The sequence below is a fragment of the Rutilus rutilus genome (genome assembly GCF_951802725.1).
Source record: "Rutilus rutilus genome assembly, chromosome: 25".
NCBI lineage: Eukaryota > Metazoa > Chordata > Actinopteri > Cypriniformes > Leuciscidae > Rutilus > Rutilus rutilus.
In genome coordinates, this window is record NC_140229.1 from 19,846,651 (window position 1) to 19,968,546 (window position 121,896).

The following is a 121,896-nucleotide window of genomic DNA, read 5'->3' on the forward strand; positions in this document are numbered from 1 at the left end:
TACAATCTTATCTAATTATACTTATTCTAGTAATACTAATGCTATGAAATAAACAGTAATGTCCACATAATCATAAAATAACGGCGGCAGCTGTTGTAACCACAGATATTATGCACATATCTAACAGTCAGTTTCAGTGAGGTTACAGTGCCACCTTATGGACGCAAAGTGAACTTCATGAAAGAGCTTCCAATGTGTGTGACTATTCATCAGAACTTTGATGCCATATTTTAAGGACTTCTAAACCATAATAATGAGAACATTAGACAAGTAATTAGCTGAAAGACCATCCTGGACCAGGAACAAATATCAGCTGTCGCAGGTTGCATAAACTGATAAGACTAGTCTTAAAAGTTAATCATACAATGTTTTTTCAAAGATAAGCCCTAACTTTTTAAGGTCAGTTACAGAATCGGTCTAATTTAAATGTGAAAGGTTAGCCGGACTGCCCCATTGTTGCCTGTTAGTCAAACTAGTTCACAGTCTTAGTTGAACTAGGCTAACGACCAGATGGACCATAACAGAAACCATACCAGTTTTGCCATCAGGACTGCACTACAAACATTCAAATAGTAGCCTAAGGTTATTTATATACGGGAATACAATTTAAGAGAAAAAAAACAACAGCAAAAACGTCGTAATTAATTTCTTTGGAAAACGTCAATGGCGATGAATATAATTTTGTTTCTCTCCTACTGGGAATCAGGCTACTTAAAATGTGTGAATTATTATAGCGGGCAAAAACTCACGCACATTTTTAAATGAAGATTGAATTTGAATATATGCCTCATCTCAAACTATTCAATTTGTGATCATATTTCCCTCAACTTTCACCACAACGAAATCAGATATAGAGGGCGGGAAGCTCCATCACAAACTCAAAATGCACATGTTTTGCGTTGTTTATGGTTGCTCAAATCGATCAAACCGAGACATACAAGGTGTTAAAAATGCTAAAAATGATTTAAAAAAAAATTAATCGTTTTTAACTTAAAAAGTTGTCGCCTTTAATGGCGTTTTGCGTCGGCTGATACTGAAATTAAAACGGATAACTGTGCTTACCGTGGTTAAACATTCTGACTCTTCGTGGTATCGTTTGCAGGGAAGAGAAGCTGTTTCATTCTAGTGCATAATCATTTGATGTTTTCACTGAAGTTTGTAGAATTCCGTTCACAATGTTGATCTGATTACCGTGAAAATAGTCACACGCTGCTGCTTCAGCCATATGGCAGAAAAAAGTCCAAATAAAAATAAAAAAGTGTACAATTCAGAGGGTCACATTCTGACAGACACTGACACACTGTATTTTATTTTTTTTTCAACAAATGACAACCAAAATCAAATCCATAGAGATGTGACTGCGTGCAAGTCATGCTAATTCACAAGCTGATGAGTCATACTCCAAATGTAATGTTAATTAAATCAATCAAAGCTTTCAAAAACATTTAGCAATGTGATTATTTTATTGAGTTATAGGCAGTGGGTTTAATCATCTATTACTAGATTACTGCCAGTTTTGCTGAAAGTTACTTTCAAAAGTAATGCATTTGCCTACAATATTGCATTACTACCTAAAAGTACCTAATTGCGTTACTTAGTTACTTCTTATGGAAAGAAATGCGTTACTTCTGCATTACTTTTACTCACCTTGGCTGGGTTTACTTAGCCTATTTGTATTTTAATAACAACAAAAAAAGTAATATTTTCTCTTTCACACCAAAAGTGAAAATAATAAGTCTCAGGCTGAAATAAATGCTAATTCACGCCTGTACAGTACAGTAGTGTTTTACCTGTACAGTAAAAAAAAAGAAATTTCAGCATAACCATTCTGGATTGAAGAATAGTAAGCAGGAGAGGAAAGTTCAACACTTCAGCAATAAAAATTTTAAAAATAAACACAAATGTGATGTTTATCTTAAGTCATTTTTGTTTATTGTTATGGTTGAAGTGGGTCACTGAAGGTCAGCAGCAAAGGCATTGGTTAATAAAGTGAGGTTAAATACATAAAGTAGGCCTATATTTGTGTAATTTAATATATTTAATTATTGCAGGTTTGTGTAATATTCTGAGATTGGATTTCACAGTTTTTATTCATTTTGAGTAATAGTACTAAATGTTTTGTTTTTTTACGCAAATGAGATGAATAAATGGCTGCTTACATTTATTCTAAAACTACAATAACCATCATGTTTACACAGCGAACTCAATGCCTGTGAACTTACGATTTGTCTCAACATGGGGACAGAACTGCCAGTCAATAAATGGAATAAAGTAACTTGTGTTACTTAATTGAAAAAGTTACATATTTTGTTGTAAATTTAAAGGTATAGTGGAGGATTTTTCCGAATTTTAGAAAAGAACCGCCCTCTCCAGTTGCACATGCGCAACACTCTACCTGCTCCCGAGAGGGAACGCCTATTAAACGTGTGCGAGAGAGCATGCACGAGCCCAGTTCTCCTCGTGCATGCTCGGTTTACAATTTGCTGTCGGCATCGCTCATACATGCTTACTTGCAAGCATGTACAACGGCCTTACGTAAACATATCACCAGAATGATTGACAATTAGGAGGACCAATAGTCTTGATGATCCACCCGGAAAAAGAAAATCCTCCACTATACCTTTAAAAGTAATATGTTACTTGAAAAAAGTAATCTGATTACATATCTCATGTTACTGCATTACACCCCCAACACTGATTATTGCCCTAAACTCACTAGCAGAAAGGCAGAGCAAACCAGACCAGAACTCACCACAGCAGCTTCACATTCTCTATCTCTACTGCCTCGATGGCCGGCAAGTGTTTCAACTCAGTCCAAAAATCGCTCCTCTTCATAACGTAAGGGTCACGTCCAACATTTGTTGTGATTTTTCTGTTTATACCTTTCTGAACCAGCACAGCACAGACTTTCCTCCGTCTCGTCCATTCTGCTTTTCACTTCTTGGCCTCATCTGCCTTTCGTCCTCAGAATCACGTCTGCAAACACGCTATTGGTGATTATGTTGTGTAGTTATGGCTCACATGACGTCCCCTCTTTCAATGCACCTCTGTGCAATTTGGGCCATTTTATTGTTGGCCAGATAATTTAAGGAATCATTCTTTTTTGTAGAACAAACATTGCAAGATTAACATCATCAATACTTGGAAATTGTGCCAGGTTTGTTCAGATCCCTAACCCACAATAAAATGATGACACCATAACAACAAGTCACTAAATAATAAATTGCAATGTCTCGTTGCTGCACTTGGAAAGGAGACCACTTGAACATACAGTTAGAGTCATGTTTATTTACAGCAGAATCCTGACTGAGGAGAAGAAAGGTTATGAGAGCTGAAATGCTTTCGGTACAGCTCATTTGGATCCACATTTCACTACACCTTTTAATTTATTTATTCAAATTTTTATACAGAATCCTTTCGGCTGTTAATGTTGACAGCCAAACAGAGCTTAGTGCCCTCTACAGGCAGGGAGGACGATGGAGAAAAAAAAAAAAAAGAAAAAAAAAGGATCAAAGTACAAAATGAAAAACCACAGCATTAAATGGGAAAGTTGAGAAATACAAACAATGGGATCAAACAAAAAAACAAAAAAGCAATCGTCCATAAAAAAATTAACATTTGCATTTATTTTTTAAATGCAATCACCATGATCGTCATTTATATTGTTCTCTTTTTTTCTTGTAATGTCTATAAGGGTGGCAGAGGGACAGTGAGGAGGCTTGTGGGTAAAACAACGTCCGTGATGCTCAGGTTAACTGTGTCCCAATGCCAGGCAAATGTTCATATTGAATATTCAGGCAACACACTGCCAAAGTTTGCGCGAGGTCCACGCCGGCCGCGGGGGTCAGAGCGGTCCGGACTTGCTGCCCCTTCTCCGTTTTATGAATTATCTTGTGCGACTGTTTGTCCACGACCCCGTGTCTGCGTCTCAGTTTCAGAGTGCCGCACTAACGCGCTTGCCCTAAAAACGCAGCTTTGAAGAACGACACGCTGTACAACTGACATGCAAGGCCAGACGACTAACAGATTAAAAAACAGGTAACAACAGGTAAAAAAAAGAAAAGAAACAAAAAAGCAAACCTCAAGAGACTGAGCCAGCAAAATGCATTATTTTCTACAACATTACACACACACACACACACACACACACTCAATCCCACAGAACTCACTCCTCAATTCCAGTTTCAACATTACGGAGCCAATTGTGTTGAAGGAATGACTACAAACAAAACAAATTAATGCTTGAAATAATAGTGGAGAAAAAAAAAAAAAAAACTCGGCCTTAAATAACAGAGCTTAGTACAATCCTTAAAGATTCCCTCCAGGAGCGTGACAGAGTTCATCTTCAGTGGTCCATCCAGAGCCCATGGAGGTAATGGCATACATTCATACAGAAACACAAGCACTCCCTTCTCTCCGATGGCCGACTTGCACAAGCCGTCCATGTGCGATGTTTCGTGGAAGAGGATGTGTACATCACGCAAAAAAAGTGACCTAGGCTGAGCTCTTAGACTCATTTATAGGGGGAAAAGAAAGGAAACAAACATATTTGTTTCGTTTATGACTCCGTTAGGATCTAAAAGCCCTTGCCCTTGTTCGCACACGCACGCGATCTCACGCACACCTCGACATGATAACCCTTAATACATGTGTACACATATATACATAGAGCTGTACGCCCCCCCACAATTTATAATGTATCATTTCTGTATATGCCAAGAATAAAATCTTTCTAAATAAAATACATGTTTCTGCGAAGGAAGGGGTGGTTAGAGAGGGAGACGGGCGGGTGGATGCGGGTGGGGTATTATCAGAAAGGGACAGAGGAAGAGAGAATGAAGGAAGGAAGGAAGGAAGGGGGGAAAACAACGCTGTCCTCTAATGTGTGCTGGTCCCTTACAGGGTCATCGTCATCCCAAGCTGTGGCAGAATCTATGTTCCTCATCCACAGTTCGCTTAGAGCAGTAAATATTAAAGAAATGTCAGTCTGTAAATCCATAATGGTGCCAAACGGTACAAATGGAAACACACCCGGAGCTCAAAGGGGCTCCGGTCACGTCCAGACAAAGACTGATCCGGTAAAGTGTGGCTGAGTTCAGCAGAACAGGAAAGGGATGATGGGATAGAAAAAGAGAGAAAGAGAGAGAGAGAGAGAGAGATGGCGTGACGAACATGGAATGGAGCCGAGAAAGAAAAGAGTTAAAGAGGAAAAAAAAAAGAGACAGAAACTGTAGTAGGATAGAGACGTGTGGAGCGCATGAATCCATCTGGCAGTGAAGTCCGCGTACGTCTGTTCATCCGCTGGCTGGAGGATGACGACAGGAATGAGGGATGACGAGAAGACGAGTGCAGTTCCTCTCTTCCGACCTCTCTCTCCTTCTCTCTCTCTCTCTCTCCGGTTCCCTGTGCTGGTCAGGGCAGCATCATACCTCCAGGAAGCGTGTGCTGCTGGCCTTGGTGTGGAAGGGCTCGGACCACATGCGCCGCAGGTCCCCCTGTGGACGGCACACACAAACAATTAACACACTGAGCGTTAGGGCCAGTGCAACTCGAGCGCAGCGCTAGTGCTATTGTGAATTTACAAATTTAGTATACTGTATTTTTTTTCTTTTTTCTTTACATGTTACATTCCCAGTAAATGCTCCTCCACATGAACTGTTATTTACATGTGTGAAGTACGTCTCAAACTCCCTCTCTGCATATGCTGTGAGTTTGGGTTGCTTGTAACGCTCATCTGGGAACGCAATATGCGCCATTTCATCAGATTTGTAAGGAAAATCCTTTATAAACGTACGCCAACACAGGAGAATACATCAATATCTTTCTAAATACGCAAACTGTTCATCGCAATTTCAAAATAAATGTTTTGATGTATTGATGTCCACGTATTCTTGTTGAAGAAATGACAGTGGCCATAGGATGTGGCCAAATATGAAAGATTAAGTAAACATTTGAATGAAAGGATTTGATCTGCTGTGAAGTGTAACACCAGGCCGCTGGCGCCCTCTGCAGGCACTTGTTATAATACATAATGGACATAAGATGATTGTTTGTATTATGTATTTTATATGATGTATTTTTAAGTGTTGTTCTATAAAACTGATTACTGCTTTTTATACTTTATTTGAACCAAATATGATTAGTGACAGCCCTACTGAAAGTGATGTCATATGACAAAGATGTAACATTAATACAAGCTTCTCTCTCAATGGTCAATACGTTTTTTTATTTTTTTTATAAATAAAAATAACGGCAATAATGATAATAAACAGCAATAATTTTAAATTATTATTATTAATTAACTAACTTCTAGTTATTATAAATTATACATTTTAATTGCATTAGTCTATATCAAGTTAAAAATGTTCCACATTTGTCAACCTATTCAAAAAAATGAATAGATTCATATTTTGTTATTTTTGTAGATGTAATAATAATAATAATAATAGCCAATTAAATGATTTATTTTGTTGAATAGGTCAATAATTATTTTTTAATGCACAAAAAAGTAAATAAAACAGACTTACGCAATAAAATATGTATAAGAAATGATATTGTTCAAGTAAAAAGTTTTTTTTATCTTACTTGTAAATATATTGTATATAAGTAGCATTTAAAAATATAATTTCTCATCTGCTATATCTGGGCTGAAATGTTTAATTATGAATAAAGTACATTAAATAAATGGTCTATGTGAACGGACTCATGCATGTGATAAAAACATCCTTTCACAACAAAACAATGTCCCAGTGTCCTTCTTTTCTGCACATTCATTTGACCCATTATCCACCATTATCTGGTGCGCACACACACACACACACACCACCGCTCACAAACGTACTGCTACAGATTATTAAGTAAATGTCAGTGGGTGTGCAGCAGCATTACAGGAAGTTACAGATAATTGTGACATTTTGCACAGTACACTTAAATGTGTTAAATCCAGAGTTACAAGAGGCTTGTGCAATCAAAGTATTTATGCTCCCGTCAATGTTTTTCTTCAACAAATATGTAAATTAAAAACAGCACAAACCTGTGCAGATCAATTTACACACGTTGTTAACGCCCATTCACTTTCTTAAACACATTTTTTTTTTCCTTTGTCAACAAGCACACGCACGCTTACTTTGCCTCACCTTCTCTACTGTCTTTGCACAGCAATCAATATCGCTTTTAAGAGTCAGAAAGGTTTCAATAAAATGTTCAATTGCGCAGAAGCGCTGCCGAAAACAGCACAAACCTGTGTGGTGGTTCTTACATCAATGATTATGTGCCTTTTCAATCCATGAAGGTCATACACACTCCCCCACCCACCAACACCCCCACCAATCCAGACCCATCTACACACACACAGTCATATTAAAAACATCACTTATACCAATTAGAATACAGGCCAATACATTGTTTTACACACACACACACACACACACACACATTAGATAAGACACCAACATGGAAAAACACAGCTTCCTTTTTGAGAAGATGGGTTTCGAATCAAATTTGTTCTAATGCTAATTTGCTCTGCCTACTTCTGTTTTTTTTTAGCACACGCAACATGCTTTAAAAGATTTCAAAGCAAAAGATTTCATCTTCTTGATGGTTATCACACGTCCAACAAGTACTATGGCATACCTTGACACAAAAAAAGCAAAAGTATTTTAAGCACATGTACAATGGACTAAAATAATGTGCCGTGCATATGATTTAACATGAACGGTTTGGGTTTAGCATTTAATGAACGTTTGGACGACATCACGAACCAAGTCCAAGCTGGTCAAGCTCCATGTAGCTACTGTAACAGCATTTCAGCTACCGTGTGCAAAATCGTTCCCACAATTGTTTGTTCCCATGGAAAAGTGAGGCTGTTGCTATGGTGACGGCACTACACAGAACTGATCAGATTATGTTGCAACACATGCAGAACAAAACATCTGCCACAATGAAAACCGGCCTACAACTGATGCCTCAATAGAAGGAATGCGGAGTACCCGCACAGACGTACATGTGCTAGCGCATAAATAATGCAGCGCAGTGCTACGGATACGGCACACACCCTGCTCAAATAACCAGACAACGACACCATGTAGACTTCGGCATGGTTTCTGAGCAAGTGAGTAAATGGCGATTCCACGAAATTAAGTTGACACCGTTTGGACGTTATTAGAAATGAAGCCTCTCGCGTCCCTCTGGACTTCCAGGTGTCGGCGCATGCTGACGTACCTTCAGGTAGGCCATGGTGAGCAGAGGCAGCAGGGTGAAGGGCACCAGGTACAGGAGGGCAGGCTGGGCCGCGCGGTGAATACGAGAAGCCACCGTCGCCGTCAACAGACCTGAGAGTGGAAGAGAGAGAACCATCAAACATCCACAGGGACACAGTCAATACAATTACATGCAGCGCAACCAGTGTAGTCCGCTTGCAGAAAGAATAAGCTAGCTTTACAGTGAATCAGAAACTAACAGCGCAACCAGAGTAGTCCAACTGCTCCCAAACAAATGACTCATGAGTTAATCGGAATCATACAACACAAACAGCATAGGTTGACCCAACAAATGACTCGTCAAATGAGTCGTTCCGACTTATCAGCACACAGATAGATAGATAAACAGATGATAGACTGATAGATAATGGACAGACAGAATGACAGATAAACTGATAGTGCGCTAGCCTGGTCAGATTTCAAATCTATTGATAAATTATTCTGTTATTAAATCGCAATGCAAATCACAATCTTAATGGGAGGGTGTGTTTGGATGATAGCGTTGTGACACGCACCAACAAAGTAACCAATGAGGGTGCAGTGGAAGTAGGAGACCCGCTGCATGCGGCCGGACACGTTGGCAGTCCCGGGCACTTCTCCAGAGGCCTGCTTCTTATAGTTGTCGTATCGGAGCACGAAACACAGCAGCAGACCCGGCATGACGATATCACCGATGCCCAGCATGGAGAAGTGGCTCCCGGTGGAGCTCGGGAACACCAGCTTGCCGGGCAGGGAGAGGCGCGGGACGTCCCGCCCCATGCCAGGGCCCAGATGCAGTTTGCGCGAGAGCACGTCGAGGGGGTTGTCGGCAGGTTGCGTGGCCACCTTCACCATCACATTGCTGTTGAAGATGTAGGCGGAGAAAAAGACCTACAGGAGAGAGAGGGAGAGGAGTCAGCTCGCCCTGCTGTTTGAACACGCTGAGAGAGAGGGATGTCAGGCTTGTGTAAGCGTGTTTGGAGTGCTTTTCCACACTGACGAAAAGGTTTGACGGTCAGCACCGGGCTGGGATGGGGAACACGTGCTAAAGGGGGTGGTGTGATCTATTGGTTTCAGTTCTGGAATTTGGCAGCCAAAGGGTTTCAGCTTTGCACCCAATTGGCACTTAACCCCAGGTGCATTTGACTGAGTAATAAAACATATGTTAAACGGCAACTCGCAAGCAATAAGTAAACCATTACAGGACTCCTTGAATATTTTGTAACAATCTCGTGAGCTGTAATAAGGTTTATGACACCAGTAGGGTGGAGTGGTACAGAAGTTCATACCATGTCAGACATGTGCCAGTCTTAATGTCTTAAAAGGCTGTCTTAAATGTCTTTAGTCTTAAAAGGCTGGATGATTCAGTTGACAATAGTACTTTAAAGATTGAAGGTTTTGGAACACCTATTCGACTTGACAGAGACAAACATACAACAGGCAAAAGTCGAGGAGGAGGTGTGTGTGTGTTTATATTAAGGAAAGCTGGTGTAAAACAGCAATGGTGCGTTTTAAGATTTGTAATTCAGATATCGAACTCATTGCAATATCAGTACGTCCTTCTTATCTCCCTCGTGAGTTCCCTCAGCTGTTTTTTATTGTGGTATATACTCATCCATGCGCCAACTTTGATGTGGCTTTGGTGGTGTATATGCACATACTGTGACATTAAATGACTCATGGTACGATTTAAAGATTTAAATCCCTCAGAACCAGTATGACTTGCCGCATTAATTGCTTACCCAGAAGACATCATAGATGAGGAGGCCTGACAGCAGAAGGCATGACACCTTGAGACTAGGCAGCCGCACAAACGCGATCATGGCCACACAGAGACCCATGGCAAGCGCTGCAGGAAACAACAACACAATACTCAGAGCAAAATAACAGCACTCCATACAGAAAAGGTGGTAATCGGTAAACCAGAGGACACGTTTACATTATCTGCCTACACACACACACACACAAACACAAACACAGTGTAACAGCATGCTGACGCACCGTCCATGAGCAGCCAGTGGCCTGTCAGCACCCAGATGAGAACCAGCAAGACAGAGAGAGAAAAAGACAGCAGCTCCGCCAACGTGAATCGGCCACAGCAGCCGAACGAGATCCTGGAGACAAAAGAGACAAGCTGAATACACTACCAACCACACGTCGCCTGGCTGGGACATGAGGCTCTTTTTCACACCCCAGCATCTGATTTCCAACACCATTAACACACAAGAGGATTGTTCCACCCAGAGCAAAAAAAGAAAAGATTCTAGATTACATTGTGAGATTGAGTGAAGCCGCACGACGAATCCCTACGAACAAACACGAGCATTATCGGTTTCAAAAAGGTGATTTTAAAATCTATCAGGCAAAAAAAACAAAAACGATCAAGTGTTAATAAAGTGCATTGGACATTAAAGGGGTTCGCACACCAGATGAGAAGCGTTTTCTATGAGTGTATGCACAATTTCCCCCAAACTGTCATTAATGTACATACTGACTTCAACTTGTGCTGCAAGATTTGTTTAGTTTAACAGCTTGAATAAAGTCTAAAAACACAGGAAAATATTTATAAAAAGTGGTCCTTTCTAATCTTTGATTTTGCCCTGTTGTCTAATTATTCATCCACTAATCCAGTGGTTCTCAAAGTGTGGGGCGCGCCCCACTGGTGGGGAATAGAGACGTGACAGGTGAGGCGCACCAAACGGGAGGAAATTTTCCTTTTTATGCCTTTATATCTTTATCCAGACATCCCAACTGTCCCGGAAGTTCCAGGAGTCTCCCACATATTGATGGCGGCTCCTTGACGCCCGCAAATGAGATCCAATCTCCCGGAATCGTGCGCTACAGAGTGTGTGTGTGTGTTTGTGTGACTATAAAGGCATATTAATATTAGCGGAACAAACTTTCGCGCCCATAGATACAGTATATGTGTAGCTATATCTATGTTTCGCGCCGATGGGTAGTAGGCTAGTGTGGGCAATAAATAAATTGTGCAATGCAAAACAGGCTCATTGCAGCCACTAATGCAGGGATATATAGACCTGTCTTGCCAAATGGATTTATCTTTTTTTCATTTTTAACAGATTGCAAAGTGGCAATTTTATTGCTTTTCTATTTTTGAACTTGATAGAAATTTTGACACAGCTGCACTTTTATTTTCTCTATTTTTGAATTTCATGCAAATTATGACACAGCTGCACTGTGTATTTTTGAACTTGCTGTTATTTGATGTAGATAGTTAACGTTAGTTTGTATTTAGATATAACTTGTTACTATACTGATACTACTTGTTAATTCAATAAATTTGAACATTTTATTTCTTTAGCATGTTGAGGCAGGTGGGGCTTGGAAATTCCCCCGTGTCCAAAGTGGGGAATTACCGAAAAAGTTTGAGAACCACTGCACTAATCTAAAAAAAATGTATGACACTGACAGTGTTCGCTTCTGACAAACTTAAATTTTATATAAAGTGGTCAAATAAAATTGTATTTGTTCATACTCGTTTCATCCTTTTGACATTTGTTACTGGAATAGTATCACAAGATTGATATTATTCCGAGCATTATTTTAGCAAGAGATAGTAATGATGGTAACAGTGTTGATGCATAACCTTGGGACAAAATGAAGTCTTTTAAATGACACACTGTAGAAGTTGGGATGGGAATATGAAAAGGCATCCACATGTAGGGTTGAATTTTTAAAGGTGAAAACTTTCCTTGGGAATTAACAGGTCAGGAATATATGGGAATTAATGGGAATAAACTCGACATACATATGAAAAGACATATGCAGCTGTGCTGAAGCAGGTTGGAAATTAACTTTGCAGGACAGTGGTCCCCAGGAACAGGGTCGAAGACCTCTGATTTACATGATCTACATTTAAATGGTTAGTTCACCCTAAAATTAAAATTCTGTCATCATTTACTCATGTCATTCCAAACCTTTAAGACTTTTGTTAATCTTCGGAACACAAATAAAGACATTTTTGATGAAATATGAGAGCTTTCTATCCCTCCATTGACAGTCTACACAACTACCACCTTCAAGCCTCAGAAATGTAGTAAAGACATCATAAAGTTGAGGTTAAACCACTGGAATCACATGGATTACTTTAATGAAGCGATGCGGGTGCTTTGTTTGCGCAAAAAACATAACTTACCACTTTATTTACAAAATATTAATATTATTAAGAACGTCTGCTCTCGTGCCAACACGCATGCGTCCTGATGCTCTCGTAAACGTGTTGGAGAATAATATTTTGTACATAAAGTGTTAATTGTGTGATGGGGGTTCGCGTTGCTTCATAAAGGTTCATGAGGTTAAACCACTGGAGTAACATGGATTAGTTTATTGATGCCTTTGCTACCTTTCTGGGGCTTGAAAGTGGTAGATGCGATGCTGTCAATGGAGGGACAGAAAGCTCTCAGAATTCATCAAATAGATCATCTGTGTTCTGAAGATGAACGAAAGTCTTACGGGTTTAGAACGACATGAGGGTGAGTAACTGATGACAATTTTAATTGTTGGGTGAACTATCCCTTTATTTTAAACAACATAAAAATAAACGTAGAAATAAATGATATCTACATCTTTACTATTATTAATAAAAAGTTGTCATCAGCCATTCATCATTAGACATTATAAAGACATGCTAATGAGGAACAATTAACTCAATGGCTTTCCTGAGTGAATGTCACAATCGAGTTTTATCTGAATAATCTGAATAACCAATAAGACATGGTTTGTTGACGTGAACGGAGGTAACGGCATTTAAAAGGCAAACAACTCTGATGAGCGAGTAAACATTTCTTACTTGTTCTGTGGGGAGCAAGGTCTGGTCAGATACTGGCACATCGGCAGCAGGAGGAATGCAAAAGCGATGGTGGCTAGAACTGTTCAGGAAAAACAAACAGAAACAATTACGTAAATATTACTCAAGCATGCTACAGCGCAGCGTATAAACTAGGTCAGTGTGTTAGAAAGGAGCGGTGGAAGGTCACTGGTGTGTCTGCATGTGGCACGTACCTGCAGTGCATATGGTGAACACCACCTGAACAGAGTCGAAGAAGAAAAACATGACGAGCAGAGACACTGAGGCTCCGATGGGCAGGAACAGTGCCTGTGTGGAGTCTATGGTCTGAATACCTGTGCAAACACACATTCATATGAGAGGATTCAGGTTGTGTTCAGAAGAGCATACTAACATAATACTGCAACTACATGCTATACTGTATCCCACAATGCACTCCACCTTCCACTTCTAGTGTGATTAGTTTTTAATCCATTTTGTGATATAAATGTTTTATGCAATGGCCTTAGAATTGGTCAAAAGTGTATTTTAACCCCTTAACGCCTGAATTTATAAAGCTGTATATAAAAAAAAAAATTCTGTGTGTTTTTGACTTTAGGTAGATGGTAAATAATGTTGAGATTATCAATTTCACTTTTGCACAACAAATAAATAGAAATTTTGGTATGTTGCAAATTTGCGACAACAGGCATTTAGGGTAATTTTGGTATGTTGCAAATTTGCGACAGTTGGCATTTAGGGTATTTTTTTACAAAATGGAAAAATTAATAAAACACATTTTCCCATCTCAGGAATGTAGATTTTATTCATGGCACAAAGTTGTTAGAACTTATAAACTTTATACTTATAAACTTTGACAAATTAATGAATCTTGACAACAGCAAGAAACAAAACACTCTCCTACTCCCTAACATTGACAGTAGTTTTTATACATTCCATGTTACACTCTGTTTAACTCTTTCCTTGTTTCTCCAGTGCATACATTATATATTCTTATAGTGTTATATCCTAACATGCTATTTTTTGTGAAAAAAAAAAATAAAAATTTTTTTTGGCTGAAACCATCTAAATACAGCATTATTATAATATGTAGCCATTAGCCCAATCCAGCCGTTATGGCCCAATGTCGCAAATTTGCTACAAACAGAAATCTACAAAGTATGTAAAAAATATTCGTCACATGAAGTCTATATGAATAACATAGCTATAGAAGCAATCAATAAGCTGGTACATATTTTTATCTTAGCACAACTTAACTCATTTTGGGAAATTTCTCCACATTTGCGCACTTGATATGCGGATTTTGCAAAACAAAATATTAGCTTCGGTGAACCGGATGTAGTTCCCACTCCGACCGCTCCTACGATAAACCAGTGCGTGCAAAATGTTCCTAGGTATGTATCGAATGTGCACAAACAGGCATTGGGGGAAAACACACGCTATCTCGCCTGCAGTCTGAATGGAAGGGGTTTGTTGCAAATTCGCGACAGTAGGCGTTAAGGAACATGGAACGTGCAGAAAAGTGCAGACTAAGGATGCTCCGGTCAAAGACCATGTATACATCACAAAGAATTAAACGTACACAAAAAGTGCTTAACACAGTACAACTAACAGTAGTAGTAGTAGTAGTAGTAGTAGTTTATTTCTTCGGTCATTATGAACATTTAAATCTTAAGTCACATGTTATTCAAAAATCCTGTACATAATACAAATAATAAAAAAAAAACAAAGAAAGAATTTTTTTTTTAAATAAATGTGTACATTAGAAAGACAAATACAAAATATGTACATTAAGGATTTAAATGCTAAATAATACCTGACCGAAGGGGTTTAGGCTGAAGTCAAGACTTATTTTGCCTAACCCCTTTTACAACTGAAACACTATATCCAAAGATGGCACAATTATACAGTTTCTCTTATACCAACGATGGTAACATGTAAGCACAGAACTTAAACTTCAACAATTAAAATGATATTATACATACACATTCTTTTCTAATGTTCTTCATTCAAGTGTTCTATACTTTTCCATAATATTTAACTTATACATTTTTTTAAATGCATTAATAGTTTTAGAGCCCTTAAGTTGAATAAGACCGTTCCATAGATCAACTCCTTTAACTGATAAACACCTCTCCTCTTAGTATTACTCTTCGCCATAGGTTTTTGTAATAGATCAGTTCCTCTGAGGCTATATCTAGATTCTCTAGTTTGAAACATCTCTTGTAAACAGTGAGGAAGCATGTTTTAAGCAGTCATTAGTTAGACTAAGTCGACTAATCGCGAGTTTACATTAATAAGCCATCAATCATCAATCATTTTATATATATATAAAATACATAGCCTGATCAGCACTCAAACACATGCATAAAGCTTGCCACGGCGCACCAGCAAAAGTAATGATTATTAGTGTGTCATGAAAAAACTATTTATTGATAATGTTTTCTGTGTTTTCGGCTGCAGAGATTAAGTCGACGATGCTGACCCGTCATCTCCGCAGTAGTGGACGCGCCTATTAAGTTTCATACGGATTACATAATCTGAGAATGTTTGTTTTCCACTTGAATTGGTTAATTTTAGTGCTGTAGCGGTGCGTCGACGTCAAAATTACGTCTACGTCATATTTTTTGCGTCGACGCTTCTTTATTTTTTTTTTTATTATTTTTTTGCACCATTCCCGGAGGTACAGCTCGCCACACACACACCGCCCGCCGTGTTATTGTGCCATGTTTTCTCCCTTTCTTTCCAAACCGCGACAAACGCCAGTCTTCTTTCTCTGCAGAATGCCATAAATCCGCTCAACCAATCACAGCGCACCATTCCACGCATTGTAAACAGTAACGGTGGCGCTCTGACACCCGGCATCCTAGTTTTCCTTATCTACTTTGCACTTTTTGATCAACAAACAAACAAAAAAATTAATACATTTGACGGCATTGATGAACCTGTGGTGGATTCTGCCGTAGGGAAGAAACGTAACGACGACTGTTGCTTGTTCTCACATGACAGCGTCAAACTTCTGTCGAATGCTGACACGTTAACCCCAGGGGATCTTTTAAAAAACTTTCAATTCTTGTACTCAAAGTCAACGAAAACCGAGCAGAACCTAAGCCATTTTACAGCTGATCGCCGTCAAAAAAAGAAGGTTGCCGTCGTTCAGAAGGTATTTCTTAGCGATGGCTGATTGAATGTAGCCTATGTTTAGTCCAGATTAGTATTGACCGAGTTCAGAGGCTGTCATATGTGGATCAACTTACTTTGTTGTGTATTTTCAACAGTTTCAATGTGAAAAATAACTTTTATATTGATTCAATGGATTAATTGCATAAAAAAAAAAGGATTTATCACATTTATACTATATTATTCAGAAGTAAACAGTGTAGCTGGCAGTGTGTTTATGTCAGAATGTTTATTTTTAAACCACAACCTTCTAAGTGCTTCTTTTACCGATATATTTAACATATCTTTTGCATTTCTCATCCAAACAACGTCAAACTTGGCACTTACTCGTGCCCAGACAGCTGTCGAGTTTGAAATCCATCGGAGTAACGGTTCGACAGAGATATGCGAATAACAGACAGGATAAATAATTCCAATTAGTCGTTAGATTAGTCGACTAATCGATAAAATAATCACCCGACTAATCGTTTAATTAATAATCGTTTACCCCAGCCCTAGTTAATTTATAAGTAGACATTTCAAGCTTTCTATGGATATGTCTGTGAGGCAAGTATACACTGAGTTTCGGTTCATTTCTGTGACAAGCTCAAGTTCACCAAGACCCAGACGGCAGAAGCGCATCCTGATAACCCTGGTTTTCATTATTTTACAAAAGCACAACATTTTGCTGTTATTGTGTTTATAGAAATAAAAGTAGACCCTTTACATTACTCTTCCCTGTATGACCAAAAATGGAGTATTTTAAGTTAAATGCAAGTGATCGCGCCTGTACGTCATGCAGTAAGCGCTCTCCACACAAACATTTATACTCCAAATAATAGCGCACATTTCTCTAGGTTAACATCAGTGCTAGTGGACTTGTAAAGATGCTACTACTAACATGTTTTAAGTGATAAGCCATATTTAAGGTTGATGAATGATAGGGGAATGTTTGGATTTCCTGTTGTTAACGATCTGTCCGTCACACAGGTTTTTTTTACTTATTGTGACTAACCGACTGATAAAATTGTGGTCGAAACAAGCCTCTTCTAGCCAACTAACTGTTATTCAACTAATAGGGGGCAGCCCGATTACAAACCAGTCACCTGAACAGTATATCCAATTAGAGTGAAGACGACTTGAGATTTTTAAATCAACTGTAAGATATAAAAGTACATCATAAATTTATTCATGAATGTATCTTTCTGTCCAGAGAGACCAATCTCGAGGGAATTACCTCGAGATACTGTAGTACAGGGGTTTTCAACGTGTGGGGCACGCCTGCCCAGGGGGGCGTCAGAGCATGCCAGAAATTATAGCCTAATAATCAATAATTGTAATTATTGTAATGTATTGTATTGTAATGTATTATTGTAATTAATGTAATTTTTTAGTATTTAAATGTTTTTATTTAAAATATACTAAAAATAATAAGACAAACATTTTTCACCCAGAATGCCGTAGCTGTGAATTCGCTGCTGTTTGGCAAGCCCGCCAATACAGGTATGCCTATAAGTACAATGGAGCGATTCCCCCGATTCAAAGCTTTCAAATTCAGGGCTTAAACCCGAAAGACAATGATATGATGATCAGTATTTGAGTTTAGGATTTACGTGGACACGACCAGTTGAAACACCTTTATGTGTGGTTTGTCAGGAGATTTTGGCTAATGACAGCATGAAACCCGCAAAACTTTGACGACACCTTGAAAGACGTGTGTTCTCTGATGGTAGAAGAGGCTGCGGCTTCTAAGATCGATTCTGTTCCACTATCTGACGACACAATAAGTTGGCGCATCTCAGACATGGCACAGAATGTGAAGGAGCAAGTGTTAGACAGCGTCAGACAATTGGCCAATTTTTTACGAATCCACCGATGTGGCCAGCTGCGCTCAGCTGTTAACATGTGCAGTACGTGAAAAACATGGACATTCAAGAAGAGTTTCTATTAAAGGTGAACTAAGTAACTTTTTTACCTTAACTGAACAGCTTCGGAGTCATTGGAATGGTTATATTACTTATTTCGGGTTGAATGGTGGTCGTTTCGCACCCCACCTGGTGCCCGTGAGCGGAAAATTCGCACTTGCAACTTTGAGACGGCGGGCCGCCGGCCGCCGCGGCAGGAAGTATCGCGTGATATCAGGTCTCGCGATGTAAACAATTGCTTTACGGCCAAAAGAAATCTGCTCAAATACTGTCATTATTGCGCTCCCTCACGCTGTCCGAACCCGAATGAATAAGACGTTTTAAAGAATGCCCCATTTGCTTTGATGTCGTTGATCTACTAGCCTCTGGTGTCTGAGAATCACCAAAGAGTTTTTACAACAGTGTTGTCAAATATCCGAAGCTGTGGGGGGAGCTCTAGAGAGAAACCTGCGAGCAAAAAGCGAGAATACAGCGAAGAAATCCCGAAACTACTGAGTGCTGCTTTAAGTAGTCCTTTGCCTTTTCAGGTGAACAGATTTTCAACAAATTGAACGAATTTGTGAGAAAGTACGATATAGACTGGGAACGCTGCTGTGGCATATGCAGTGATGGGGCAAAATCAATGACGGGCCGCCACAGTGGTCTCATATCGAGGGTTAAAGAGGAAGCCCCGAGAGCCGAGATCCATAGACAAGCCTTTGCTGCCAAGAAGATGCCAAATGATCTTCGGAGTGTCCTCGACGAAGCTGTGAAAATTGTCAACCTGATTAAAGCACGACCTCTAAATACTCGTCTTTTCCACATTTTATGCGCCGCACTACAAACAGCTGCTTCTGCACACCGACGTCCGCTGGCTGTCACGGGGCAGAGCTCTATCACGACTTTTTGATTTGCGTGAGGAAGTACTACTTTTTGTGTCAAATGTTCAATGCCCACCGGCGCAGCACATGAGCAATTTGAAATGGATTGCAAGGTCGGCTTATTTGTCGGACATATTCGTGCGCCTCAACGCGCTTAATACATCATTGCAGGGCAGAGACGGCAATGTGTTTTTGGCATATGAGCAAGTGTCCTCGTTCAGGAGAAAGCTGGATCTATGGGCCACTCGTGTGGAGAAAGGATGCTTGGACATGTTTCCCACGCGGGCTGATTTCATGAAAGAGACAGAGCTGTCAGTGGTTACTATTCAGCCTCTGGTCACTGAACACTTGAGGGGTCTGTGTCAGCAATTCACACTATTTTTCTGACGAGACAATCCAGGATGAGTGGATTCGCAATCCATTCAAGTTCAAGGCAGCAGAAAGTGACGCATTGTCTATACAAAACGAAGAGGCTTTGATAGATCTGACTAGTAATCATGAACTGGAGCAAATGACGACACACTCTTCCATTGGCCATTTCTGGCTCTGTTCAAAATTCATTTCCTGAACTCACACAAGAGCACTAAGGAAACTTTTACCATTCGTTTCAACTTATCTGTGCGAATCAGGATTTTCTGCTATGACTTTCATCAAGAACAAATATCGTTCACGTCTTCAAGTGGAGGATGACCTTCGTCTATTTCTGACGTCACTACAACCGCGAATTAGTCTTCTCTGCGCAGCGAGGAAACAAATGCATACCGCTCACTAAGGTAGGGATATCATTATTTAAGCATAAAGTTCTTTCCCCAATCTCTGTTACAGATCATCTGACTGTTTTGATTGGGATGGACAGTTCTTACAGTTTTAAATTGCTATGAGCTGTGATCTGTTCTTTTCATGTGGAAGCATCACTGTTTTTGCTTCATTATTTTAACCTATGTTTTAAAAGCGTTTCATTATTCTAAGTTAAAAACGTTAAATTGTTATTCTGAAAATAACTGCACTTTTCATGTTCACACAAACAATGATAAAAGTGAGGAGTTAACAGCCATTGGGTAAGTTGTGTCAAAAGGGAGGCCCACTGTCTTAGACTTTGAAAACCCCTGCTGTAGTATATTATTTTATTATATTAACAACTGTAAGCTGCTTGAATTATCCGAGGTGAAGTCGTCAGATTAGTAGGTTGTATTCGTATTTCCACAACACTTTCTTGGCTCATGACAAGGAACTAGTTCAGGACTCACTGTTGTTAGTGTTGGCATTGTTGAAGGAGCCAGGGTTGGTGGGGTTTCCATCCTTGTCCTTCTCCTGGTTCTCACAGTCCATGTTTAATGACCTGCGTGGACAGACACAGTTTATCCACAAGTCACAATTTTTCAGGCCCCTAAGTGAACCAACAATGGACAAAACCCGGATGCCTGACCTTTATGCCCCACGACAGTGCTGAGGTTTTGACAAGAGCAGAAGTACACTCATTTTAATAGTAATGTAGCGATCATGATTTTTCATGGCCAATTATGATTGCTGACTTTTTACAAGCAAACGTAAAAGTTTCCAATACCGCTTTGTGTAATTATGCAAATTATCGCTCTCTTAGTAGGTGGCGCTTCCAATATTTCAATATTTCGAGCATGGCAAACAGCGAGCGAACAGTATTTCCTCTGCTGGCACGTCTGTGCCCTCCAGCATGACCCGTCTCTGGCCGGTGTTAAAGTCCTGTTTACAGACTTGAAAATGTAATTTGTGTGGATATAATACACTGCAGTTTGTGTGCAAGTCCTGAAACGAGATCGGCCAAAATAAAATCGACACTTCTGTACCTCACAGCTTAATTTTCTTTCACAACAAATTAAATTTGTCATATAGAAAAACAACTATGCCCACGGATTCATTCAATAGATATGTTTAAAGGTCCAGGTTACAAGTGTAGATTTTTTTTAGGGGGGGGGGGGTAAATAATTCCCTGTATAATAAATATGTGTGAACAGAGGTTCAAAATATTTCTTTCATATTTTAGAAAGAAGTCTCTTTTGCTCACCAAGGCTGCATTCATTTGATCAAAAATACAGTAAAAACAAAAATATTATTTAAATCTAAAAAAAACGTTTCTATTTTAATATATTTTCAAGTGTAATTTATTCTAGTGATCAAAGCTGAATTTCCAGCATCAGCACTCCAGTCTTCAGTGTCACATGATCCTTTATTCATGATTCTTTAAGGAACTGAAAGTTCAAAAGAACAGCATTTATTTTAAATAGAAATCTTTTGAATCATCATCATAAATGTGATCAAGTTCATGTTTCCTTGCTAAATAAAAGTAATACAATTTCTTTTAAACTCCACATCTTTGACCGAAAGTGTATATATTATATATTTCCCTACAGAGAAAGAAAAGAAAGTTACCATATAAATATATTTATTTTTCACTAAAACTTTTCATTTTCAGCAATGCATGGAAATTATACAGCTTATATCATCAATAACGGCTATGAATTCATAAACTTGTTTTGAAAACATTACTGATCAGTTTAGAATTTAATTTCAAGTCATTTTCAACACAAATTAATGCGTCAGCCGGCTAAATAACTTGACATATTTGGTGACATGATGACGTTTTAAAATCAACAATGCTCAAAAAAATCATCAGAAGACCAAATGACTATGTTTGTACATACAAAACGTGCACATGATCAACAAATATCATATTTTGTCTCAACACAGCACTGGTTCAGCCCTAATAGCTGAGCCCTGAGCCCTGCAGCAGAAGAGATGAGAGCTCACCTGAAGCTGCCATACACGATGAGGAGGATGGAGATGAGGAAGGTTGACACCTGGCTGGAGTCCACGAGGGAGTACGCCCTGAGGAGAGGAGAAAGGAAGTTTTTTTTTTTCACAACAACAACAAAAGGATGGGTACCAGATATGTCATACATCAGACACAAAGACAGCCACCCTGTACGACCCTTCCTGGTTCAAACCCTGCACTTGAATGTGCTCACCATTCACACCATCAGCTATTGACCCAAGTGTGTGGGTGAAACGTGAATCAAAGCTCAGCCTGGTCGAGTTGTTACAGAGCTGTGCATGAGAAAGATCTCGTGTTACGGCATTCCCATCCTCCCAGAGCTCCGCCGAGCGTCTTGAGACCTGCGCTTGCCTTTTGTAAATAACAAGCTTTTAGAGAAAGAGGTCAGGCTGTACACTGTGTGCTTAGCAGACTCTTAAAATATGATTACAGCGAGCAAGAGACAAGTTTGTTTGCTGGATAAATAATGTGCGGCTGTGAACAAAAGCAGCAGACTTGATTGTGTGCGTTAACGTTGTATGTATGAATAAGGAAAACGAGAGTGAGAAAAAGTAGGACGAGACACTGACCTTATCCTCAAATGAAACGCTTTACTATGGACAATAAATGGTTTGAAGAAAAACACATTAGTAGTCACACACAGGCCTAACCTCGACTCTATACGTAATGATCCGGAAACACAGAATAGACGTACATCCAGACCGTAGAAAGGACAAAAAGCGAGGCGAAGAGGACGAGGGGTGTTTGAGGATGTGGGTGTGACGGGTTGACACTTAGCCTGGGTTCAAAGGAAGGCGTGAGGAATGTGTGCAGGCTCTGTGAGGGCCGTCTGGCCCCCAAAACCCTATAAAACAGCTCAACTGAGCTCTGACTGCCACAATGTTTCAGAATCACAAGTGGCCACTGGGAAAGAAAACAACATATGTAAGGCTTAAGTGTGTGTTATATAGCCATTTTCATTCAAACTGACTTTTATTATCGTCAATTACTGAGGTTAAATAGACTATTTACACAATTAGTGGTTTTAGCTAAGGCAAGCATGGACATGCACGGAGGAAAGGACCAGAACATTATACAGACTTGAATGTGGGCCCTTTTGATTTAGCCACCACCTACCAACCACCCAGAAACACCCTAGCAACTCTACATAGCACTACTCGCATTTTCTTATGCAACACTTTAATTGCATATTACTCCTGTGTGTGTGTGTGTGGTGATACTCTTGAGAAGAGATCTGGACAGACAAGCTAAACAAACAAGCTAAAGTCTATGGAAGTGTGTTGTTTAAACATGGTTTAAACAAAGTTTAAACATGAGTGCATATTCAATGTGAACATCATTTTGGTTATTTCTGTGTTTTCCTGTTGTAGGGCACAACAGGTATTTCTATTACCCGTGATTTTAAGATTCTTTGTATTGTGTTTTGTGCACATAATAGTAGGGGTGTAACGGTACACAGAAGTCACGGTTCGGTTCATACCTCGGCTCAGACATCACGGTTCGGTACAATGGAGGGAAAAGCAAAACAAAAATGTAGAAGGCAATTATTTTTTATTGTGCATGTCTCAGGCTGTCCCACCAAAGGAAAATAAATGTCTTAAGCCTTGTATTTTTTAAATAAATGTTATTATTAAAGTAAAGGCATAAAAACAGTTTATTTGTAGTGCTTTCACAATAGTTTTATATAATTAGTTTATTAATTAAATTAATAAAAAGACAAAAAGACCTTGAGATATGTTTGGTAATTGTACCTGAATGAATTTAAAATTAATTTGCTATATTTCAGATCAATATATTTGTTTTCCTTAAGATAAGGCGGAGCTACAGATTAGGTGTCCCTAAAGAACATTAGTTCCGCATTACATTAATTAATTTGCACGCAAGTTTTATTTATTTTTATACCGTGTATTCCAGCCCGATCTCATCCCAAGGCGTCATATACTGACGTTTTTGACATTTCGTCTACATCCAACGCATATGGCACCCTTTAGCGTCAATATGAGACGCAGATAGATATGGGCCAGAAGGCGCCTCCTAGCGGTCTAACCCTAACCCTACCTCAGACCTAAACCTACCCATAACCGAACAAAGCTCTGTGCGTGTCATATTGACGCTAAAGGGTGCCATGTGTGTTGGATGTAGACGAAATGTCAAAAGTGTCAGTATATGACGCCCTAGGATGAGAATGCGTTGTGTATTCTCCGTGTATATTCATGCACCGAACCGTGACGCCCGTACCGTTTCGGGTTCAAAACGAATACATGTAAAGTTCCACCCCTACATAATAGTAGGGGTGTTGAAATAATCGTTGCATCATAGCCTACTGACGTTTCTCTGGTGTCATTCGTCACACTCGTGCTAGCGCAAAATGGCAGAGGGAGGCGAAACACAAAAGAGTAATATTGAAAAGTGAGGATTAGGGTTGGGAACCAAGAATCGGTTCTTATCCAGAACCGTTGAAAAATACCGGAACCGTGCGAAATTCCTACGTTTCGGTTTCTGAAAATGGTTCTGGTGCGATGTGTGGGCGAAGTGCTGGAAGCTTATCCTGTAATAGAATATGAATATTCTCATGAATATTAAAATAGTAATGAATGCACTGAAAAGCCCTCGTGCTACTCGTATATGTTTTGCGTCAGATATCAACTCAGAGAGAGAGTATAAAGACAGTAGAGCTGCACGATTCATCTTTAAAAGAGCTCGATTCAAACACCCACGCGATCTTATTCCTAAATGACAAACACTTCACACCGGAACATTCAAATCTGTTTGCGCTGTCGCTGACCCAGAAAGAGCAGTTGTCAATATATATGAAACAGCTTTACTTTCAGTCCTTTCAACCACATGGTTTCGATATTTCGGTTACAAATATTCAAATGATCACAGAAGTACTAAGATAAGTTTATAGTTCGAGTATAAACACTGATGTCTACGGTAGAAACCAAAATAGAGTAAATCACCTTTTGAAAGTCACTTCAAATAACGAGTGTATCGATTACATCTGATGCTTCAAAACATTCATAAAGACGACTGTTAAAGCTGCAGTCCGTAACTTTTTTGTGTTCAGAATTTACATAATGAGCGAGTACATCACGAATGCCTTTTTTCAAACTGTGTTTTTGTCTTATCCTGAATCACTACTGTAAGTCTGTAATAAGCGTTTATACTCGGACATCATAGACATATACAGGGAGAAGTAGCTCCGACTACAGTGTTCTTCCGCAAGACGCGTGCAGCTCTGTTTCTTAACCGCTAGAGCACTGATTCATCCAGTAATGAAACAAGTGAAGTCTTTATGAAATCAATCATTCAAACAATATTCTGTTTCACCTGTCTAGGTCTTACATGTGTGTTCAAGCATATTCTGCCCTTTCTGAGAGGGTATTCTCCACTTTTGGAGATACAATAAGCTTGAAGAGGTCCCAAATTCTCCTAGAGAATGCAGAAATGTTCATTTTCCATCAGAAAAAATAATTATTTCGCATAAATTGCTAAATAATATGTTGAATTTGTTGACATTACCAGTCAAAACTCATTTGACAAGTATAAGAAATAAACAAAAGGATTGTGCATTTTCCCCTTGCTACTAGTTTTTATATGTAATTTTTATTGAATGGGAACCGGAACCGAAACCGGAACCGTTTGGCAGAACCGGAACATTTCTTACGATTCCCAACCCTAGTGAGGATGCAACACATTGTGATATCGAATAGAAGACATGATAATAGTAATAGAATTGAATCGTGAGACCAGTGAAGATCCACACCCCCTACATAATGGTGTGAACAGAAAAAAAAAATGGTACATCATGAATATTTGAACTGAACACACAGTTTTTACATGCGTTTATGTTATAATAGTAACGCCAAATGAAAAAAACGTGTTTTACATGCTGGCATAAATGCATTTACACAACAATTGCATAATGTTAGGAGATTAAAGTGCCCCTATAATGCTGTTTTAAAGGCTCCTAATTTTGTTTTGGAGGTCTCCTACAACAGGTTTACCTGTACAATCCTCAGCGATTGTACGCACTGTAAAGACAGCAACCATGGCGTCGATTTTACCATATTAATCCGAGCGCGAGTCCGATGATGAAACATTGGAAGATCTAGTTATTCAACCCGAACCTCCATCGCATGGATGACTTGAGCAGGACGTTTCTCCGTGATACGCTACTTAGATTGAGGTACATTATGAGAGTCCTCACCATCATTATTATTAACAAGTGTATGTCCAACAACAAACCGACGAGTATATTTCTAATCTATTGCGGTGCACATGTGGGAACTATCAATAACAACGCATACATTAGCCAAACACTAACGTGATTGACTGATTTAACAAAGTTTGTAAAAAATCTTGCTCAATCTTTATATTTACTCAAAGTAATAAGAATGACAGACAATCTGCATTAGTGGACACAGTTTCAGGTAATAGTGGGCCCACAGCTGATCGGTATTTCAGTAAGCCAGAACTTGCCGGAGACCTACACAATATAAAACACAAAACTACGTATTTTGAACACCCGGTAGTTATGAGTGGATCGCGATTAGCGTGTTAGGATGCTATAAGTGAGAAAAGTGAATATATGTGATAAATACGGCCATATTCTGTGAATTAAAGAGTAATAAATGTATATGTTAGAGATATGTTTTTCAACGGATAAACGATAAATTGAGCTCCCTCTTATATCCGTTAACTTGAGTTGATGTTTGTAACGGTTTATTTTCAAATCTTCAGCAATCACAGACAAGGAGTATTATTAATCTTAGTCAAAATGTTTAAAATTCTTTTCAAATGTCTATTTCATCACTTGTATTGTTATAAAATGAGTATTTGAGTATTGTAATGAGAAAGAGCATTTACATATCCATGTTTACATACTGCCTTTTATTGTAAGAGTGCAGATGAAGAGAAGTTGTAAAGGTGTAGGCCTACTTTCAGTTTTGTTATGTTTCTGTATTAAGTTGTTGTAAAAAAACACACTGATGGTGAACTACCGTTGAAGAAGCTTCTTTCATTATTTCTCTCCTTTTTCAGGAGTACTACACACAGCATTTTATAGCATTAGAGTTAAGAAATCATTATGTGATTACATGCAAGTCGGTAGATATGAAATCTGTAAGGTTTTGTTCAATACCAATTGGGTGTAGTGACAAGCCTAATTACTACTGGGTTATGTGCATCACTGCCACTGTTAAAATATACATATAAATGACAGGGTTTAAGATTTAGCTGTAAGGTTTTAGCCCAGCCCTAAGAATTTGACCTTAAAAAGTTCATTGAAAGTCATAATCCTTCTACAAAAGACATACTTTTAAGAAAGACTTTGTGAAAGACGGGTCCAGTAGCATGTCTCGTAGAAGTGCCTGAAAAACACTGGTTTATTTATTCTTATTTAGACGATCATTCATTTATTAATTTAAATGAATGAACATTTAAAGTGTGATCTCATAGGACAGAGAGTGATGAAAGGAGGTGTCTGCAGACGCATGTCCTGCTAGATTACACTTGCTATGATTTACATGATTGAATGGTCTGAATCCTCCCGGGCTTCATTCTTGCACTAGTGCCATACAAAGGCCTTTTGCACACACACACAAAAAAAGAGGTATGTGCAACTTCTCATGTCAGTGACACACTTTCAGTATTTGACTCCAGACAGACATTTCAATTGAGATTTCAGGACACTGTCGCTGCTGTTCTGTTCGCTTAATCTAACAGCTGATTGTTGCAACAGACAGTCCCTGTAAATATACATGGGGTGCTGGGAGGCAGAACACTGGTTTGCTGATTGCATTTTTGCAAAAGCTGACTTATATAGTCACTAGAGGCCAAAACTGCAGGAGCTATGGGTGTTAATTCAGTGAAATCACAAAATACTACGATTTTTTTGATTATTATTATTAATAAATATATTACACACACACACACACACAAGTAAAAATTCAGTTCTTGGTACCATAGCAAAACCATTTTATTTTAATAGTATTATTTATTTAACCATTTGAAAATAAAAATATTAAATAAATGAAATTAGTTCATTATTAATGCTGTTAATAATTATAAGTAAATAATACATTAAAACATTAGCACATAGTCTTCAAATATTGTTCAATTAAGTAAATATTGCATTAAAAGATTAAAGGAAAAGTAATTAAAAAAAATAAAATAATAAATTCTCAGGTCTATTACAGTTACACTGCAAACCTTAATGCTCAGATCTACTTTCTACAATAATCTAGTTAATCATTGTTTTTAATTGATAAAATTAATTGACTGTTCTCTACGATGGAGAACACTACTTAGGCCAAGGAAGAAAAAGAAACCAGTGTAAGTCAAAAATGATTACAAATACAAGCAGAAACAAAGGCATTTCCCACTACAATTTAAGTCCATTTCTTTGAAAAGCTATTTGCTGCATATTCAACATCAGGGTCCAATTCATTCTTCTCCGAGTCAGATTGCTCACTTAGCACATGTAGGTCTGAATGAACAGCCTATTGCCAGTAGATGGGCAGAAGTGGCACCATGCCACAGCTTTCAAGAGCAGGCATTTCCCTCTCTAGATATCACTACCTCATTTATCTTTCACAGTGACACATGGCCGCCGATTAAGATTTACACAAATTTGAATACCATGAACATCATGTATTAGTTGGGGACAAACAGCACTAAAGCCTAGCGCACGCTTCAAGACAACATTTCCCTAGAAGCACTTTTAGCTAATTCATGAAAATCGTGTCATTCGTGCTGACAAAACTGTCAGCAAAACGCCAGTAGGGCCAATAATCGAATTCGCCATTAAGGTGTGGTGGTAAAAACTGCTCTGGTTTACTACACAATATCCTGTACTTGGCACAGTATATAGGTTTCTGCATTGATTTTGCTTGCTCTTAAATGTGATTCAATGACATAGTACTTAGTATTTTCGATAGGAAAATGTCCTGGGCCCGATGTACTGCAATATGATCATTTATAACACGGCTGTTTGCTGTAATAAATAGGCTATATAAAACCTGACATCCCCGTGAACAATTCAGTAAAACACCAATATGCCATTATTAGAAATGGACAGCTCTGGATTAGTAAAAATGACAGGGCTTTTTCAGGGGGGATCGTTTTATCTAGAGGTATATCATAATTATCTTAAACTATTAACTGTATAATGCGTTGAAGTTCACGTTGGCACCTCATTCATTACGTCACTTTTCAGTGGCTTTTTGTGTCTGATTTACAGTAGAGTAACAGCATCTCCAGTCACCCTGGACTAATCCAGGGTTAAGTGCTTTGCTTGAGGCTTAAACCACTCAGCTGTCAGTCCACATCTTTCACAATTAGATTACCACTAGTTAGTCACATTATGACTTTTGTCACAATACCAAAATTCCAGTAGTCAGTACCGAATCCGATACCATTACAATTGTACAGTTCTCTGTACCAATTTCGGTACCACAGCAAAATCTGTCGGAACTATTTTTCTATTTTATTTAACTATTTGAAAAAATAAAAATAAATTTACATTCAGTTCAATGGCTTTATTATTTATGACGGTAATCATAAGTAAATAATACATATAAGCATTGAAGGCTACATGCTAAAAAAAATATAAATAAAAAATCGATTCTTAGATGCATGAATCGATGATTCTGAATCGATTCACAAATGTCAAATCGATTTTCAAAAAAAAAAAAAAAAAAAAAAAAAAAAAAATTATATATATATATAAAAAAATCTTTTTTTCTAATAACGTAAAATTGACGCGGAACTCTAAAGCGGACGTGCAGTGCGCGGACAGACTGTGGCGTGCACATAACAGAGACGCATGATGGCTGAGCGCCAAACTCGAACGGCGCCCTCTTCGTAAAAGCTAACGTATGGAAAATTGCCAATTTCATTGTGACCTATTTAGTATTTTTTGTATGAGAGCTGCTTTCTGTATCTATGGTTTAGTTTTCACATCAATATGCTGTAAACCGATCTGTTATACGTACGTTATGCTGCCCTCCACAGTCACAGTGTGTATCAGTGCAATGCCAGTCACAAAAAGTTATATTTTGACCGTGCTCTCCGCAGATGTTTTCACTTTTGATTGTGGTATACAGCAAACATTTCAAGTCATAACTCTTTATTATTTAGTTGTGTATAAGAGCGGCTTTGTATGTTACTAATTATTCAGAATATGCGCAAGTCCACAAGCATTATGTGTGTATGAGAGCTGCTGGCACATCATTCTATATTTTTGAACGAAAACTGTTTGTGATTTTACTACAGCAAAATGTTTTTTTGTCTGAGGGATTATATTGCTCAATGGAAATAACAAAAGGATGTTGGTCAATTATTAAATGCTAGAGATTCAGAATATGCTGAAGTTTGTAATCATTTACTACAAGCATGCTGCTAGTACAGGCACACATTTATTTTCTTTGCAATGTTGGGACATATGCTGGCAAATTACAGTGGACTTGCCAAATCACTTCCATTTGTTTTATTAATACAATCATTATAGGAAGTAAATTCTTCATGGGTCATCATAAATACTTTGCTTTAAAAGTACCAAGTAGTCACACACACACACACACACACACACACACACACACACACACACACACACACACACACACACAAAAGATGCATCGATAATCGTTACCCTCTGAATCATAATCGAATCGTGAGGTGCCTAGAGATTCCCAGCACTACTACATGCTGTTTAAACGCAAATATTGCTTATAAAAAAAATCAAGTGAAAAATAAGCAACCTTCTATGCACACGTTATTAGTAGTAGTACTATTTTTAATACATGGAGACCGTAGCTAAATCTACTGTACAGTAGCCTAATATAATTATTTCTGTCAATTTCTTGCAGTTAAACCGAACTTTTATTTTGACGGGATGCCGTGAAGACCTTTGAGTTTCTGTGTGTGTGTATGAGATGACGATAGTTTTTCTCAAATGAAACGGTAAAATGCTCATGAAGTGACTCTCAGAGCGGCTCTGGAGATGAATTTCATCATGTCATCTATCGTGAGGCAGCAGAGACTGAAACCAACGCGGGCGTCACTCGTGCTTCAGTGTGTGTGTGTGTGTGTGGTAAATGAAATAGTTTGGCATATAAACATTTGAAAAAAGTTTAACCATGTTTCTATCTGAACTTTCACATTATATTAAATATAAGGCTACTGTCTGGACACTAAATAGCTGAAAATGATCTTTATATTAAACACATTCTGTCTACCTTAGGCCAAAACAAATAGGCCTACATTCCAAGTGCTTCTTTTCCACTTGAAGTCAACATGCATTTACAAACTATTTTTTTATTTTATATGCATTTCAGCAAAAACAGTGTTTAAAAAATAAAAACTGCATGATTTTATCCATTAGGACTGAATTGAGAAAGGAGCCAGACCCTGAAAATATTAGCAATTTCAAATATTGCCAGCACAGACTTTTAAGAAGGCTTTCAGACCAGAACATGCAGACTAAAGGTCAAATTCACTATCAAAGCTTCTCAACATATCCCATTGGTAATGTTTCTTGATTTTTTTCAGATATTTCATTATTTGCTATTATTGCCACGAAAATGATTTTTGAATATTGGTTAAAAAAAAACACTGCCAATAAAAAAAGGAAATTAATACTTGTGTTCAATTTCAGCCAAAGTAGACAGATATGAATGACACTGTCCCGACCTGGGGGAAACTCAAGAGTTTCAATTTACGTTCAGTGTAAAGCCCGGGAAACACCAAGCCAACGTCAAAGAACTAGCCGCGATGAAATCTGACTGTGTTGTCACCAATAAGCTGCGCTTGAACACACCAAAAGGACTAAAGGTGACTGTCAACAAGCACTTGCGTTCTACACCTGCGTGTACGTAAATGTCTGTCTATATCAGCAGGTTTCAATAGTCTATGTTTGCCATTCAAAAAGGGAAACCGTAACTAGAAGCGCTTGCTTACCATTTTGAACATCAATCACGCTGATCACTATCTTCATTCCAGTCAGTGCATTCGAACGCTCAAGTAATTTGAACAGCCTTCGGTCTGTACCGTCTTGATTTCTTTGCTCGCTTTCATCACTTTTATTCTCGTGCACTGACCTGTCCACTAAGCTGAACAGCCAATCAGAGTTCTCAATATGCTGAATCGGCCCAAAAAAACCAGACGGCGTCCAACAAGAGCCAACGGTGCAAAACACACCGAAAAAACTAAGCCGGTCGACGCTCAAAACCGGACCGCCTTTGCCCGAAGGCCGCCCGCCGGCTTGTTGTGTCTGTTAATTCATTGACAGAAACATGGGATTGCTGAAAATGTATTCTGGCTTCTTCAAACTTTCAGAAAACTAAGGTTGACTTTAGTGGCCGAGTTTATTTAGCCTACCACAGAAAAGTCATTATTATAGCTGAATAGTTAGCTTGAATTCTGGAGAGGAGCATTTTGCTAATGTTTCATGTTAATTATATTGTTACTTAAGCTGTTCTTTAATATTTAATGCATGTTTAAATAAATCCATCATGAAAACATACCAACTGACAAGCTTCACCGTCTAGTTTTCCACTGCACGGCACAGCTCAGGTTCCAAGCAAGCGGAAACGATACTAAAATGTGACGTGTAAACACTGCAGATCACTGATTGGCCAGAGAGAATCGTCACTACCAGCGTCATTAGATTTGCGACACAAGACACCAAACCCGAACAAACAAACTTCGCCTTGCAGTGAAAAATATCAACATGCCGAGAATCAAGAACACCCTTCCATCGATATGCTCCATTGGTCCTGTGCGTTTGTTAGTGTCGCGTTTAAGATTATGTCACGGCAGTAGAGGCGGCGCAACTATAACGATCAGTCTATGATCACACCCACTTTGAAGCAGTAAAACTGCAATGGAAAAGCAAACCGAGCCATACAGGGCTCCTGCCAGTGCCACCAAAATTGTATATAGGTCACGCTGGCACAACCACGTTGCCCAGCATCAAATGTGAAACGAAATGTCAAATGACACTCCCTAATATCTATTTTTTCCACTCGTTTTGTTTTTGAATTAATATTAACATTATGACATATGAATGATAATTAAAGTTAATTTTATCTACACCTCAAATTAAGCTCACACAGTGCTACCAAATACTTTGCACTTTCTTGATGGCTCTGGTGCTGCTGCCCTTAAATGTTCGTCTGGAGCCCCTGTGAAGTTTAAATAAAACTGCACATTGTAATTCTGTACATTAAGTCTATTTATTACCAAGGCATTTGTCAGTAAAACAGTCAAAATGGGGGAAATGTGAATAACTGCGTTGCAGGTTGATTTAAGGTGTGCCCCCTAAAAATGCTCAGTTAGGGGCTACAGCTCTCCTAGTAAAAACAGTTGGAGCCCTGCATAACATGCAGTGGAAAAGTGCCATAAGGCAGGGATGACCAAACTCGGTCACTCAGTTTAGCTCCAACTTGCCTCAACTCATCTGACTGGAAGTTTCTAGAATGCCCAGTAAGAGCTTGATTAGCTGGTTCAGGTGTGTTTAACTGGGGTTGGAGCTGAACTCCGCAAGACAGTGGCCCTCCAGGAGCAGGATTGGACACCGCTGGTTTAAGGCATTACTTGCGAGAATGTAAAAAAAAAAAAAAAGCTGACATGTACAGTATATTTACAGAATTGATGTGTCAATATCCAGCCCCAACCATAAATACTTTTAAAAAGACCCATTTTAATCACATTATAAGCTAATGATAAAGGCATTACACGAAATGCTGGGGGCATGTCATTATGGCGTATACTTTAACGACAATTTCACTTAGTATAACAGCAGTGCTGTGGCGTGTACATGTACTCATCTGCCTGCCACTGTGGTAGGTGACCTATAAATAAGAAACCTGATGTGTAGAAACCAAAATGCATGCTTGAAGAGACATTTTATTATATCTTGAAGACAGATGACAAAAGTCATCAACTTGCACACCGAGAACACACGCATGTGAAGAGTTTACACACTTTTCTTCATGTCAGCCGTATTTCATGCATTTTGTTGGCAGCCTTAATATAGATTTATCAGCCACTGTGGCTGGTGGATAAAAAAAAAAATTTGTTTTCCCACACTGATTACGACACTGGTTAACATCTAGCGAGTTCTAAAAACTAAACAAAGACAAGAATAAAAACACTACCCTACTTATTCCACTTCTCAATCTATCGATTTATAACTGCATTGCAATTTCCTTCCAAATAAGCAAATCTTAAGACCTTGGATGTCTGTATATCAAACTAAGCAGACAAGTTGAAATGTCATTTAGAGGCAAAAACGGTCAACTATAGTTAATGGCCTACAGCCCTGGTGTCACAGTTTGTGTTGCTGGAGCATCAGTTATGAATGAATTAGACGTTTGAAGGCATTTGTTAAGCTACGGATTATAGACGTATACTAGGCAGATTGGTTAAGCAAAAAAAACAGGATTAAAAGAACTAACATATTTTAAAGATCAACCAAGTGCACTTCTACATGCTAAGCCAATGCATTTTGAATATTCATTTTTGAAGTATACCTATTTCATGAGAATGAAGACCATTAAAGACAAAAGATTTGCTTAGGTGCTTTTACTCTTTTAAATGGATTAGTGTAGTAGGGCCTACTTGCTCACATGCAAACTATTCGTCTAAAGCCCTATTCGGACGGGATTAACTTCGCAAGGGTAGATGGAGTAATGTAGTTTTACCACAGAAGTCTGTAATATTAATGGCCAATTCGCACAGGATAAAATATCTCAGTAAAACTTGCAGAAATGGGAGGGGGTCATTCGATTTACGCATGGCCGTCACTCTCTTGTCGTCATGTGCGTATCACGTTGCTTCTTGATATCATGTCCGCAAACACACATAACCTATAATTATATATATAAAACAGTTATGTCCGGTCGAACGTTGTATAAATTAACTTCAGATTGGATTGTGTTGGTAAAAGGCACTTATCTAATGCTAAAAGATGTTTCGTGCCTCTAACAAGTGCTTTCGATCTTCTTTCTGATCTGAACGGTGTGTGGAAAACACAGTTTTGCCACAGACTTGTCCCAGCGTCTAGAACGCAACTGACTGCTTTTTCAAGCGTCTCCATACTTACATAGGAAAACTACTTTTAAACAGGAAATTACGGAATATTTACAGCGGGATTAGTATTACCTGAGGTAATTTTTACTGACATTGTCCGTAATGATTACTGAGATGGCACATTCAGACGGGACTAAAATCACAGAGAAGCTCTGGTAATTATTCCTTTACCCCACCTGTCCATGTTAAACTAGTCCCGTCCTTAAGTCAGTGTGACAGATCACTGATAACGTCAAGTGTGCATTTACTTACACTACTTCATTAAAGAGCTGCCTGCTAAATAAACAATTATAGGCAAATCAAAGCGTTTTGCTGTCCGACAACTCCAACTGAACAATACCACGACTGTTCAGGCAAACAAAAGTCACTGAATGCCGCGCAGCCAAGGCATTAGAGATGCAGACGGTTATGAACACCTACACGCCAGTCAAACTTCCTGGAAAGACCTTTTCATCAGCCAGGCCTAGGATAACTATATGAGTGAAATTTATCTGACAAAAATAACAGAAATCATCTTCTATCAGTATAAGCTACTGATGTACAAACTTCACTATTTGTCTTATAAGTACAAATAAGGCAATGATAAACTTCTGAACACTATTTATGAACATGCCACATTTCATCTATCCACTTACAGCCATAAATCAAAATGAAAATATTGTATATAATGGGCATTTAATCTAATATACATTTACACACACATACATTATCTATCTATCTATCTATCTATCCACTTTTTATATGAACGATTTTATGTTCTAAATATTACACATATTATGCATATAACGGGTGCAAATGATGTGCATATTTTTGCAAAAGACTTTCAAAAATCTCAATATAGGCCCAAAACAAAACTTATCATATATGGCCCACCAAATTTGCACTCTATCTCCAGATATATCAATTCCTGTCCAGAAAGAGTCAAAGAATGAGGCACATGCTGTCATTCATATCAACTAAGAGAAGCTACGTCATGCGTGAGCTGAAGAGAGTCAAAATGAAGACAGCTGAGTTCACAATGAGTTGAATATCTTGTTTACACATCTCGGCCTTGTTTCAAAACCTAGTGTGCTGCCTACCCAGAGAGCATTTTAGGGCATCATATCCGCATCACATTTGGAACGTTTCACGTGCGTTTATGACGCCCGAACCGGTTGTCTATAAAGTCAGCTCACTAGATTTTTAAAACACAGCCTATTTCTTACATATACACAGCTCTCTTCCTTAAAGACAGGATTAGAGCAGCTAATGAGCTAAAGCACCGCAACCACGACCCAATCTACGATTACCGGCCACTGATTCAGACGAGAAACGATGAAATATTGACAAAATCAATGAAAATATATGGATTTAATAATGTTTCACGTTGAATTGGTCGTGTTAGCACGTTAGCGCACTGCATTTCCCTTTGTGCCTCTACTGAATCAACCGTGTTACAAATAAACACACATACACACGACGGAAAATACGTATTTTTAATAGCATAACGAGTGCAAATCATTTGTGAGATAAAATAAATGAAATGAATGCTGGTCTAACGGCGGTTGAGATTAAAACACCAATCCCGTATATAAGAGAGCTAATCGGGCTACATTAGACCCAAAATACGCCTCGAACCTTCACCGGAGCGTAGTGCAGCCGTGTTAACGGCAAAGACTGAGGCTAAATCACACCTTTCAGGCGCTGACAGTGGTTATATGTGTGGGTTAAAGCGGGTGAAATGTCGGTGTTTTGTGTCTGAATGGTTGCATTTGCTGGCACTCACCAGGAGTAGCTCTGCTCCGCCATGTCAGTCAGTCAGGCAGCGGCTGCGGACTGAGGTTCGGCTCAAAAGACGAGATTATCTCCTCCACACGCTCACGGTTTTCGCCTTCTTCACTGAGCCCCCTCCGATAACAACATGGCGATGTGTTTCCTTCGGCAGCTCGCAGCAGAAATGACAATGATTGTGGCTGTGCTGCTAGCCGAGGCTAAGAAACAAAAGCAGTCCAGAGAAAACCGAAACGTTTCGCTGACTTCAGTTGGCTGGCTGTCTGTCCTCACAACAGGCCCCGCTTTCAAAGGCCCTCAGATGAGCTGCAAACCCATCTTGGGTGTGCATGCAGAGAGAGAGAGTGGGAGAGCTGTGTGCTGGGTTTGCCCCGATAGCTGTAATGGAAGCGCACGGATAGCTTTGTTTTCTATGGCGAGCGCGCGACTGTCGCCCCTACCAGAGAAGTGCGCGTGCACGGCTTTGCCCACACAGATAAGACTCACTGAAGGGACAGGCTCTCCCACTAGGTGACATGCAGTATTGCAGTTTCTGCTTGACATGCTTCTCAAAATTGGCTTTGCTGAAATAATATAGTAGGCCTACATTTGAAACGGACAAGTATTAAACAGGCCACGGAGCTGCATATAATTAGCTGTCGGAGTCCATGATAAAAAAAAAAGACAGAGTGCAATCTCTTTATTTACTTTTCTGTGTAAATGTAGCCTATGCCAATTTCTCTATGTAAATAAAACCACTCTATATGTTTTTCTAGCGAAACCGGGGGCTAGTTGTCACAGATTTTTACTCCATTTATCATTTCTCAAGGTAAGTTTCTTTTTGAAAGTCAGTTTCTTGCCAACAACGCAAAAAATATACAGTGCACTGAGCACATGGTGTCACAATGGAACCTTTTTAACAGCATTTAAAGGCAAGGTAGACGATTTGTTCCAGAAACACTTTATGTTATGCTGGTTGAAAGTCTCTTCACACCATGATAGCAATCACTAAGTTAAGGAGTGTTATCGCACTCCATTTGAATAAGTGTGAACGCTGCCATCCGAACCCTGGTGCCACCAAACAGGCAGAGCGAGACCACTGAAAAGATGGGTCTCGGTCCACTTCCAAAATTGACTGGTGTGGTTCGAATTAAATATGGACGCAACACGGATTAAAGACGTGTAAAAGAAACAAAAACAGGACATGATGTCACAAGATGAGACCCTAAAAAGGACAGAATGCTCAAGCATACCTGTTTTTCCCCGCCATAGTAGCAATGTTGCCTATCACAGTTCGGTACAGGCATCAGAACCGCGTCTCCTCGCTGCAGATCGTTTGTGTGTGTGACAGAGGGATTCTTGCCGCTGTTTTGACTCCTTTACACATTTTATAAGCTCTTCACGAGTTCTCAGCTGGTCAAAATACCATCATATATAGGCTATGGACATACAACGAGCACATTTAGCCCAGAACACATCGTTTCGGATGTTCCGTCACGAAATATATTGGACTATCAAATGTTTGTCCAGTCATTGCATTCGATCTGCTATGCAGAGTTGTAGACAGACGTCAATCACTGAGCATCGCAACCGAAACAGCAGCCACCTTTTACTGTTTCTCCTGAACCACAACAACAAGCTTATGGCTCTGTTTACACCTTGTATTAAGATGCGTTTTGGTCAATCGGATCACAAATAGACAAGGGAGGGAGACACATTCCCGTTTACACCAGGTGTTTTAATCCATATAATTTGTTCTCTTTTAACCACTTCTGTCCTGATTTCTTTGAGGGGAGGCTATGGGCAGGTAAATGTATGTTTTTTTTTTTCAGATCTTTCGGTCTAATGGACAAAATAAGCTCGCGCAATTTACACATGAACGCGCCCGGAGACAACGGAAAAACATACTCTCCGTATGTTTTTCCGTTGTCTCCGGGCGCGTTCATGTGTAAATTGCGAGAGCTTATTTTCTGCTCTGATAGACGCAAGATCACGCTGAACGCTGCGAGTGCGTGTGAGAAATCAGGAATGGTGAGAGAACATTGTGCTTGGTACATTTTTTTGGCTTCAAACCAAACTTAGGTCTTTAGCTGATAAAGTTTAAATCCTGTCAGCTAGCGCGCTTCCCATAATGTTTACGCATTAAGTCAGTAGGCGTAGAGTAGGTGGTCTTTTGTGGCTGTTCGTACACATTCGACCACATGAGCATTTACACTACGAAAGCAATCCGGTCTAATGCATTTTGAACTACCTCTGGAAGTGGTCAAAAGTGGCGAGCTCAAAACGTTTTAGACACCGTTTACACCTGTATTTAGCCTCGTCCACTTGTGAATCGATCGACCAAAACGCATCTTAATACCATGTAAACTTAATAATATGTAAACGGGGCCTATGCTGCGTTCACGCCATAACTGTATTTTGGAAGATATGGAAACCTGTGACGTTATACTCGGAGCAGTTCGTGACTTGAATCAATGCGTTTTAGTGGCAACACTATCAACACCGAAATGAATCTGCAGCAGTCAGGTGGCACAGGTCAGCTCTCTTTAGGTTGTTTATGTTTATTATTATTGTAATGTTATGTGCTTTGAGACATGAGGTAGTTTAACGCCGTCTCTCATGATGCTTTTGTTTGCTCCCTGCTGTACACTAATGGTGGGTTGAACTTGAATTATTTTTTTCATTTTGACTAGGTAGCAACGAGTTGTCTCAGAGATTCATTCATTTTGTGTTGACTGCGTATGCTCAACATCCAATAGGTTATGTACAGGAAACAAAAATGATTAGTTCACTTCTCGAGTCTTCGGGTTCGGGCCCGATTCGTTCGTTCATCCCGTGACAGCCCCATAGAGGCTATGCTGTCTGTACCGGAAAGAGAAATAATTAGTTCACCTCCCGAGAGAACGAATGAAAGAACAAAAGAGCGAATGACTCAGGTTTGGAGGTGAGGTAAACTAACTGACTGCCTAGCCTGAAGACCCAGCTAAGCAATGAATGAATAATTTCTGTTTCTCATAATTTGGCCTTGCATTGCAGGGTTTTTTTTTAATTCGAAATGTAAGTAGATGTGTTGAAGAATTTGCCTATTAACATTTTAAATATATTCTGCTGAAATGAACGAAATGACTTGAAAAATGATTTGCTCATTTTAACGAACGTCAGTAAAATGATCCGTACGTCCTATCACCACTGTACATTTTCATGTGTTTTGGAGAAGGAGTGGCTTTGGAGAGTTATAATTATATTATATTAATATCAGGGCTTGACATTAAAGGTATAGTGGAGGATTTTCCAGAATTTTAGAAAAGAACCGCACTCTCCACTTTTTGAAAAAATGCACACGCGCAAAACTCTACCTGCTCCCGAGAGGGAACGCCTATTAAACGTGTGCACGAGAGAGCATGCACGAGCCTAGTTCTCCTCGTGCACGCTCTGTTTACAAGTTGCTGTCGGTGCGTGACTTGTGCCAGGGCTAGCATCGCTAATCATAGCTTACATTAACTTTTACTAGCAGTGATTTTAAATGGATTTCTCCAAACAGCATGCCAAACTTTACCTGTCGAGTAGAAACTTTGCGACTGAGGCATCAGTGGGAAGCCCAACCTGTGCTTTTAGCGCGTGAAATATTCTCCCAAAAACACTCTGGTCTTGTTTCTTTCTTCAGAGGCCTTTCTCTTCTTGTCATACAATTCGTAGACACTTTTTCTCTTGCGACCCTCAGACATTTTGAAAAAACCCGGTGAGAACGGCGAGCTTCAATGAATGGCTGAAACCGTAGCTCACCACACACATACACCTGAAAGTGCAAATGCGCAGAAAGTGAAAACTACCTAGGGACGAGCACGTACGACGGCCTTACGTAAACATATCACCAGAATGATTGACAACTAGGAGGACCAATAGTCTTGATGATCCACCCGGAAAAAGAAAATCCTCCACTATACCTTTAACTTTTTTGCTCACCAGACACTGTGGCTTGTGGTTTGCCAAAGTTACTAGCCACTCATCATTTTCACTGGCCACAATTTTAACATCGATATCATGGGGAAAACTTGCATATAAATATTTTAATATCATCTCATAAGTTGGCAGCAGGAATATTAGACTGCTGTCACTTTAAGAACGGACGCACAGATCCATTATACTGTTAACTTGCACATACGTGTTTACGTTCACTTAAAAGATAACTGAACGTACGTGAATACTCGCCAAGATGGACATTTTGTCATTATGTTGTGTGTATTTGACTGTTTAAGCACAATATATATGCAGTAAAAAAAACCTCAATTTAGTACCGAGAGGCGGCTTTATGTACCACACTTTGGGTGTGTGAGCACAAAATCTGCGGGGATGAGTAAAATTATGAACAATACACGCAATCCCACACCGAAATTCAGGCCCTGTAACACCAACAATATTCATCCAGAGCAAATGAAACGAGTGAGTGAGAGGAGGCGGGTTAACTCGCTGCTATCGTATATTCTGTGGAAAATGAGTCTTGGAAGCATTTCAGATATTTCAATATCGATATGCATCGAAAAATCTATATTTTTGATAACACTTCATTGCACATACTTTTTTTATTTCAGATGCCTTTTTAAAAGACTACAGTTGAAAAATGTATATATTATATATAAAATAAAATAAATTCATTGTTGAAATCCACCTGCATTTGGTGGGTTGGGTGTTAATGCCAAGCCCATGTATATATATATATGTATAAGGGGTATTCATATGCATATGTATGTGTAGTTTTCCAGAAATTCCTCAATTAAGGGGAGCATGCCCATTTGAAATAATTGTTTTTACATTTAGGCCTAATTTTTAATCAGTATTAGTATAGGAATATTAATACAGACGTACACTTGCTTACACATAGCCTATTATTGATTTTTTTAGTTTGTTACCTATTTATGTATTTGCATATAGGTAGACTACTATTAAATGTGATGTGATGTTATATATTTAATAGTAAATAGTAGGTTGTAAAATAAATTGCAAGCATCACATTCTTTATTCATCACACAAAAGGGGCCACATATTGCATTCAGGCATTTTTTTGTTTATGTTTTATAAGACATGCTTCAGCTGACACAGTGAACAGGACAGTGTTTTCCACTATATTGTTCAGTTTTGATCCAAATCATTTTCTTCTTTCAGTTGGTTTCTTATGTAGAGTCTCTATTTGAAAAATCTTTTTATTTTTCATTTTATTTATCCTTTATTTTTACCAGGAATAATCCCATTGAGATATAAATCTAGCAGGGAGTCCTGGCCAAAATTCATGCTCATGTATCAACACTTTTTTATACTAAACAGTCATTTTAGTTTTTTGATCACCATTGTAAAAATTATTATATATGGAACACAATTTAGTTATTTCATTTTAATAGTATTTTTTGGCAAGGGTCACGGGAAGTTTTCACCTTGAGTTTGGTTCTGGGTTTATTTGTATGGCAGAGGTTATACTACACAGATGGTGTTCCAATTACGGCTGACCTTTCCTGAAAATGTTTTGTGCAATGGGTACTTTATCAGTGACTCAATCGATAAGAGCATACAATGGCAATCTCCTGCTAATACCGAAGCCAAAACTACAGGAAAGGGCACACCATTGTTCTTTTGTCACAGTCCAGAAGCTCAAGAGTGTAAAAGAGCTCAACGGCAGGGTCTTTGTAAGGTATAGAGAGGAGTCAGATAAATCCCACCCCTGGGGGGGCTTCATCCTGGGATTACAAAAATCTGCAAGGAGCTGTTGTTCCCAGAGATTATTCCCAATCTGCCCTTGTAACCACAACAGCTGCTTATGAGAAGGAGCTGCCCAGTGTCAGCGGCACATTGATTTTTATTTATGGTATCATTTGTAGTGCTGCAGAGAGTATGACCCTATTATTTGCCCATTTAAAACTCACTGCTACAATTTTAAGGTTTGATAGGTGGTTGCCTGGGCTTTGCTATGGTTAAGTGTTTTTTAACCTATTGTTGTCCTGCTGCTAGGGTGTACTGGGTAGCTGTCATGGCGTTTATATGTGGTTGTTACGGTGTTCAACTGTTCTATCATCCAGTTAAAAATTGTAAATGCAGTCTTTTAGAAAAGTAACAGCACACCTTGTAAAGCTTCTTGCTTCAGACTTGTGTGTTTGGAAAGTCCTAGCATTTTTACAGCCCCCTGAATGCTTGACAGAGTGCATGCAACACATTATATTGTGTGATAGTTTAATAGTGTTTATTAAAACTGCTTAGGTTTTGACATCTTTTGAGACATTTATTGTGTATAAAAAACACGCCTACTTCCTCTGATGCCTAGTATCATGCATAACCACTAGATGGCATGCCAGTGAAAGAGATTGAGAAAATCAAGCATCAGTGACCAGTGAATTCAATGATCATCATTGTCCTAAATATATTTACACAACCTATCAAGTGCATCATATTAGTAATTTAATCAAAACGATTTTTTGTTGTTGTTGTTGATGGTTTTGATGTTTCTATTGTAACTAGAATAATGTCTTACTCAATGCAGATTTCTTAAAGGGGTATGCCATTTTTTTTGAGAGACAAAGATGTTAATTAATTGCGGTATTTCTGAAAAAAAAAGGCAATTGCAATTTAATAATATATATATATATATATATATATATATATATATAAAAAACTCTTGTTGCTGTGCTTGTTTGTAGGGCTTCACAATTTGACCCCAAAATTTGTGAATAATAATTTGTGAATAATAATAAATATTGTTATTAATATTAATACTAATATTATTATTACTAAATAAAAGAAGTATTAAACATGATAAGAAATATTACTATTGTTATATTTCACTGTAAAATAAAAAAATTGTATTTAAGAAAAATATAATAATACTAATTCCACTCATCATAATCATTTTATTTTACAGTACATCCTATTCATTTTCAAACAGTTAACATTGAGCTTTTGATTCGGCAGAAAACCGCAGAGAGCCCTTAAAGGGGCTATATGTAGTTTTCAGCGGCCTCTAGCGGTGATGTTTCAGATTGCAACCAATAAGTTTACAAACGAGTGCTTGTGCGCGTGCTCAAACTCATGAACGAGCACTCTGGGTACCGGCCAGACTGAGACGCAACACACCGGAGTTCAATAGGATGAAAGCCAACTCCAGGTCTGTTTTTGTTTACCCAAAACAAAGCGGAGGTTTCTCCATGATTCAAATGCCCTGCCAATGTTGATCCGTGTTTTCGTCCGAAGTTGATCCTATTCACGTCTGGCCTTACCAGCTTCAGTAGATACAACTTTTTTTTGTTTTTTATCAATATGTGGAGTTTGTGTTGGAGTCAGTGTTGTGCTGGGAGCAGGTCGTTTCTTAGTGTTATCAGACATGTCATAAGTTGCATATGTCATAAGTTGCAGTGTCGTCGCTGTTGAGTGCAAATTCAGTAGAGGAGGCAAGAGGCTCGGGAGCGCACATGCAGGTCACGTCACTGGATTTCGCGGTAAATCCGACCCGGCATCTTCACATAAAAATAAGAATACTTGCTTTCAGAGGTAATAGCAAAACCCGCAAAGTGGATCATTTTAATGTGAGATTACAACTCCTTCACACACAGGCAATAAAAAAAAGGATTAATTTTAGTAGAAAAACTACATATAGCACCTTTAAAGGGGTGGTTGATTATGATTTCACTTTTTTCATTTTAGTTAGTGTGTAATGTTGCTGTTTGAGCATAAACAACATCTGCAAAGTTACAACGCTCAAAGTTTAAAGCAAAGGGAGATATTTGCTTTTAAGGACTACAACAAACAACATTCCTCCAGGGTTAGTGATGTCAAAATTTGTGTAAAAATGATGTGTAAAATTTACATAAACCCCGCCCCCGGGAACGCAATTTATAGATTATCATGACAGAATATACTAATCAATGACTAGAAGATAACTACACATAAGATTTATGTATACATAAATTCATTAACTAACCATTCAGAAATGTCCTGTTGCTTCTACATGTTGTCACTTCTTCTTGAGTCTCTCCATCATTGAACCGGTTTGAACATAAAAGCCTAAAAGTTTTTGAAATTTTCAGTGCATGTGTGAGGTAAAAGGACTGTGTCACTGTGTCAGGAGAAGCAGCTCATTTGCATTTAAAGGGACAGACACAAAAACGGTGCGTTTTTGCTCACCCTCAAAAAGTGACAACTTTAACATGCTATATAAAAATATCTGTGGGGTATTTTGAACTAAAACTTCACATACACACTCTGGGGACATCAAATACTTATTTTACATCTTGTGAAAAGGGCATTATACCACCCCTTTAAAGTCTGTGTAAAAAAGGAAGTTGTGATAGTCTTTTTTTCTTATTGTGACGTACAGTGGGAAGAACAAGTATTTGAAACACTGCTGATTTTGCAGGTTTTCCCACTGACAAAGCATGTAGAGGTCTGTATTTTTTATCATAGATACACTTCAACTGTGAGAGACGGAATCTAAAAAAAAATCCAGAAAATCACTTTGTATGATTTTTAAGTAATTTATTTGCATTTTATTGCATGACATAAGTATTTGATACATCAGAAAAGCAGAACTTAATATTTGGTACAGAAACCTTTGTTTGAAATTACAGAGATCACATGTTTCCTGTAGTTCTTGACCAGGTTTGCACACACTGCAGCAGGGATTTTGGCCCACTCCTCCATACAGACCTTCTCCAGATCCTTCAGGTTTTGGGGCTGTCGCTGGGCAATACGGACTTTCAGCTCCCTCCAAAGATTTTCTATTGGGTTCAGGTCTGGAGACTGGCTAGGCCACTCCAGGACCTTGAGATGTTTCTTACAGAGCCACTCCTTAGTTGCCCTGGCTGTGTGTTTCGGGCCGTTGTCATGCTGGAAGACCCAGCCACGACCCATCTTCAATGCTCTAACTGAGGGAAGGAGGTTGTTGGCCAAGATCTCGCAATACATGGCCCCATCCATCCTCCCCTCAATACGGTGCAGTCGTCCTGTCCCCTTTGCATAAAGCATCCCCAAAGAATGATGTTTCCACCTCCATGCTTCACGGTTGGGATGGTGTTCTTGGGGTTGTACTCATCCTTCTTCTTCCTCCAAACACGGCGAGTGGAGTTTAGACCAAAAAGCTCTATTTTTGTCTCATCAGACCACATGACCATCTCCCATTCCTCCTCTGGATCATCCAGATGGTCATTGGCAAACTTCAGACGGGCCTGGACATGCGCTGGCTTGAGCAGGGGGACCTTGCGTGCGCTGCAGGATTTTAATCCATGACGGCGTAGTGTGTTACTGATGGTTTTCTTTGAGACTGTGGTCCCAGCTCTCTTCAGGTCATTGACCAGGTCCTGCCGTGTAGTTCTGGGCTGATCCCTCACCTTCCTCATGATCATTGATGCCCCACGAGGTGAGATCTTGCATGGTGCCCCAGACCGAGGGAGATTGACCGTCATCTTGAACTTCCATTTTCTAATAATTGCGCCAGCAGTTGTTGCCTTCTCACCAAGCTGCTTTCCTATTGTCCTGTAGCCCATCCCAGCCTTGTGCAGGTCTAAAATTTTATCCCTGATGTCCTTACACAGCTCTCTGGTCTTGGCCATTGTGGAGAGGTTGGAGTCTGTTTGATTGAGTGTGTGGACAGTTGTCTTTTATACAAGTAACGAGTTCAAACAGGTGCAGTTAATACAGGTAATAAGTGGAGAACAGGAGGGCTTCTTAAAGAAAAAATAACAGGTCTGCGAGAGCCGGAATTCTTACTGGTTGGTAGGTGATCAAATACTTGCTCAGTATTGTCATGCAATAAAATGCAAATTAATACATACAATGTGATTTTCTGGATTTTTGTTTTAGATTCCGTCTATCACAGTTGAAGTGTACCTATGATAAAAATGACAGACCTCTACATGCTTTGTAAGTAGGAAAACCTGCAAAATCGGCAGTGTATCAAATACTTGTTCTCCCCACTGTATATCCGAGTGAAACAGCTTCTGGAACAAGAAAAAATGTAAGACGGGATTTTATTTTGTCAATGGGGAATTGATTGAATGGTCGCATGGTTGTGGTTTGCTATTGGACGATCTCATGTGTGTGACAGGTTGCCCCGCCCTTGCGCCAGTAAACACATCATCAGAGAAGAGAAGAGATGAGCTGCAAGAGGGAGGTGAAGTCCTGAAGTTATATTGATTAAAGATTGCAAGGACACATGAATCTGCGCGGATAAATCATTTACAATAAATACTGCAATATTCCATAAAACTTTTGATTTCATAGCGACTTCTCTTTTGTTGACAACAAACAGTAATAAGTAAATAACAGTAAATAAGAACTTTACATTACAAATTTGACTTATGGAATATACAGAAAAATGTATCTGTTAATCTGGCATCGTAAGTTCTGACTTGATGAGGTCAATAGGTCTGTTTATCATCTGTCTTTAGTTGCACGAATTGATTGTTCACAATAATACGCATTTAGAAAATAGGTAAAGGGTGAATTTTCTTTTCATCCCAACTTTTATTTATTCATCTATTTTTATTCTGTTTTCTGTTTGTGGTGCAGCAATATAGACACAAATGTGTTGTATAGACAAAGTGAAAGTGAGTGCATGGTTAAGAATAAAGGAGAGTAATGTGTTAGCTGTGGCATGCTATCTAGGTCATAACCGGGGAGAGAGTGAACCTTTCCTTATCATGGCTTAAATAAGGGATTTCTTTTACAGCCCGCTGACAATGTGAAGACTAATGATCCTCATCTGAATCAACAGGCATCATTGGACATCCGTTCCCATTGACAGCAGTGCAGGCGTGCTAATCTGGTTTCAGCAATAAACGGAAAAAACAGAGGTGACGGTAACTTATCACTATTAGAGTCTGAAACTGCAGAAAGAGATGAAGGAGATAGAGGCTCCTCGAGGTGGTTGACTATCAGATGCTCTACTTCCTGTGAGCTGGGGTGCACCTATGCTCACGCACCATACTGATACAAAGCACCTGATTACAGATCGCATGCACCTGCAAAACCAAGTGAAATTAATTAAAAAAAAAGACCACATGCAAGAAAAACATTTCTCAAAAACCTTTTTTCTGCTAGAACACATGTGTGAAACTGAGGGCAAATGATTCATGCATAATATATATAAAGTAAATTCAGGTCAGTAAAGCTCAGGTCACTTAAACCTTACTGGACTGTTGACATAAAACAGATTCCTTTGACACACAACAAACCCAATACTATGCTTAACTCACAAGATAAGATGTCTGGGTTAGCTAAGATCTCTTCCCTTGAGTATAAAGTTTCTGTACATGTCTAATGGACACCCTGGTTACCCGTCAGGGTATGAGATGTCACTGTGTGGAAAGTCTGCATCCCCTGGGCCAGCAAAGCTCCTCAACAGCAGACACGCAGAGGGTTTGAGACCTGCAGCGCAAAACAAACGCCACACCTGCTGCTTCAGCACATACATATTAAAAGAATATTACTGGTTCAATACAAGATAAGCTCAATCAACAGATTTTAATGTAGATTTCTAATAAAAAAAATCTGACTTGTCCCTTTCATCTTAACCTTAAAGTCCCCCTGTGGTGAAAATCAAGCTTTTATTGTTGTTTATATGTCTATGCAGTGTTTTTAATATGCTTTAAGACAAACCATGTGCAAATTCATAAGTCATTGAACCAAAGACAGTCTCAGGGTACATTTACACGGCAACGATATGCTTAAAACGGAGAGGTTTTTCCCTTGAGGACACCATTGTCAAAACGATCCCCATTTACATGGATCCGTGAAAACGACTATAAAAGCTGTATTCTGCTACCAGGCCATTAGATGGCGATGAAACACTATAGACTGAACACGTAATACGCATGTGCATGACGTCATCGTCTTCAGAAATTCGCGTTTTCATTGTTTACACGCAGACCGTTTTCAAAAACGTGCACTTTGAAACCCGTTTCCAACATTTTGTGTTTTCAGGCACTCAAAACGCTGTTGTCGTGTAAACGAACGGCCAAAACGCATAAAAAGTTTTACGTTTTTAGTTGAAAACACTGGTGTTTCTGATGTCACAAACTACCTTGTAATCAATCACGTCACCGTATGATCGTCGACGAGTGGATCTCTGAGCTGCTGTGAGTGAGTGGAGGCGGCGCTAATTTGCATATTCAAATAACCGCGTATACTAAATGAAGCAACGTTGTAGAGTTACATTCAAGCTATTTTAAGGCATGAAGGAAAAAAATACTCAAATATGTATTTATTATTGATGTATTTAATGTATTTATTAAAATTATTGACTACAGGGGGAGTTTAATTTCTGCTCTTTCTATGTTGAGGCACTTACAATGCAAGTGAATGGGGCAAAATTTTTGGAGGATTTCAATCAGAAATGTGAAGATTATTTGTAATTTTATAAAAGCACTACATAATTTTTCTGTTGAAACGTTTTAATAACATTTTCATGGTGATAAAGTTGAAAATGTACACATAAAAGGTTGGTAAAAAAAAAAAAATTCACACTGAAATGAAATCATGCCGTTTACATTTTGTGCCCCTACTATTGAAGTACTGAGAATTGTAACATTTACCCTTCCTCTTGTAAACCATATTTTAGGAAAGAAAAGAAAATCAGCATACGAGTTCTGTCACTTGAGCTTATCTTGTTGAACTGGAATATTCCTTCGAAAATTAAATCAAATAAATTTATTGCAGATGCTCTTCACTAAACGTAGCATTTAGCGTGAGCTAGGGTGTTTCTGATTCTACTCCGCAATTCCCTATGATTTGAATCAGTGTTATTTTTTAATGGTTTTAGTTAGTTTTAGTTTGTTAACTATAATAACCCTGATGTGAATAATATATGTTAAGTATGCATTCGGCACTAGCAAGGGTCAGGATGCACTCGTCATGTGATTTTTCTTTTGGGATCTTTACATAGCAGTATCCCCTAAATGAGCCTGTTTAATAATGAAAAATCCAGTGGCAGGTTGTGATGCATCATTTAGGATGATGGTGTCTGGGCGTTGATGAACTGCTGTGCCTGGGCTCCAGGGTTCTGTGGAATCCGGGTGAGCTGACACCGAAGCCACCGTTGATATAAGAGCCTGATCAAAGCCGCCCTGTTTCGCCTGAGCGATTTTCACAGGATTACGGATTAGGGAGACAGGAAGCAGCGAGAGGCGTGGAGACAGGCAGAAAGAGAGAGGGGGAAGATGGAGAATGAGAGACAGACAAACAGAGACTGCTATAATTATGTGGAATCAAATGCTGAATGCAGAAATGCTTAGTACAATAGTTGTGAAATGTGTTAAAACCCAAAACCAAAATTATAAACGCATGGGATAGTGCAATGACAGTAAGCCATTGACCCCTTGAAAATATTGCTACACTAAGCATTTTGTCTCTGTTATAGATCATTAATACTAAATACAACATCTGTTTTTGCCAGAATAACACTTTCCACTTAACAAGGGGCTGAAAATCTTAAAACTACATATATATTTATATATATTTATGTCTCTGATTTATTGTGAGTTGCTCTAATATATATATATATATTAGAATATGAATATTCTGAGCCGGAAAAGGGTGGCTTGCCCGCTTCAGGCTGGTGGAGAGTTCCTGCCTCAAGGTGGAGGAGTGCAAGGATTTTGGGGTCTTGTTCACGAGTGAGGGAAGGATGGAATGGGAGATCGACAGACGGCGGATCGGTGCAGCTTCTGCAGTAATGCGGTCCATGTACTGTCCTGTCGTGGTGAAGAAGGAGCTGAGCTGCAAGGTGAAGCTCTCGATTTACCGGTCGATCTACGTTCCTACTCTCACCTACGGTCATCATGAGCTGTGGGTCATGACCGAAAGGACAAGATCTCGGATACAGGCGGCCGAAACGAGCTTTCTCCGCAGGGTGGCTGGGCGCTCCCTTAGAGATAGGGTGAGGAGCTCAGTCACTCAGGAGGAGCTCAGAGTAGAGCCTCTGCTCCTCCACATCGAGAGCTGGCCCTGAGGTGGCTCGGGCATCTGTTCCGGATGCCTCCTGGACGCCTTCCCGGGGAGGTGTTCCGGGCACGTCCCACTGGGAAGAGACCTCAAGGAAGACCTAGGACACACTGGAGGGATTATGTCTCCCGGCTCGGTATTCCCCCGGATAAGCTGGAGGAAGTGTCTAGGGAGAGAGAAGTCTGGGCGTCTCTGCTTAGATGCTGCCCCCGCGACCCGGCCCCAGATAAGCGGAAGAAAATGGATGGATGTATATATATATAATATATATACACTAAAAAGTGAACAGTTGGATCAACTTAAAAAAATTACTTCAGTTGGTAACACCTAAGGAAATTAAGTTTTCTCAACTTAAATTATCACATTTTATCGTGAAAAACGTGATAATTTAAGTTGAGAAAACTTAATTTCTTTAGGTGTTACCAATTGAAGTAATTTTTTTAAGTTGATCCAACTGTTCACTTTTTACAGTGTATATATATATATATATATTCAACTGAGGGTGAGTAAATTATAAAAAAATGTATGACAATAAAACAATGTTGGGTGAACTACTATACCTGGTATACTGGGTTTTTTATTAGTATGGAAAAATGAAAACAAAAAAATTATGAAATGATACTCTAAATAAGAAACCAAAATGAGTAAGTCATTGAGTCATTCATTCATTCATTCATTTGATTCGTTCAAATGATTGATTCAGTCAGGAATGAAGTAAAATGGCTCTCTTTATGAATGGGCCATTGAATCATTGGTTCACCCTATTGATTCGCTTAAAACGCGGATTCATTGAGAAACAAAACACTGCTGTGTGTCGCCCGAAGACGCACAAGAGTTCTGCTCTGGCTTTATAAGTAATATTTTCTTTGGCAAAAGCAGACAATATTGTGTCTCTAAAATATGTCACAATATTAACTTTTTTTTTTTACTGTTGTATAAAATCAGTAGGCTATTACATTTGCACTCGTGCTATTCGGGACAAAACAGGACTCATGTGATATTGCGCTCGTTACTCGTGTGATGTTGCTTAACTATATCATGAAATAAATATGAGACAAATACCTGATATCTTGAATTTTAGTGGCATATAACCGCATTCTATAGGCTCCATGCTAGGCTAATCTTACATTGATAATACTTTATAAAACATCTGTTTTCATAATATTTGTGCCACTAATGTCATATTTGTAGAATTTACCTTGACGATAATGTTTTGGAACTACAAAACAGATATTTCTCGACAATGTCGTTCTTTGCTTGGTTCGAACTGATAAGACAAAAGTCTGAGGTCAAGTCTTTCGTCTGTGACTGTGACATCTATTTCCCCCGAAACCCTTTCAGTGCACTGTCCTGCACACAGCACAACCACAGGTTCATTAGGGTTGTGCTTGTGCAGCTGTAATACACTGAAAGCTATTAAACATGGTGCAAGCAACTGAACACATGGGTCTTGAATAGCTCTAATTAAATAAAATGCTTAACCAATTGGAACTGAACCTTTAGTAATATCCGTGCAAAGACAGTTATTGTGAATTGCATCCCAGCGTGCATGAGCAGATTAGGCAAGCGGTTTCTTTTTAAATGTGATTGAAAAAAAAAAAAATATATATATATATATACACACATGAAAATGTGGCCCACATGAATTTTTATGCCTTGTGAGATCAGATGAAATGCTGTATTCAAGCAATAAGACACTTATGATGTAGGCTACATAAACTCATGTTACCTGCTCTCTCATGGAGATGCGAGGGCCAATCCGACACTGTTGTGTGACATGATGGTTTGCACAGCATTTTTCATATGCCAGACTTTTCCTTTTGCCTGCATGGACAGACTGCACACACATCACTCCTCCCACAGGAGAGCTGTTTATAGAAATGTAGCATCAATTCGCACCCAGAAGACAAGTATACATGCCCAGCAACATGTACTTGGCTTGTTACAAAACATCACAGCTCCTTATTCTTAAGGCCCTGATATACTCACAGCAAAGTCCTTTTCGTACTTCAAAAAGAAGTTTGAAATCATTTCGCAGTGATAAACTGTTAGCGAACATCCAGCAACATCCACATTTATATGTATACGTAAATATGTGCTGCACGGTTTCCTCTCAAATAACAAAATAAACACAACAAAAATGAGCGCGGTGAAAAAACAGCAGTTAAAAAGCATCATAGTGATGTAGATATGTTTGCACGAGCTCTGCTATTCTGTTTCTTTCAAGTCTCGTCATGGTTATTTATATGGCGCTTTATACAACAGATTGCTTTAAAGCAAGCAGCTCTATGGTATTAAACATGAAAAACAGTGTCAGTGTCTCTTTCAGTTAGAATTACAACTTCTGTTTCTCCTAAAAAGGACAACCGCTAAAAAAAGTACGTTCTATATAATGTGAATGTGTGTACAGGGCATGACAGTAACTTTTTTGCTCACTGGCCACAATTTTGACATTGATACCATGCGGAAAACTGGCCATATAGATATTTCTTAAAATGATCTCATAATTTAATATACCTGATAATAGGCTGCTGTCACTTTAAGTCCTGGCGCACTGATCTATTATACTGTTACACATGACAACTGTTTGCGTTCACTTAAAACATAACTGACTGTGTTTACGTGAATCCTCGTGAATAATTTGAAATGATCTTGTGTGTGTTGGACTGTTTATGCGCAATAAGCAGCGAAAAATAACTAAATTTAGTACTGATAGGCGGCTTTATGTACGCGCACTTTGGGTATGTGCACAAAATCTGTGGGAATGAGTAAAACCATGCACAATATGTGCCGAAATTCAAGCCCCGTAACACCAACAATATTCATCCTGAGCAAATGAAACGAGTGAGTGAGAGGAGGCGGGTTTGTGTGTTAACTCGCTGTCGGAGAGATGAGATTAAGAAAGCGCAGCTGGTATCGTGTATCGTGTAAGCCATATCACCCTGTAGCCCAAGACTGGTTGCCCACTGAAGCTAAGCAGGGCTGAGCCTGGTTGCTACTGGAAGAGGTGTTAGAGAGGCCAGCAGGGGGCGCTCACCCTGTGGTCTGTGTGGGTCCTAACACCCTGGTAAAAGTGATGGGGACACTATACTGTCAAAGAGCACCATCCTTCGGATGATACGTTAAACCGAGGTCCTGACTCTCTGTGGTCATTAAAAATCCCAGGATGTCCTTCGGAAAAAGGATAGTGGCCCCCTAATCATCCCAATATAAACTGATTGGCTTCATCTCTCTGTCTTATCTCCACCAATAAGCTGGTGTGTGGTGGGTGTTCTGGCGCAATATGGCTGCCGTCGCATCATCCAGGTGATGCTGCACATTGGTGGTGGTTGAGGAGATTCTCCCTTCCATAATGTGAAGTGCTTTGAGTACCTAGAAAAGCACTATATAAAATGTAACAAATTATTATTATCTGTTCTGCGGAAAATTAGTATTGGAAGCGTTTCAGATATTTTAATATCAATATATATAGAAAAATCCATGTTTTCTATTACTACATTGAACTTAGTTTATTTCAGATGCCTTTTTAAAACACTACAATTGAAAAGTGTATATATATATTATATATAAAATTCAACCCGCCAAAGTGTCTAGTAGGCGTGACTGCGTTACACACCACTGCTGAAATCCACCTGCATTTGGCGGGTGTTAATGTCAAGCCCTGTGTGTGTAGTATGAATTTAATCCAGACGTACTACAGTCGCCATGTTGTTATTATCATGTGACCTACTAGCATCACTTGCGTCGCTTCACTGCCATTCACAAATCCTCTCATGTGGCCTCATGGGATAGTAAGTAGGTCGGATGTAGTAGGTCATCTGATTACTTTTTGCCTATACTGTTTTATGAGTACTTTGAATTCGGACATACTTCTTATGTCACGTACTGTTTTTTGCCTACTATATAAGTATGCGATTTCGGATGCAGCTAAACATTTGGCCTGATTTAGTTTGAAATGATGCCACAACAGTTCGTTCTTCGATTTTGTTTGATGTATATATTTGATGTATATTACTTTACTACCACTAATGATTGCGGTTGAACAGTTGTAGTTTTAATCCCACACAAACCGATCATGGCTGTGATGTTCAGGTCCATGCAATGTAAACGTTTCACGCCGATCTCCGCCGATCTCCACCACCACCACTTTCTATTATATGTCCTGAGTGGTTAAGTAGCTGTTTTCTTTCAACACTGATGCCTTTGTTTGTTTACGTGATGCCTTTTGCACCCGATAGACTTTAATTCAGAATATCTACACTTTTAAGTTTCACACATGTCTTTCCAGTATGGTCAGTGTACAAATACAATAGCTTGCATTAGCATATTGCTTTTGCTAACAGTGTGGCTAACTGAGCAACAGCAATGAGCAAAAACACAAAACATTATTAAAATAGTACATTTATAATTAAATAAAACTATTTTTTGTTGATATTTAAAATTAACTACATTTTTAAATCAACATTTATGTCATGTCTATCTAATTTGGATGTGTGTTTTTTTCCCACTGAGCTTATTGTAATGCATTGTGTGTTTGCATTTTCCACAAAAAAATAAATGCAAGGCCTTACAGTTTAGGTATTAGGAGGAAGGATGGTATGGTCAATGATATTTAATGTACATATTTCATGTTTCCTTTAGTGTATTATTCTGAAGGGAAATCACGTTGCCTTTGCCTGGCGTTGGTCATGTTTGACAGCTGTATACAAGGGAAGCAACAGAGCAGCGTCACAATCTGATCAGATGTCAGAGTTTGTTCATTAATCATCCACTGATGCTCACACATGACCGAAGACAGTCACCTACAAAAGAGACTAACAAAAAGACCACCATGTAAGTAGAGAACCCATGAGAATAATTGCATTTGTTGTCATTTGTCAGATTGTATGATACACTGTTGTGCAAAATTTTTACCTTTTAGGGCTACAACAGCTTGTCACTGCATGGGTAGTACCCTTAAAGGGACAACTTTGTAACTTAGATTAGTAATATGTACCCTTAAATTACTTAATTAATTAAATGAATTCATTTTAGTGGTAAATGAGGTTCAAAGATACCATTTTGAGGGCTAAGATTCATCGCAAAGGCAATTATAAGTAATTATGTCACACTAAGCAATCAAAGACTACTGATTTTTTCTTACAGCAAGAGAAATCTTTAGACTACAGAAATTTCTTTCCCAAACTAAAATGTACTTTAGGTTGCACCTTTATGTTCGCTACACCTCTCTGAATGTGTAGTGCAACCAAACATGTGCATGTTAGTGTCCATGAGGTGTTGTTTGGGATGCAAGGCGCAAACGCACTGGATGTGGTCCTCAGCTGCCTGGGGTGAGGCAGAATCTTGTTGCTTCAACAGGGGGCGGGATGGGGAGCATGCTCCAATCACCCACGAGCCACTGCTGGATATTTTATTTGTCAGCACATCTATCCGTATAAGCAGGGGACCAATGGCTGCAGAGGAAGTGGTCATTCTGTCACAGAAACAGTTGGCACAGAAGCAACATATTACAGCATTATCCAACCCCCTCCTGGTCCCTTGCCGTCATCTCCTCTCTCCTCTTCAACTCCCTCCTTTGCCTCTATCTCTCGCTCTGTATCATTTTCCTACAAGCTCTTTCAGCCATCAATGAATCGCAACCAACCCTGCTGTGGACCAACTCTTGCAGCTAGCCGAGCAAACCAGCAGGGCTGCAGAACATCTGCCAGATCTCGCATGCACACAGAGAATTCATACCCGTCGTTCTTTGCGATACGGCTTGCATTTTCTCCTCCAGAAATCTCTCTGTACCCCGCTCTGCTTTCTCTTTCTCCTCAGGATTTAATCCTACTAGCTGTTTTCCCCTCTCTTCTCCTCTATCCCCACTGACTCCTCCCTCTTTGCTCTCATACTCCCTCACTCACGAACGAACACACTTGAACACAAGCACACATACATACGCACAGACACACACACCCTCCTCCCCCATCGCTGCAGTGTCTCTTAACTGCCTTGGAGCTAACAAGAGGGGAAATAGCACACCGACAATTATAAGAGGAGGAGAGAGCACGACACAACGAAAGAGCGACAGTGAATGAGTGCATGTGTGAGAGGAGATTCAGGCGGATCTGAGGATGTTGGTGATTCAGGACTAAGGGGACGGATCGCGCGCTCCCTCTGCCTCCCAAGCGAATGTTTGTCTGCAGTGTTGCTGGTGAATGGACGGCAAGCGGTGAAACGGTGAGGAAATATTTTCTTCCTTCCACACACCCTTATTCCTGTTGTTACACCAAGGCTAGCTTCCCTGGTAGTGTCCTTGGGTTTTGTTTTTGGCTTGGGAATGTGACCGTGTTTAGTAGCTCGGGCAGGAGAATGGTATTTTCCTCCATCTCTGTGAGGTGATGCTCAGGGATGATGCTAAAGCAGCCCCCATGAGTCCTGGATTGGCTCACGAGTGTATGTTTAAGGACTAAGCATCTTCAGTTTCTTGCCCACGTATTGTACCTAGTGATTCAGCTTGTGCAATGTTAATTGGTCACATATTATTGAATCTCAAATGGAGCAGTGCACTAGGTGTAGTGTGTTCATGCCACGCTCTGCTGGCTGGTGAATATGGAAGGAGCTGAATTAGGTGCACACCCTGTGTAAAGACAGGGCTGCTGTTTCTCCTGGCAGCGTAGCGAAAGCCCGTGTCAATATTCTCCTTTCGGCCATACCTCCTGCTGATCTTTGACTCCCACTGCCCCAACGTTAAACAACGACGCGTTTGCTCCCCATTGATCGCCGTTGATGTGTTTGCGTGTGCCAGAGGCGGGTTCGCGGTTCCCCCGTCGGCAGGCCCCCTTCCCTTCCCCAGTAAGTGTCATTTGAAGCATTTTTGCCCTGTCTAAAATTCCTGGGATTGTTATTAGGGCAGCGGAGGGCAGTGTAGCCTAGTGACAGGGTTGTGTGTGCATGTGTGTGAGGGAACCTGCACAGGGAGGGGTTAGGTGGCTGGGGTGGGGGTATAATGGTGGAGAGATAGTAGGGGCAGAGGGGCGGAGGATGATGCGGTACAAAAAAATGAAAGGAGAGAGAAAGATAAAATATATCCTAAGAGGGCTTTGCGAGAACCCGCCACAAGCAAGGGAACGGATGTACGGGGAGGCCCACGGACCCATTACAAATGAAGTCTCATTAAAGTCTCGATTGTTTCTCCTAAATAGCAATGAGATTAAAGGAAAAGCAAATTGCCTCTCTTGAGTAAAGAGAGTTTGCTTCTCTAGAGTAAAAGTAGAGAGTTTCTCAGCAGTGTCTCAGACTGTGCCTAGATGCCAAAGTCAGAAGTTTCGATATAAACGCAATAATTTCTCATCACATTCCTCTTATACCGAATAATTTGAGCTATGGTATCCACATCGATATCACTGCTCTTACAATTCTTACACTCTGTTAACATCTTTAAAATAGAAAGTTCCTAAAGGGTTTTTTCAAAGCGATACCATCATTTTTTTTTAATCAACAGTGCTTAAAATAATCTCTTTTTTTTTTGTATTAATAATCTAAAGAACCTTTTTCTACACTCTTTGTGCAATAGAAAGGTTCATGATACCACAGATGCCAATAAACAGTGCATTTTCGTTTCTCCGAATTTTAGGAGAAACATCTACATTAAATTAAATGTAGCTGAGAATTCCTGAGCTATAACAGAGCAACCGTTGAGCAGTATGATTTTCCTCTGGGGAGGTTTGGCAAGGCCAGCGAGCAGTTATGCTAGCTAAGTTCACTTCATTACAGCATAGTAGCACCGGTGTTGCTCAATAGAGTGCTAATACAGTAAAGATGCTGTGTTACTCATAAAGACAGGAAAACACAGACCATGCAAAGATGAGCAGATACTGCCAGCGCTCCCCCCCCCTCACCCCACACCCCACACACACACACACATACACAACCCACAAACTGACCAAACTGCAGGATGGTTGTGCAACATCAGCTAAGAACCAGTTAATATTTGTACATCCTGTGCTGTCGTCTGAAATGATGGCCGTTATGGGAGGCACACCCTCATTTTAATACTGCTCCTTATTTGCTTATAAGAATGCGAGGAAAGTCATGGGTTGTCAAAACACAGGCATCAATGTCAGTGATATTCAAACACTATAAACGTCAACAACAACATGATCACAATGAAAGCTCAGTCTCAAATGATGGTTAAAAATAAACTTCACTTGATTGCCAGGTAGCTCATTTAACTGTGAACCGAAATTATGCTGTAAACAAAACCATCTAAAGCACAGAACGACGGATTGTTATGCATTTGGGTCATGTTTTAAAAATACCTGAGCTAGCCGCTTTGATAGCAAAGCACGGCATGCACACGAATTTAATTGTAATTCATATTTTACAAAAGAAAGTCACATTTATTATTCAACATGCTTCTGTCACCGAAGTGTTCACTGGAGTGTTTCATTTGTGGCGTCACACTACATAAGTCTGATGGAGACTAAATAATTCTGCCCTTGTTATTGAGAGTATGCTTAAAAGACAAAAATGGGATGCATGAAAATAATCGGGAGAAAGAAATTCTAGTCTAGGTTCAACATTGATAGGAACATTCTTGAAAGGGAAATGCCAAAATATACACATGCTGCTTTCAGAGAGAATGCTTGAATGATCATAACCAGTTTTTGGCACCACGGTAGTGGTTTGGCAAAACACCTCGCTGGTGACCTTACATGCTCTGATAGCCAGCTGTTCATTAATGCTCAGGACAAATCACACATCTGCCATTGAGGATACAGTTTCTAACGGGTACTGCTTATTAAAACAGTAATTAGTTTTATTTATCCTTCCTGATGTGTTGTTTATGATTCCTGACTGTTTTGCAGTAAAATGTGTGACATTTTTAAAGGTTTGCGGATTAGTCAGATCATCAATAGTGCTTAAAGCGAATGGTGATTATTTAATAGCTCAAATGTGCAGCATGTTACAAGCATGCTAAATCTACACTCAGGAAGTCGGTCAGTCTTTCTGAATTTATCATCATCATGTCCTTAAAGATGATGTTAAAATAATGTCTTTTATCCCAGTTTAATGTGCATAGAATATGCAGAATAGGTTGACTTACCAGAAAATGGTAACACGTGGTACTTTCAACATTTCACTCTTTGGGCGTTTTGACATAGAAACAGTGGCTCAACCAATGGTGTCAGTTTGGGGCGGGGCTATCTGTTTGTCTAACCAATGGAAGCTGGACAGAGTGTTTGGAAAATGTTTTTTTTTTTTATAGCTACATCCCTACTATACAGTAGGCAAAAAATAGTATGTGACAAGAGTAGTATGTTTGAATTCACAGTACTCATAAAAGAGTATGCAAAAAGTCTCTGGATGACCTACTACTTCTGGAGAGATTCTGAAGTGTGCATGCAGTGGATTATTCAAAATAAGTACCTACTTAAGAGAGTATGCGATTTTGGAACTAATGGCATAGTTGGGCATAGGGCTTTTGTGCACACAAAAAAAAAAAAAAACAATTACATTAAACTTTACAGTCATAACTTACCCTCGTGTTGTTGAAAATATTATGAATATTTCTTTTTAAAAACAAAAGATGAAATTCTGAAGACCATGTTGCTGTTTTACATGTACTTACAATGAATGTTGACTGAATTATTCTGTTTTTATGAACTGGGCCAATTGATTCATAAAAAGATCTGACTCAGCAGAGTGATCCATTCGGACATCAGTACTACAAACCTGTAAAGACTTCAAATAACTTCAAATAATATAGTGCACTGCACAAATGCACTTTTGCATCCTTTTTGAGATTTTAGTCCCAATTCATTGTGATTTCAAGGAAATAATGTGACCAGTGCATTTGTTCAAATTTTTGTGTTCCATGGAATAAACTCATACGGGTTTGGAACAACATGAAGGTTCTGATTGATCATTCCAATCCCACATATGACAAATAATAAGCTCTCCTTTCAGCTGGAGTTTCTCTTTCAGAGATATCATATTAAAAAAAAGGCAGCGTTCATACAGTGCAAGACTTGTCTTCTGATATAGATTGGCTAGAATTGGAGTAGCTACTCGGTGAAGTGGACTGAAAGGGCTTTTCTCAGTGAGAGCATGGAAAATCCAACACTCTGACAAGTTTGGGATCAAGAGGTGACCAGGCCCTTGTTTTATAGAAACACATGTGAGAGAGGCCTTTTGTTGAATTGAAACCAACCAAGAGGTCTGCTTATAAGAAGAACTGTGGAATTCTATATGATGTAAGTCACATCCAAGTCTTAAGTTGGTTCTGTTAAGGTTTAAAGATTGTTAGAAGATTCAAAGTAAAGCCAGGAGCTTATGCTCATTCGGTCTGGAAGAAAAGTTGCCCGATTTGTTGCCATAAGTGGGACAGGCTTGACCTCATGTTACTGTGAACTAAACAAACAGGCCCTGCTTATGCCATCCCCATTTGAACAAGGATATATTCTTGGTGATCATACGCGATAAACATTGTACACTTGTATAGGCGTTCTGAGTGGTTCTTAGCATGTTGTTTCAGAGTAGATTTGCAGAGTGTTCTGGTTGGTTACTTAAGGTACTCAAGGTAACTGTATAAACTTGACATTTTAAATTATGCCACCCTCCCATTCATGTTAAGTTTGTATCCGTATTACCTTTACATGTTTGCTTATTGCACCTTTATGCGTGTTCATTTACAAAGCAAAGTGATTTGGCACAAAAGTACAGTTGTCATGACATCAGCAGGATGAAATGGATCCGACTGTTAATTCTGTAGTCAAGATCACATTTCTCCTGATGAGTCAACTCGGTATTGGCTTTTGTGTACAGTCGTTATCAGCAGTTTGTTCCACAGCGCAGTTTTGCATATCACAAAGAAAAGGTTTCATAACACTGTGTTAAAATGTGCAGAAGGAAGTAGTTTCGAGAACTGAAATGACATGGTCTATTTTGGCTTTTAGAAACAATGTTATTTTGGACTTTATTTGCAGTAGATAGAATATATTATGCTTTATCTTATAAGAATATTTACATGAACTTAAATACTTTCAAAGCATTTTTTAGTCTTAGTTAATTACATTTACTAATACATTATTAAAATCAAGAGTTGTTAATATATACCTGAGCTAAAATTATCTAACAGTGTATTGTATTTTTATTAATGTTAACAAAGATTAATAAATACTATACAAATGTATTGGTTTACTTTTTTGGGGGGAATTTCAAACAGTGTGTGAGAGCAGTGTGACATGCTTTCTTTATTTTTATTAAATAATTATTTTTTTATCTAATATATATGTTTCAAGACTAAGTTGTATGCTCTCATTAAGTGAGAAACTACATAGAATGTTTGTACTTTTATCAAAATGTATTTGTCACTATGTAATTAAAAATGATACATTTTAAACTTAATTAAACTAAAAACTATGTATTAGCAGGCTATTATTTTAGAGAAAAAAAAGGATTATGTAAATATTCATACTTTTTACAATATGAAACAGTATGTTTCCTGAACACTTCCACTTCTGCCACTGGTTGGACAAACAGATAGCCCCTCCCCCAAATGTCCTCCATTGGTTGAGCTGTTGCTACATTGGGCTGGTCGGAATAGAGAAACAGAGCCAGTTTTTACATTTTTCAGGTACATCAACCTACAAATGTCTTACTTATAGTCATCTCTACATATTAAACTGGAATAGGTGAAAGTATTTAAACATAGACTGAATTTACCTGAAAAATAGAAACTCATTTGCAAGTGTTACACGCATGATGTTTTGAAACTAAAGGTGTAAAGGTGAGCATGTTGGATGAGCCATTGGTCAAGCGTGGCTGTATGCGACGTCTGGCTCTATCACTCGGAAATGGCACTTGGCAGGAAGAGGAGGCACGTACTCTTATCTAGGTCAGCAGGTACGGGGAGAGGGACTCTGAGGTGTTTGCATCGTTTTTGTGTACACACGCCACCAAGGGAAGTGGTTTTAGAAGCTTTAACAATACCTGAATTAAACAATGGTTTAACAAAAAAATCACATAATAATGTAATGCATCATAATGACATGTTCGATTATAAAATCCAGCATATCAACTGGCTTATTCGCAATTTATTTAGATGAAGTTATACACGTGTGGTCATTTAATCACATTTTCCGCTTACGTGAACCGCATCCAACTTCAATGACATAAAGCAGATTTTAATGTATCAGTCAGAGTTTGATGAGCTGAGAGGTATTTTCATACAGATTATACAGTTAGGGATTATGCCATTTGTATGAATGGATTGAGAAACCCTGATCTAATTGCTAAGTATTGCCATCACACCTGATAGGAAAGCAATCACAAATCTCTAGAAAATATTGAATATTTTACTAAGTCTCCTGCTTCCTAATACCCCCCCCCATTCCCCCCCCATACCCCCCCCCCATCATTTCTTTTCAATTTTTCTGTAATGTTATATACACTGCAGGTGCCATCATATTCTTACTGTGTGTAAACAGTTTGCATCTTATTTGCATAAATTCCATTTTCCAATAAATTTCATTTATTCCTGCCTTATTTCTAAGCAAATTAAGGAGACTTAATGGATAATAGACTTAGCAGTTGATGCTTAAATGAATCATAACTCCATTAAGTCTCCCGGACTATGAAAGAGCACCTCTGAGCGATGCGATTTTCTTCTGGGACTGCTGCAAGAACTGTCCTACAGTATTTGTGTGTGTGTGACCGAGCATAGATGAGCTAAGAGGGTCATCTTTTCTGTTCTCATTATGCACAGAGCATCATTGTATTCTTCTGCGTGGCCGTAACAGCGGTCATATGACTGAGGGGTAGGTGGAGGGGTGCCACCACCCCATGAGCTCTCCTTCAGTCATATGACCGCTGTTATGACCATGCAAAAGCATACAAGGATGCTCCACAGGATGCATAGGGTTTGAGTAAGTCTAACCTTGCCAATGTTGTCAAATAAATAGGCTACCTGAACTATTAAAGCTAGATGATAGTCAAACTGCTGTGCTACAGTTATGTTTTGCACATAGGGGAATATTCCAAGTTCAATACAAGTTAAAGACCACATGAAACATGTGTAGTCTTATATTTCCTGTGTTGTATGTTCCTATTGAAACAGGAAGTTGTGGTGGGACATGTTAACAACTCGTCTCCCTAGGCTTTAGCAATGTCACAGTGGTAACATGACTTGCTGCTCGCTAGCCGGTTGCATGTGGTATCGGGGGAGGGACATTCACATTCTAGAGAGCATTTGATTAGATAAAAATCTGTGTAGTGCAAGAGGAGTCATCAATATTTTTCACTGGTTTCCGGAGTCAGCATGAATTAGAAATCCACCCTATTTTCTAAATGCATGTTAGATCTTATTGTGAACGATTCATCCATGCAAGTGTTTTGATTTTTCTTTTGTTTTGATGTAATTTTTAATCAATATGCCATAAATGGATCTTCTGGTGAACCCCCAGACTTCTCTTTGGTGACATATGCCGCCCTTTTCCATTCATTAAGTCCACTTTTACCCCGTCCCTTTCTTACAATCAACCGTAAGCTCGCATTCAGATCTGCCTCCATCCAATCAACAACCAGATAGAACCATCTGTTTTACTTACAGTAGATGTACATCATAATATAGAAGAAAAGATCATATCAGCCATTTACCACTGGTGGGCCAATTTTCATGGGTAAAATCATGCCATTTCGATAGGAATCCACATGATCTGGAATTTCACGTGTGGACGAAAGATTTCCCCACGCACATTTTTGCATCGAGTTGAATTAGGTCCCGTGAATTTTCTGCAGTGACCAACAGAAAGCCAGGATTCAGCCCTTTTTTTGAGACACAGCTTATGATTTATGGGGATTTAAAAAAGAGGTTTGGGTGGATTTTTACCATTATAGGGTGGTTGTGCACACACACTGTCGACACACATTTATGTCCAAACGCCATGTAAAAGTGAATTTTGCATTATAGATCCCCTTTAAAATAATGTATTGGCAAAGTGATTGTAATCATCATTATGCTATACCTTGTATCGATAGGGCAAGTGTTGCACGTTCCTTCAAAGTCAGGTACATTCTCGTCTGACAACCTTTCATAAGCATCATTCTGGACAGTTTTGTGCCGATACTCCCCCTCACGGTCTGTGTTTACAGTGAAATCACACCCCAGCTAAGTGCAGCAGCTAGGGCTAGCACAGAGATAAACCGACCCCTTCCTTCAGAAACCTGCTGTGCCTCAAAATGGCCCATATCTTATCAAAGCCTGAATTTGAACATTACACACAACCAAAGCAGTGCTCGAAGACAGATTAGCAACATGTCGCTCTTGAGCTTGGTCAGACCTCTTTTGTTTTCCTTTATTTGACAGCAGCTGAGGTTAAAAGGTTGTGGACAAACACAGACTGTTAGGCTCAGAACTTAAAGTCCAACCAGTAGTTGGTACACCATTTCTCCCTCTTCAGTCCGGCTTCCCCTATATAGACGGTTCCCATTAGCAGCTATGCAAAAACATTCACAGTACACAGACATGCATTGTCAGGGCAAGAAGCACATGTGACTGAAAACAACACTTTTAATAGGGGCCAGGCCATGCCCCTACCTCTCATGGGACCCTTTATGACAAAAACAGATCTGCTATACAGTCGCCCACCATCTACGCCGGCCCCAGCCAAATCAAAAGTCCTCTGTTTTGGGGCCGCTATTGACTGAAACACTGCCACTCATTGTTTCTCCTGATGTTTGCACTGTGGTACAACAAAGCTGTGTCCTTTGAGCAAGACATCTTGGGTCGGTTTTGGGCCATGAGTGTACAAAGCTTTGGACAAATGTGATTGTTTGAAGCTCATCATGTGACGCCCCCACACTCATTTCCAATGCATACGATCCCTTCATTCAGACGTGATGAAACGCATATGCCTGAAACACTCTGAACTTCATAAACATGGTAAATATGCTACTTTCCACAACGCTTCACTCCTTTTTGTATTTTCCGTAGAGCGCATAAAAACCTTTTTAAAGACCTTGGCCAGAGGCCAAAATTAACATTCACAGATTGCCAAATGCTTTTGGCAAATAAATAAAAGTTTCAAGTTAGCTGCATGGTAACTATCTAGCATATTGTGCTGCGAGTGCAACCCGATCTCATGAGAAAACAGAACTATTTTACAAGGTGGTGATTTCGTACAATGTGATTTGATTTTCAGAAGAAAAAAAAAACGTAAGCACGATGGTCCACCTCTAATCTTAACCCTCAGTTGGGCGTAAGCAGATCGCAAGAAAACGTACAACTGATACTGTAAGAATTCACGTGAATTAGCCACAGCATAAAATAGTTAGAAAGTGGCGAGTGACACAATGGACTGCATCGTTTGTCGCAAACATAAAAAATACATTAAAAAATGCATTATTCCATTGTCATAGGGACACAATTCATTATTTACACCCTACTGAGGGTTAGGTTTAGGGGTGGACCTTTATGCTTACTTAGATGATTTCTTTTTCAAAAATATTTACGTTTCCATACGAATCACACTGTATGAATTCATACGAAGTTGTCACCTCATAAAATAGTTACATTTTCTCATGAGATCTGGCTGCACTCACAGTATAACATTCCGGTTAGACACCACAGAGCTAACTTGCAAGTAACTTTTATTTGAGGCTGAAATGTTCTTGCTCCGTGGCCCCTGGACTTTCGAAAGTTGAGTAGCTTTGCTTATATATAGACATATAACTAATTGAGCTTTCAGTGAAGCTCAGTGGTTTATTGAGATACTGTGACTTCAGACGAAGATAAGAGGAAAAATTCTGACCTTGACTGATTTAGTAATTAGTCATAATGCAGAACGACTTCAACCTGATAACCCGACGCTGTGTCTCCTAATTCATTCTCATAAAGCTTTGTCTCACTTCTTCACTTCACACTCTGTCACAATCTTCACAACCTGTCATAATTAAAATCTTCTAAGCGCTATTACTTACAGTAAAGGGCCTCTATCTCTTTGATCCAGTACTTGGGCTGGACGTGACTCAGGTCTAAGCAATTGTTCCCTGGAAGGCCTAGTATCTTGTCATAGCAAAAAGAACGGAAATTAAACAGAATCTGTGATAGAAAGGGCATAAAGGAATGTAATAATAGGTTGTACTGGTAACCCACCAGCCATGGCCTTAAATAAATAGTTCACACACAAATCATAATTCTGTTATCATTTACTCACCCTCATGCCATTCCAAACCTGTACATTTTTGTCGTTGTTATTGTTGTTGTTGGTCTTCATGGAGCACAAAAGGAGAAATTTAGCAGAGTGTTCATGTTGCTCTTTTCCATACAATGATGTGAATGGGGACCAAAAAACATGATAAAAGTCATTATTCACTGATAATCTTGTCTGTTGCAGCTCTCAAATCTCATTAATGTTCACATATATTGTTGCATCAAGATGTATCATGCCGAGTTTGACATCAATAATGGGAAATTGCATTCAAAATGCACATTTGTTTTATGGAGTCCTGTACATGACATGCAGGTTAGGAATTTGTTCATCTGATTTATTAATTCAATTAAAATTAAAATAAAGTAATGAATTAGTACAAGATGACCATGATTTACCTTAAACGAGGGATCAGTTTGATAAGTCGTGGACATGATTTAAATATAACAAGGGAACAAATGAATAAAACGTGGCCACAAATTAATAAATCGTGGGATTGAAATCTTAATTTATGGGCCCAAATTATTTCATGACTAATTTTTTTTTATTTGAGACCTGTCTTTCCTCACACAAATCTATTGTATGGCTTCATAAGATTTTGAATAGAGTCATTTGGGCTGGACTCATGATTGTTTTTTTGGGTCTTTTTTTAACATTGACAGCCCCTGCCACCATTGACTGTTATTATATGGACAAGACATCCTGCCTAACATCTCCTTTTAGTGAACCATAACATTAGGGTGAGTATATGATTTTTGGATGAATATTACTCCAAAATATTATAATGATGCTTTTTGGGCCACATCAGATGTCTTGCATAATGCAAGGCTTTAAATGCAGCATGCTGGATTTCTCTTAGTCTGCGACCTACATCTAAATGGTTTCTGACGTAGGCAGGTTCCTGTACACCACCAATGAGTCAGAACTCCAAAAAGAGAACGCCGATTCCTGTCTGAGCTGGAACACTGTACGTTAGCCATCGTTTTTGCAATCTACGTCTCAAATCTCAGAAAACATTCTCAGAAAAAACCCAGTGACAGTTACATCTCACTTCCATCTGATGTTTCAGTTTTTGTCATTTCTGTTTTTCAAAATCCACCGTTTGGTTTGGGTTTATCCTTTTTCGTTCATTGATAGCTGTTTCAGAGGTATTCAAACCAGAAATTATTAGCATATGGGAAGCTGACGTCAAAGTCACCAGAAGAGCTACCTGACTCAACGAGACTGACACGATAACTTTCCAGGAAAATTGTGAGTATTTGAATCATTCGTAGATTAAGGATTCATATTTAGGAAATGAGCAGGCAGATTTCCCTTTCTGCACTTAGTTTTTATTTAGTCCAGTATAAATTCATGTTACATTAGTTTAGACAGTTTCTGGTTTAAAGGAACAGCATTTACTTCCAAGATTGTAATTTTGTTTTATACTATACATTTTTTTTTTTTTAAATCAAAGTTACATCAAAGTCTCAAGCAATATAAAATTCAATTAAAACTTCATTTTAATTCTGCTCATATTCTTTTGTTCGGGTAGTTAGTCATTAAATCTTCAGTAAAAACACCTATTGATGCTAAAATGTATCAAGGAGCAGTTTTAATTAAAAATTAGATGACTTGTCACTTAAGGCCAATTAGCGGACCAAGTTTCAAGCATGATAAGGGGTAATTAGCCAATCACAGCAACACGCCTCCTTTCACGTGACTTTTTTTTTGAAGGCTGTGTCTCACTTGCCCCCTTGGTCAAAATGTCTGTGGTATCAGACTAGAATAGTGATTAGATCAGTTGCGTCCGAGTGGGTGTAACAATACATGGTGATTTAATGACCATGACAGTGTTAATCAGTCAGTGTTAATCACATGCTAAAGTGCACAAGTGCATTACCTCATGCCTAGTTCTTTATTTGATTGATTTTATGTTTTATGTATTAATCATTAAAGAAAGCAGTCCTTCTATTGCTTCATGGCTCTGGCACTAGCGCAGTGTCGAATGTGTTGCATCAGAATCATTAGCTGTAATTGTTGTTACAACTGTGGCAATCTTTAAAAGCTGACAAGTCATGCTGGGTGTGTGTGCTGCTGCTGGAGCGTTAGCGCCCTTCATGGGTTTAGTGTACTTTCTGTGTTGAAAGTTCATATTGTGACATCCGTTTGTTCATAATGAGCCATCCCTGACATTGAAATTATTGTTTGCACTGCCACTTTGAAAAACTTAATTTTCTGTCAGTTTTCATCACAATATTACTTCAAGTTTCTTGCATGAATTAGTGGTCTAGTTGATTTAGTTACATTAAGGAGATTCCATTAGCTTTCTAGCTAAGGGGGCGTTTACAAAACGGAAAACTTTGTATGCATTTTGGCCATTTATTTACACTACAACAGCATTTTGGGGGCCTGAAAACGCAAACTTTTGACCGTAGCTTATCGATTAGATTAAAAATCGATAAGCTAGTTGGTCCGTAGGCACACATTCTGTGATTTACAACATGGCAGACGCTTTTATCCAAACACATTTACATTCTTATCAGTTCTTTCCCTGGGAATCGAACCCATGACTAGGGCTGCACGATTTGGGGAAAATGTCATATTGCGATTATTGAGGTCAATATTGCGATTGCGATATAATAAACAAATGGTTTCATGAGTCAACTTGCTTGGTTCTCAAGTAAATTGCACACACAGATTAGTGATAATGCTGAAATGTGTATTTCTCAACTCAAACTAGAAACAACTAAATGCACTTTTTTCAAATTAAAATAATATTTTTTTCAAAATTATATATTGACATCTTTGCATTACTGCAAACTTGTTATTTGTCTCAATAGTACAATAGTAAAAAAATAAATGTCATATTTACCTGTGCCCTTACTGTCTAACAGGTAGGCCTAGGACATATATAAAGTTATGAATAAAGTTATCTGCACTGCATAAATTATAAATTAAATATAGACTAATCCTTATTAAAGCTACAAAAGTTATTTAGTCAAGTGCATTGAGTAATTTGCTCTGTTCCCTTTGTTCTTTATTTTATTTAAGGCCAAATTTATTTATTTCATAAAATCGGAACATTTTGCGTCATATAAATCGCATAGACTAGACATCGCGATTGCGACTGCGATATGATTTGCTGTTTGAGCTACAGGAAAGAAAAAACTAACTACAGTCTATGGCAAAACTATCTGGAGGGGTATTTTGTTGCTAACATTTGCCATTTGCCACAAGGGGCTCTGTAGTGTTAAAGGTGCAGTAAGCGATTTCTGAGAAATGCTGTTGAAAGTGGATTGAACTGAGCAGCACAACACACTTGTAGCCAATCAGCAGTAGGGGGCTCCATGATGGGGGAGGAGAGAGAGTGAGCAAGAGGGAGATTTGAAGAAAGACTGTAGAAAGAGAGATGGCTGAGAGACATTACAAAAGAGGAAAAAGTCAGAGGAATGTCACTTTTCTGGCCCTACGGCCATTACCGGAAGCCAGTGAATAGTTTATAAAGTTATAAGTATGGATAATTTTCCTTACAACAACACATTGCTTCGCTTCAGAAGGCCATATGGATTACTTTTATGATGGATGGATGTCCAATATCTTCAATATCGGTCAACTCTGACAACTCAAAATCTTCAGGCTGGCTCTTTCTTTTGGCAACTAGAGTCGACTTGACCATACGGCAAATCAGTACAAAAATCTGTAAAAAAGTACTGTAGTGTATTTCAGCCTTCCTAATTTTGGTCATGTTTTTCTATTAAAACAACAAAAAGACTTTGCAGCAACTTACTACAATCGTAAGCAAGATTCGAATCACAGCGAATCACAAAAGATTCGCGTTTGGATTTGTCAGTTTGTCAGTAAGAAGGTTTGATCACAGATTTAGTCACAGCAAACAGCACAATCGGCCTCATGAAGGAATACTGGCTGTATGAACAGAATATCACAATGGAGATTGTTCATACATTTTTGTTGGTGTTTTCAGATCATCAGCAGAGAGAGATCGTGTGTGCATGGTTGCCAGGTTGGAAAGATTAAGTAAAACACTGAGCAGAAAATGTATAAAGAATAAACAAAAATCGGCACACTGCCACTACTGCTCCCAAAAATCCATTTATTAAAATGTACAACGTTTCAACCCGAATGCCCGACGGTGCAAATTTGAATAAGTAGATTTTTGGGAGCAGTAGTGGCAGTGTGCCGATTTTTGTTTATTCTTTAGTGAAGTGCTTTATCTGATTGTGCACCTGCCTAAAGTTTTTGGATGTGCAACTGCATCAATTCCAAAAGAAAAGAAAAAAAGAGACTCTGATTTGGGGATTTAAACACCGGGTTTAAAGTTTTAAAGCTTTAACTTTTCTTGTTGATAAGCCACTTAATGGGACTATAGAGGTGAACAAGTAAACTCATCTACTCACTAGTCCGTTTTCACAGTTTATAATCGCACTCTTGCAAACTATACTAAACAAATTTTTCACGGGAAATGTTTTTAATGTAAAGAATGAAAGAGTTGTCAGAAATGGTGATGTTGGTGTTGTGCGACTGTGGTGTAGTTCGTTTGTAGTATACTTATACTTCTGGTGATTGTATTTACACTTCAAAATTCATAAAAGTTTTGTTAATTTGTGACGATTACCATGATGAACAAAATGTAAGTATCATAAACTTTTGTCACAGAGATTGTTGTCTGCAATAATCCAAAAGCTAATGGAAAAATCATATTGGGTTTTTGTCGAGGGAACCAGGATGATGTGAACTTCCAGGGTTGGTCTACAAAACTACGTCATCCCTGGAGCTCTCTATAACCAGTGGGCCAATATTGCAGACTTATATGCTTAATTAATCGAGGGAAGCAAATCATGATCACAGTTAAAATACAGCCCTAGTTATGAGTAAGTTTGTGGCCTATTTGCTCTTCATTTTATTTCCATCACTCTATTAGAGAAACAATTCAACTGAAAAACATTGTACATGTGATTTTTCTATGAAAGCTACTTTTCTGCACTCACTTGCAAATTGAACGGCGCTGGAATTCTCAAGAACAATTAAATGGCTGATTTGAGTCATGAGTGTTCCATCAAACGCTCTGACGTCACACGATGCAACTCAAGAGTTCTCCGCTGGCCAAATTGAAACCCTGTGTCTTCAATCCAAAGATGAGAAACAAAAGAAGCAAAAAATGAACAGCACAACAGGAAATTCTCCCCAACGGCACTTAAAAACGATTGCAACAGCGGTTGTGAGGCATCACAAATTCCCCTCTGATACACATCTCCTGAAACAATGATTGTTCTTGTGACGGATGGTTGAAACCAAGAGGACAAATTAAGGGAAATGGTATCTGATTTTAACATCGTTCGGTGAATTGTATGATTGTTCACTGTTGTCAATGTGATCAAAGGCTGCATCTGTTCTGGTTGGTGTGTGGTCTCAACTGCCCACTGACACAGTAACCCAGGACTCTTTCTGTTGTAGCTCAATAGTCAAAAAGACACCTATCCTGATGCACGATTTGAGAAGTAGCTTAGCATGGAGTGGATTAATAGCTGTAGAACTTATATCAGACACATTAATGCTTTAGACTTGTACATTTGACACAACAAATATCAGCAGTCGTTTGACCTCAGGAATGCTCAGCCACTTCGCTCTCTCTAGTGAATGTGATTTCCTTTTCCTTGATGCCTTATTAATAATGCAGAAATATGAGATGTGCTAAGATTTATGAGTCTATTTCATTGAGCTGGGATACTGTATGGTTTCTGTATAACTATTCTCAAATTATTCTGCACTGTAATCAGTTAGTGTCTGTAACTGGGGCATGAGTCACTGTGGAGGAAAGACAGCGGTGTGATATATAGACAGCAAACCTCCCTCAATAGTGTGCCAGAATACCAAAGTGACGGAGGGTGGGTGGAGGGGGGAAGGGACTGACGTCAAGCCGTCCACAACACAGGGCTGAACTCTCTGGGGCATTTTACTTTATATAGGGGAGGGGAAAGGACATAAGTTTGTGATTGTTTGTGTGAACAAATATTGCATACTTGGTTGGGTGTATTTTTGTAGATTATATTTTACCCCATTTCTTTTCTTAAACATTAAGCACTTTTCCTTTAAAATGTGCATCATAACGTGAAAACAAATCTCATTTTTCATCATAATGTCTTCTCAGTCATTAAAGCATGACACTAGCAATGCCAAGGTCATGGGTTTGATTCCCAGGGAAAGCAAGAACTGATAAAAAAGAAAGTGTACTTGGAATGCAATGTTAGTCGCTCTGCTAACTAACTTAGATGCTATAGAAGCATCTGCTAAATGCATGAATGTAATGCAAAGTAAATAAACAAAATATATTTATATTGATTACATTTATAAACAACAGTAAAGAGATTTTTTTTCACATTGCGAAATATATGGAGAATTAAAAATAATTTTATGTAGACATGATTTAATAATTTTTTTAAATCACAATGAATTAAAATCAAATCAGTGCAACAATTATAAATTGTTAGAGATGAGTTATACTTACACTTTTACCTAACAAATGCATGTATTGTACTGTAACAGAGTCAACAGTGTAACAGAGTCTACTGTATTTCCATTTGCAACCCATTTTACTTCCATAATGTGACATATTTCTGAGTGAAATAGGATATTCAATTAGAAAAAATGTTGTTTACTCTGCATAAAACAATGCATTAATTGATATTTGCCAATTGATTTGATTCACCAACAGGAAAACAGCTGCTGAATTGAACTCAGTTCATAATTGATTAACTTTGCAACATCAACGCCGTTATTGAATGGCAACATTGAACTAAAATGACACTATTATCTTATGTAGAGCTACTTAAAGGGATAGTTCACCCAAAAATGAAAATTCTGTCATAATTTACTCACCCTCAAGTTGTTTCAAACCTGTAAGAATTTATTTTTTCTGCTGAACACAAAAGAAGATATTTTGAAAAATGTCTGTAACCAGACAGTTGATGGACCCCATTAACTTCCATAGTATTATTTTTTTTCTACTATGGAAGTCAATGGGGTCCATCAACTGTCTGGTTACAGACATTTTTCAAAATATCTTCTTTTGTGTTCAGCAGAAAAAAGAAATTCTTACAGGTTTGAAACAACTTGAGGGTGAGTAAATTATTACAGAATTTTCATTTTTGGGTGAACTATTCCTTTAAAACTGAAATTGAATTTGTTTTAAAATTTATACATTTTACAGAATTAACCGTTTTTCCTGTTTATTAATGTGAAGCTTCTTTGAAACTATCTGTATTGTCTGAAGGGCTACATAGATGTGACTTGACTTTGAATTGAGCAAAAACAAAGATCCCAAGAAGTTCTTTCAAATCTGTGCATCATCATACAATAACCATAGTTCACTTAATTTGACACAGGTTTCCTGCTCTGTGAAATGTATGTGATATTTGTCAGACATATATGAGTTGGGCCAAGATTGTATCCCAGAGAGTTACAAGTGGCAGGCAGCCTTACATAACACAAGCATTCATCAATAAGACAGAGATGCCATTGCGTGTTATATAACAATCTATTTTTATTGCACAAAGCTGGGTTTGTTCTGGGGAAAGGGAGTAGTCAGTAGTGGCCAGGGTCACATGGGTGACCAACTCAATAAAAAAATATGTCCTCAATGTTCCTCAAAATGCGTTCATCTGACAGGTACACAGACATTCATTTGTTTCAGACTTTTTCAGTTTCTCCAGTGGAACAGTCAGTATCAACAAAGTATGTGTCAATCAATTTATGATTCAATCAATTCCCAACGGAAAAAACAGCTCTAGCTACAGCTACAGTTCCTCCTGAGGCGACGACGTCCACTAAAGCTCCTCCCGAGGCGACGTCGACCGCTAAAGCTCCTCCTGAGGCGACGTCGACCGCTAAAGCTCCTCCCGAGGCTACGTCGTCCGCTAAAGCTCCTCCCGAGGTGACGTCGTCCGCTAAAGTTCCTCCCGAGGCGACGTCAACGTCGTCCGCTAAAGCTCCTCCCGAGGCGACGTCATCCGCTAAAGCTCCTCCCGAGGCGACGTCAACGTCGTCCGCTAAAGCTCCTCCCCCGCTAAAGCTCCTCCTCAGGCGACGTCATCCGCTAAAGCCCCTCCCGAGGCGACGTCGTCCGCTAAAGCCCCTCCCCAGGCGACGTCATCCGCTAAAGCCCCTCCCGAGGCGACGTCGTCCGCTAAAGCTCCTCCCGAGGAGACGTCGTCCGCTAAAGCTCCTCCCGAGGCGACGTCGTCCGCTAAAGCTCCTCCTCAGGCGACGTCATCCGCTAAAGCCCCTCCCGAGGCGACGTCGTCCGCTAAAGCCCCTCCCCAGGCGACATCATCCGCTAAAGCCCCTCCCGAGGTGACGTCGTCCGCTAAAGCTCCTCCCCCGCTAAAGCTCCTCCCCAGGCGACGTCATCCGCTAAAGCCCCTCCCGAGGCGACGTCGTCCGCTAAAGCCCCTCCCCAGGCGACATCATCCGCTAAAGCCCCTCCCGAGGCGACGTTGTCCGCTAAAGCTCCTCCCGAGGCGACGTCGTCCGCTAAAGCTCCTCCCGAGGCGACGTCGTCCGCTAAAGCTCCTCCTCAGGCGACGTCATCCGCTAAAGCCCCTCCCGAGGCGACGTCGTCCGCTAAAGCTCCTCCCGAGGCGACGTCGTCCGCTAAAGCTCCTCCCGAGGCGACGTCGTCCGCTAAAGCTCCTCCTCAGGCGACGTCATCCGCTAAAGCCCTTCCCGAGGCGACGTCGTCCGCTAAAGCTCCTCCCCCGCTAAAGCTCCTCCCCAGGCGACGTCATCCGCTAAAGCCCCTCCCGAGGCGACGTCGTCCGCTAAAGCTCCTCCCGAGGCGACGTCGTCCGCTAAAGCTCCTCCTCAGGCGACGTCATCCGCTAAAGCCCCTCCCGAGGCGACGTCGTCCGCTAAAGCTCCTCCCCCGCTAAAGCTCCTCCCCCGCTAAAGCTCCTCCCCAGGCGACGTCATCCGCTAAAGCCCCTCCCGAGGCGACGTCGTCCGCTAAAGCTCCTCCCGAGGCGACGTCGTCCGCTAAAGCTCCTCCCGAGGCTACGTCGTCCGCTAAAGCTCCTCCCGAGGTGACGTCGTCCGCTAAAGTTCCTCCCGAGGCGACGTCAACGTCGTCCGCTAAAGCTCCTCCCGAGGCGACGTCATCCGCTAAAGCTCCTCCCGAGGCGACGTCAACGTCGTCCGCTAAAGCTCCTCCCCCGCTAAAGCTCCTCCTCAGGCGACGTCATCCGCTAAAGCCCCTCCCGAGGCGACGTCGTCCGCTAAAGCTCCTCCCGAGGCGACGTCGTCCGCTAAAGCTCCTCCCGAGGCGACGTCGTCCGCTAAAGCTCCTCCCGAGGCTACGTCGTCCGCTAAAGCTCCTCCCGAGGCGACGTCGTCCGCCAAAGCTCCTCCCGAGGCGACATCGTCCGCTAAAGCCCCTCCCGAGGCGACGTCGTCCGCTAAAGCTCCTCCCGAGGCGACGTCGTCCGCTAAAGCTCCTCCCGAGGCGACATCGTCCGCTAAAGCTCCTCCCGAGGCGACGTCGTCCGCTAAAGCTCCTCCCGAGGCGACGTCGTCCGCTAAAGCTCCTCCCGAGGCGACGTCGTCCGCTAAAGCTCCTCCCGAGGCGACATCGTCCGCTAAAGCCCCTCCCGAGGCGACGTCGTCCGCTAAAGCTCCTCCCGAGGCGACGTCGTCCGCTAAAGCTCCTCCCGAGGCGACATCGTCCGCTAAAGCTCCTCCCGAGGCGACGTCGTCCGCTAAAGCCCCTCCCGAGGCGACGTCGTCCGCTAAAGCTCCTCCCGAGGCGACGTCGTCCGCCAAAGCTCCTCCCGAGGCGACATCGTCCGCCAAAGCTCCTCCCGACGCTAACTCTGAACTCCGCCGTGGTGGTCACCAGTTCCTCCTACTCCACCGTGGTGGTCTTCTGCTCCATCCGCTCTGCCCTGGCTCCCCGATCTGCCTCAGTCTCCAGTCCTGCTTCTTCTCTTGGCCCTCCATCCCTCATCCACCTCCACTCCATCACCCTCCTATACTTTTGTTTGTTTTTGGAGCATCTGTAATCCACTCCTTATGTGGGGGGCTCTGTCATGATCTCTGTGTTTGTCTTTGGACTTTTGTTTCACTTCCTGTCTCATGTGCCATAGTTGTAGTTTTGTAGTTTTTCACCATGGTTTGTCCTTGATTGTTTCCACAGTTGCTTCATGTTTCAACCACAATCAAATGCTTCGTTCCAGAATGAATCAGCTGTCTGAACAAATCAATTGAATGAATGACTCATTCACTCATTAACAGTGACTTGCCTCTTCTGTGCCACCACCTCTGCATTGCAAAGGCACATTTGTTGATACTGAGTTCATTTTATTGGTAACAGCCCGGTAGTGTCTTATTGTCATTATTAATTGAAGTTATTTATTAAATATAAGAATTTGATATACAAGATGACACACATTCAATTAGGTTAGAAAAAAATTACCTTAAAAGGTAAAAATCTATTTAAAATCATTGGAAAAGTTAATTTCTGTCACTTCTGCTAACAAACTACTGCACACAATATGAAGTTGTAAGAGTCTGCTGTCCTAAACTTGCCAACCAGCACAATAACACACTAAATCAACCTTGTCAAACTATCATTAACAAAATGCCAGAAAATATCGAGATATCATTTTTGTCATTATCGCACACCCCTCCTATAACAGTGTAAGATTATAAAGGAAAATGGGTTTCAAACTAGTTTTGTTAATTTTCTCTTGTTCATATCATAAAACTGCAAAGCTCATTATTTCACAATAGTATGACACTGAGCTTTCCTCCTATGTGCAGCTTTTTGAATAATCTATATAATTATGAGCATTAATATCAGGAAATATGTGGGGCTGACAGCAGCTAATCTCTGGAGGCGAAAGGGAGCCGGTGGGGTCAGTTTACCTCAGTGCTCATGAGAAAACATGAGTCTGACTTAACTGTGAGACCTCTGTCATTCTCCATTCACTCACACATTCGGTCACAGCCTTAGGACACATTTTTGATACACATTGCCAATGCATTTCTGATACACAGAACCAAGCATCGCAAGCATAATGTTTTGGTTTCTAGGTTACTGTTTTGACTAATACTTACGTCAAGTGACAGTGTTATTTTAGACATCCAAGCAGGGTCTTGTTACGAAAGCGGAAGTTGTGAAACAAGACTTGGTCAGGCACATTCTATTTCTCAACCATTCCAGATGTCATCCTTCGTCTCAAACAGCCATTACATTTAGCAGAATAATCCACTATCATAAATATACTCTAATTGCCTCAAGTAATTATCTAAAATGGTATTAGCTCTAAAAGCGTCACCGTTTGACTGATGTAATGCTGAATTGGAAGAAATGCAAAAATGAGTTCAAGCGTACTTTGAATATTTATGGCACAAACAGGGTACAAAATAAGGCCCTTTTTTCAAATATCTTCAAATACTGCATGAGCTGTTTTATTTTCTATTCATTTTACATTCAAGCTAAACATTTCTTCAATTCATCCCCTGGGAATCAAACCCATGACCTTGGCCAGAGATGGTTTTATTAATGGGAGATAGCAGGGTCCACGGCTCAACCATTGGAGAAAGCGTAATGTCATCTTGGATCACTTGTGTCTTGATAATAAATCACATTACAGCCTTGACGTCACTGAAGTTCTTTCAAAGCTGTGTGACAGTCAATCACTGTTTGCGGATACCATAGAAATGAATGAGAATCGCTTTTAATCCAGGGGCTATGAAACTTATTTGCACTGAAACAGCTTTTGCGCTGTTAACCCTGTAATGCGGTGCCAAACTTGTACAGTAAGAAATGATGGGGTGTTAGAATGTTACATCTGGATGCTTAGCAATCAACAACCAATCACGTGCCTCATATTCACTTGCTTAAGACAGTCACGGAAACACTGCGCATTGTATATAAAAAGCAACTTGAGAGAAAAAATGTAAAATGCTGACAGAAAACGTAACAATTGGAGTGAAGAAGAGACCTTTCATTCATACCATTATAGTTCGAAATGTCCATTCAGTATAAACTTTATAGTAAAGTCGGCTATCTATAATACGAGGATGCGCAATGCTAAAGCCTTTATGTAAACATCTTGCGTGCGGTGTTCGTCCAATCAGTAACACTGACACCACAAATATGCAAATAAGGATGTTAACCCTGTGTTTAGGAATGTACAGTGTGAAATGACATTTGATGAAATCCCAGGATTAACTGTTAACCCCAGAAAAATGATCATCGTTGTGAAACGTGAAGCAAAATAACCATTTACCCGGGGTTTAGAATGACGCAGGGTACACTATTTCAAGTGTGAAAAGCCATAATAAGGGCTAGCTAGTTTAGCTACCCCCGATAAACTGTCTCTCATAAATAAAATAAAAATAAAAAGAATAATTTTTCTTAAAATAACTTGGGTAACAGGGTTAAAGGTTAAGCCATATTAGTGCAGTCGACAGTATTTGTAGTAATTGAGAAATTAGAATAAGATCATTCACTTGTCTTCCCATCATGCTGCAGAAAGTGATGTCACTTCCACGTGATTTCCCTTCTTGGGTTTCACAATGTTAGGGAATGTTACATGTTTTGTAAATCATGTGGTAACAAGAAGTCGGATACAGCTACAAAATTTTTGGTTTTTGGTAAGACAAAATAGTTGTCAAAATAGAATGTCAGTTATTACATGCAGTCACTGGATATACAAACTAACTGGATTTCATTAGAAAGCGTAACTATTTTAGTATGAAAATGTTAGAATTTAGAAAAAATTGGGCATAAGCAGATCATACAAAAACATATGAATGAGATGGTATGAATTCTTATGAATTTGTGAAAACATAAAATAGTTATGATTTGTCATGAGTCTGTTGGAAGGCCTCAAGTCCTCCGAGATCGGACGGGCCAAAATGACTCTTTAAGGGCAAATATTTGATGTTTTATAAACTTGTTACTTATTCTGTGTTAAACGAACATTTAAAATAATTATAATAGTCCTCCCAATAAAATAAAAGGTAGTCGGTTGATGTCTCTAATGCTTTAAAAAATGTCACCGGACAAAATAAAACAAAAAAAAAGTACAGTACTGTATTCGGAGTGTAAACTCAGAACAACTAGCTGAACTTGAACTAGTTTGACGTGATTTTTGAAACATCTTTTGAATCATCCTGTCCCTCCATATATCTTCCTTTGTGTGCGTTGTATTTTGCTGTGTCTTTTCCCTGTCAAATCTTGCCACGCATATTTGTGCAATAATCTTTCTAAGAGCAGGATTCTGTCTGTGACAGATCTTGGAGATGTATTCTCTCTCTGTGCGATCAGTCTAGGAAATGTAATCTCTCAGCCGAAACTAGGCCATGGCGTGATTTCACATTTGTTACACCGCCAATAGCACACGGCCTGTCACAAAGAGCATCCATTTATTATGCTGTCCCTCAGGCACTTCTGTTTTAGCAGATCACCTTTAGAGCTCATCTACTCCCCTTGAAAGCACATATTTCATTATGAATTGTTTTAGGGGTCACATCATATTAAGAGTCCTTTTATCCATATATTGTTTGCTGGGATGCTTTTAATAATGGATGGCATGATACATTGAAATGGTGTCAGACAGAAGAACGAGGTGTTATGTAAGGAAGTGAAAAAAAAAAAAGACTGGTAAGGATTTTGGTATGGTTAACTGTGAGTGTTTGACTAAACCGGATTCAATTTTAAAATGTAGTATCTTTAAAAATAAACTTGATGTATTATTATTTTTATAATTTATTATTTTTACAGCATTTGAAGAATCACCATTAATTACATTTCTACATTTTATCCATTTTTAAAAAAGACAATAAAAATAGCCTAAAATGAAAATTATGTCATCATTTACTCCCAATGGTGTTGTTCTAATGCCATATATGCTCTTCTTTCTTTTTTGGACCACAAAATAAAAAAAAAATGTCCCGTTCACGCTCATCCATACAATGGCAGTTAAAGTTTGTAATATACTTTAATTAAAAATTATCATTAGTATTGTAAGAAAACACTCATTTTACCTGGTCAAAAACAACTCTGTTTTCAGCACGCCGTTTCAGTGCATGTGTCTTTAAATGATAATGAGCTTTGCTCACCCCGCCCCTCTGTTCTGTGCGTACACCGTTTGTAATAATAACACAATAACCATAACGCGTTGTTCATTATAAACGTGGGATTATGAATTATATTGAGAACGTCGTACATAGAAAACATGCCGTAATGTACCCTGAGTGTAAAAATAGCCGCATTCATCGTGAAGCGTGCTAGCGATTTGCAAAGATTAATATAAATATTAATATAAAGGTTAATAAAACGTTACACTCACTTCTTCTTCTGGAGGTGCAGCAGGAACACGAATAGTTGGTACCGATCCTTTTTTCAGGAGCAGCTTCTTAGCAAAACCAGCTTTATACTGACCCTCGTTTATAAAGCAGTCTGGTGTGTGAAATGATTCGCGCAAACATGAAAGCATTGACGTTGATCGTGGGGAATATTCCCTTTGAAAACAAAACTGTTTGGATTTAGGAACATCAAAATGACTGCTGTGTTCCTTATTACACCCAAGACGACATTCTGCTCATAGACAGTGCTCCAGCGTATCAACAATGACGCGCGGACTATGATGACAGACAGCTCGCTCACGAGCGAGGGCGGGTCTGTGTTGAAACGCTGCTGTCAATCAACAATCGTGGGAGGGGCGTCCGACCGTGTGACGTCACTAGGTCGAACAGCTTGATTTGAGAGAGGGGAAAACATATAAGGAGATTAAAAAAAAACACTGGATGGATTTTTATCCTTTTATGATGGTTGTGTACAGGCACTGCCAACACACATTTCAGTACAATCAACTTGTAAAAGTGCATGTACCATTATATGACGAAGCCAAAGTATCACAGACTAATCCCATGCAAGACATGCTGCATATTCCAAGTGTTCTGGGCATATCCGATAAGGTTTAATAAAAAACAAAATTAAATTTTATGTGTTATTTAATAAAAATCCTGACCTTGGCTGCATGTTGGTCTTCTGTGCACGACTGTGGGTTCATGACACTCTATTAGCGGCGAAGAAAATAAGCACACAAGTTGTGAGAAATCAAGATGAATAAAAACGCGACATTAAATACAACCCATGTACCTTCTTCTCTGAGGTGCTCGTCGCAACAAGTCGTTATCATGTTCACATCTGCCAACTGTCATTCTGACTGTCATCAGACAACTGGAGTTTCGGTCCGGAGATATTTATCTCAGTGAAGAAGTACAGATACTTTTTTGAGATTTCTAAGAGTTTTATTAATCTTGATTTCTCACAACCAACAGCAAAGGTCAGGATTTTCGTTAATTAATATATTCAATTTTTTAGTTTGTTTTTCCATCAAACCCTGTTGTATACCCCAGAACACTTAAAATATATGACGCGTGTCACATAGGATCATTCTGTGATCCTTATGCATTTTTTTAAAAGCTTAATTCTGGTCACTATTCACTCCCATTATATGGACAAGTGTGAGCGGTACATTTTAAAAAAATTCTCCTTTTGTGGTCCGAAAAAGGAAGAACGGCATTAGAACACCAGGGCGAGTAAATGATGATTTCATGTTCATTTTTAGGGTAACTATGCCTTTAATGGGGTTGCTAAACATAATATAATTAATAGATTTTTTTTATGTGTGTTAAATGAAATAAAAAATTATAATAATCTGACATATAAAATGTGTTGGTAAAAAAAAAAAGCTTCTTTTTTTTTTTAAATGGTGGGGCCAGTGAATGTAAAAAATGTGTAGGTAAAAATACTGACCCAACTGGGCCAGCTGAAAATACTCTTATTGTTGAGCCCTGCTATACAATTCTAAACCCTTTCCTAAAGGAGTTTGTTACATTTAGTACATTGGAATGAGTCAGAGTAAAGCACCTGTTGGTCTGAGCCAGTTATTTTCCACCATGACAGTAAATAAGCAGTCCACCTGCTATCAGTTAGCTCAGTGGTTGAGGCTTGGGAAAAGGGAGAGTAAAATGGGCGGTACCTTTTGCTTCAGGGAAGGACATTCATCTCACATCTGTTTCCGTTTCACACCCTGCTTGCCTCTGCTTGTGTGCGTATGTGTGGATGTTTCTGTTTGAGAACAAATGTGTTTGTGGGCCTGGTGTGCTGGATCACCTCCTTGGCAGACCTGAATCTATGGTCGCAGAGAGATGCAGATGACAAAGGAGTGCGTGATGGGACAGGTTTACCATGGAGAAGGTTAGATTTTAGATAGATATATACCAAGATCTGAAGTGTGTGTGAGTGTATATGAGAAAGCAGAAGTGTGTAGCAAATGTATATTGTAGTGCTAACAGAGGCTGACTGTGATAATTATCATGTCTGTTGATCTTTTGCTTGAGTGTACTCAGTTATTTGAAAGCAATTGGTGTGATTTTTAAGTCTGCGATGAGTGCACATGTACATTTGTTTATTCTGCATGTGTAATTCAAGTATATTTGTTTGTTGAAAAGCAAGTCAAATTTTCAACAAGTCAAAGTCAAAAATAAATCAAAATGGACCCTATTACTTTCATAATAAGGTTACTGAAACAGTTTGTCTTTGTATGAAACAACTTAGATTTTTTTGTCTCACATAATCAAGGCCATGTAGCCACAGTAACCTATTTTTACAGTAGACTTTATTTTAGGGCACTGCTGTAGGTAAAACAAATTGTATTCCAGTTAACATTAATGTAATTCAAGTTACAGCAATAATAGCAAATAACGATAGAAGTGTAATCATTGGGATGCATTTAGGAGCTCTTGTTGGTGAACTTTACCTTCAGCTTGCGTGCCCTGGTCAAAAAGTCTCCTCAAAAGTGGGTGCCAGCAGTGTTTCATTCAGGAATGCAATGCCCACTTCTCACAATCCAATCAATTCCTTTTGGACAAAATAAAGTCTTAGATTTTTTTCTCATTGTATATTCTGATTAACTCAGAAATGTCACATTTACGAAGGTAAAACATGGTTGTGAATGCATGTATCATGTTGTTAGACATTAAGTTAAGAAAGTGAAGAACTGTTAACTGATTAATGTTTAATTTTGTGAGAGCATCGTCCAGTCAAGAAGGTTTAGGAAGGTTTAATCTCTCTCTGATGGAAACTTTCTTCTTAGAATTCTCCTATTTACTTGCCCTCCTTTCTGTTTCATGATTACTAATGTCTCTTTTTTTTTTTACCTGCAGGAACGTGGGCCTTTAGCTGCCTCACTGGCTTATGTAAGCAAGACGATCTAGTATACAGTCGCCTAAAACAGTCCACAAGAACAAAGGTCTAACATTCCATCGGTCGCAAAGTGTCTGAAGAAAATTAAAGGAGGTAGGAGTTGTCTACAGATGAATCAGTCACAGAAACACAGGGAAGCACACTGGACGCCATGAGGGAGGAGAGTGAAGGAATTTTACGATTTCGACTTTCTCTCGATGAACATTGACAAGTCCACTTAAAGCCCGCCGTGCTCAGGGGAGAGAGTCCCCTGATATGAACCCTAAGTCCTTGGGATCTCAAAGGCAAATGCCCTTATGCCAGGGCCTGAGTGGGTCTTCCACCATGTCATGGTAGCATTGTACGCCAAAAATCAACCCTTGGAAAAAAAATCATAAACTGTAGACTTGAACAATGCAAGTTGTCTAACACCAATCTGACACAGGTTTCCAGAAAAAGCTTCCTCTAGTCTCCGCTCAACTATATCAACATATATTGTTTACATTGCATACTTTTTATCTCTCTCACTCCCTGGGATTACCAGCTCAAGTCCAGGTGCAGTCAACCATGGGGTGCCGGCAGAGTTCGGAGGAGAAGGAGGCCGCCCGGCGCTCACGGCGTATAGATCGACATCTCCGCTCAGAAAGCCAGCGGCAGCGGCGTGAAATCAAACTTCTGCTGCTCGGCACTAGCAACTCTGGCAAGAGCACCATTGTGAAGCAGATGAAGATCATCCACAGTGGAGGCTTCAACCTGGAGGCATGCAAGGAATACAAGCCCCTCATCCTCTACAACGCCATCGACTCACTCACCCGTATCATCCGTGCCCTTGCCACCTTGAAGATCGACTTCCACAACCCCGATCGAGCTTACGACGCAGTGCAACTCTTTGCCCTCACCGGGCCTGCTGAGAGCAAGGGCGAGATCACACCAGAGCTCCTGGGGGTGATGAAGCGCTTGTGGGCCGATCCAGGGGTCCAGGAGTGTTTCTGCCGCTCTAATGAGTACCATCTAGAGGACAATACAGCCTATTATCTAAACGACCTGGACCGCATTTCTGCGCCAGAGTACATCCCAACCGTAGAGGACATTCTGCGCTCTCGTGACATGACCACTGGCATTGTTGAGAACAAATTCACCTTCAAGGAGCTCACCTTCAAAATGGTGGACGTGGGTGGCCAGCGTTCAGAAAGGAAGAAGTGGATCCACTGTTTTGAGGGTGTGACTGCCATTATATTCTGTGTGGAGCTCAGTGGCTATGACCTCAAGCTTTATGAAGACAACCAGACGGTAAGGAGAGCCCAATTTTGTATTCGGGTCATTGGTGCAGCGAGATAATGCAAGAACACATTAAAAAACCAATGTTATCTGCAATGGGCTGCATACATCTTTACAATACATTCATCCTGTCCGTGGCACTGACAGACAAGTGCTTTTTATCATCTCACTTCCTCATTTCCTGTAGTACAGAAACTTTCAGTTACATTGAAGCTATTTAGAGAACTAAGAGTACCCTGCTTAAGACCAGAATAGCTTGTTGTGTTTTAAACTCTGATATCCTTACCAGTTGGGGACTAAACTAGCTTAACCATCAAGACTGATGGGGACACTATACTGTCAAAAGAGCACCGTCCTTCGGATAATATGTTAAACCGAGGTCCTGACTCTCTGTGGTCACTAAAAATCCCAGGATGTCCTTCGGAAAAAAGAGTAGGGGTTTAACCCCTGCATTCTGGCCAAATTTGCCCATTGACCTCTGTCCATCATGGTCCCCTAATCATCCCAATATAAACTGATTGGCTTCATCTCTCTGTCTTATCTCCACCAATAAGCTGGTGTGTGGTGGGTGTTCTGGCGCAATATGGCTGCCGTCGCGCGGTGGTGGTTGAGGAGATTTTCCCTTCCATATGTGAAGTGCTTTGAGTACCCAGAAAAGCGCTATATAAATGTAACAAATTATTTTGTATTATTATTAAGACTACTTTGGTCGTCTAGCTTCATCAGAAAGACAATGCTGGGCGACCAGCCTTGCCAATGCTAGGTGGTTTACCATCTTAACCAGTCTAAGCTGTATTGTCGGTCTTAGCAGCTCTCCCAGCCTGTTGAAGCTGGTTTGTTGGCTGGTCTTAGAGGGGTTTTGGTCCCTTATCAGAGGGTCAGACTGGGAGATCACCTGGCCTCCCAACTAAACACCAGCTTAACCAGTGGTGCATTTCCTGTTTAGTGACATAACTCCCTGCCTAACTAGCATAGTATGATGCATAGTTGGAGAATTAACTAGTTTCCCAAAACCATAGTAACTTTTTCACTCATCCATCTTTCCAACCATACTAACAAGAAACGATGCTTCTAACTGCAGGTTGTGAGCTGTAAACAACTTTGCGATGCAGTTTGCAAATGTTCATTGATTTTGGGAAACACTCAACTATTTTGGTAATTACTGAACTTGCGTCCATAATTAGTTGGCTAACAATGTATTTGGGAAATGCATCCCAGACTGGGAGACCACGGCAAATTAGCTTAGGCTTTTCTAAGCAAGGTTTTTTCCAGCAGGCTCCCCATGAATTAATTACAAATTATATTTGCCTCTGACGTTAATTAAAGGTGTGTTTGTGTTAAGACCACTAATCTATATAAATGACTGGATTACTCATGATGACATCATAAAATGTGAAGCCACCACGCCGTCATATTGGTATTCCCTAGTGTTCCATCACATTCTATTGAATTAATAGGAAATCATCTGATTTTAATGAGACAACATACAGTAACGAGTCAGCGTTTTTATATCCGAAGTCTCCCTGTACATTCTTACAACGCAAACGGCCTAAACTTTTAAATGGTTATTGGTTTAAAGTCGGAAATTTCCCTTCATGCTTAATATTTCCTGCATAAATGCGTGCATAAATAAATCTATTTTGTGTTAGTTCAGTTACCTGTGTCGGCTTTTAAAGCTGCTTTGAAACAGTCCATATTGTTAAAAGCGCTTTATAAATGAAGGTGACTTGATGGCAGTGTGGAGTAGACACACCGATCTTAACGATTTATATATATTGCTAATCTTGCCTGAAAAGACCATAAACATTACAGATAATGTTCAAAGTATCAATTACTGTACATAGCCTACATCTTTAAAACTAATCATGTGCGACTGATACGCTACAAATCGGGTGATTTTAGATCAATGTTTTGGCTGCAAGTCAATGATGCTCTCTGTCGTTAGGGAATCGTAAGATGGCCGCTCGAATAATTCTGGTGGCTTCACCGTCTGATGCCAGTTTAGAACGCAACGAGCAATCCAGTCATTTATATAGATCAGTGATTAAGATTTGGAACGAACTTTTATAAACAGTCGCCTAACTGCATATATTTTCTCTCCATGTGCTGAAGCTAATTGCTTATCAGTGAGTCCAAAACTGCATAGGCTACCTATGTGCGCTACATTAAACCTTTTCCCTCGACTCACAACAAGAACTTCCAAGTAGTGCATTAACCTGGAATATCAATTAGCGTTGGGGAGTTAAAAATAAAAGTGTTCTGCGAGTCTTGTGGGGAGGGGAGGGGGGGGGGGGGATGTACAAAAGTGATAATTGAGTTCACAGTGCAAGGTGTCAGGGTGTACCCGCGAGAATGATCAAATTTAGCACTGGGGAAAATCACTGATGTGATGGGGGTCAGGGAAGTTTTGTGTGTCTTCTGTTGGAAAGTTTGAAACAAAAAGGAACTAACAAATCAAAGAGGAAGTGAGGAAAGTGAAGCAAGGATTTAGTGACTTGCTAGGGGAGTGGCAAAAAGGAATATGTTGAAGGGGGAAGGGCGGACCTCCTCCAGTAGCTTTTTCAGATTTGCCATTTTATCTAGTTGAAAACCATCGCAGCAGTTAGAGATAGCCTGAGGTCATCTTCAAATATAATTTATTAGCTCTAGCCGCACCTGTTTACAAGGTGTGTTGCTCATTTTCCTGCTAGATTTGGATCAAATGTCAAATGTTTTCTTTGGCTTTAAAGTCAACATGATATCAAAATGTATTGTTCTTTCATAACACAAGTTCCTGGTTTTACAGTATTCTGAATGATCCATCGATTAGCTTTAGGGTTTGAATATACTGAATATCCTGTTTCAGAAACGTTATATTATGGAAGTAAAATAGCTGGCTAATGTCATTTAATGTTGATTTTAAGAGAGACAGTGAATAAATATGATATATCAGGTCTTTTTTTCCCTTGCTCATAGGACAGATGTTGTTGCTATGCTAAGTTTTTTGTTCTCCTTGACCATCTAGGAAAGGCTCATGGAAAATCTGGGCTACACAGGCCCTCACAACTTTCGTAAACATACGCTAACAGCTAGAGGAGTGTGTGTTTGAGCTCCAGGGTCTGGGGTGAGCCTCTGAATGAGATTACTCAATAAGCACTCATCTCTGAACTGGCCCACATGTGCTGCAGCTTGAGTGCTGCCAATCTCCTCTGGTTCTGCCAGTACAGAGCAGAATTTCTAAAATGACACCCCTCGCCCTGCGAATTCACTCACTGGCATGCGTCGGATAAGGCAAGTGGGATCAGCGCAGTCACCGAATGATTGAGTCGGAGTGGCAGCGAAGGGTTTTAAGCAATGCTCCATGGTCTTAAGAAAGTCTGTCTGAATGGGTTGTCAGCCATAGGGAGAAACACGAGCATTATAAGTAGAGCGATGATGCTCTGAATGTTGATAATAGGAGAAAATCTTGGTGACTTGTGTGTTAAATAGACAATGTTGACTAAGATGGCAGGGTTGGGCTAGTGACACTAAAAGCTTTTGCACTACAGTAATGTGTCTAGACAGACACTACTGTACTGTATATAGGACTGGTGAATACAATCATTATACAGGAAAACAGGACTCTAAAACGTCTGGTTAACGCAGCATATTAAACCAGAATGAAAATACAGCAACAGGCAGAAGTGTCATGCTCACTCAAACAGATTTTTGAGCCAAGTGGATTTTGAAAAAAAAAAAAAAAAAAATCACAGTTGTTGAATAATCTTTTTTATATAAATTTAAAATGTAATATATACTATATTTACAGTGCTATGCATAAGTTTAGACACCCATGCTAAAGTTGACTAAAAAGAGGAATAAAAAATCATCTTTTGGAAATTGAACTTAATGCCTTAATTAAAAAAAAATAGGAAAAATCCAACCTTTAAGGACACCAATATTCTTTGTGAATGAATAATGTCTTCACCATACCTAGAGATTGGCATGGAGTACTTTCCATAAGATCATCTCTAAATGCAAATCAAACCAGCTATTAGGCTAACTGAAATAAAACCATGCCAATCTCTAGGTATGGTGAAGGCTATGTGATGATGTGGGGCTATTTTAATTCCAAAGGCCAAGGGAACTTTATCAGGATGCATAGTATCCTGGATCCATGAAGTAACTGGCCTTTAAAAATAAAAATCTGCCTGCCTCTATGGGAATTTAACATAGGGGTGTCCAAACTGTACCCTGTATTTTAAGGAAGAACATTTATTTATTTACGATACATTATTCATTCACAAAGAAAATTGGTGTCCTTAAAGGTTGGATTTTTCCTAATTTTTTAAATTAAGGCATTAACTTCAATTTCCAAAAGATGATTTTTTATTCCTCTTTTTTGTCAGCTTTAGCATGGGTGTCTAAACTTATGCATAGCACTGTATATAAGTTTCAACCCAGGTCTTATACTATCTTATATTCTAGTAAAGTATAAAACTACTATAAAAGTATTGTCTTAGGTCATATCTTATCTTGCCTCGGGCACGATGTGAGCAACACTGCTGCCCCCTCAAAAAATAAATAAAAAAATAGCTACATGATGCCCCTGGCCGCATGAAACATGTATGTAAGATGTTCCAAGGCAAGTTTTCCATAACACTGCAAACACTCAGTACCTTCCCCACATAATAAATGATCTATGTATCCTCACTCTTGAAAGTTTCATTTCCAGCTGTCATGAGCTTTGCAAAAAGCTGTTTCATTCAGGCTTAAAGGGATAATTCACCCCAAAAAGAAAATTCTGTCATCATTTACTCGCCCTCATGTCATTCCAAACCTGTAAGACTTTCGTTTGTCTTCGGAACACAAAGGAAGACATTTTAATGAAATCTGAGATTTCTGTCCCTCCATTGACAGCTACGCAACTAACACTTTGACGCTTCAAAAAGTTCATAAAGAGATCCTTATCCTTATGAATTGAGCAGTTCAGTCAACATTTTTTGAAGAGACACGATCGCTTTGTATTGTGAACAGATTGAATTTAAGCTTTTATTCACATTTAAACATTCATCAACTCACACATCAGTTGTGGTAAACGGAAGTGTGTTCGCTTGATGTGTCCAACCAATGAGGTTCATTCTTGGTTACGCAGCATGTTTGAACTTCAGCAAGAACCAGTGAGGTTCATTCTTGGTTACGCAGCATGTTTGAACTTCAGCAAGAACCAGTGAGGTTCATTCTTGGTTACGCAGCATGTTTGAACTTCAGCAAGAACCAGTGAGGTTCATTCTTGGTTACGCAGCATGTTTGAACTTCAGCAAGAACCAATGAGGTTCATTCTTGGTTACGCAGCATGTTTGAACTTCAGCAAGAACCAATGAGGTTCATTCTTGGTTACGCAGCATGTTTGAACTTCAGCAAGAACCAATGAGGTTCATTCTTGGTTACGCAGCATGTTTGAACTTCAGCAAGAACCAGTGAGGTTCATTCTTGGTTACGCAGCATGTTTGAACTTCAGCAAGAACCAATGAGGTTCATTCTTGGTTACGCAGCATGTTTGAACTTCAGCAAGAACCAGTGAGGTTCATTCTCGCGTGTTGAAGCAGGTTCGGTTGAGCTTCTGTTTATGTTCACTGATTAATGTTTTTATGTGAATAAAAGCCTAAATTCAATCTGTTCATCATATAAAGCAATTGTGTCTCTTTAGAAAATTTGGACTAAACCGTTCAATTCACATGGATTAGTTTTACGATCTCTTTATGAACTTTTTGAAGCGTCAAAGTAGTAGTTACGTAGCTGAAAGACCTCAGATTTCATTAAAAAGATCTTCATTTGTGTTCTGAAGATGAACGAAAGTCTTACGGATTTGGAACGACATGAGGGAGAGTAATTAATGAAAGAATTGTAATTTTTGGCTGAACTATCCCTTTTAGTGGAGTGATATTTTATAGATTGACCAGAATTACCACTTAAAATCCCACCTAATGATTTGCACCATCCTGTAATGCCTGGCGTCTCTAGTGTGCTAAAGCTCGCAAAGCTGACTAAAGCTGTGAAGACAGACCATAATTGACCAAGAAATACTGGCAAGAGTACTTTCAAGCCATTTTTACCTAATGAAAGCAATTTTACAATTGAATTATCTTTTATTAAAAAATTTCCTTTCTGCTGCAACGTCCCCACAGTCCCCCACGCGTATTCCTGCACATCTGTTACAAAAGCTTTCCAGTAATTCAACGCCGCAGATGTAACTTTTCAATTGCGATTCACAATCATCTAATTCTGCTGGGGACTTCAAGCAACAGTTGTCAATTTTGTGGCACGGCACATTTCATCTTCTTTTCCCCCTTTCAATATTTCTTTCTACATTCCTTTTTTTGACCCAACCCTCCCTTAAAAAAGGTTTCCATGGCAACCATTGCCAAGCAACAGAGCAGTCAAACGCTCCTAATCCTGTGCTGTTGACAATGAGCTGTGACCGGGAGAGGGGGGTTTACATGGTGCTCGGCAACCGGAGAGAGGGTAGACGTGTGCTCGTGCAAGCGGCGGAGAACGTGTGCTGAGAAGGACAGCGCGAGGAACTGCATTGCGCAATAGTCAGTCAAAGCAATGCAGCTCCGGTGCCAGTTGGCTGGGAGGAGTTGGAGAGAGTCTCAAGATCTGGGTCACGGGAGGGATGCTTGGCCATATATCGGCTTTGATGAAGTTCATTGATGGAGGACATCTACCATCTCTCGCCTTATGTGTGTGACACCAGCCACTGAGGCACATTAGTTTCCTTTTCTTTTTTTGCCAGACAGAATTTTTTTAATTCTGTTATCATTTATTTGCTCTCATGTTATTGTTAATCAGTATGACTTTCTTTCTTTTTCTACTGAACACAAAAAGATATTTTGAAAGATTTCTCAGTGTTGTTTGTCCATACACTGAAAAGCAAAGGATTGTTTGGTTTCCCAGCATTCTTCAAAATATCTTCTTCTGTGTTCCACAGAAGAAAGAAGGTCATACAGGATTGTAACAACATGAGGATTATTAAGTGATGACCGAATTTTGGGTTAACTAGTGATTTGAACAAACCTTTAAACTTTAGTGTGTAACTCGTCCCACATTGTTTGTGCAACAGACATGAAACATACCCTAAAATGTGTGACTTGTAAAGGAAAGACTACAGTTTTAACTTCCTTTTTTTAACAATTACAAAGAAATAACACCTTTGCAACTGCATGGCAATATACTAAAAAAAACATTTAGAGCACATTAGCAGCTGCTTGAATGAAACAATTTTTCTTTTTTTCTTTAAGGATGAGCCACAATTGTTGAATAGTCTGAATTGAAATTGACTAGCTCATCTAGCTTTCATATCGTTTCTTCCCTATTTTGCCATATATCTGTATGAAACTGCTTCTTGAACAAAAATAAAATAAAAATGTAGAGCCAATTGTTTTTTGATTTTGCCCATGTGGAGTTGATTGGATGGTTGTGGTTTGCTATTGGTCGATCTCATGTAAGTGACAGGTTGTCTCGCCCTCACACCAGTAAACATGTCATCAGAGAATTTAAGAAAATGATAAATACACAACGATGTGTACAGTTAAATAATTTACAATAAATCCTGCAGTATCCCATAAATTGAGATAAATGTCATAAATGAGAATTGTACATTTTAATTAGCATTCTGACAGCAACCCGAAATTACACAGGGCAAATCTAGTTCTGAATTTGAATGTTGATACATTATAATGCAGCCATTGCCAGTAATGTTGAAGGATGCCTCAGACACACTGACTCATGCCTTTCAATTACTGATAAACAAGGATGTCAGTGAAAAGATTCGTAGCTACACAGGCAGCTTAGCCTCCATGCATTAAATGAAGCTTTGACGCTAACCATGTTAGCCACATTAGCTGAATCGACTCGATTGTGAAAACATGAAGTTGGTAAACAGTTTTGATACGGAGTAAAAAAAAAAGAAAAAAAAAAGCTTCAGAGTGTTTCCTACTTTCATACATTTTTATGAAAATGCTAACAATTCTTCAACATAACATAGGCTCATTGGAAAAACGCACCTCTACCTACATTTTTGCAACACTCTGAAAACGTACCCATACACATATAAAAAATAAACACTAGTGGCTTTAAACACCAACAACTTTTGTTCCTTTTAACAAAAATAATGATTACAGAGGCAGATTATCTATTAAAGGTCAATTCACACCGCACAGACAAACATCAATAAACAAGTTAGCCGTTGGATTTAGAATTCTATGAAAAATAACTCAATAATTCAAATAATTCAATAATTCAACCTGCCCCAACAGACACCAACAAACACTGATTGAACATGTTCAGTCAGGTGAAAACAAATCCTGACCAATGCCAACAGATGCTGACACATCGATCCAACAAATCCCAACAATCGTGTTTGTTGGTGTTTGTCTGTGCGGTGTGAATTGGCCTTAAGAAATACTTATTTTCATACGGTTTCTTCATACTGTTATGTCATGACCTCAAAACACTTTTACCATAGGGCATCATTTGTATACTTATACATTTTGGCATTTGCATCACATATACGTGCAGCTTTTATGATGTAGCGGCTTGCTATCTCATCTGGTACAGCATAGCGATGTGGAGCGTTGAAAACAGGTCCTATGAAACACAAGTCTTAGAGGAAAGCTAAGATAGCATGGTTGCTTCAGCAAATGCAATTTCATCTCTTTACGTTTGCTTTGCTTAACACTATCGGTTATGTTTATGGTAGGGTTTAGTGTAGGTGTTATCTTCAAATGCAAAAGAGCATTGACCTTTTAGTGCCACTCACCGGGCATTTTATTCCTGAACTGCCACGATATGTACTACAATCAACGTAACAAAGCGTTTCACGTTCATCTGTTTCGGATAAAACTGAACATGATTTTAGCGTCACTTGTATCATTTTGCAGAGATGTAGCCACAGCCACGTTTTTCCAGCCCTGGATTGTATTTCTGATAATAATTTTAAAAAAGAACCGATAACTAGGGGTGCTTCTACGTTCAAATACAACTAAACTTTGTATAATGTTCTAATCTTCAACAAAGGAAATGGGAGCAGGGCGGGATAAAGAGAACAGAGACAAATGTGAGACGCAAAGTGTGGCAATTACGAGCAGGTATGGTGTAAATGTACTTTACAGCTCTCTCTCTCTCATTGCTGATGGGGCTATTAGAGGACTAGACAAGAGTCGTTTTCACTCAGCTTCTACGAAATGGATTTTCTGGAGCGAGACGTCTCAATTCAACAGTTCTTATTTACAGGAAACAAAGCATTAATACACTGTTGAACCTCCTTATTAATATTTAAGCCTAATGAAGGCTTGTGTCTGGAGTGCGCAGGGAGAGGCCAGGCGTCACGCTGCGCCGTGTGTCTCGGCGGGGGTACCCCTCCCGTTGGCTCCCTGCCTCCTTTTCTCTTTCTTTCTCTCGCTCTCTCTTCTCCTTCCATCGCTCCCACAATTGGCTCTGGAGAAGGCTGTACTTGGAAACACCCAGAGCTTTAGCAAAGCACTTCCACCCCATCCCCTGGGCTGCCCGATTGCTTAATGGACACCTTAAGATCTGCAGGGACGCTTGGCTAATGGTGTGACCTGATATCAGAGAGCCCAATTGGCCATTCGAGGGCCTCTCTCTGCAGGAATATGAGTACACTCAGGCGCAATCGCAGCCCCTCACAGTCTGTCAGCCAGCAAGGCGTTACGGACAAATGTTTATCTGTGTTTACAGCAGTTTTTATTTTTATTTTTTATAATCAGATTTGTGTGCACTATTTTTTAAGATTACATTACAATGTCATGGAGGATTACTCACACTACAAGATATCTCAGCCCATTGTCACTTCCTGCCCCACGTGACCAAAAAAGCCAACAAAATATTCCGAAAGAGTGTGATTTTCTTTTTTCAATTATGCAACATTTTTCTTTTTTTTCTACAAAATTCCTGTCAAAGAAAAGCCTTAACCTTAATCCTAACTTAATAGCAGGTAGCTAAAATTATGTTGTCCCCCTCGGTTGAAATGGGGTGTCAGGATCCCCTCGGTTGAAATCCGCCTTCTGGGTGGGGGGTTCGGGTTGGTTTGGTCATGGCGGACTAGATCTGCTACTCTGCTGCAGAGCAAGTACAACTTACTTCTGCTAAATGCTTAGAACATAAAAGTAAGGGACACATGCTACTGCTGCTGCTAGAGAGAGGGAGACCCCCTGTAGCAGATTTAGGCAGGTGGTGCTGGGGAGGCAGAGGGGTAGAAGAAGAATTTACACAGCCCACAAAGAAAGGACTTGTGTCCTCCAAAGCATTTTTAGCCAGCTGAAAATGCTAGGCGCTCTGCTGAAAACGCCTAGCTGTGGGTGCTTGAGAGCATTTTTTTTTTCCCAGTTGAGACACTCTGTTTGCTAAGATATGGAATATCCGCAGAAGTGTTACTAGGATCTCATTTCACTGATAGTTTGTTTCCGTTTTGTTTCTATATAAAAATATAAATACAATGTAAAGTTTGCAGTGACTCTTGTTTTAAATTATTTTGTTCCGGTCTTATGCTTGTGGTTGTCATCTGTTGCCATTGTACAAGCAGGATGTGGCGGTTGGTTGGTGTTGTATTTGTCCCCTCCTCCACTGTGATTGGACGGCTGGGTAAAAAGTGCCAGTGATGAGCGCTGCGTTTTACCCAAAGTTTAACATTCTTTAACTTTCAGCGACTGGTAAAAAACCTGCTGGTCCAATAGGAATGTTGCTCCAGGACCAGCAGGAATAACCTTGGTGCTGCACTAAGACAAAAGAAGGAGACAAAATTGATGAAAGAGTCCCAGTGATGAGGTCTTTCTGTTTTCTTCATCATAGCAACTATTCCTCCATCGTCTTCACATTCACTGATTTTACTCATCTCTCTGTGAAACCCACTTTTACTCTCTCGTTGATGATCTTGTGATTTGCTCAAAGCACGATGATGTTTTGTGTAACCTTTCAAACAGCGGCCCAGTCTTCATATCAGATTCCTCCCTCAGTCACAAGCTGCTCGTCCCAACCACGTGCCCGAAACCACGGCAGCTCGCACTGTGGGAGGGGGTGGAAGGGTGTATATATATATATGTTTGCAATTATACTTGCTTTGACTTCTAGTAGACTTAATGTGGTCTTATAGTCTTACCTATGTAGCTAAAGTAGATTATGTAGTAAATTATGTTTAGTAAACACTATAACCTTTGAAATATCTGCAGAAAGCACATGTTTGGGGATTAAAATGCATTACTTGGACGGATGATGGTATCGTAAAAGGCTCCGCTGATGTCGCCAGCAAAATGGTTCTGGGCATTTCACGGGTGTTATTTACATCCTGTCCTCTGCCTTTGTTTTATGGGCATTACCCTGGCAAACACAGCAAGGTAATTGAACATGGGCAGGTGACTAATTGAATTAGATAGGGAACTCAGTGTGGGCTAGAGAAATGGAGGTTAATAACTTCGGTCGGCCATATGATGCCTGCTGAAATCGACATGATTCTGTGAGCTGCTTTTGCTTGTTGTTTATCTTAGGGATTTTGTGGTGCGCATGTTTTAATCTTATTTTTGAATGTATTTAATGTTTAGTTAATGTTTCATCTTTGCAGAAAGCGACAATTATTTTCAATAAGTCATGTTATGGCCCTGTTTTATCTAACTAAATATTGACCGAAGATTGAGCATACTCAGTACTCAGAAAGCTGGTTCTCTTGTTACCCAATCATGTTTCAGATAAGGGTATGTGTCAACATTCAAATAATAGGGTACTATGTATGTTAGAATGGAAAAAAAATAAGCTGAAAAACTTTAGCATTCACTTCAGCATATACATTCTATATGGAAATAATATACTTTAAAATAATATACTTAAGTGCAAACTGAATATGTTTTCAAATGTTTTCCCCTTTTAAAGTGTACTTGAGTGTCAAGAAACAGTCATGAATGTGTACTCTCTTTAAGTACAGTTTAATGGACTTTTATTTCATTATTATTATTTTATCTGCCACTACAGTTTTTCAACCCTATATATGGTAAAGATTTGAAGTACATTACAAATGCACACTACTTTTTTTTTTTTTTTTTTTTTTACAAGAATGATTCACTGATTCATGAATGAACTTGTAAAGGTAACGGTAACACTTTATGGTCGAATTCTCACTATTAACTAGTTTCTTAATAGCATGCATATTACTAGGATATTGGCTGTTTATTTACTTATAAAGCACATATGAATGCCTCATTCTGCATGACCTTATTCTACATCCCTTAATCCTACCCAATACCTAAACTTAACAACTACCTTACTAATAATTAATAAGCAGAAATTAGAAGTTTAATGAGGAAAAAGTCGTAGTTAATAGTTAGTTAATAGTGAAAATTGGACCCTAATCTGAAGTGTGACCAAGGTATAACTACATTATGTCACCTGCAGAAATGTTGTTGGTTTCTGGGGTGTTTTGGATAGTTACTTACTGGCAAAAGAGTATATACGAGATTATTGTTCCTCAGGTTTCTCTTTCAATGCACTATTTTTGACCCATTTTATTGCTAACCAAGGAAAAATTGTAATTCTGATGGCTTAGTAAAGTAATAGCACACTTTCCCTCTACAAGCCACGCAATTTGAGGTATCCTTCATGTCTGTATAGCACAAACAGTGCTAGATAACACTTCAGGTTAAAGGCATGTTCAAATCCCTAAGTATGCAATAGTTTGTGGGAGTTAAACCACATCATTTGTCCCGTTGCCACAATGAATGGCCCCGCTATAGTGATTTGTTGTCCTAATATTGGGTCATCTCTTTTGACATTCAGCCCTTCATCTAGATCTAGAGTGTCTCTGGGAACTTAATATGTTACCGTTTGCTCTCTTCAAGGTTAAAGGCCACTGATTTCATCAACTTCAGAGGTTTTCCCCTACGAGGGAGCCAGATCCTTTTGTTAGCGCTCCAACTAACCATTTCTTGTCTTCGGTTTCCCAACAGAGCCGTATGGCGGAGAGCCTGCGTTTGTTCGATTCCATCTGCAACAACAACTGGTTCACCAATACCTCGCTCATCCTCTTCCTCAACAAGAAGGACCTGCTGGCCGAGAAGATCAAGCGTATTCCGCTGACGGTCTGCTTCGCTGACTACAAGGGCCAGAACACCTACGAGGAGGCGGCCGTGTACGTGCAAAGGCAGTTCGAGGACCTCAACCGCAACAAGGAGACCAAGGAAATCTACTCGCACTTCACTTGCGCCACTGACACCAGCAACATCCAGTTTGTGTTTGACGCGGTGACGGACGTGATCATCCAAAACAATCTCAAGTACATTGGATTGTGCTAGGACGAGGGGACGGGGGAGAGGGGCGACAGGCGTGGCAAAAGTAAAACCCTTTGGCGAACGATGAGGCTCACCTGTCGATCGATCCGGGCGCCCTCAAAAACGCTTGTTGAAACTGTAAACTCAGATGAGGCCCAGAGGAAAGGGCTACATGCTGCCATCCTGTTAGATTTATCAATGTCAAAAACGTAAAGGTCAAGAAGGATTTAACAAGGTCGGTATAAATGTGTTTGCACTGAACATACTGTATGACTATGTAGACAACACACACACACATGCATCGTTAAGTTTGTTCACACACAACGGACTTTGGGATCAGTTAAGCACGTTTAACATGGAAACACTGGAAAAAGATATACCTGCTCCTCTCTTCCCTTAGAAACAGCAGGAATAAAGATACCATACATGAAAGGGATAGTTTACCCAAAAAAAGACAAAAAGTCATCACTTATTTCCAACCTGTATGACTTACTATCTTGTATGCACATGTTTAGCAGAATGTTCATGCTTCTCTTTTCCATACAACGACAGTGAATGGTGAAACCATAAAAGTACCATAAATTATGACTTGTGTGCTTATTATTAAGGAATATGACCATATGCACATATTCAAATTGGGTGCATCGCAACTGGTTAAGATACACACTCGCATTACAGTTCAAATAATCAAGAGCATTAGATGTGCTTTAGTATTAAAATCAACATCAAAATAAGTATAAGATAAAAGTTTTTTAATATACTTTTAAAACTTTTAATACACGATTTAAAATATACTTTAAAGTAAAGTGTACTTTTTAAAAGTGTACTTAAGTGTGTTAAGCAACCTAGTCATAAAAGTGTACTCTCTTCAAGCAAAAGTGCACTTAAGTGACCTTTAATTTCATAAATATTATATCATCTGCAAGTAGTTTATTTTTTTAAATATACAGTTAAGATTTGAAGTACACTACAAGTGCACATTCAGTAGAATTAAGTGCACTTTGTTTTCACAAGAGAAGAAAAGAATGATAAAAAAAAAATTATGTCATCTGAAGAATAGGTGAGTGTTTGCTTGTGCAAAAAACGGCCTCATTCCTGGTGGTTGCCGAGGTGTTGCTATTTGGTTGTTAGGGTATTCTGGGAATTGTGAATGGTTTCTTGGTGGTTTCTATATTGTCTCTATTTTTCCCTCCTCTTTCAACGCAAATAACATTTTTGGCCCATTTTATTGCCCACCAAGGGAAGCTTGTAATTTCTATGGCTTTGAAAAGTAACACTTTCAATATAAAACATAATATAAAAGCTATATGCACATGCTCAAATTTGGTGCATCGCAATTGGTTAAGATGCACACGCAAGTCAAACCTGTCATGAGACGCCTTGATGTGCCATATTTAAATATACGTGACCATGAATAAGATTTGAGAGCTGCAGTGGAGAAGATGATCAGTGATTAACGACTTACATTTCAGCGTTTTCCTCACACAAATCTATTGCATGACTTCATAAAACTTGGAATACAGATTATATGGACTGCTTTTATAGTACTTTTTGGCATTTTTTGGCACTTAACGGCCACTGGTCACCATTCACTGTCGTTGTGTGGAAAAGAGCGGCATGAACATTCTGCTAAATATCTCTATTTGAATTCCACAGAAGATATGAAGTCATATAGATTTGAAGTGACATATGGGTGAGTACACGATAACATTTTTATTTAAAGGTGAACCATTCCTTTAAATTTTGTCTTTCTTTTTAAGGTTTTTGATTTGCCTGATTTAAGTAATGCTGCTTTTGGGGAGGATTTAAAGCGTTTATTTGAAAGTATAATTGTATATGAGAGGTTAAAAGTATCCTGAGAGAAAAAAAACAAAAAAAAACAACACGATGTCATTTGGTTTTGCTGCCTCTGTCTGAATATGGAGTCAATGGCTTTTTTACTCACACTCACGCTGTAGTTTATTTTTGGCTGTCTGACCCCTAGGAAGCAATTTATTTTCTTGTTTCTTTTTATTCTGTTTTCCTTTAGCCTAAAATAGGATGTAATCCAGAGTTTTTATAGCAAGCGTCCTTCTTTCCATGAGAGTGTTACACTGACGTGAGCATTGACGTGTTTCATAACGATCATTCCAGATTCAAAGAAAAATAAACAGTGCCAATATTAATGTAAATAAAAAAAGGCCCGCCAATCATGTTACTTTTTCGGTTTCTATGGACAGAAAAGTATATATATATATATATATATATATATATATATAAACATTAAATATGCATGATTTTGTTACTTTGGGATTTTGATAAATTATAGTTTGATTTGCTTTCTTATATTTTTTGTTTTACTAACATGCTCCAAAAATATATCAAAGTCAAACACTGTTCACTGTTCCTTCCTGAGAGGTATTTATTGAAGAGAGTTTTATGTGCAGAACGAGTCATTTATGTCCAACGCAACCTAAACTCAGCACGAAAACATTAAAAGAGGATTTACTCCTCAAATTTTGTCTGTAACAGAAAAAGAGAAGAAGAGAAAAAGAATATCTATAAAAAAGCAGAATCTTTTTATCCTGGTGTCATTTTGAGTGGACGTGGTCCGCTGTATGTGTAAATACTATGTGAGGTACACTTTGTGAGACAATGAAAAAAAAAAAAAGAAGAAAAAAAAAAAAAATCCCTTTTTAAGATGTAGGGCTGATTGACATATTAAAGGGGTCCAGCACCCGCTCCAGTCCTCCTCCTGTTCTGCTATGAAGATGTACAACAAACCCAAATAAGGGCTTCAGGATTGATTTTACAGGATGTCCACCAAAAAAAGAAAAAAGAAACAAAGAAATAAATAATAAAGTATAAAAGAACAATAATAGTGAATAAAAACAATTATGCAAATGTTGTTGTGCTGTAGGTTTGTTTCTTGTGTTGGGGTGAGTGAGGCTTCAGTAACTCTTTCTCATCAAACTTACACATAATTGCTTGTGTTTGACACATATAATATTTTCTGCAATGCAATCTAACAGTTCGGTGTAATACTAATATTTTATATTTATATTTATACAAACTTTTATACAGGCATTAACCAACCACAAAAAAATGTCTTGGTCATATTTCACCCGAAAATAAATAAATAATAATTATAATAATAATAATAATAATAAAGAAAAGTGAGCCTATTTTTAGAACCATTTGGACTTTTTGCATTGTGACATTATTATTGATGACAATAAATTTGACATTTATTATGACAATTAAAAACACCTTTCAGAATTTATACTACTGTAATGCAAAAATAAAAAAGATTTTAAAGTCTAATGTATTTACATAAATCTACGCACGTAAAGAGAAAAAAATTAGATGGGAGGAAAAATATTTCAATGATTTTGCATTCCCTCACAAAACTTGCTACCTGAGAAACTTTGCGTTCCTTCTCAAAAACGATTGCGTTCCCCCCAATAAACGTTGCCATTTCTTTGGGGAATGCAAAACATTTGTGAGAGAATGCAAAAGCATTGATGTATAATCATTTTCCCTCCCATCTCATATTTTTTTCCCTCACCATGTCCCTTTTAGGGGTCCGTATAAATATAATTGTAGTACGCTAAAGTATATATATATATTTTTTACAGTAACATGAAAAAAAAAAAGCCATAGTAATGACATTAACAAAAAAAATCAAAGGTTCCGGACACATGCTTAGTTATTACTTACTTTACAAAATGTATTTGATTTTTTTTGGTTTTCTTTTTGATATTCGCTGATATATATATCCATTTATATAAATTCTAACTTTTTGCCTGTACTTCAACAATAACAGCATCTAATTCTGTTAAAACATAGAAAAGATATAGTAGGAAAATATAATCCATGGAATTATTTGCTGCCAGCACTGACCGCTAATGCAAGAAAATACCAAAATGGTCAGCGATATGCATCCCTCTTTTTCTATATGCATGTTTTCACAGCATCAACAACATTATCAGCCTCATTAAATGTTGCAATAACCTGGGGCAGCTCAGATGACTGTAGTGAGTGACCATATATTGCCTCCATGATAAATCATTGTTTTGAGTGCTATCACTCTAATTCAGAGACATATGCTGCAGGCTGATGCATTGCATGTAATCCATGAGGAAATTGTTTCTTCCTGCGTGACTGTCCCTGGTCATCAGGGAAATGTCTTCTCAATCAGTCCGGCAACAATAGTAGCTCGACGCTGCTTTTATTTATGGTGCATTGCACCACGGCAATCAACATGCTAATTAAATGTGCAATTAAATTATTCTTCAATTGATTTATGTCTGCAGAGAGTTTGTCTGAGTAGTAAAACAAACTGTGAGAGTGAGAGATGGACGGAACTGAAGATGACAGGCTGGAATGGTCTCGCATAATGGCCCAATTAGTGGCCAAACCCTGGATGACCGCTTATTGTTGCCATTACAAACACGGCCCATTGTTTATCATTGTTGTACTGGGACAAAACAGCATACAGAACTGACAAAATAAAAGTTTATGTACCAAGGAAGCATTTTGAATGAATATGTTCAAGTTGTTCTGAGCTATTCAATCGTGTGTGGGTGCCACCTCCTCCATTTTATCACAAAGTGTGTTTTTCCTTGCCACTAACTGTACAACTCCTGATGTATTCACACTGTCAGATTCAAAATATAAATATTTACAAATCTACACTGATTAAGACTGAATTGAGCATACAGTATGGTTTCAAACTGACCTTCAGCTCCATCCTTTGGAGAAAGTCTGAAGGGGTCATATAAAAAATATTTTTAAAAAGTTTAAATAAATAAAATCATTAAAAAAAAAAAAATTCCAAAGCAAATAAACCACAAAGTAAGTATACACTCTCAGAAAAATAGGTACAAAAGCTGTCACTGGGACAGTACCCTTCAAAAGGGTTCTAATATGTACCATTTAGGTACTAATATGTACACTTTGAGGGACTAAAATGCACTCTTTAGGTACAAAGGTGTACCTTTTGAAAAGATTCCGCCACAGTGACAGCTTTTGTACCTTTTTTTCTGAGAGTGTACCTTTCATAATTAATATCAGTGTTGCAAACTCGTCGGCTATCGGCAAACCATGGCAAAATTCGCCAGAATGTCATTTACGCTGTTCTTGCAACACGTTCTGATTAAAGACCACTGAAGTTTTTCGTTATTTACTGAGATATGTAAATCCATATAAACATCAGCCTTTTTGTGAAAACGTTATTGGTTTGGTCGCCAGCGCGCATGAACCAACTCGGAATCTGATTCGCATGCTATACTTGTTGGACTCATAGCCTAGTAGATGGCATATGGAAAGAAGACCTTCAGGATGAACACTAATTTGTATAATATTTGTTTTTTTAAATGTATTCATGAATATCTTACAGCGGTGAAACCTTTTGAAAACTAACCTGTTACTGTCAGGAGTGGACAGGTTGCTTTAAAAGACACACATTTATATTTCTGTATTCTGCTGAACACTTTCTTTGCTGGGAAAAATATTAATAATCAGATGTCTCACCATTGTTTATGAGGCGTGTGGGAAGTGCCGATCTTGTTCAGGCCCTGGAGTTTCTCTTGGCGTGCCCTTGAATTTCACATGTAGCCTAAAGTAGATGAAAAAATTGAAAAGGAGGATGCATGACATGGATATATTTCATGATTTTCTAACCAGAATGGCAGGGGGAAATAATGTGCGTGTCACTCAGGAGACAGTTTTCCCCCTTGAGACTGTAGTATACTGGTTTATGCCACAACATGTGACCAATGTGACTAGATTATTGAAAGAGTGCATTTGCCCTGAAAAACAGAAATAAACAGATGAATGCTACACAGCAACGCTGAGCAGGAGGGCCGGCCAATGGAAGACCTTGTGACTGTCATGAGGAGCAGGGAAGAACGCACTGCAGAGACAGAGGAGCCAGGCACTCCATTTCATCTCATTCTTCAGAATGGAAAACATCGGTTTCCAGCTTTACAGTCTTGACAACAAATTGGATTCAGAGTTCAAATTATTCACAGGGATATATGTGATGTGTTACTCTGATATAAAGCTGGTTGGCTGAAACTGAGCCAGGTCACATTTTACGTTTACAAAGCTCTCATTGTATTTTGCATAAAGAAAATGATGCCTATTTTTGGACCATTAAGATTTGTTCACATCTTTTATTAACATCTTCCTTTACTGTAATACATCTGGATGTGATTTCTGTAAATTATTCCCAATGATTATTCACATTAGATTCTCAGTCCCGGAATACAGTATTTCTCAATGAAAAATTAAATTAGTCAATAAAATCAATTTAAATCAGCCTACATTAAGATAACATATCAATTCAGCTAGCATGATGTATATAAATATGACTGAAATAAAATATAATAAAAAGCTCATTTATTTTAGTCGCACTGTATCTATTATTAGATGCAATTAATCGCTATTAATTGATATTGAATATATATATATATATATATATATATATATATATATATATATATATATATATATATATTGTCCTCCCATAGTAAAACACACACACACACACACATATATATATATATATATATATATATATATCTTATTAAATTTTACTATGGGAGGACAATTTATATATTGTACACTACTTATGTTATTGGACATGTTCATGATATTCATCTGTTTTGAATGAATTTTATAATAAATATATATATATATGGATTAAAATTTAGGTCATTAATAAATTAATCACAAATTATATTTTGATATGTGTAATTAATCTATTAAAGACAGTGACCCTAATGTTCTCTCACATTTGTTTGCCGTATGTATAAAAGGCTGTGAGAGAAAAACAGACAATTTCTGTCTCCAACAAGTCCACAAGGGTGTTATTAATATGTTCAAGACATCTGATTGTCTTTTTTTACTCCATTGAACCTCCCAGATGCATGAATTACTACTCTATTGTATTTGTTGGCAGTTGTCTGTTTAGGTAACAACAAACATGTGAACAAACCAGCTAACAAGTTTAATTGAGCGGAGCCTGCATTCTTGGTTAATTGCAGTTGTCAAAGCGTTCAACTGGAAGTTCATTGAACACTTTATTGCCTATATAGGCACATCCAAACCCAAAGCCTTTTCTAACAATACATCTTAATACAGCCTACATCACAGCATGGACACAAATAGGATCAATTAGAAATGAATCAATTTAACTTCGCATACTTTCAAACTGTCCATCATTATTGATGACTGTGAAATGGAATAAGACCCTAGGCCAGACTGAGCTTTTTAACCTAGTCACCTTTGGCTTCAGTAGCCTGGCCTACTGACACTGCGACTCTCTCCAGCTGGTCTAAATGTGTTGAAAACTACAATGCTCATTCTTGTTTTAAAATGACACGTGAAAAGAAAGGGGTTACTAGGGGGAAATCTCTTCAAGTATATGATATCACAAATCCATCCCTGAAGCACCATGGACGAAGAGCGCAATCTAACTTGCTTGGCATGACACAGCACTCTCGCTCGGCCCGCTGAAGGGGATTTGCTGCCACCCTGAGGCCATTCAGCGTAACGCGCGCCACTACCAGGTCAAAGCTTAAGGTCAAATACAACTGTAGGCCCTACACACATATTCACACCAATGAGTACTGAATGCATTATGCAATGGGACAAACCAATAGCATTATAGGCTACATCGCATTCTATATAAGAAATAATTGACGACGGGTCGAAAAATAATACACACCCGAGGTGGTGATGCAGTTACACCTCGGGTGTGCATTATTTTTCAATAATTCAACGGCCCGGAATCAATTATTCCACTTATCCTACGGTCATCACACCTCAAAACATTGTTCAGATGATGTATTTCAAGACATTTCCGTTGCTAATTCCAAAACGTAATTTTAGAGCTAATGGAGGCTTGAGATATTGATAGCAGACTTAAAGCGGGGCTCAGTAGTTTCGGGATTTCTTCACTGTATTCTCGCTTTTTGCTTGCAGGTTTCTCTCTAGAGCTCCCCCCACAGCTTCGGAATAGATATTTGACAACACTGTTGTAAAAACTCGTTGGCTATTCTCAGACACCAGAGGCTAGCAGATCAACAACATCAAAGCAGATGGGGCATTCTTTAAAACGTCTTCTTCATTCGGGTTCGAACAGCGTGAGGGAGCGCAATAATGACAGCATTTTAGCAGATTTCTTTTGGCCGTAAAGCAATTGTTTACATCGCGAGACCTGATATCACGCGATGCTTCCTGACGCGGCGGCCGGCGGCTCAAAGTTGCAAGTGCGGATTTTCCGCTCACGGGCACCAGGGGGGTGCGAAACGACCACCATTCAACCCGAAATAAGTAATATAACCATTCCAATGACTCCGAAGCTGTTCCGTTAAGGTAAAAAAGTTACTTAGTTCACCTTTAAGGCCCTGATCACACAGAACGCGTTTTTTGCAGTGAGAGGCACCTTTTTAAAATAGTTTTCAATTGGCAGTGAGTGTTTTGCGTGCTGTTTATGCACCCCGGGCGTTTTAACCGCCTGCTGCGCCTTGTGTTTTGTAGGAGCGCTCTGAGCGCCTGAAGTTGAAAAAAATATATATATACAACAGCGCTCGCGCTATAATCATTGATTAGACTGACAGGACAGCTGTTTCGGTGGTTGCCTAGCAACATAAAAAAAACACAGCACACTGCTCTTTTCTAAATTAAAAAAATTAAACAAAAAAAGGCAGTGTGTTGCACCTCGCGTTTTCAAACCTGAAAAACGCGTTCTGTGTGATCAGGGCCTAATGCAGTTACTCTATTCAACATCTACATCAATGATCTGGCTTCAGCGCTGGAGCGCTCTACTGTCCCCGGCCTCACTCTACACCACACACAGGTCAGAGGTCAGGGGTCTGCTGTACGCGTATGATCTGGTCCTGCTGTCCCGCACACCTGAGGGCCTTCAGCAGAGCCTGTCCCTGCTGGAACAGTACTGTCACGACTGGGCCCTGACAGTCAATCTGGACAAAACCGGAGTCATGGTGTTCCAGAAGAAGGCCAGATCTCAGGGAAACAAACACCAGTTCACTTATAAAGACCAGGTCCTGCAGCACAGCAGTTTTCTGGGCATCCACATCAGTGCTTTGGGACGCTTAGGTCTGGCTGTCATAACACTGAGCGAAAAGGCTTGGAGGTTTTTATGCTATAATAAACTCAAGATGCGGTCCCTTAAAATAACACATTAAAACTTGGATAAAATTATACAATCCAATAATAAAACCAATTGTTTTGTAAATGTATTGTAAAACAGATGTGTTCAGTTCTGGCATCACCTCCATCTGTCCGATCCAGATTCAGTCCAATATAAAGCCCTCCTACCCAATGAAACCTCAGCAGGATCTCATCCTCTAAACAAACTCGCTCCTCAACTTGTCCATGAAACTCAACTCCTGATTGACTACAGCTACAACCCCAAAACTATTATTAAAGAAATCTACAAAAATCTAAAAGACACTCATGATGAATCCCTAAAAGCACATTTTGACCTCCAAAATAAACTTCAGTGCTACTCGACCCTAAATAGAACCACTACATTGGCCAATTATCAATTAATTAAAAACAATTTAAAGAAAGACAGGGGAGGGAGGGAGAGAGAGAGAGAGAGAGAGAGAGAGAGAGAGAGGACTCGTCTGTACTAATGGTGCCTTCACGTGCTATGGTAATTATGGTAAATACCAAAAGCCGACATGGAAAATGCACATGAACACCCCCTCATGTGGTATTTTCAACTGGGCAACTCGTAGAATATTTTGATGCACGAGTTGCCGAGATGAGATAACCTTTGACCTTTTCAATATGGCGGAGAGCAACGCAAGAGCATAGACAGCGCAAGAGTCGTGAATACTGTTAGCGGATAGTTTTTGTAGCCAACGATTGTAATATAATGCGTTAACACTCAATTTTCAACTTCGCCGCAATTTCCTTGGTTCATATTTAATCATTTTATGTCATGTTTTTTTTTTATTATTATTAATTATGTTTTAATCATCAGAAAGCACCACACTTACATTTTTTTTTTGTTTTTGTTTTTTTTGTAAAGATAAAAAAAGATACTCTACTGACACAGACCTTGCGGGTACTACATTACGACAACAAAAGCACTTCAACACAACACACTGGTAAATACCAGTTCACAAGTGGAAAATATCATATTTTCCATAGCACGTGAAGGCAGCATAAATATATCAATGTAAGAGAAACTTTTCTGCCCAGATTTGAAACACTGATTCTATCATTCATTGAACTGAGTGATACTGAGAAAATGCCCTTCATACTTGGAGAAGATGATAGCACAGCTGCAAAATATGTAACGTTAGCCTAAGCCATTCACAATGTCGGAGACGGTTAACTCTCTAGAGAGACCCGCTTTATTTATTAATTTATTAAGATGGATTGTATTTATTTATTTAGCTACATATACATTTTGTTTGTTTGTTTGTTTTATTAATATGTTAATGCTTTGACTACATTATGATACACAGTCATGCTAATAAAAGCTCGAGTTTATCTACCTCGCTAGTGAGAAATGTCATGTAGGCCTAGCTTTTAATTTGTTAAATTATTTTACTTATAAAATCGTCAGAGCAGCGTTGACAACATGTTTCTGTGCGAGCATGTGTCCATACCATAGACTGTGAAAAAAGATGGATGACGCACTTTCACTCTCTTCCATTGCAGTGAAGCCACCAGTCTCCCACTCTCAATATGGCGCTGACGTCTTGAGCCTCGAGCCTCCACGGTACTACGGTAGTGACCGCCATAGATATGAGTGACCGCAAAGTGGCGCCGCGATATCAAGGCCCCGCCCACACTTCCGCAGAACCGGTTAGTACAGCTTATGGAAACTTAGATATTAAAGTTTAAGACACTACAGTCCATACTGTTTGTGTGTGCGAGAGAGGGGGTATGATTAATTAAGTAATAGTCTGATTCTATGTTTCCATATAGGCTATCATAATAATATATAGGGGAGACCGGGGATGGTTGTAACACTTTTTGCTTCAGCACCTATAACTCGCTAAATTTTTAGCTTGAGTTCTCAAACTTTTTTACAAAGTACCCACATTTGTTTACTACAAATGGAACCAATTCAGCCCTCTACAAGAATATCACAGACCTCGTAAGTGTGTTCCTTTGTTACAACCTACCCCACTACCGAGGTATGTTGTAGCACATGCTGGGGTAAGTTTTAACAATAGACAAAAGAAGTAAAAATGGATTTATTGATTTATTGACATAAAAGAAAAATGTCTCTCTCTCTCAGTAACAGACTATGTCTGTTTGACTTGTGTGTGTGTGTTTAAATGTGTCTACTAGAACAAACTTACTTGACAGTACACTTAATAATAACACTAGGCTACAATGTACCTAATTAAATAACATCTTTGTACATCTTTAGGTCTAACAAAAAAAAAAAACACGTCTGTGTGTAAATTAATCTACTAAACAAACGTACGTAACGGTATACTTCATAAACACTATAGGCTACCACAATGTACCAGATTAAAGAACTTCTTTGCAGTCTTTAAGTCTAACAAAAAATAACATATCAATGTGCGTGTGTGTCTATGTGTGTATATTCTTAATCAGAGTCACAGTTCTGACAGATGAATGATGCTGGTAACCCTGGAGTGCAGGCTTGATAGGCCCAGACACTGCATAGGGCGCATTTCAACCAAACCTTCTTTGGCTTTGAGTTGTTAAATTGCTCCATGCAAACCACTTCATTTAAAACACTGGCAGAGACACCTCTGTTAGTCTTTCTTTTCCATGCCCTAGTTCAGGGTTCACCAATCTCGGTCCTGGAGGGCCGCTGTCCTGCAGAGTTTAGCTCCAACCCCAATTAAACACACCTGAACCAGCTAATCAAGGTCTCACTAGGCATACTAAACTTTCAAACAGGTGTGTTGGAGCTGGTTGGAGCTAAACTCTGCAGGGACAGCGGCCCTCCAGGACCGAGATTGGTGAACCCTGCCCTAGTTATTCTTTAAAAACATTAAAAGCAAGAAAATTCTTAGTTATATTCTTAGTAAGGGGATGGTTATAACACTTTTTAAATAAGTGTTACACCCCACCCCTGTCAGCCAATGTTTAGCTAGCTGTATTAGCGTAGTGGTTTGAAATTAGCAGGGGGGGAAATGCATCACATATAGCCTAATAAACTACTATTTAATTGAATAAGTCATACAATTGTATCTGCAATAGGTCAAAATTTTTACTTTCTGACCTCAAAATCAGTTTTTTCTCTGTATATTCTGCATGTGCCTGTTTCCAGCCTTGACAATCACCATGCTGGATCTGGGGGGAAGTAGGACAATACTGAAGTGATCACATGACTCATATCTTATCCCTAATTGGTGGAATTGATGATGTTACAACTCTCCCCATGTTACAGTCTATGGTTACAATACATATATAGCCTACCATGCTTAATGGAAACATACATCCCCCGTCCACAAACGACTCTTTCTTTCTCCCGCTCTCTCTCTCGCACTCAAATGTGCACGGATACACACTCGCACAGAAACGTGTTGTCAGCGTAATTTTGTGGCAAAAAACATGGACATAATTTGTCGTTTTTATCCTATTGTTTACTATATTTATTTGCTTGGTCAGTGTTGTTGCGGGTTTTGGTTCTTTTGTTGTTGTAGTCTTTAAGGATCTTTGAAATAGCTGAAATCATTTGGCGATATGATATGGATCTGTAATTCGGTCAAGACCTGCCTGGAACTACTAATTCATTTTTTTATTTCATAATTTGTTCATCATCAGTTCATTAAAAAATGAGCCGTGAAATCACTACACGACAAGCAGTAGTTGCAAGTAGGCATATTAATAATATAAAGAATTTAGGGGAGAACCAGGGCGAAAGTAACGCGGGACGAAAGTAACAAAGCGATTTTCTCAGAGCCCTGACTATATTAGCATTTCAAGCTATGACAGCACGTTCAGTACGCAACCCTTGACGGAGCAGTTTTCGAGTAGGCTACATTAAGTAAATTACTGAAGCTGTACTTTTTTTTTTTTTTCTAATTACAAGTTGTGTTTTTTCGTTTCATGTGTCACACAGTAATGATCAATCTACAGATTATTTAGTGCTGTAACACATCCTGAAGTTTGCCTTGTCAGAGTTTTTCAGTATAAAAGTAAATCGGGTTTAAATGTCAGGAGTAACACTTGTTACTTTTGTCCCGCTACAGTGAAAACAAGTGTTTCTTTAATCCCGCTGCTAATGTGGTGACTTTCTTTGTGTTGCAGCATTTATTAAAACATGTTTATGTCATATTATACCAACAGAATATGACAAGAGTGAGGGTCAGAAAGACAGACAGAGGTCTGATTCAGCTAGATGTTTATGAGAGGGCGTTTAAAGCTTAAGAAGTCACATTTAAATCAGCTGATTTCTGTGTCACCATTTTTTTTCACTCAATCTGTTTCCATTTACCCTAGTCACATTTAGGTTTTAGCCATGACTTAGCTTTTCCACCTCCACCTGTGAATTTGCAGGGTTTCCCTCCAGATGTTTTTATGCACATTTTAAATGTATGCATAAAAACAGCTGGATGGAAACATGACTATTGTTACATTATGTTGAGATGTTTATATTATGTTTATTTTTCATACTGTTAAAAAATAAGCTTTATAAAATGGATTGACATTGCCAATAAAATAAAATAAAAAACATTCTAAACAATTCAAGTTTGTACTGTTAGGTTTGGCTACTTTTGAAACATTTGATGAAACTGAAATTTAAAATGAAAATGTAAATTATTCTTTTTTGCAATGATAAAGGCAAAAATATGTTTGCAGTTACATGTTAACAAGGTCATACTCAGGTATATTTAGGCTAATAAAAAATCTAGCTTGTATATTGTTGTGTTACTTTCGTCCCAACTGACAGGGTCGGAAGTAACATGAGCAGTCTTAAGTTCGAAGTGAAATTATACTAAGGTCGTCTTTACAAAATACCACCTGGTATTGATAGACCACACTTGTGAGTGACTGACCACAGCAAAAATATATCTCTGTCTAAAACATCATCTCCATCAAAAATGCTACTTTTGCCCCTGCTCTCCCCTACTGGACATAAACCAAAAATGTCAAGACTATCATGAATCAGCAGATTGTTCTGTTTAATTTGGTACGATCCACAAAGGCTTTTCATTTAAATGTTAAAAAGCTAGAAATATCAAGACACTTTTCAATGTAGCCTACTTCGACTTATTCGCGTCTGGACCTATGGTCTGGACATGGTGTAAAGCTCCCCTAGTGTACAAATGTTGTGTGACTATCCTGATGTTCATAAAGGGCTGTTATTATACTCAACAATATTATTGATTTGACTGACACTATTGGATGAGAAGTTGAGAACAGAACTGAACTGGACGATGGCATCATTGTTGTTCTGCAGAACTGCTTTAGATTAAATGAACTAATTTAACAATTATTGATCTTTACAACGGAACCGAATCAACTCTGAACTGACTTAAAGCTGAACAATGACACTGTTTCTTTAAGACCTGCTATACAGCCGAAATTAACTTGCGTTTGCATCAGATGAATCATTACTTTCCTGTTATTACTGTAAGCTGCCTTGAAACAATTTGTATTGTATAAAGCGTTTTATAAATAAAGAAGGTGACTTGACATTATTTAGTGGAGTAATGTAGGGAACAGTGAATGGGGTTATAGGGGGCGACAGCCAGTGATTAACTATTGCAACAGCTCCGAATGAATGAACTTCAATGATATCAAGGCTGCAATGTGATTGGTTAGTCTTTCTCCAATGGTAGAGCTGTGGACCCTGCTATCTCCCAATAAAAGACTCTGTTAGAACAATACCTGTATTAATATATTTGCTGTTTAATAGGTATTTGAAACTTAGCAAACTGGCAGCTCATGTAGTAAAATTAAAAGATTTATATTAAGCTTTGTCATGGAAACTATGTAGAAACCTTAATTAAACAATTTAATAATTAATTAAAAAGTTTTTTATTATGCTGGAGCAGCAGTTTGGAAAATGGATGGATGATTCTGATACTGATGATATATAGGCTGCTGATTCATCTGCGGGCGCCATCTTCTGGTCAGACGCGGGAATTCATTTGGCTCGACTCTCACTGTGCATTATGGGTATTCTCAAGCCGTTGAGCGTACTGTTCTGGACTGGTACAGACTAGTCATAGTGGTATAGTAACGGTTGTACAGTCGTTATATTGGTTTGAATGAGTGCACTCGATAACATCCACTATGGTAATTTGGACACCACTTCAAATGGCTGACCCCTCAAATAGTTCCATATTTAAGAAGGCGATTTCGGACAGCCACTGTTTGGGGATACACAAATGAATGAGAAGTGCCATAAACTGAATCCTGTTGCGCATTGTCTGTGACTTCTCTTATAAAACAGCATGTTTTTCCGGTGAAAAGTGTAAACTCTAAATAGATAAATCCAAAAGAAATGTTTAAGAGCAAACATCACGTTGAATATTAACCGAAGAGTAGTCGATTCATTAAATGATAAGCGTCCTCACAAATGTTTATTCAGTGTAGTGAAGCCTCTTCTCCATTGACATCCATTAAAAAACCGGCCTCTTGTCTACCGCAGCGCTATGCTTCGGCTAATGTTGCAGGCTTGCCGTCAAGTGGCTTTGGTTCTTACCAGGTTGCAATGCACATAGCCCTCTTTCTTTTTCAGACCACAAAAATAGTTGTATTAAATGCCCTGCTCGCGCTCGTCTATATAATGGGCAGTGAACATTAACGGTAAACAAAGCTATGTAAATATATGTAAAGTACCTACTATAAAAGCAGGAATCGTACCTCAAATAATGACATGGTCTTTTTTTAAGTACTAAATGTTAAAAATGGTTTAACGGTTGCAGTAAAGGTATAACATCAGAATAGTGATATGGCTACACGTGATTCTTATCTTTGTTGATTATTTCAGAGTAAAGGTTATTTCAAGTCGGGGGGATATGTGGGGCATAATTACACCACTAGTTGGCGACATGTGAGTGTCTTTTTGACATTTAGTGAGACCAATGTGAGTTTAAATCAACATTTACATCAACATTTAGTGAGACCACATGACCAATGCTTCATTTATTTGATGCAGTATCAGAATACAGTAAAAAATACAGTAACAACCGTAATGTTGTAAAATATTATAACATTTTATAATGAACTTTTTTCTATTTTAATTTACTTTAAAACGTAATTTATTATTGTGATGGCAAAACTTGGAAAACCATTACGCCACTAGATGGCGACAAGTGAGTGTCTTTTGAATGTCATTTTATACAAATAGGCCTACACACCAAGGCTGCATTTGTTTGATCAAAAAATACAGTAAGAACAATAATATTGTGAAATATTATTACAATTTAAAGTAACTGTTTACTATTGTAATATATTTTAAAATGTTACGTATTCCTGTGATCAAAGCTAAATTTTCAACATCATTACTCCAGTCTTCGGTGTCACACTGTTGCCCTTTTTTTCCATAATTATTTGATTAATAGAACATTTTAAATTAGCATGTATTTGATATATATATATATATGTGTGTGTGTATGTGTGTGTTCAGGACCTGAAATACATGTCTGATATAGAATATCTCTCTTAAATGCTTCATTTATTCCCTCTCAGGTCCCCCTAACTATTAGGCCTAACTAATGGGCACTTTACCTATTCAAATAAGTTTAGACAGGGATAGGCAGGCTCATTGTTGCTGCTGCTCATTGTTGGTCATATTCTACATAACTTTACATTAAGTTTACATTAAACTAAGAACTTTACATCTACATACTTTCTCCCCTTTGATTTAACTATCATTGGCATCACGCTGATGGCTTTATTCACAAAACATATGGCCTGCCCTGTACTACTGGCTATATTAAGCTTTGCAGATAAAACATTTTTAGGAAACAAATGAAAGAAATTCTAGAAAGATATATACATAAGATATCTATTGTAACACATCTCAGTGCAAATAAAGACTTTTTAAAACACTTTGTAAAGTTCAAATAGCTGTTATTTTGCAACTAGATTATACATGAATGTGTTAAATAGCACATGACTGTGGAGTAGAGGCCGGCATCTTGACGTCAGATCAAATGTTTCTAGCGACTGTTCTGCGTTAAACTTCGAGTCTTGTGTGATTCTTAGACTTCAAGCGTAGTGTTTGGACAGCCTCGGTTGTACTGAAAGGAGAGTTTCCTGGTCTCGGGGCCTTTTGTGCTCTTCAGTGAGGGAGCGGGGGAAGTTCTTCTGCGCCGTCTGAGGGGGAGGGTGCGTCACGTGAACAAAGAGCTCCTCTTCGTCACACTGAGCCTTCCAATCCCAGCTAGACGAGACAGGCTTGGTTTGCATATGTTCTACAACTCAGAGTAAACCTTCACAAAATTGCTGGTTTGAAAAAATCCTGCTTTTTAAAAGGGTTACAGGTTTACATCACCATGTTTTACAGTCACATTTGATGTAAGTGAGTAGAATAAGTGGTTTATCCACTTACCACCTCTGACACACATTCCTGGGAGTCCTTGGTATAAATAGCTGTCCTCGATTCTCTCAGTTCGTGCTTGCTTCGGCAGCACATATACTAAAATTGGAACGATACAGAGAAGATTAGCATGGCCCCTGCGCAAGGATGACACGCAAATTCGTGAAGCGTTCCTCATTTTTATTAATTATGAATTATTAATGATTAATTTACTGTAATTTTTCATATTCTGTACTGTATCTAATGAAGAAACAGTGTTAACGCGTGCAGTACGCAGGCCGCGCGCTAGATGGCGGCATTGCACTGGCAGTCTCGCGCTAGAGCGTGTCACTGGCTCACAGGGCAATTTACACATTCAACTCGGGTTCAAAGAAGTAATAAAATCAGAAATGGGTTGTTTTTAAGCTTAAAGAATGCTGTAAGTACTCGCAATGATTGTATTTACCATCCTGATGTTTTCTGAGACGATCTGATCTGCCGTATCTTACTCTGACAGCCCTCGGGGGAGAAACCGGCAGCTTTCAACGCCTCGGATCAGCTTCCTAAAGTTAAAGTTAAACACATTAATCATTTGAATTTCTCTGATGTATTGAACATTGCTGTTGTGACCTCTGCTGAAGTATAGGTTTAGATTTTGATGCAATTGCGAGTCTCGAAACCATCAATTAATGTTGTCTGTCAAAGATAGTTTCTTTTTCTTCTGAAGCCAAATCTGCTATTCTGACACAAATGCACATACATGTTAGCAGGGGACTTAAAATATGAAGTGCTGAAGCATTAACTGCTGCTGATGAGCGATTAGCATTATTTGTAGAAACCTAAAACATAGTGTAAGAAAGTTCAGAACAATAGGGACAAAAATATTTTTTAAATAAATTAACACACACATTCACGTGACATTTGCATGTGCGCATTATCACCTCAGTGAGTGCATTCATTGTCATTAATTCAACGATCCCTAAATCCATGTCCTTTATGGTGTTTTTCTAAAGTTAAGTCAACTTTCCTAAAACACTACAACAATATTTTGTCAATCTTCTGTGATTTGAAAGACATCCTACGATTTCCCTGCACAGAAACAGTGGTTTTTCTCAATTTAAAGTATCTGTGACTTTCTAATCTCTTTAGCAAGGGCGATAAACAATTATTTGAGCAGAGGAGGATCGAAGCACACATTTGAGATATAACCGTGCACGCGCATGATTTTTTAGTTAACATTGAGGAACACATATATTTAGAAATATACAGGTTAAAGCAATATGTAAGGTTTTTACCTTTCAGATTAATTCTGCGATGACTTCTGACAAGACGAGCAACTCTTTTCTGTGAGTTTGTTGAGCAGACCATCTTAAAGTGACAGTTCACCCCAAAATGAAAATGTTGTCATAATTTTCTCACCCCTTTTCAAACGTATGAATTTCTTTCTTGTGCTGATCACAGAAGAAGACAACCAAACAGTTTCTGTTTTTTTTCTTCTCTATACTATGGAAGTCAATGGGGAACAGCAGCTGTTTGTCTTGTTTGTCTTGTAAATATCTTCCTTTATATTCAACAGAAGAAAGAGATGGAGGATAAGTAAATAATTACAGAATACATTTTTTTGGATGAACTATCTTGACACAAACTGTTGTGTTTTATTATTATTAATAATAATAATAATTGTTGTTGTTGTTGTTGTTAGCGTGTTTAAATGAATTTTAGTTGATTTCCAAAAATTAAATGGGTGGGTTAACTTGAGTATCCATATATGCAAATAGTTTTTTATCCGGACCACACCTGACCACACGTGACCACAACCGCTCTTGGTTGGTCGTAACCCCAGTGACGGGTAGGTTTAGAGGCGGGGTTGGGGTAGGTCATCACATGTGGTCCGGATAACCGTATAGTACCGTTTTGTCTCTTTCCAAGTGCCTCCATTGAATATTTCCTTGCTATCCATTGCTATCGCGCGACATCTTCTATCTGCACCACGTTAAAAAAAACAAAAACAACTCCTGCATCACGTGACGTGACAGCAGGTTCCGGCTCGTGGTTGCCATGGCGACGACTTGATGATTTGATGCGGAGAGTCAGTGGACATTCGGCAGGAATTAGACTGCGCTGCAGGAATATCCGTGAGTACACGACAAACTGTTCATTTTTGTACCTTTTTAGCAGGTCTTAATGCGCTAAAACGAGATTAGCAGTGTATTTAAATGATATTTGTTATAGGTCATGTATTAACTGTGCCGTTATAGCGCTATGTTGTGTTGCCCATTCTCGTTCAACAAATGCAGCTCTGTTTATTTAACGTTAGTGTTTAACTGATTTACCATAAAGGCCAAAACCACAGTCCTCTGTATTAGGTAAAGACCTACGCTAAAAGACATTACAGCATTTCTGAACATCTGCAGTGTATTAAAGTTATTAAAGTGATGAGATACTATATTATACACTTATTGTATGAAGTATGCTATGATAAGTCATTCAAGTTGATGTAAATATACAGAGTAAAAACATACAGTAGGTCTGATCTGATTGTGCTGACAATGTGTGTCTTTCACAGGCGAGTTTACCCAGACAACGTGCTGACAAGACAATGCCTTTCTGCCCTCCTGTCAGCAGAGACAGGATCATATCTACATTTCCAAAGGTACACTGTCTAAAGCTATATTATGTTAAATATTTGCCAGTACTTTAATTGAAGAGATCATTCAGGATTAAATCATCTAGTCTGATTCATACTGCAAGTCATACTCCGGGAAATCCAGCAAGCGTTTTGTAAAATGTAGCGAGCACATCAGATTAGTCTATTGAGAAAATGTGACTTCCATATAAAGGGGCCTCACTGCAGATGAATCTGTCAGGATCACAGGACTGCAGCTAATTCTGCTGAAATAAAAAAGCTTCCCATAGCTGCGTTGTGTACTACTTTTCTCAGTAGTGGGGTCATATTAAGGGCAAATGTTACCTATTTACTTTCTTAATGCACATTCCTGGCCTTATTGTGAGTAATACCAAAATGCAAAGTAATGAAACAGACACGGTTTCAACAGACTGGACAAAACTACTGTTCTTACACACTAAATGACCAAAAGTATCAGGTATTTGATGTTGATTATGACAAAAAGAGTGTGCCGGCATTTATTAGTTCTGTCCTATTATTATTCCGTAGAGTTATAATCCAGAAGCCTGCCTACAGATGAAGGATGACTGGGATCCAAAAGCCAAGATGGCTTGCCAAGACCGGACGGCCCTCCTGCAAGAGTATCTATCTATCTATCTATCTAAAAAAGCACATTCCTGGCTTTATTGTGAATAATACCAAAATATCTATCTATCTATCTATCTATCTTTGTTTATTACTTAAACAATATAATACTTTGTTTTAATATTATCTTTCAGGTTTGACAGGCTTAAAATGTCAAAAGTAGTAGTGGTTGGAGATCTGAATGTGGGAAAGACGTGCTTAATAAACAGGTAGAGTGTACTGGTTTACTTTAAATGATACATGTTGTATTTTTCAGAGACATTAAGGTCCATTATGTTCTTGTATATCATAGGTTCTGTAAAGATGTGTTTGAGAGAGACTACAAGGCTACTATAGGTGTTGACTTTGAGATCGAGAGATTTGAGCTATCTGGGCTGCCCTATTCTCTTCAAATGTGAGTCGTTTTTTTTCTGAATGATTTAAATAACACATCTGTTCATTTGAAAATGTAATGTGTTTTATATTCATTTTTGCCCATTCCAATATTTGTAGATGGGACACTGCTGGCCAAGAAAAGTTCAAATGCATTGCATCAGCATATTACAGAGGAGCTCAAGGTAAAATGTAGCTAGATTCTCATTTAATTCTCTAGATATGAGTCTGTTTAAACCCTAAAATAATCTTTTCTGTTTCTACTTTAAAAGTTATTATTACTGTCTTCGACATGGCGGATATCAAGACCTTGGAAAACACACAGTAAGTATTATTTTTTGTATTTGTTTTTGAGATTGGGAATATGTCAGTTTTTTTATTTTTTTTATTTTTTGTTTCTCAGACAGTGGCTATCGGAGGCACTGAAAGAAAATGAACCAAACTCCTGTTTTGTTTTCTTGGTTGGCACAAAAAGAGACCTCCTGGTGAGAACAGCCACACACACAAGCATGCATAATTGCATATGTACACATACAACATGTAAAAGCTATTACTAAAGGGAGTCCTATTATGCTTTTTTACATTTTCATCTTTCTTTAGTGTGTAATGTTGCTGTTTGAACATGAAAATGTCTAAAAAGTTACAGTCACAAAGTGAATGTGTACATCAGTGCACACTGTTTCTGAACGTCCTGAAACATTTCAGTTGTAGTCTTGAGTTTACTTCCAGAAATAAACACAATATTCCTCATTTAAACAGTTCCCACCCAAGGCATGGGTAAAATAATGTGCAGAGGCCTAGTTGAGTTGCGTTAATAGTGCGTTGAAACTCACGGTTATGGTAAGGGGTGTGACATTTCCCAAACACGCTCGAAGCAGTTGACCAATCACAACACACTGGGCCAGCTGGCCAATCAGAGCACAGTGTGCTTTTCAGAAGGAGGGGCTTCATAGATGAGCTAAACAGCATTACTGACAGAATGGGCAGAGAGTACAATACGTGAAAAATAATGTGTTGTTATTCATTCAAGTATGAAAACATATTCTACTAGACCACAAAAACAAAATTAAGACAAAAAGGGTCTTTAAATACTCCCTGCTGTCTTTATGTGAAGTCTGCAGAAGAGTGCGAGAGAACAGAGAGGGATGCTATAAACATTGCAGCAGAAATGAACGCTGAGTTCTGGTCCGTGTCCTCAAAAACAGGTACATTCTAAAAGAACGATAATACGTATCTAGTAGTTGCAATGTCCATTATAAGGATTATAAGACGGTTACAACATGTAACTGTTACTACTATTGATTTGAAGGGGAGAACGTCCAGGAGTTTTTCTTTCGCGTGGCAGCTCTGGCCTTTGAAGATGCCATTCTGAAGGACCTGGAGACAGAACCCAGCACCGCTCAGATTGGAGATGGAAGTATTCTCAGTAAGAGACTCCGCTCTAAAATCATAAAACAGAGATGTTCACAAATGTAAATGTTGTGAGGTGTAAGATGATGTGCCTTTGTTATTTCAGATGATACAGCACTGGAAGATGCACAAGAAAAGCCAAAGAAGAAGTCCTGTTGTTGATCGGATGGTTCAAGAAGATAAAGAGCCGATTTGTATTACAGAACAGAATAAATATTTAACATGGTTAAAAAAAGAAGTGTTTTTCCCTGACATAACCAACTTCTGAGTTGGTGCATCACTGATGTACTCTTTGAGAGGGACCACCTTATCAGAACACACAAAAATAAGGGACAGATATCCAGTATGAGTTTGATTTATATCTTAGTATTAATGTCAGTATTTCACACTGCTCAATAAACTGCCATTTAAAGAATTATATTGTATGTTATATTGCAACCTTTTGTACTTTTTTATTTTCCTTTGGCAGACTAAATAAACATACATTATAATGGAACACAGCTTATACATTTTTTAATCATTATTTGTCTTTACATTACCCAAGCTTGAGAAACCTACATGTTCAGCAGTAATAGAAGGAAACATGCTGTTTATCAGTAAAGAACCATAGTTTGACAATGTACAAGCATAATCATAAAGTGTAACAGATGGCTGCATAGTAGATTTATTATCTATCTAAATTACAGAAACGTCTGTCTTTCTGTCTGTCAGTCT

General features: G+C 39.0%; 3 protein-coding genes and 1 long non-coding RNA gene across 9 annotated transcripts; 2 read left to right on the plus strand and 2 right to left on the minus strand.

Annotated features, from left to right (window-relative positions):
• Positions 1–3,268: 3,268 nt before the first annotated feature.
• sppl3 (signal peptide peptidase 3) lies at positions 3,269–37,111 on the minus strand. The gene is made up of 10 exons (XM_084401440.1): positions 36,658–37,111; positions 21,773–21,850; positions 20,236–20,327; positions 13,260–13,379; positions 13,048–13,126; positions 10,239–10,351; positions 9,980–10,086; positions 8,774–9,128; positions 8,221–8,330; positions 3,269–5,495 (listed from the first exon to the last, which is right to left on the minus strand). The coding sequence occupies exons 1-10, from the start codon at positions 36,678–36,680 to the stop codon at positions 5,424–5,426; spliced, it is 1,149 nt and encodes a 382-aa protein (XP_084257566.1). The 5' UTR covers positions 36,681–37,111; the 3' UTR covers positions 3,269–5,423.
• Positions 37,112–56,124: 19,013 nt separating this feature from the next.
• gnaz (guanine nucleotide binding protein (G protein), alpha z polypeptide) lies at positions 56,125–99,078 on the plus strand. 2 transcript variants are annotated; one of them, XM_084400668.1, is made up of 3 exons: positions 56,125–56,834; positions 84,047–85,355; positions 98,315–99,078. In XM_084400668.1, the coding sequence occupies exons 2-3, from the start codon at positions 84,633–84,635 to the stop codon at positions 98,657–98,659; spliced, it is 1,068 nt and encodes a 355-aa protein (XP_084256794.1). In that variant the 5' UTR covers positions 56,125–56,834; positions 84,047–84,632; the 3' UTR covers positions 98,660–99,078. The 2 variants fall into 2 exon arrangements, with proteins under 2 accessions (XP_084256794.1, XP_084256795.1); XM_084400669.1 differs by lacking the exon at positions 56,125–56,834 and adding an exon at positions 82,898–83,078.
• Positions 99,079–99,467: 389 nt separating this feature from the next.
• LOC311285171 lies at positions 99,468–109,401 on the minus strand. The gene is made up of 2 exons (XR_014626313.1): positions 109,273–109,401; positions 99,468–104,234 (listed from the first exon to the last, which is right to left on the minus strand). It is a non-coding gene; the product is annotated as an uncharacterized lncRNA (long non-coding RNA).
• Positions 108,237–121,681, plus strand: rab36 (RAB36, member RAS oncogene family). 5 transcript variants are annotated; one of them, XM_084400672.1, is made up of 13 exons: positions 108,239–108,305; positions 109,325–109,471; positions 118,059–118,264; positions 118,696–118,782; positions 119,305–119,396; positions 119,535–119,609; positions 119,693–119,794; positions 119,893–119,957; positions 120,045–120,096; positions 120,176–120,257; positions 120,887–120,977; positions 121,082–121,198; positions 121,289–121,681. In XM_084400672.1, exons 4-13 carry the CDS (start codon positions 118,729–118,731, stop codon positions 121,342–121,344), a joined length of 786 nt encoding a protein of 261 aa, XP_084256798.1. In that variant the 5' UTR covers positions 108,239–108,305; positions 109,325–109,471; positions 118,059–118,264; positions 118,696–118,728; the 3' UTR covers positions 121,345–121,681. The 5 variants fall into 5 exon arrangements, with proteins under 5 accessions (XP_084256796.1, XP_084256798.1, XP_084256799.1 ...); XM_084400673.1 differs by having other exon boundaries at positions 108,241–108,314; XM_084400670.1 differs by lacking the exon at positions 118,059–118,264 and having other exon boundaries at positions 108,237–108,305.
• Positions 121,682–121,896: the final 215 nt, after the last annotated feature.

Coding starts and splice junctions, on each gene's coding strand:
- gnaz (XM_084400668.1), top strand. CDS start 84,633: ATGGGGTGCCGGCAGAGTTCGGAGGAGAAGGAGGCCGCCCGGCGCTCA. Junction 85,356..98,314: donor TTTATGAAGACAACCAGACG/GTAAGGAGAGCC, acceptor GTTTCCCAACAG/AGCCGTATGGCGGAGAGCCT.
- rab36 (XM_084400670.1), top strand. CDS start 109,412: ATGAGTGACCGCAAAGTGGCGCCGCGATATCAAGGCCCCGCCCACACT. Junction 119,958..120,044: donor ATATTACAGAGGAGCTCAAG/GTAAAATGTAGC, acceptor CTACTTTAAAAG/TTATTATTACTGTCTTCGAC. Junction 120,097..120,175: donor AAGACCTTGGAAAACACACA/GTAAGTATTATT, acceptor TTTGTTTCTCAG/ACAGTGGCTATCGGAGGCAC.
- sppl3 (XM_084401440.1), bottom strand. CDS start 36,680: ATGGCGGAGCAGAGCTACTCCTG. Junction 13,127..13,259: donor GTTCACCATATGCACTGCAG/GTACGTGCCACA, acceptor TTTCCTGAACAG/TTCTAGCCACCATCGCTTTT. Junction 9,129..9,979: donor TCATCTATGATGTCTTCTGG/GTAAGCAATTAA, acceptor TCTCTCCTGTAG/GTCTTTTTCTCCGCCTACAT.